The sequence below is a fragment of the Cydia amplana genome, chromosome 3 (genome assembly GCF_948474715.1).
Source record: "Cydia amplana chromosome 3, ilCydAmpl1.1, whole genome shotgun sequence".
Classification (NCBI taxonomy): domain Eukaryota; kingdom Metazoa; phylum Arthropoda; class Insecta; order Lepidoptera; family Tortricidae; genus Cydia; species Cydia amplana.
The window spans coordinates 8,627,651-8,771,829 of record NC_086071.1 but is presented as its reverse complement, the minus strand read 5'-3'; the positions used below and the strand labels follow the sequence as shown (position 1 = coordinate 8,771,829).

General features: G+C 36.6%; 4 protein-coding genes across 4 annotated transcripts; 2 read left to right on the top strand and 2 right to left on the bottom strand.

Moving 5' to 3' along the window:
• The first annotated feature begins 46,498 nt into the window (after positions 1–46,498).
• On the top strand, positions 46,499–47,282 carry LOC134662934 (uncharacterized). Its single transcript, XM_063519238.1, has 2 exons — positions 46,499–46,622; positions 47,079–47,282. The coding sequence occupies exons 1-2, from the start codon at positions 46,517–46,519 to the stop codon at positions 47,237–47,239; spliced, it is 267 nt and encodes an 88-aa protein (XP_063375308.1). The 5' UTR covers positions 46,499–46,516; the 3' UTR covers positions 47,240–47,282.
• A 13,245-nt stretch (positions 47,283–60,527) lies between these two features.
• Positions 60,528–66,621, top strand: LOC134662672 (uncharacterized). The gene is made up of 3 exons (XM_063518944.1): positions 60,528–61,113; positions 62,207–62,530; positions 66,599–66,621. Exons 1-3 carry the CDS (start codon positions 60,528–60,530, stop codon positions 66,619–66,621), a joined length of 933 nt encoding a protein of 310 aa, XP_063375014.1.
• Positions 66,622–67,093: 472 nt separating this feature from the next.
• On the bottom strand, positions 67,094–103,431 carry LOC134662497 (nose resistant to fluoxetine protein 6-like). Its single transcript, XM_063518744.1, has 12 exons — positions 102,866–103,431; positions 77,985–78,157; positions 76,182–76,375; positions 74,560–74,842; positions 72,357–72,520; positions 70,896–71,064; positions 70,575–70,768; positions 70,302–70,427; positions 69,446–69,651; positions 68,685–68,827; positions 67,593–67,704; positions 67,094–67,279 (listed from the first exon to the last, which is right to left on the bottom strand). The coding sequence occupies exons 1-12, from the start codon at positions 103,350–103,352 to the stop codon at positions 67,194–67,196; spliced, it is 2,337 nt and encodes a 778-aa protein (XP_063374814.1). The 5' UTR covers positions 103,353–103,431; the 3' UTR covers positions 67,094–67,193.
• A 1,640-nt stretch (positions 103,432–105,071) lies between these two features.
• LOC134662671 (uncharacterized) lies at positions 105,072–131,363 on the bottom strand. Its single transcript, XM_063518943.1, has 12 exons — positions 129,678–131,363; positions 121,672–121,910; positions 120,633–120,850; positions 120,038–120,207; positions 117,065–117,246; positions 114,967–115,109; positions 112,306–112,474; positions 110,250–110,443; positions 108,801–108,921; positions 106,765–106,954; positions 105,774–105,916; positions 105,072–105,685 (listed from the first exon to the last, which is right to left on the bottom strand). The coding sequence occupies exons 1-12, from the start codon at positions 131,299–131,301 to the stop codon at positions 105,113–105,115; spliced, it is 3,966 nt and encodes a 1,321-aa protein (XP_063375013.1). The 5' UTR covers positions 131,302–131,363; the 3' UTR covers positions 105,072–105,112.
• Positions 131,364–144,179: the final 12,816 nt, after the last annotated feature.

Below are 144,179 nucleotides of genomic sequence, written 5' to 3'. Positions count from 1 at the left end.
GGTAAAGAAATCATTTCGTGTATTTTTTTTTTTCAAAATTATTGACTCGGTAATCTATATATATAAACGTGAAAGACCTGACTGACTGACTGACTGACTTAAATCAACGCACAGCCCAAACCGCTGGGACTAGAAAGTCCAAATTTGGCAAGTAGGTTCCTTATAAGGTCTAGGGGTCCACTAAGAAAGGATTTTTCAAAATTCATCCCCTAAAGGGGTGAAAAGGGGGTCCAAAGTTTGTATGGGGTTCAAGTTTTATTTTGAGCTAAGAAATTGAAACTTCGTTTAAAGATATATTATTAAAATACAAGAAAACTAACTCCAGCGTTTTTGAAAATTCATCCTTTAAGGTGGTGAAAAAGGGGTAGAAAGTTTGTATGGAGATCGAAATTTTTTTCGAGTACGGGACTTGAAACTTTGTATATGGGCATATTATCAAAATACAAGAAAAGTGATTTCAGCGTTTTTAAAAATTCCTCCCCTAACAGGGTTAAAACGGGGTTGAAAGATGGAATCCATTACGAATTCTTTGAAACTTCTTATAAACGCGTAACATAAAATAAAAAAGTAACATTAATTGAACATTATTAAAAATTCAACCCCTAAGGGGGTTAAAAAGGGGATGAAAGTTTGTCTTGGGGTTCAAATTTTATTGTAAGCTAGGAACTTGAAACTTCGTAAAAAGGTATTATAATAATAATCGGTATTTACTTATGATTTATTAACTAATGATTCATCCTCGCCCACTAAATTCGAATCGACATTAAATGTAATTAATATCATTGAGTTTCATCCAGATTTGGTTGAAAGGTATCTCAAAGCACTATCGGAATCTAAAGGCGGTGGCCCTGATGGTATACACCCAGTTTTTCTTAAAAATTGTAGTAAAACCTTAGCTTTTCCTTTATCAGTGCTATTTTCACTGTCTTTTAGATCAGGAATTATGCCAATCGTTTGGAAGCGCTCTTTAGTGGTCCCTATACATAAAAACGGTGACAAACACAACATAAAAAACTATCGCGGTATATCAAAACTGTCCACTATCCCTAAATTATTCGAGAAAATAGTATATGATAAAATGTTTAATGCAATAAGACCCATGCTTACTCCTAATCAACACGGTTTTATAAATAAGCGTTCGGTTGAGTCCAATCTCACTGAATTTTTAGATTTTTCTTTGAAGGCCATGGATAAAGGGTTTCAGGTTGATGCCATTTACACTGATTATTCTAAGGCCTTCGATAAAATTTCGCATATTATCCTTATTGCCAAGTTGAAGACTTTCGGAATACATGGCGATTTATTAAGATGGTTAACATCTTACCTCCGAGATCGTTCCCAGGCTGTATCTGTCAAAGGATATACCTCCTCTTTTGTCCCTGTTTTGTCCGGTGTCCCGCAGGGGTCCCACTTGGGTCCCTTGCTGTTTAACATGTTCATTAATGACGTAGTTAAATGCTTTCACCATTCTAAAATTTTACTTTTTGCCGACGATACAAAAATTTTTACTTTGGTTAAATCTATTGATGATTGCATACTTTTACAGGATGATTTAAAAAGGTTAGATCTTTACTGCGCCAAAAACTGTCTTGACCTCAATATCGAAAAGTGTTGCTCTATTTCATTCTCTCGCAAGCGTAACCCAATTCTTTTTGATTACCAGATTAAGAACAAAAAACTGAATAGGGTTACCGAAGTAAGAGATCTTGGTGTTTACATAGACAGCGAAATCCAGCTCACTTCTCATATTGACAAAATTACGTCTAAGGCATATAGAATGTTAGGTTTTATTTTCCGGCAAAGTAAAAATTTTAGTGATCCTCGAACCGTTATTTTACTTTATAATGCCTTTGTCAGGTCGCATTTAGAATTCGCATCGGTCGTTTGGAGTCCTCAATATTCGGTGCACATTAATGCCATCGAAAAAATTCAGAATAAATTTATTAAATGGATGAAATATAGGTTTAAATTGTTTAATGGTGATAACATGGTAAGTCTCCAGCTGCGCAGGGAGCAAAAAGATCAAATTTTTCTGTTTAAATTATTAAACCATCTAATCGAGTCGCAATATCTTATTAGCAATATTTCATATAGATGTCCTAATTCCCGAACTAGATCAAAAGCTTTATTTGCCATTCCATTCTGTCGTACTAGGTACTTCAAAAACTCATATCTTGCTAGATCATGCTCAATGTATAACTCTAAATATTCAAATTTTGATGTGTTCAATATGAAGCTGGGTAAATTTCTCACTTCAATAAAAAAATAAAATAAACCCTAACTTAGTAATAATTATAACGATGTACCTAACAAACTAACATTAGCATAGAATGTACATCTATTTATTTATTTTTCCTTTCTTTCTCTTTTCTTCTCGATTTAACTAACAAGTTTAGTTAAAATAATACAGTAGTTAAAATGAAACAATAATGTAGTTCAATAACTTTCAGTTTGCTTGATTGCTTTGGATAATACGTTTTGTATTTTTTGTATTCTATTAAGTACTTCCCTTTGAGCATATCTGCTTTAATTTACTAGTGGAAACTGTTTTGGCTTGTGTTTTATTAATATTAATTCATATTGTGTAAGATTGAAAGCTGTTTGTTTCCCAATAAAATAAAAAAAAAAAAAAAAAAAAAAAAAGAAAACTGATTTCAGCGTTTTTGAAAATTCATCCCCCAAGGTGGTGAAAAAGGGGTTGAAAGTTTGTATGCACAACAAATATTTTTTTGGGTGCGGGACTTGAATCTTTGTATAAGGGCATATTATAAGAATACAAGAAAAGTGATTTCAGCGTTTTTAAAAATTCATCCCTTAAAAAGGGTTAAATAGGGGTTGAATTTTTGTACGGAGACCAAACATTTTTTTGAGTGCGGGACTTGAATCTTTGTATAAAGGCATATTATTAGAATACAAGAAAAGTTATTTCAGCGTTTTTGAAAATTAATCCCCCAAGGTAGTGAAAAAGGGGTTGAAAGTTTGTATGCACATGAAATATTTTTTTGAGTGCGGGACTTGAGTCTTTGTATAAGAGTATATTATAAGAATACAAGAAAAGTAATTTCAGCGTTTTTAAAAATTCATCCCTTAAAAGGGTTAAATAGGGGTTGAAAGTTTGTATGGAGATCAAACATTTTTTTGTGTGCGGGACTTGAAACTTTGTATAAAGGCATATTATTAGAATACAAGAAAAGTAATTTCGGCATTTTTGAAAATTCATCCCTCAAGCTGGTAAAAAAGGGGTTGAAAATTTGTATGGAGGTCAAACATTTATTTGAGTGCGGCACGATTCAAATCATTGTATAAAGGCATATTATTAGAATACATGAAAAGTAATTTCAGCTTTTTTAAAAATTCATCCCCTAAAAGGTTTAAGAAGGGGTTGAAAGTTGGTAGAGAGATCAAATTTTATTTAAAGCTAGGAACTTCAAACTTCGTAAATAGGTAGTTAGGTAGTAGATTTTACTAAATAGTGTACTTGAAAATATGCTGGAGGTTGAGAGGGATTATATCGAGAACAATTTTATTCAGTTAGGGGCTCGCAACTTCGTAGCCAGGTTGTGTATAATAATTAATAGTCCCTACTGCTATCTTTTGCTGCATAATGTTCTAAGCTAATGTAGAATATGTAACCACCAATATACAAATCCACGCGTACGAAGTCGCGGGCAACAGCTAGTTATGGAGATAAAGGGGGAGGGGGATGGCCGGAATGGTCGAACAGATATACAGACAGACGCATTTAGGTTTTCCTTTTGAGGTACGGAACCCTAAACATGAGTACATATTACATTACGATCTTTGAAATTCGAGTGGTTTCGACGAGCGTCGACAAAAATAAACGTTACGATAAAAAAGTTCATCTAAAACCTTCAACTTAAGATTTCTCATTATATACTTGAAACATCCAACACATTTGTAGCCCTTCAGTAAATGAACTTAACATAAGAATCCTCAAAGGCCCACTTTATTTCCCGGAATAAAGAAGATATTCATGTTATTTCCAGATTCAACCTATCTCTGGGGGCGGCATTACGGTTGAAATTAAGGGCTGCTTAAGACCCGCATTTGTGCTTAATCGAAAGGGACATTTGCAGCTCTAATCTACATCTATTCTGAAGCGGCGGGTCTGTTTAAATGGTTACACACAAATTGTAGAATTACTTCATTTAAAATTAATTTTTAACAAGCTTTTATTAGGTCGACCTGTATGTAACTATGTAATGGAATCTAAGGTAACTAATTTAACCATCTTCCAAGGATCGTAGCGTCATGAAAATTGGCAGCTGTATGTAGTTCTGATGACAATACAATAATATGGTACTGTCGAACTGATCTGATGATGGAGACAAGAGGTGGCCATAGGAACTCTCGACCTGTATGTAACTAACATGTAATGGAACCTAAGGTAACTAATTTAACCATCTTCCAAGGATCGTAGCGTCATGAAAATTGGCAGCTGTATGTAGTTCTGATGACAATACAATAATATGGTACTGTCGAACTGATCTGATAATGGAGACAGGAGATGGCTATAGGAACTCTGTGATGAAACAACGCAACCTAATTGTGTTAGGGGTTTTTAGAATTGTCTCAATGAGTATTAGTTGTCTGTCGTAAGAAAAGTACAGTCAGCGATAAAAGCTTGTACCAAAAATTAAATTTTTGCCAAAAACTTATTATTCCGTAGACTAAAATTAGTCAGTTTCCTTTTCTTCTAGACTAAAATGACAAAAAGTAGTTCTGGGCCCGTTTCTCAAAAGCTTATAACTTGTTATACAAGCGGATGTCACTTTTTGACAGCTTTTATTAGAAAGTGACTTCCACTTGAATTACAAGTTCCAAGCTGTCGAGAAACGGGCCCCTGTGCCCTGTTTATCAAAAACTTGTAATACAAGTGGAAGTCCCTTTTTGACAGCTTGGTCTTTGATCCCGGTTTGTAGTGTAGGTATTGTGAATAATCTACAAAAATAAAATTGTTCAAAATTTCTGCCTGTGAAGCCGATCGTCCCGGGTTCGAATCCCGGTAAGGGCATTTATTTGTATGATACCTCCCCCTCTCCCCTCCCCCCCTGCATAGCAATTTGTTTGCAGGCGGGGTCAACTAATTCGGCAGCCACTCAGCTCCTGGACTGTACATGACCTGGTTTCGCGGAACGTTTCAGCATTCTTGCACTCTTTACATACCTACTCCTTCAACAACTTGCAAATTCTGGCAACCTCACACATACCTACACTTAAGGAAGTGTAGTGTGTGTGTGTGTGATGAATTTTCAAGGGCAAAACTTAAGGAAGTTTTGCCCTTGAGAAGACATCCAAACAACTACGCTATATCAAAAACGCACGGTTATAATATACCGTACAACCAAGAAGTAATAAGAACGCACAGACTCGCTTACAGCCAAACGTTTTCGCCTCGGGAGGTATATGCGAGCTCAGGTGGCGTTATTTACCGCGCCCACTTTCCTTTCCTAAGGACCTCGTTAAAACGTGGGCCGACTAACTAATGACTTATGAGTACGAGCCTCCAGCTATCTAGGTATGTAAGCACGAGCATCGCTTGTGTGTACGAGTATTTATGCTGTTGTGTGCATGCTTCAGGCGGAGCTGAAGTCATGTATTTAGGAAGTAGAAATGGTTACAGTTTTTATTGTAATGTCACCGTTAAAACCCGATTTAGTGAAAACGCGTTTCACTAAACCTAATAGTATTCAGGAGAGGGTTTGATCATCAAACTGGGGTTTCATTCAGTTTACTAGAGTGACATCGACCGGCCCGCTATCCCTTATAAAGGATTTTGTATGGGTTTTGGATAAGGCGTAACTCCGCATACCTAACCCTTTGCCCAACAAAACCCTTTAATCTTGCTTTTCAAGCCCTAAGCTAAGCCCTAACCCATATGATTAAGCGGTATGCCTTTACCCTTACAAAACCCTTGTCATCCGTTAACCAATATTGCATATATTTTTTAGCTTTATAAAGTGTTACTAGTACGAGTACTTGTAGCATAGTATAGGCATGCTAATTTAAATCGTCTACCATGGCCATAAAGCACACAATACACATTACTTCCGTCGCATCAGATATCGAGCGATTGGTTTACAATTATGATGTACTCGGAATTGACAGTGTCTATTTTCTTTTATATGTAAGTATCAGTGATCGTTAATTTTCCAGCAATTTTGGTGCAGCATAGTAAAAATAAAGGATTTTCTTTAACTTTTTTCTAGGGAGTGGATTGGTTAAGGTTAATATTACTGTAGAAGTAGGTCATACAGATGCTTTTAACCAAAAATGCTGCACCAAAATTACTGGAAAATTAACGATCACTGGTAAGTATAAATGATAATCCATACTGGCCACCTACAAAAGTCGTATTTGGAACTAACAACCAGTAAGGGAAAGTTTTATAAAAAGCGCTAAATTGTTTATACGACAACGATTTCACTGACTTGAATTATGTCTCACGAAAGTTTAATATCGATTAAGCGCTAATTTGCTAGGGTAACACTTATAATGGGATTGCAAGGCTAAGTCAAATGAATGCGCTAGCAGTTCGCACTGGTAGGTTTTTCACTGGGTTAGACGTCTTAAAAGGACGGCCATTGTAAGACTTTTATCGAGGAAACGGTTGTCCAGTCCCTTTCATCCGCTGACAGACGAACGGACAGATAGACAACGCGGCGGCTTAGGTAAAGATTTAACGCATTCACTGCCAGGGGGCGTGGCCTAGGAACAAACTTGTATGACGGTGGACGCACATGTGCGTCGGGGGCAGTAAATGTGTTAAATACGACTAAAGTGTAAAGATACTGCCACTCTTCGGGTAAATAATCCTGAAACTGTAGAAAACAGTAGGTATGTTAAGTTTCCACACTACATAAAAAGGAAAAATATGGCTTTCTCTGAACCAAAGCTTTACTTTGGTTAAATTAATCTTTGTGTTTCTAAAATGTATTTAAGAATTGGAGCCACTGGGAGAGGGTTTACAGCGTCGTCGGTGACGTCTGAGGTTAATAACTGTTTATGTTTAGGTTCTACGAGATTATTTTTGGGATAAAAACTAATTTTTCATCTTTGGTTTTTCATCTTTTCTTCTTTCAAATTTTAACTAAATTGGTTCAGCGGTTTAAGCGTGACAAGGTTTCTTTTTTTGCATATTTTATATGTTTTTTACTTCGGAATGGTGACACAAGATGATTCCCTGAATGAATTCGGCATCCCCAATTTATACGAAATCGATACGAAACTTGGCCTAGTAGCTTAAAATGATATAGATATCAAGATACGTAAAGTTGAGAGTTACAACCCGACTCGGTTAGGTAACCTTCTTCCGATTATCCAACTTTATTTATCAAAAATAATTCAGTGTAAATGTAGAACAACATTAATACCACGCGGGTCAGTTTTATTTCAAAATTCAAAAATTGAAAATAAAATTTATAGAGTATTTTGAAATCCAAGGGCTAATCGGTAGTCTAATGATACGGATGGAGTAATTGAGGAAAAAATGCCTTTGTTGACGCATATTGCATTACAAAATAATTAGAAGCCTAGAGCGCAGCGATAATGAAGGGCGACTACAACTCAAGCTTTCATTAGTCTAATTAACTTTACTGGCGCAGGTAGCCTCGGGTGACAACGCCAGACCTAGAGTAGATAAAGCATTTCATTATCATGTAATTTAATACCTAAATATTTTATAAATAGACAATGTTTTTATAATGTTGTCAAAAAGCGCTGGTGGCCTAGCGGTAAGACGTGCGCCTTGCAATCCGGAAGTCGCAGGTTCAAACCCCGGCTCGTACCAATGAGTTTTTCGAAACTTATGTACGAAAAATCATTTCGTATTTACCAGTCGCTTTTCGGTGAAGGAAAACATCGTGAGGAAACCGGACTAATCCCAATAAGGCCTAGTTTACCCTCTGATGGCAGTCACTTTCGTAAAAACTAGTGGCCACGCCAATTCCTGGGATTAGTTGCCAAGCGGACCCCAGGCTCCCATGAGCCGTGGCAAAAATGCCGGACAACGCGAGGAAGATGATGAATGTTTTTATATAATGTTAAGGTAAATGGTAAGGTAAGGTTTTCTTTTTCATATTAGGCCATTCCAGTGGGTGCTAAAGAATAGACACGCTGTAGTCTACTCGAACTGAACCAAGCTGTTACCAGCCCTAGTAGCACGGTCGCATTTTTATCGTTTGTCACCATGCCTGTCACGTTCTAACAAGTATGTAAGTGCGAAAGTGACGGGCATAGTGATAGTCGATAAAAATGGAACCGTGCCGAGCCCGCAGTAGTACTTCAGATTTAATTTAAAATCAAGTGGATATTATCATCTCTTCGCGTTGGCGTCGCGTTGGATGGCGATGGGATTTCAAAATAAATTAATGCTAAAACGATATGTTTACAGACCACCAGAGAAATTTTAATTAGAACCTGAGGCAAAGAACAATTAGCACCAGATTGAACATTGGCATTTTATATTCTATAAATATTTAAGTATTTACAGCGTTATTCATAAACGTCTGCTATGTTAATCAGTTGATGATCGTCGTTTGTCTCTATCTGTCGGTATACCAAAGAGAGGGACAAACGACGATCATCAGCTGATTAACATAGCAGACGTTTATGAAAAAACGCCGTTAATCTTTATTGTACATAAGAAAACACATTGTACAAAAAGGCGAACTTAATATCATAAGGCATTCTCTACCTGTCAACCTTTAGGCGGTGCAAAACATGTGGTATAGATGATACAATTAGATACTTGTACGAAGACAATACAATAATAAAACATACATGAACATAATGCATATATGTATTTATATACATATGTAAATAATACTAATGCAAATACATACTCCGGTGAGAAAAGAAATATCAATCAGACGCGATATTAAGAATGACAAAGCGAAGCAATATTACAATAGAGGAACTAGGTCATTAAAACCATTAAAAGATAATGAGCAGGTGCGTATTCGAGACCCGACCGAGATAAACGGCAGAGGGCGCTGGGTGCGCGCGCAGGTGGAGCGCGCCGCCGCCGAGCCGCGCTCCTACTGGGTGCGCACGCCGGACGGCCGTCGATACCGCCGCAACAGGCAGCAGATCATACCGGCGGCGCCGGCGCCGCCTACTGACACTCCTGGCAATAGTGGCAGTTCAGAGGCAAATATTCCAAAATACTATTACGATGACTTGGAGGAGTGTGGCGGAGGTCAAACACCGGGACCACAGAGTCCCCGTGGGCCCCAGGCCACAGCTGATCAAGATTCCGCTTTCCGCTACACTCGTTCAGGCCGGCGAATACGCACGCCGGATAGGTTTTAGTTATAAAACTGAAGTAGATAGGTATGGTATAAGTATAGGTATATATATAAAAAAAACACTTAGGTATTACCTAATACATATCTAAAAATATTGTCTATACCTAACTTACTTACTTATCAAGTTTAAAATGTCAACTAGTATATAAGGATATCATAAATAGTAATAAGATATTGTTATAGGTTACTCGTAAATAAATAATGTACAAAGCAAAAGTAAACGATCTCAACTGCATTGTATTCATATACTAATTACAGTAAATAAGCTTGTGATGAACCTTAATGCAATGTAATAGGGTTTACAATGGCCTAGTGCAAGTATCGCTGCATGTTAATGTTTCTTTTTGTAACCTTAATAAGAAAAAGGTGTAGAAGTAATATTATAAGATAAAAGTAGTGTTGCTATAGTATACATATAGGTACACACGTACATATGAACTCAGATGAATGATGAACTTACAAAGCAGAAACACTAAGATTTTTCAATACTACTAGCAAAGTGCTTAAGGAATTTTTAAAAGCAAATCTGAGGGCCTACCGCGAACACCGAAGTTCGCAAACTGCGAGCATCTTTCTCTATCACTCTAATTAAGCCATTAGGTTAGTTATGATTTATTTTAATGTTAGGTTGTTTAAATTATTTAATTGTATGGTATGTAATGGGAGAAGTAAGACATTACCGTGTAGGGCATAGGTGGATTGTTACAGGATAATAATATAATGTTTTGGCATATTTGCGTAAAATCTATTCTTTGGCTATCCAGGCTTCCAATGAATGGCGGGTAAAGTTATTAATTACATCCCTAAAACGGCACAAACATCGGGTGTCTACTCCGCGTCCCGCAGTTATTTGTTCTCCATTACATTAATTAGTGTACCCTTATAACGATTGATGAACTCCTGGAATTTATTCCAAGTATTTGATTTGGGCGGCGTAAATAGGTACCTACGTTTTGTACAAGATAAATTAAGTACAATCGAACCAGTGTTGGCTTGGTCGGCCACTAGAGGGCACAAATATTTTTTTTTTTTTTAATATTTCGATTTATTCTCTAAATGGTATAGATAGTATTACCATCTCTCTCGCTATACCGTAATCGCGTAAGGGATTCGTATTGGAGCTGCAAGCACGTACTGCTCGCCCTTTAGGGTCAAAGGCGCCTAGCCTTTCAAAGGTTGCATATACTCGAGGATTCGTGGTACCGCCGTGGCCGGGTGGCCTAGTGGTTAGGATGTTAGCCGTAGCTGAAGACGCCGGCTTGTTTTCGGCCGTGGCCACTGAAATGCTTGATTACTTTTTCTTTCAGTTTGACTTTGAAATAGCACACTTTGGAAGTTTAAAATTGCATAACAGCATTCTATTTCCACATTTCTTGGTTTATCCCGTGGAGCGCCCTACCAGACACGTGTGCACTAGCACTAAACTAGTATAGGAGTTCCATACTACGGTAATTCTGGGGCGCTCCACGGGTTATATTATATTACCGTTAAGTAATATATAGGTATATATATATATTTTGGATGTCTGCTATATGTGAATTACAGAAACCACATTTATCAGAAGTTAAGATGCACTTCACATCAAAATTGCGATTTTAAATAATCAAGATACTGAAATTAAATTTGAAATTTCCTCGTAGCTAATGAGCCATATTATTAATATTAATGAGTAATTTGCAACCGTTTTCGACCTCGTGAAGCAGCCGGGACTTCCCTTATCGGGACTCCATAGTCTGTCGAGTTTATTATAATTTAAACAAGGTCAATTAAATCAGCTGGCGGAAGTGTGTTTTGCCTCCATTATATGATTAGTTCATATAGCTGTTGAATGTAATTTTTGATTTTGCAATATTTCATATATTGATGCTTAAAAACTGGGGATTGTAGTGATTTGAACATGGGTAGTCTGTGCGGAAAAATAGTCGTGGAATGTATCGGGCGTAATATATTCCACGACTCTTCTCCTTCCGCACAGACTCTAGTCAAAACATATTAGTGTGTCGCGTCACGATGTCACACACTCGTCTAAAAGTTGATAGAGAACTATGCACTACTGATAATGACGTTACAACCGCTATTCGGGGTATTCCGGGAGCCATAATCGACAGCGCAATATCGGCATACCGCGCGCTCTATAGCCTGTATTAATATCGCCTTAATTACTGGGAGTGTGTTTCACGTAGGTAGGTAGGTAGGTTAAGCCCATGTAATACCTGGCGTGACGAAAGAATAGAAAAAAATGTAGATGGCTGTCCATGCCCTAACATAAGCATCTTAGATATGGTATTAATACTGCAATTGATAAGTTCTCTTGGTGATTTCACGTTCACGTCACTACTGGTGCTGCCCTTTGCGGATAATTAAAATTAAAAACCAAATTTTAAAATATTTTTTTTACCCTAATTTCAAATACTAGGTACCTATAGTTGTTTCCTAGATTTCACGCTAACGTATTTTGAGTGAATAATTAAGTAATTATTTTCTCTAAATTTAATTGTCGGTCGTGCGTTCGGTTGCCCTCACCGAACTTAACTGTCTGCGGTTTCAATCGGTCTGCATTTTGGAAATCTTCCCGGGTTATGGCAATTACCATTTGCCAGTATGTGATCCTAGCCTGTAAAATCTTGGTATATGACAGTTTTACATTAGGGTTGACGGTTGTGTTATGATTATATATGTATGTCATCATCTTCCTCGCGTTGTCCCGGCATTTTGCCACGGCTCATGGGAGCCTGGGGTCCGCTTGGCAACTAATCCCAGTAATTGGCGTGGGCACTAGTCTTTACGAAAGCGACTGCCATCTGACCTTCCAACCCAGAGAGCAAACTAGGCCCGTATTGGGATTAGTCCGGTTTCCTCACGATGTTTTCCTTCACCGAAAAGCGACTGGTAAATATCAAATGATATTTCGTACATAAGTTCCAAAAAACTCATTGGTACGAGCCGAGGTTCGAACCCGCGACCTCCGCATTGCAAGTTTAAAGTCGCACGCTCTTACCGCTAGGCCACCAGCGCTTTTTTATGATTATATGTATCTATCTAGAATAAATACATTAAATAATAATTTATTATAGAGATAACATTATGTACAAGCCGTGATTAATTTAACGAGCAATGTCCTCAGATTCTTCCACTGAGTTCAAATATTACTTAATTAATAATTATTGATTTTGTGCCAATTGCGGCCCCTCTTGGGTATTACGATTCTGTCGCAAACTTTTAGAAATACCCACAATCGTTAATTATTCCGTTGAAATTCTGGAACACTAGAGTAATTATTCATCTTTTTCTAATTAATTCCCGCTATAAGTTAGAAATTCGCGAACGCGGTACGAATCGCTAATTGAGTGGCTGTAATGAATATTAAATATTAACATTTTGCCTTTCAGGTAGTACTCGCACAGTTAGCTCATAAATAGCCTTATTTAATTAAAGTTTTATTTGTTTAGGACAGTGCACATAAATGCAGCAACATACAAATGTGGACTTAATTGACCACATAGGTAACAGTTTTATTATATCAATCAGTCACCCATAGGGCAAATCATAGAAAACGCGTACCTAACTATTTACCTATATACTAAATAATGCAAAAGGAAAAACTTAAGACTTCATATTTTACATTGGTATATTCTTTCTATCTGTAATTGGGACATGGCCATTGCCAGGGAAGTATTCGCGATATATTCCAACCAAATTTTTTTGCACCCTGCACGTATTGTCCCCGTGTCTTTAGGAGGTATTTTTTCATATCATGAGAATGTAAGTTCGCGGTTTATGCGTTGTGGCCTCCTAAAAAGGTTCATTGTGTGTGGTTATTTATCTAGATTCTTTCTATGTAGTAGATAAGATATATTTATTGCTAGAACATAAGATGGTTATTATATCTAATACGTAACCAAGCCACATTTAAGGATGTTTCACGCTAGAATGGCCCGGGTTCGGGCCGAAGCAACCAACACTTCATTTTCAATGACAGGTGCCGGTGATCACATGATGCTATCTTTAGAAATCTAAGTGTTGGATGCCTCGGCCCAGATCTGGGCCGTTCTAATGTGAGTCGTCCTTTAAGGCAAGGTTTAAAATTAACTCTATAGAAGTTTTAAATGTAGGATGCGTAAAGAACATGAGGTGTGCCACATGCATTTTTAAAAACAATATTGTTTTGTTTATAAAATATATCTATTGTTCTATGTACATATATTGGGATGCGGAAAGGCAATTTACAATTAGTGCCGTTGTATGTATGTCTATTTTACCATAATATTGTCGGTACATACCTATCTAAGTTTCGGCATGCATTTACTTTATCTTTTCATCATGCAGGAGCATTCTGGCCACTTTTATGCATAAACATATTATATTACATGATAAAAAATCTCACATTCTAAGTAAGAGTCTAACTTTATATTATTACAGAATCCTCGCACATCTTGAACACTTAAGCTTCCAAGAACTATTTTACATTTTGAGTGCATCTATCAAAACAGTATGTTACCCTGGTTTTCCCGACATAACTCTTTTACTTATACATTCAGCGTTATGAAATCTTTATAGGTAGCATAAAAGAATACTTAAACGTAAGAAAAACAGACTTCATAAATTCCAAAATACTTAAGAACATTATAGAATAATAGCTAAAATTATATAAAATGTTAAGAAGTTGAAAATGTACCCAAAAAGTAATTTAAAATTACATTCGGATTTTCATTGCACGGATTCTGACTGCAGCAATTGTCAATGTTTTTGAGATTTGCTGCGACAGTGCAGCAGTAATATAGTTTTAAAGTAGGTAAAAAAACTAGAATTACTTAACTTCGCCACCCGTCCCTAACCTCGCCTTGTATATATTTTTAATTATGATAAATATACTAAAACTCATTCTGTATCCTAAATCTTGAATCTATAATTTTAATTCCAGTTACGGTAAAGCTATGCCTAAAGGCGAATTTAGGGTATGTAGTTTAACCAACCCTAATTTTCAATGAACTGCAACAATGATGACAGGGTTTGGTATGAGACGGGTAGTCTATGTATCTTCTGTCGCGGTGCACTTATGCTAAACCTACTCTGAATCCAAATGTCACCTTGTCTTTGCGGAAATCATTTTGATTGGCGAAGTGGAAACTACAGTTGCTACTGAACTTCCATAAAATACGTTTCAAATTAATATCTTCTCATCAAACACTACCTTATCACTATTCATGTCGCGTATATGGCGACCCTTGGGCCTTGTTGTGATTGCCCTCTTCATACAAGAATGAACGGAGAAGACGAATGAGGCGCGTTTATTGATGATCTTTTGTGACTTTGTCGTACATTCACCACCAGATAGGTATATAAAATATCTGAAGAGGTACTTGAACATCTTGAGAAACGCATTCACCTAGGCCACTCCTAGGATATCTGTTGGCAACTGTACAGTCAGCAGCAGAAGTTGCTAAGCGGTCGAGGTGTTGAAAATTACCTTGACACGCTCTTATTCTCTTAACAATAAAGTCGCGTCAAGATCATTTTGAACACCTTTGCTAAGCGTGTGACTTCTGCTGCTGACTGTACATGTACAATACTATAGTAACTTCAACCCGTGCCCTCGAATTTAAACAAGCGACTAACATTTAATTTTAACATAATGGTACCTAATATGCCTGATGGTTTTACTATCAATATAGTTTCAGTGATACAAGAACTACTTATATAAGTTTGAATTTTAAAATTTGCTTTGTTTTTCGCAAGGTATAAAGCAATTTAACATGAGTCAATGTTGATAGTTAAGGTCACTGTGGGCAAGACCGGCATACTTATTTTTTACTTTGGAGTGATCTAGTTGCGTTAATTATTCACCTACGTTACCGTTTGTAATCGCATACGATGAAGAATTTAATAATTAATAGTTTAGCCATAGTGATAGATCATTTTAATCACAAATTAAGCAAAAACCATAGTATTTTTAAAAAATCGGCGTGTAGACGGACTTCCCTTGTAGTTTAAGGGAAGTCCGTCTAGTAATGATATCATCCAATCTATGGGTGTGTATATGTTCGTAGTCGAATTCCTAAAAAGAATGAATCAAGACAATGAAAAGTGTACTTTCAACTTGTTAATATAGGGTCCAGATTCGAAATAAACGCCATTTTTCTAATATAAAGGCAAGTCCGGCTACTACGAAAATGGGGTGGTAAACCTTTTTTGGCTAATAATTACACGTAATTATTTTTTGGATTTCCGAAATAAAAGACCAATAGAAATTTTAAAATGTACTTTATTCGTTTCTTTTAATTTACTGAGATGAAAATTTAGGAAACTAACATCATTCGCAATGTCAGGAGGATTTGTCGATACCTTATAAAATCTTTATAACATATAGACGGACTTTGGAACTTAGTCAAATTTTAATGTGATAAATGATGGGACGTATAATTACAAAACTAAGCCAATTTCTGATATTTTAAACACAGAATAATAATAACTAGTTCTTATGCTACTTACGTAGGTACTTTCTGATGCACAATCTTTTCAAAAACTATTTTTAACGAATTTTTTTCGAATGTTTGTCGAACTATGTCAGTTCCATTGTATCGCTCCGGATCCATGACCAACTCCTTCACCGCACATGCGATTCGTCTTTGGAATTCCCTCCCTCTCGAGATAAGGCAAAGTCAGACCAAAACTCTGTTTAAAATCAAGTTGCGCAGACATCTTTTAGAAAAGTCTCTTAGCTAAGTCTCCTAAAAATCTTAAAGCAGGTATATATTTATTTATATAATATTTGTATATATATATGTATGTATATATGTATATATATATGTGTGTATATATATATGTATGTATATTAGTATATTATGTATGTATAAGTAAGTATATTATAGCAATAATAATATGTATATTTGAAATAGTATGTTGTACAACATAAAAATTATGTTTAATATTAAACTGTTCGTACTTTAAATTTTTCTTGCACCTATTACTGCTTGCTCTCTGTTTGGCCCGAGGGTTAACTGGTAGAGAATGCCTTCAGGCATTAAGTTCGCCTTTTGTACATTTTTTTACTGTGCAATAAAGTTTAAATAATAAATAATAATAATAATAATAACTATGACTTCGAGTTCAAAACACGAAATGACTTATTTAGGCGGATTGCTCTGAAATTAGTTGTCACAGTGCCATCTGTTTTAGAGTGAGGGAACTAACGCGCAAAACTGTTTAATCGACTAGACTCTAAAGCGGCATACGCCTTCAGATTCAAAAGTTATAACGTGTAGACGGACTTGCCTTGTAGACGGTCTTGGCCAATATGCGTTTTTATAGGTAATCTTAAAATGCTAGATTGTAAGTAAAATTTGCATGCCTACACTCTCGGCGAGATGTGATGTTCGATTTATTCAAGATGAATGTTACCACCTAATTTATGTACCACATTTCTGGCAAATAAACGATATTTCTATTTCTATTTATTTTTCATCGTAACGCTAATAAAAGTGCAATTGTACTTGGCACAGTGCAGTGGCACTTACGCCACTAAAAAGATACCAATCGTTTTTATTATGTTTCGACTAGGGATTGCAATCCGGTCTGGTTTTGAATCCGGCCGGATCCGACCGGATTTTGGCCTCAATCCGGGGATCCGGCCGGATCCGGCCGGATTGGTATTGCGGAAGAACAATTCATCAAGTCACGTATTTTATTATGTTTTTTAGCGTTATATGCAAAGTTAAGCATATTTTTCTAATGGGTTAATAAAACGACAGTTTTAAGTTTAAAAAATCAACGTTTTTATTACGTAACCACTAAGTCTTATTACAACAATTAATCTCACAAATGAAAATCTTCTTTTTCTCTTAAAATATTTATAGCCCCACCTACAACTCCCACAAAAAGGTGCGTTCAATTCGACCATTTTAATTTGAGCAAACTAAATCAATTAACGTGCATATTGCATACCTATACAAGTATACATTAATACATTTATTCACACAAAACATTTTCCCGCTTTATTTAGTAGCATAATAACAAAATAACATATTCTATTTACTTTAAATTCGACAAAACATTTAACTTGACTGCTGAATGAAGTCTTATAAATATTTCTTCATTATATTTTCAATAACTGGGCTATAATGGTTTGTACTAAATAAAAAGAAACAACATGTACTTGTACATTAAATTATAAAATAACAACACAATTAATTAAATAAAAAATAATTTAGTACTTACTTACGGTGCACGGCAATCTCAACCAAAGCTCTAGAACGATACATATTTCGTCGGTAGAAGCCTGGCGTCAAGCTTCAACTAACAAACAAGTTGTTGTGTTGCTGTTTGCGAGCGGGAACACGGTGAAGGGAGCAATAATATAGAATTACGTTCGAATATTGGCGAGAACTTTGAAAATTTTGCAGTGTTTTAAGCTGTTATTTTATATTTTAGCGCTTTGATTCCTTTGACCGGATCCGAGACCGGATTCAGTGAATTTGCCGGATCCGGTAGCTTGTAAAATGTACCGGATCCGGCCGGATTACCGGATCCGCCGGACAGGATAGCAATCCCTAGTTTTGACTATGGAGCTAGAAATAAAGTATATGTAAATTATCTATTTATTTCAAATCCGAAATGATTCCGTTAATAATGAAGAAGTCATAAAAATTTAAAAGTTTTAAAGTTACGGCGCGCGTGGATTGTTTCTATACTACCATGCGTGCGCGCGCAGCATCCCTGGTGCGCCGTGTGCGTGGCAGTCCCAACACCATCCTACGAATGATAGCGGACAGGGTTGACTGTCCCTACTTGTCGCACTGTGAGGGATTGCATTCCCCCATCAGTGTTGTGTTGTTTTAAATGTTTGTACCTACTAACCCCCTAGCTTGTAAGCTCTACTAATAAAAATGTGTCCATGTGTTACACGAAATAAAAATATATTCATTCATTCATTCATTCATTTCCACTATCATCGTCCTTTGAACGTTTACACTGACTACCTATTTAAAAAGAAATCCAATTGGAAATCCCCGTTCCCGTGAAGTAAAAGTAAATACATTGAAATGAGTCGATGTAAATATCGCTTACATAATTGAGCTGACAATTTGTTTTAACCGCATTGCGGGAACTTACGTACTGGGCGTAAATCATTCTAGTCGAATGTATAGAAGCTCGTAATCTGGGGGCGTACTGCGAAAACCGAAATTCGCAAATTGCGGGGATCTTTCTCTTTTACTCCACTGAAGGCGTAATTAGACTCACAGCGAAAGATTCCCCGCAATTTGCGAACTTCGATTTTCACGCTTATATCCCTGACATATGTTACTAAGTATATGACTAGTTTTTATTGGTCTTTTACCCTCGAAATAACAAAGGCCGTTGTGAGGTAAGGAAAAAAAATCCATATAGATTAAAAGCTGTTTTTCGATCAGAACGAAAGCGAAGTGAGGTCTTTGGTTGAGCTAGTGTGTGTAAGTATACTGACTGTAATAATTTTTAAAGTTAATACTAAATTTATATTCTTTCAAGTTTCAAGTGGATTAAAATGGAAACTTCACGGATAACGCGAACATTTTCTAATCAGAATAAGAAAAAAAATAAGAAGATTAAAGTAGTAAGTTAAAAACCACAGAAAAGTAAATTTTCATAGCTGTACAACAATTTTCCGAGGACAGCGTTAGAACGCTAGTATGGACACTAGACTATATATTCGCAACAATAGGTAAGCTTCTACCATACTGTACAATTTCTGAAAGTACTATCAATCATTCGTTTGTTGTTTTAAAAACTATCTTAACCCGTGTTGTATAAAGTCTCTTTTACAATATGTTCTGAACATTAGATATGAGGTTAAAATGTTACAAAACAACTGCTGTTTCTCAGTTCAGGCTTAATACTCCGATCGTAAATTGATATCGTTTGCCTCCCGATAGCCACGAAAACTAAAGGTAATTTGAGCGAATCAGCTTAACCCTGAGATCGTTTCCACATTGTCCGATCCGATATTCGATGTCGAATACGATCGCACATAATATATTTTTTACAAACAAGATACACTTATACAGTGGTATTACTAAAAGAAATGAATAACTAGCTAAATCTAAAATAGGCCCTTGAGGCATTGTACCAAGGATGCTGGCGACATTTCCTCGCTGTATCGCAATGCTGATACGTTGTGCGAGGTAGCCGCCACCTCTTCGGTCACCAGTTACGTCAACCAGACGCTTCGCGATTTCTGCGAACAACTTATGCGCGCTGGGACCCCATGGACCTAGAGTTTCAACTCCAAATGGTACATAATACATATATTTTTTAAGTGCCTTTTTATATTATATAAATTTGTCCATTGATATAGTACTTATTTTATGCAATCGTTGTTTAAGAGGGGTCAAAAAAGGCGAGTGGCGTGAATAACAATTTGAGGCGAAGCCGAAAATTGTTAATAAAGACGCCACGAGTATTTTTTGACTCAGTTAAACAACGTTGCATACAATACTTTTTCTACGACCAAACACTTACTTTGAAAAAAAATTGTAAATTTAACTAATATTTTTGCTTATGCTGACGACACTGCACTACTTGTGCAAGCACCAACATGGGAGGAATCACGCCTCCTGGCCGTAAGCACATTAAAAATTGTGATGCAATGGTTGACAGCCAACCTACTGACAATAAATGTTAGCAAAACTACTTATGTCACTTTTGCTTCTAAGGCATCATCCTTGCCCATGTCTCCTATGCCTGTCTATGCTCATAATTGTAACCCCAATGATGCTTTATGCAGCTGTAGTGAGATAACGCAATCAAGTAGTATAAAATATCTTGGCGTTATAATTGACTCCTTAATGACCTGGAGCGATCAGGTAGAAGCAGCGGTGAGTAGAGTAAGAAAACTAATTTATGTTTTCAAGACCCTTCGATCTGTTGCTGACCAATCAACTCTTAAAATAGTATACTTTTCACTGGCACAGTCTGTATTAACGTACTGCATAACGGTCTGGGGCGGGTCAGGAAAAACTAGACTCCTACGTTTGGAGAGAGCTCAAAGGGCTGTGCTTAAAATTATGCTTCGTATACCTATCCGATTTCCTACTTCTGAATTATACGCAATGGCTAAGGTCTTAACAGTCAGACAATTATTTGTCCTTAAAGTTATTCTACGTAAACATATTGATATACTTTTTACTAAAAAACGTACAAAGCGACGCGCTGGCCGCCTCTGCAATCTTAAACTTACACATTTATCTCTTGTTAGACGTAATTATGACTATCTTTCGGCTAAACTTTATAACAAATTGAATACTCTGTTAAACATTCACCAACTGTCATGCTGGGAATGCAAGAAAAAACTTACAAACTTTTTACAAAATCTCAATTATGATGAGACCGTTAATATTTATATAAATATTTATAGATTAGAATCATTTCATAATGTAAATGCGCTCTGTAACAATTATCATAATAACCTTACCTTATCGCATGTTTAATATTGTGTTTAAACTAAATTAAAACTAATATAATTATAAGTAAATTTAAGTTTACTAAACTTGTATACTTATGTATCTGCTAGATATAGAACATAAAAACCCCTGTGTCCCGAGGTGGGCGTAAATAGCTGCGACACAGTTCACACTACTGCAGCTGTCTACGATCAAATAGTTATGTAAATTTATTTTCTTATGTTCAATAAAAATCTTTAAACAAAAATAATACTTTAAACAAGTGGAATCATATAGGACATAATATCTATCTAATACCTTTAAACGAGCAATTCTTGTTTATTTATTTATTTATATATATATATATATATATATATATATATATATATATATATATATATATTTCGGGGATCTCGGAAACGGCTCTAACGATTTCGATGAAATTTGTTATACGAGGGTTTTCGGGGGCGAAAAATTAGTGTCCGACCGAAGGTTCGGTTTCGGTTTCGGTTTCGGCCAGTTTCGGCCTAAAAATCATGTTTCGGCCGTAGTTTCGGTTTCGGCCTAAAAACGGCCGAACCTTTCGGCCGGGCCGAAACATACGCAATGGTACTTCGTTCTATGAAACTAAACTATGTGACAAAGACCAAACGTTGTGAAACAAGTAGGACAACAATATTAATACATAATATACTGATTTATGTACCTATACAGAAATTAATCGGTTTATTATTAAACACAATTCCACTAATGATGGGGCCACTGAACGGTCGACGCAGTCTTAAGAGGCTGTCAATACCTAAAACGCACACACTGTCTAATTGTATCGTAGTAAATGAGATAGCACTGTCGCATGTTACTGGGCCTGGGCAAGGGAATAATAAGAAAACTCATCATCTTCCTCGCGTTATCCCAGCATTTTGGCCACGGCTCATGGGAGCATAGGGTCCACTTGACAACTAATCCCAAGAATTGGCGTCGGCACTAGTTTTTACGAAAGCGACTGCCATCAGACTGACCTTCCAATCCAGAGGGTAATCTAGACTTTATCGGGCTAGTCCGGCTTCCTCAATGGTAAATATCAACCTAGGCCACCAGCGCTCAAGGGAATAATAAGAAAACTATTGAAATAAAAATAAATGTGGATTATTTGTGTAATATTACTCGTTAGCGGTTTAGGTATAAGTAAATGTTTTGACAAATTGATTTTAATTTCAGACACATAAGTCAAGAAATAAAGACATTAGAACCGTTTAATGGTGATTTTAAGACCAATCTTTGCAATTATATTCTATCGAGCCGATGTCGTTCAATCATGTATCGAGTGCGGCCACGGTCTTATAATATAATAAATATTAACATAGGTATAAATATATTTTTTGCTTTACTAAATCAAATAGTTTTTCTTAAAATTTTTGACAAGTTTTGAATCGTATCTTCTACTTTTGCACTACAGATACTCGTAGATTTTTATAAGGCAAACGGCTATCGGTTCTTCAATCTTTATCTCCATTATTTTCTACCGGATTTTGAAAGAAATTGATACTATTTTATGATTGTTTTAAACATTGTCTAAAATAACACTTTTTTTCTTATCTAGATTGCTGTGAAGGATATTACTTATACGAAATCTACATATTTGGGTTCGTCTTTGACGTGTCGTAAAACGTGTCTAGGGTTTTAATTTTACACGAATTAACACAAAAGTTATGGCCAGAAAACTAGTTTTTTGGCCTTAAATTGTTCAACTTTGATGCCAAATATCGCGAAGACAATGACCTTTGAAGTAAATATGGTATACTATATTGCTTAAAGCCGTTGTTGTTAATATGATAAGCTACAAAAAACATAAGAAAACTAAGGGATTCAGATCGAAGGTCATTGGCGTGGCGGAGCCCCTTAAGTAACATCATTTTCAAAGACATTGGGTGTTGACAGCCCCTTAATATGAGTTTAAAAGCGGTTTTATTACATTTTTTCAACGATTTTAACAAGTCTTCAAAAGTTTCGGTTTCGGTTTCGGCCGAAACTAGAGTCAAAGCCGAACATTCGGTTTCGGTTTCGGTTTCGGTTTCGGCAAAAAAACATGTTTCGGTCGGACACTACGAAAAATCGATCTAGCTAGGTCTTATTTCTTTCTAGGAGCGAAGCTCGCTCACCCAGATATTGTAGGTAAACAAACCAAACCCGGCCACCGCGCCCCGCGCCCCACGGCCGGTTGGTCAGCGACACCTTCTTGTAACTCATGAGGCCCTGGTACTTGCTCTTAGTTAAATTACAATTTTGGATAGATTTTTTCTCGATTTTGGCCAACCGCGCCCCGCGCCCCACGGCCGGTTGGTCAACGACACCTTCTTTATAACTCATGAGGCCCTGGTACTTGCTCTTAGTTAAATTACAATTTTGGATAGTTTTTTTTTCTCGATTTTGGCCACAGTAGCCTATGGAGACTAACAAGCAACGCTAAGCGGTGTTCGTAGTCTATGGATCTTGCTATATTACGGGTGTCACATGCGCATTTCTGACTTCTGAAGCAATTTTATTGTTTCTACTATAGAACCTAATGAATATTTTGTAAATTGGCAGCAGTGCACTTATATTAGTACCTACTCATCTGTCAGAGATGACAATTAAAATTAGGTTGGCAACAATGTATTTCATACAATATTTTTTAAGTGGTGATTACACGAAGTATCGTAAAAGTACCAAAAAGATACTGCGTGTATGCACAAATACTTTGGTGAATAGACTAAAGACTTGTCTTGACAACTATAACATAGGGGTTTAAAGGTGTGTATACGACCTTTTAAATGACAAATAAAGGTACGGGAGTAGAAAAAAATATTTACTTATTGTACTAGCACAAAAAAACTTTAACTCTGGACCATGGACTAACCTATTAGGACCCGCAATCGCCATTTTGAGTAGCGTACCCCGGAAGAAAACATTTTTTTTGTATTAGACTTAGATGGCGTCGGTCATTCAGCGGGCTGTAGGTTGTGTAGCCCATTCCGCAAGAGGGCGCTGCCACTAGAAGAGTTGTAGACGTTGTAGTTGTTAGGTGTAGTTCTTAGTTTTTCTTAAACGAGTGGATAGATGGCGCAATAATTTTAATATTAGGTAGCTGGTCAACCACATCTTGTCAGTAAAAAAAGGCGCGAAATTCAAATTTTCTATGGGACTACATTTTTCAAATTTGCCGCCTTTTTCTACTGTCAAGATCTGGTTGACCGAGTATACTACCGCATCATTTGCGTTTCTATGTGTGAACAGCGCATCTGTACACGTGTCATTGTGTGAGTTAGTTGTTATTATTATAATTAGGGCTGACTTTCGTTTTTTGTCACAGATAGCAATCAAATGTATATGTTTTAGATAAAAATGGTCTTCACAGCAAGATGTGTTGTCGTTAATTGTGTAAACACTAGCAGAAATAGTGACTGCAAATTTTATAGATTTCCAAAAGTAGTGTGGAAACAAGAACAGCGCAATAAATGGATAATTGCCGTAAGGAGAAAAAAAGTAAGTCACCTAACCTAACCTCTAAAATCATACCTTCCTTAAATACGCAAAAATTTGATTTATGTTGTAAACGTATCAAGTTTTAACGGTGAATTATTTTGTTATAGTCCCGATGGCACTCAAAACCGGACGACAGAATTTGCAGTGCTTACTTTATTGTTGGTAGAAAGGCTGATGAAAGTGATGAACAAGCCAGTCCCAGCTATGTTCCAAGAATCGAGACAAATCAAGACGGATTGACGAAAATGCGGCAATATCGAGGTTCCAACGTTATATGGAACGAAGAAACGCGAAAAAAATAGAAGCTGTTAGTGCTATTAATACAACTAATACAAGTGACTTTGAATTGCTGGAAAATAGTGTTAGTGTGACTTCAAAATATTGATAGTGAATGTCAAGTGGACCTGTATACAGGTGTACAAAATCCAGGAAAGACGTTTACGTGCAACAGGTACATATTTTATGGTAAAAAAACGTGATGCCGAAGTTCAAACAGAAATATGTAGATATCAGTACCAGTGTACTGCAGTGTACTGCATCACCAGGCTACTGCATCACAGTTTGGGGAAGTGCGGCAAAGACCTCTATGCTGGAAATTGAAAGGGCTCAACGCTCTGTTTTAAAAGTGATGCTTAAAAATCCCTTTCGATTTCCAACCATAGATCTCTATGCCGAAGCAAAGGTCTTAACCGTACGTCAGTTATTTTTAATGAAAATCTCTTTACACACACACAAAATCTCAAAATTGTTGCATTGCTATAGTTCTTTAATCAATAAACGCACCTTTAACTTACCAATTCCAGAAGTCCGTTCCGCTTTTGGGAAACGTTTTGGGGAAAGAGTCCGAGTAACTACTTACAATGCCTTGCTTAAATACTGTAACCTTAAAGACTGCACCATTGTAGAAGCTAAGATACTCTTATTTAAATTTTTACATTCACTTAGTTATGCCGAGACAGAAGATATTATAGTTAAATTATTTTAAGTTTGGTTTCATGTTTTGCAATAATATGATTGTATTTTGTTCTTCTTACTTATATAATAAGTTTGTTATTTCAATATTTACTTTATTGTGTAACTAGCTCAATATTTTTTAACTGTAGGTAACTGGTTCCCCGCGATACAGGCGTAGCCTAGTGCGGAGACCCTTGACATATTCTGCTATGTGTTTTTTTTTTTTTTGATAATAAAATTTATTCTTATTCTTATTCTTATTCTTAGTGTACGAAGATTATTAAGCATTTTAAAATAACAAAACTCGAAGGCTGTAATACTGCTAAAAGTATTTCTCTGGATCTAGCCACCATAACTGACAGTAAATATTTTGCTGGATTTTAATTTATTAAAACCAACGAACAGGGGCCGATTGCATAACAAACTACAACTAATAATACAACCGGAACTCCTTATTTAATAAGTTAAATTAGAAAAGGAGTTCCGCTTGTAATATTAGTTGTAGCAAGTTGTAATTTGTTATGCAATCGGCCGCAGCTTGTAGATCTTGCAGGTGTTACTCTTAACAACTTCAACTTTTTATTAAAAACTACACAAATAAATTATATGGTGAGCGAAAAAGATAGACTTCTACTTTTCTTGATGAAAATAAAACTTGGTGTCACATTTTCAGCACTCAGTGTTTTGTTCGGTATTCATAGAACAACAGTGTCAAGAATATTCTGCCCGTATGTTGAAGAAGTGCAGCTGTTACATCAAATTTGGTTTTTTGGCTAGAATGCTTCCGTCCGGAGTATAGTAACACTAGAGTACAGAGTTGCCTATAGTATCTACAGAGCAAGTATAGAAGTACCATCAAGTTTTGCTAATCGTGTGTATTGCTACTCACACTATAAAAAGGGTTTTACCTCAAAAGTGCTTATTGGTATTACTCCAGGGAGGCTTCATATCGTTCAAGTCAAAAGTATGTGGTGGAAGAAAAAGGGTCTCCCAAATAACGAGTCAGGATTAGTAGACTACTTAAAAAATTGGGATATTGTCTTGGCTGATAAGGGATTTCCGGCAATAAAGAAGGTAATTGATGAAAGTGGAAAAGAAATTGTTTTTTTAGACTGGAGGAAACCGGCCTGTTTTGAGAAAAGTCGTCGACATCTCTTCTAAATACCTAAAACTGGTATGGATGTGTTCCTCGTGATCTCTAGAATACGAATTGACCGGTTTTGGTTTATGGAGGGGGGGACGGGTCGAAAAAGGGGGGGGGGGGGCAAAGATGTCGGCCGACCATCATTGATATTTGTGCTATTATCTATGAAAAGGGACTTTATTGCCAATGGCGCTTACGACACTGACATCGATAAGCAAAAAACGTAGTAGTTTAAAATTGGGGATTCTGGCACATGTTTAGTTGTTTTGTTTCCCAATTTAGCAATTAAGTTTCTTTGAATACTGGAACATTCAATGTTGCTGTCTATCCAATGCGGAGGTCAATTTATGTTATGTGACGCTGATGGACTGATCAGTCATGTTGTGTTAGAAAACTTAAATCGGATTTAAAGGTCCCTTTGTAGTTTTTTATAAATAACTCTTAGACATAGACATAGACATAGAAAAGTTTTATTCAACATCACATGAAGTTGCACGCTTAAATGGTGACCTGTAGCAAAAATGATCTGATACATAAGTAATCTTCATAAAATTTTCTACATTAAATATTCTATACGCTTTTTCGCTAGGATCAATATTTAAAAAAATATTTAAGGGAAAAAGTTAATTATAATCAATTGTTAATATTTTTTGTAAACGGTGGCCTGTAGCAAAAAATGTTCTGATACATAAGTAATCTACATAAAATTTTCTACATTAAATATTCTGTACACTTTTTCGCTGGGATCAATATTTAAAAAAATATAAAAGGGAGAAAGTTAATTATAATCAATTAATAATCAATCAATTAATCAATCAATTTTTTGTTAATAACTCGTAAACGGTGGCCTGTAGCAAAAAATGGTTTGAAACATAAGTAATCTACATCCAATTTTCTACATTAAATATTCTATAAAAAAATTCGGTAGGTTCAATATTTAAAAAAATATTTATGGGAGAAAGTCAATTATAATCAATTGTTAATAATTTTGTAAATAACTCGTAAACGGTGGCCTGTAGCAAAAAATGTTCTGATACATAAGTAATCTACATACAATTTTCTACATTAAATATTCTGTACACTTTTTCGCTGGGATCAATATTTAAAAAAATATTTAAGGGAGAAAGTTAATTATAATCAATTGTTAATATTTTTTGTAAATAACTCGTAAACGGTGGCCTGTAGCAAAAAATGTTCTGAAACATAAGTAATCTACATCCAATTTTCTACATTAAATATTCTATAAAAAAAATCGGTAGGTTCAATGTTTAAAAAAAATATTTAAGGGAGAAAGTTAATGGGGAAGTTAGTGCACTGAGTTGTCCCTTTTGTCCCAGGCGATGCCGCTTGACACAATTGTTCCTTTGATCATACTTAATTGATGTGAAGCCTTAACCTGGATATTAACTTTTGGCTTACCCCCAAAAAGGGAGAGGAGAAAAGTGGTTCCGGCTGTACACTGCGCTCTGTTTGATATAAAGCCGCAATCCGATGATTGATTGACATAATTGTTTTCCCAGAAGGAGGTTCGTGGGGTATTTGTCTTTGGTACGGTCGTATAGAGAGCGGCTGGGTGACCTCCAGAAAATTCCGACTTTTGGTCTACCGCTTCCGGTCAGAAAAGTTTTAGGTATTTAGAAGAGATGTCGACGAAAATCGTGAAGGAGACGACTTTTGTTTAATTTACCTCTAGACTATTATTATGCCACCTTTTCTCCAGAATAAAGGTGAATTTACAAGGGAAGTGACCGATGCAACTTATAAAATAGCTCGAGTCAGAATTCATGTCGAAAGAATAATGCAGCACTTAATAATTTATCAGATACTACATAAAATTCCTGTAAATGTATTTTATCATAAACTGAAATAAATGTCATATACTCAGAAAAAAACAGAGACCACCGACCGAGATCGAGCGGTAACAGGCACCTGCCGCGATAGCAGAGGACGCTGGTTCGATTCCAGCCTGGGGCACTAGAGGCTAGGGTCACTTTTTCTGGGTATATGACATTTATTTCAGTTTATAATTTATATAGTAGTGTGACTACTCAAAATAATAACAAATTAAAATATTTTCTGAAAATAATTTAATTTGTTCTAGTATGTTATTTTATCATATTGATGATATATTACATGTTTAACCCTTTAACCGCCAAAGTCTGATATATAAGACATTACATATCCAGCTCATCTCGCCACAGTCTGATGAATAAGATAAAGATCTGATTTGGTTTTTACAGCACATTTATAACTCCCGTAACTATGCCAACCTTACTCTGCGTGGTACAATTACTGTCGGTGGTGACACGAGCACGCTCGATCAAAAATTGCTGACGGTTAAAAGGTTAATTGTTGGGTACTGGTAAACCTGCAACCACCTATATTTTCAAACAAATAAAACAACAGTTATTTTTACAATATTTACATTATTTAAAAAGCTATTAAAACATTGCATTTTTATTTAAATTTGTTTTTATTTCACACATAAAACCTGTAAATATTATGTGACTTTTCATGCCTGAAGGACCCTTATGCACATGGAGCATAAGGAACCACAGGCATTGACCACCACATATTTATAACATGGGCCCGTGGACCTATGAAAATGTGTCAGTCAGGTTAGGGTTTAATATGTCCAAGCACTGGACTGATCAACATTTTTATAAGTCTAATGTACAGTCAAGTACAATGGATTAAGGTTAAGAAATGCATACATATTTATGAACTCTACTGTACATACCATTAGTCATATTCCTTTATTTCAGTCACATGCATAAACTTACAGCTAAGGATGCCAAAACGCTTATGTGGTAGGGACAATACATACATCAGAATCAAACATAGTCTAAAGCTAAAGATTATTAAAACAAAACAAAAACAATCAAATAAGGTCAGGTTAATATTTAGGTATGCTAGGATTCTAAGATATAAAAATGTTGAGTTCCTTACTTACAGGCCTTCCAGCTAGGTATGCGTATTGCAAATTTTCACAAAGCGTGATACTGCAATATTCAGCTTTACTATACATATAAAAAAAACAGTAATAAACATTTTGAGTTAACAACATTTAAACATATTATTTTACTTAATACTACTACTACATACTACTATTTGAAAAGTTAATTACCTAACATTGTATTGATTATATTTTTTCTGTAAAACTACGCTTTGGCTGGTTTTTCTCACTCAAAGTTTGGTTTGTTCTTGTAGAATACAAGAGCCGTAGATAATGAGCGAAGTAAAATTATTCACTTATTAAAATTGCTGCTTTAATAAAGTCTTTGTCTCTGTCTACTCTTACTATACAACTACCTTTTGGTGAATATATAAAGAGATCATACATAGTCATACCAGTGACATACATTTGCACTTGGATTTGGGTATAAGTTAATATGGTTTGCTTCTTTTTAATTCTGGTTGATCATTCACAAACTGCGAATATTGCACATTATGACATTACATTTTTGTTTATCAAAATCTGCAATAGGTGGTTTTTACAACATACAGGACATTTAACTTCTACTAACACTGACACATTCATCGCATATAACAACACCATCTACACTAGTGCACAACCAAGGCTGATCTTTGCTAACAATCACTCCGACACAAGAAATTCTTAGTCTCCTCGCCGAGTACCACTCTTCAGACATTGATTGTTCTATTGTGTCACTACAGAATTTAAAAATGTCTTTATCTGCCAACGCAACATTTGCTTCATAAAAGTTTTTCTAATGTTTTTTCTATGACTAAAGTCTATTTTTTTATTCGGTAGACTAAAATGACATTTCATAGTATGAGCATAAAATGTCATTTCAAAATATGAAATGTCATTTTAGTCTACCGAATAAAAAATAGACTTTAGTCTAGCTTCACTTTTGTACACATCAAACTCTTTTCTAAAAATACTAAAGTTTTCAAGACATGTAACACATTCTTCTTTTTGAATATTAATATCAGTCTGTTCTACTAAATTTTCCGACAACCTTGCTAACGGAAATTTCAATATCTTCTGTACAATTTATTTCAGCAACTTCCAGTACACGTTTCAAGGCACAATCTTCCTTTAAATCTGTGACATCGAACTGAAAAGGTTCACACTTGTGTTTCTTTGATGTAGGATACATTTCGTGGAAGTATCTCCCTTTGGAATACTTTTCGTTCGTAAATTGTCGAACACTTGGCTTGCCCCATTTTTGTTCCTGGCTGGTTTAGGTGGAACTCTCTTCATGATTGATGTAGTAAATTAGTGCTGCAATGCTGCTTGAATTTGCCACTTTTGTTATAAACAATCGCATGTTACTCTAGTAACATGACGATTGATATTACGAATTAAGGCTGTCTTATACGCTGTCGCCGTCACAGAGGCTTGACGAACCACTCGGGCTTTGATTATGTAGCTCCTGTCGCCTTGCCAGATGTCTTGTACCTCCAGTACGTGCCGGTAACGACCAAATTTTTGCCCTTATTCATTGTCTCGGGCTGGAAGACAATTTCATGGGTTATGGCACGAAAAACCCTGTTCCCGTCAGAAGCACGTTCATTTTAACTGAAAACCACAATGCTAATGTAATTGTCAATACAGCCGTCGTCCAAATATGTCGAATAATTATACTGTAATATCATTAGATTTCATTGAAATTATTACGATGTTTACTTACTTCTCGTTTGAAAGTTTTCTGACAGAATATCTCAAAGTTGCGCTCGCTAGGACAGAGAGTCATACTATCTTTGTCTTACACTAGTACTATCACCCAAAAGAAAAGGATGAGTATAGTTTTTTTTGTTCCTATTTACTGATCTATACCTATATTCGATTTTTCAAAGATATCTTTGATACGTCAAATACGTAAAGGCGTATCCAGATTAGTCAATTTTTCACCAATCTGGAAGGGAAGGGAATCGAATCAGGAGGTGCGGACGCAAACGGCAATTTGGCTCACTGATTCGATTGCCCGATCAAATCAGGAGGTGCGGACACAAAAATGCCAATTTTCGAAGCTAGTATCTATGGAATGCTAGGATCTGTACGTACTTTTAAGCTGTATCTAGACGAGACAATTTTTCGCCAATCTGATCAAATTCTCGTGTCGAATCAGGCCGTGCGGACGCAAATACCAATTTGATTCCCCGATCACATCAGCAGGTGCGGACACAAAAATGACAAATTTCATAGTAGAATGCAAATTGGTGATTTAATTTGTGTACGTGTGGACGCTAGGCAAGATAAGATTGGCCAAATATTTTCCTGAACAAATCGACTGATTTGATCAGTCCCGTCTGGATACCCACTAATTGGCCAATCTCATTTAGCATCCACACGTAGGTACACAAATTAAATCACCAATTTGCATTCCATAGATAATTACTGTGAAAATTGGCATTTTTGTGTCCGCAGCTGCTTATTTGATCGGGGAATCAAATTGGTATTTGCGTCCGCTCGGCCTGATTCGATCGGAGAATTTTATCAGACTGGCGAAAAATTGACTAGTCTGGATACGCCTTTATGCATTACTTACCTTTTTAGGGTTCCGTACCCAAAGGGTAAAAACGGGACCCTATTACTAAGACTCCGCTGTCCGTCCGTCCGTCTGTCACCAGGCTGTATCTCACGAACCGTGATAGCTAGACAGTTGAAATTTTCACAGATGATGTATTTCTGTTGCCGCTATAACAACAAATACTAAAAACAGAATAAAATAAAGATTTAAGTGGGGCTCCCATACAACAAACGTGATTTTTGACCGAAGTTAAGCAACGTCGGGCGGGGTCAGTACTTGGATGGGTGACCGTTTTTTGCTTGTTTTGCTCTATTTTTAGGGTTCCGTAGCCAAATGGCAAAAAACGGAACCCTTATAGATTCGTCATGTCTGTCTGTCTGTCCGTCTGTCTGTCCGTCTGTCCGTCCGTCCGTATGTCACAGCCACTTTTCTCCGAAACAATAAGAACTATACTGTTGAAACTTGGTAAGTAGATGTATTCTGTGAACCGCATTAAGATTTTCACACAAAAATAGAAAAAAAAACAATTAATTTTTGGGGTTCCCCATACTTCGAACTGAAACTCAAAATTTTTTTTTTCATCAAACCCATACGTATGGGGTATCTATGGATAGGTCTTCAAAAATGATATTGAGGTTCCTAATATCATTTTTTTCTAAACTGAATAGTTTGCGCGAGAGACACTTCCAAAGTGGTAAAATGTGTGTCCCCCCCCCCCTAACTTCTAAAATAAGAGAATGATAAAACTAAAAAAAATATATGATGTACATTACCATGTAAACTTCCACCGAAAATTGGTTTGAACGAGATCTAGCAAGTAGTTTTTTTTAATACGTCATAAATCGCCTAAATACGGAACCCTTCATGGGCGAGTCCGACTCGCACTTGGCCGCTTTTTGTTGATGGTGCGGAACCCTCCGTGCGCGAGTCCAACTCGCACTTGTTACATATGTTGAGTATAATATTTGAGGTTGTCATGGTACCCAGTGTAAATAAATATGTCAATAAAAAAATAGAATTTTTTATCAAATATATTACAAATAGGTAAAAATACTTAAATGTAATGTATCGTGTTACCGCGCGTCGGTAACATTAATATTATGTAACAGAAAAATGTATTACGAGTTATTAAAATTAGTAAGACATCGCTAATGCTATTAAGTTTATATTTTATATGAATGAATATATTTATATTTTTTTAATATCAAACATCCAAAAAAAATGCGTCAAATGAAACGAATTCAGTACGGGGTATGGTCGAAGCGCCATCTCACGAAATATATTATCAACATTGAGGCAAGACGAGAGCATGACGATAGTTGTCATTCCAACCCGTCAGATGGCATTGATACAGAATCACACTTATTGCAACATTTGATACTACTAGAGACATCTGCTATACTTTTGGGAACTAAATATAAAGTCACGCTACTCAAAATGGCGATTGCGGGTCCTATAGGTTAGTCCATGCTCTGGACGCTGTTTTTTACCAAGGATCAATCGGAATCCGATATTGGTACGGACAATGTGAAAACACTGAACGCTGCATGCTGGTGAAATACAGCTGATTCGTTTGCATTTGTTGTTTTTGAAGTGAAAACTTCTTTAGCGGCTTTAAAAATGTTAAACTCGCGACAGGTAAGATTCGTAAGACGTAAGACGGACACGTGACCTGATCGAAAAAGTGTTACAATGTCATTGAGTTTTTCTTTATTGATTTAAATCCCATCCAGTGAGTTTCCCTCTAACTGGTACTAATTTAACTCGAGTACTAACAGTGATGTGCTTAGAGGATTCAAGTAATGCGACGAAATAACGCTAGATAGCGTTAACCTCAATTAAACATAGTGCTGCAGACATTTTGCACTAGATGGCGCTGTTATTAATATTTTTGAAGTGAAAACTGAGTTTTCACTTCTGCCGGCACTCCCGGAGTGTAACCCGTTGTTTTTTTTTAGCAGAGGCTTTAAGCTAATCAGTCTAATTAATAGTAATTTTCAGTTTTAGGGACAGTTGCTATCATATGGATTCGGGTCACAATATAAACTTAAATTACCTACCCAGTTTTTTTTATTCGACAATAAAAGGTTGTTACTGTTGTTAGTTAAATAGTCGATACAAATAGTGACATATTTTAAATTGGTCCCATTTTCTATCTTTAAAATACCTAAGTACCTACCTCTAAAAACAATAAGTAGCAGAGGTACGTTAAACGTTTTAAACCTTAAGTTGCCAATTGTTAGACAATCATTTATCATCCAATCCATTTCTCGAACGGTATTTAATACTAGTCTAATAACAATCGAGAAAGGCCCCTGGTTTAGTTGAGGTAAACATTCTCTAAGCAGTGGGAAAACGAACCCAGGTGCATACAATTTGCCATGGTATATAAGTTTCGCGGATAACTTTGGAACACTTTAGCCATTAACAATTGGTCTAGGTAATTTGTTCCGCGAAATTGGTAGCTACTATATTATGTTGGATGCAAGAACAATATTATTTAAAAAAAACACATTATATTTGTTGCTATTATTGTATGATAATTATAAATTAAAATCTGGATAACTCCTAATAAATTTAAACAAATAAACAGGTATTCTTATATCTTATATTACATAGAAGCACACTCGATCAAGCACATCCGTTTGGATGTTTCGAGGTCACAGACAAACTTATATACTCGTACAAAAATAAGTAAATAAAGTTGTCTTCTTTATCATCATTGGCATCATTTAGATATTATAATATGACGATGCTGATAGAATTGTTAGGTTATAATGTATAATTATATTTGCATCGCATACCCTAATGTAGTTTTCTAAAATTTTTCGGTAATTCAACGGTAATGTGTACCTACATTTACCTCGATTTATGCTCCGGTACCTGTCTAGTACCTGTTTAAGAAAATGTCAAACCATTTTCGTTAATATTTTAGTTAACGTATAATCTTTTATTTATATCTAACTGCACTTAATTTATGCATCCGTTTTGATTGGTGTAATATCACGCCTCGAGTTCCATAATGTCGGGTGTGAAAAAGGCGGTTTTAGTGCCAAAACAGAATTTATACTGTTGTTTGCCAATATGTCATGAACTATGGAAAAAAATATCCTTGTGGTTTATTCTGTATCTTTATTTTGTCGGTTTTATCTTTACGCACATTCATAATTTTACTTTACTATAAATCTACAAATATAACCTGAATTATCTTCTACCAAAGTTTCGTCATTTTTATAGTTTAAACAAAAACCCTCATTTAAATATAAAGCGCTGCTTTCACCATTTTTTACTTCTTAGCAAAACTTTCGTTAATTACCTTAAAATAACTCACGTTTTACTAAAAGAGCACCGGCTGCGGCGCCCCACTAAGTAAAACGTCGTATCATACTACAAAATTCCTACTAGTGCAGGTCTTTAAGGTTAAACTGTAGTATTAATACCGAGGAAATGTTATTCCGGGGTAACGTCAGTTCCATGGAGTTTAAGTTAGGAACGGGCAAGTTTCATACATCGTCGGAGGAAGTTGAGCGAGCATATGGACTAAGCACGACTTGCTTGGCACAATTACAGTAGACTGTTTGTGCAATATTCAACACATCAACTCACTAATTATCATTTAAGTTAGAATAGTTTTGGATTCAAATATTGCTAAGCTTGTGTTATGATTTGATTGCAATGTCACTAGTTTGAATCTTAGGTAAACAGTTCCTTTTTGTTAAATTCGTTTTGATTAGCGTTCCGAAATATTTATTTATAATAATGCTATTTCTTATAAAATCAAATTATTTAGGTAGGTACCTACATAATACAGTGTCATAAGTTTATGACTCATAACTTTATAGTAGGTACTGTTGTGAAGAAAATATCTGTTATATTCATTAGTCATGACTAAGCTTGGATGCAAACGACTGTAAAACATTTATCCAATTGGGCAAATCATTTAGTTTGAAAACTAAAGTTATAATGTTACGTAGGAGGTACTGTAATCTGTATCCTTGCTGTTGTGTGTCCAGTGCATTGCTAGACTCAGTTCGAGTTGCCCAACACTGACACCGGCGAACGTTGTTAGCAAATTTGAGTTGAAGATTGCTCATTTTGCTTAACTTTGGAGTTGTAAAGGGAATCGTTCGACATAGTCGTAAAACCTACTGCTGATTTAGTTAAAAAAATCTCTTTAGTAGGCATTAACTAAAAAGGACATAAGTACTTATAAACTTTTGTCAGTGACACGTATGGCGGCTACAAAACAAAGTACGAGTACTCGTAACTACATAAAACTGGAGAATATACTTAGGTACCATTGGATTTAAAGCAGACGTAATAACTTTCATGCCAAATATCGGCGTTTCAGCTTTATCAAAAGCAAATAAAAACATTGAGTCACGTGCGTGACACTTTTATTATGTGGCACACGTTTTTTCTGCAGGCACCTTCGGAAAATATAAGCATGGTATTTTATATTCCTAAATAAATCTTTAGAAATCTTGAAATTGCACAGGTACCTATACTAAAATGTAAAATTTACCTAATGGTACCTATAGTTTAGGTATATTCAACGCAACCTTACTTCCTATATCTATGAACGCAACGGATTACTGTGCTGATGGATATTTAACTGCATGCTCAATATTAAGAGAAACAAGTAAAATTAGATTTCTGAATTTACTATCCACCAACCCGTAGACTGCGCTTTGAGGCTTCCAGCAATTGCAAAACTCCATAATATTTTAATATGCATTATGCATTCTCATTAAGCTCTCTGGACGAGTTTAAATCCTGACAGCGTGATCTGTGGCTTTTCCTCCCCTTTCGCCTTTATGACAACTGGAAAGGGAATTATTGCATATAACTATTATTTTGTTAATATTTTAATAATAATCCCGTGAGGCTCAGACATAAATTAAATATTTATGATATTGAAACTGGTCCTTTCTTAACTCAGGTTTTTCAATCGAAAACTTTTCAACGTGTTTTGCAACATACAAAAGAGCTTTTATCTGGAGAAATTTTATGTTGAACTATTTTTTACTCAGAAAATGTGAATGGCATATAATGGCACGAGTTTGAAGGATATTGGATAGTATAAAGTTTCACTGCTTAATATTTACTTAGGTACTTATATAAATCTCGTAACTTCAAGTTGACAGGCATGGCGGGTTAGTAGTCTTAGGGCCACTTGCACCATTCAATAACCCAGGGTTAACCGGTCAAACCTGGAGTTACAATGGTTACCAGTACAATTTGAAATTGTGTTAAGTAAAGGTTTAATCAATTAACCCCGGGTTTGGGGATTGGTGCAAGTCACAGAACAAGTAGAATGGCGATGCGAGCAGGGTACGTGTCGCCGCCGGTTATGAGCAAACGCTCGCATGCTAGTACTCGCCCGCGCTGACCGAAAAACGTAAACATGCCTTTTGCGCCACAATAACGTTCAGATTAAGAAGTCAGACATCAAATCTGTCTAAAGGAGGCGTATCCATCCATTCACCAGGCACACAAGTTTTTACTACCGTTGCGCGAGAAATGTGGAAATGTGGAGAGGAACGAGCGGCGACAGCGACACCGGTTCCGATACTAACTGCGAGCGATAGCCATTCTAACCTCTTTAATATGTTCTGTGGTGCAAGTGGCGCTTAGTAGTATATACATACCTATGTAGATGTTATGTAAAGTCAAGTGTCACCGTATTTAGTAAAGATTTCTCCATAATATTAATTGTCATATTTTATGCTATAAAAATGGTAGCATTTTTTCTCTTACGACATTATGTAGGTAGTGCCAATAACAGTATTCTATAGTGTTATTCTTATTATCATGTGTCATTATGTCTGAAAACGTGTACTTGAAGTTAAATTAAACAAATTAAAACTAAAACCAAAGAACTCGTAAATACTTAATACCTAAGATTCTTAACCAACTAAATAGTTCAATAGACCAATGTAAAAGTAAACAGATGTTTAAAAAAAGATTGAAATCACTATTTCTAGATAATATAAATCCATAGTATGTATGTATAGTTTTATTAGTGTTCGTTTGTATTATTGCAATATTGCATTAACCTTGGGTGAATATTTCACCTCACGAGAGCGGCCTAGTACAATAATAAAACATAAAATCATAATAATAAGGATCAGGGTCATGTTGTCGTGAGGTGAAGTAGGTACCTACGCATGCTGACCGTACAGTGTTACAAACCGGTCTTGTTGAATTATTATGTATTATGCATGGTAACTTTAGATTTAACTTAACCTAAGAATAGTATATATATGTATTATATACAGTTTGCTCTGTACTCTGTAGGTATAACGCATAAAGTACATACTTATAAAAATAATTGAGAGCGCACTATTCGCCAACAAACGTTCTACAGTTTGGCGAAACTTTTGTATACCTAGACATAAGTATTTTTTAGAAATAAATAAATTAAAAATAAATTAAAATTAATTATACTAACATTAAAATTAAACTATTTGAAAATTAAACAAGAATAGATAAAATACCCACCTATGAAAGGATCAAGTCTGTGCCCTATTATGATTATATATAGGTACACTTACCTACCTGAATTATAACATACTTACCTATTATTATTACCTATTTCTGTCCTAATTACTGTGTAAGTACATATATTGGAATAGCTTTTCTAATGTTGTGTTAAGTTCGCGTTCGCCATTAATAGTTATTTCAATTGACTGGATTCATAACAAGAATGTAGGGTAAAGGCACCAGTAGTCAGCCTTATAACGACTTTTTTAAGTTTGAACGTTCGGCATTTATACAGGATTAGTCGGATAATTAAACAAATGACATGGTTAGATCAATTGTTTATCATAGTTTTGAAACAAAATATAAAAAAAAATAACAATCCTCTTTATAATATCTCTAATTAAGTTTAAACAAAAAGTGGCACTTTTCTCCAGTAGTCAGCCTCCAAAATCAAGTAAGCAGCCTCTGTGTACCCAGTGCTCAGCCTATATAAACTATTCATAATAATTAGATCAAAATCACTAATATTTATATCAAAATCAACTATATTATAGTATTTATTATTTCTTTATAATTTTTGTTATCGTTATAGTAGTTAGTTGTAGTTTTTAATTTTAGTTTATAATTTTTTTGCATATACATATGTATTACTTACCTACTTGTTTACTTATTTAATAAAAAAAAATCTTATAGGTACAATTGTTATGACACGAAATTGGTTGGCCATAGGTACTTAATTAACTAACACTATTCTTCCAAACTAAGAATCGCAATATTTATTTTCTAATAATTAGTCCGTCAAAAATTTATGAGGTTAATCAGGTAATATATAATTATGTTCCTAGTAGGTATTCGGTAAAAAATAATTAATCGAGTCTATGTAGATCTAATTATCATTAATAAACAAAGTCATATACCGACCGACCAGGAAAAAGCAAAATGATAGTTATGTATAGTTAACGTCAAAAATGCGTATACTCTTTTGAACCTTATTTCAATGAGATAGGGTTTAAAAATGTGGACATATTTTTGGCGGCGACGTACCAAGCAAGGTCAATGGCTGAGTACTGGATCCGCGAAACCCAGTGCTCAGCCGCATTAAAACGTTATTTCAAATGCGGCTGACTACTGGGTTTTACTTTAAATTGACTAGGGCAAGCCTAACTAAATTTGAAAATGTAAATTTAACGATCCTAACGGTCGCATTGGCTCGAAAATAATAAAATAAACGAATAACCCAAAGGTCAGCCGTGGGGGGCTGGGCACTGGATTCTTTGGAAAAAAGTGTTATCCAATGGCCAGCCCCCTCAATTTATAAGTGAAATATTGATATTTTCATTCAAATATAATGCAATTTAATAGATAAACTAATAAATAAACCAATCATTAACAAAAACAATAACTTTTAACATTAAAACATAGTTTTTCTTGCCTGTTAAGAGAACACCTCGTGCAGTAAAAAATATGGCGGACATGACACTATTGCACTCGTCGACAAACAGCACCTGTATGAACGAGTATATTTCTTCCCCCCGTTCCGTCACCGCACCTGTCGTGTGACGTATTAACCAATAAGGAATCAAAGCTCCTATTTGAGTACTCGCGATTTGTTTAAACGAATATACCAGATATTTATGACCAATAAACGACTCAAAAGGCTGACCACTGGTACCTGGCTGGCCACTGGTGCCGTTACCCTATATTTTACACTGTCGTGTAAACAGACATTCCAATGCAGCAACGTTGGATGGGATTATCTAGGTAATTTTCCTTGAATGAACACTACGTACCTAACATAATATACGAACACGGTTATTAAGCGTGGTAAGTAGTAAAACCAACTCGCTGACTAACATAGTAATAATTTTATTCGTAAATGAATCACAATTATGCATTTTTTTAAACATTCCAGGAATAACAATAGCTACTTAAACAAAAAGTCCACTCCTGGTCATCTCCAATGCATACTTGCATAGGTGCCCCCTCTCTCTCGCGGGGAATCCCCTCGTTGAATAGGTATGGACAGCCTTTGCAACAGAAACGACTCAGAGCGGGGATAATCTCATTTTTGTCTAAGAATCTTTTTTTTTGTTTTCGTTAAACGCCTGCTAGAACCTATCGCAGTCGCATTTGTCGCCAATGCACGCGCCGCCCGGGAACTTCAGACGCCGGCAGAGTTGGTCGCAAGCACGGAAGTCGCATTTGGTGGAGCGGCGAAAGATGCGGGACGCTTGCGGTGTCTCGGGACGAATAGAATCGAGATGCTCCAATTCACCGGCTAAAAAAATAACAATTAGACTATTCCATTTGTTTGCCAGATAAAACAACTTTTTTTTGGCTTTTACATTTCGTACTTATATCGTAACGTAATAATAGGTACATTTCAGTTATTTGTACTAACTTAAATAGAAAATCGACACATTTTTATAACTCTCGAATGTATAAGTATTTATTATGTAAACACTGAGACCTACCTTCATACTGCACCCGTGAACTGAATGAAAAGGCAATCATAGCCCAAAATACGGTAATTATTAAGAAGTAACCCTTCATTTTAATACGCTTACTTTACTCACTTTGAGATGGATAATTGGATACCTACTGTACTAGATATATCAGTTTTAACCTTAAAATATACCAAGCTGTGAGTTACAAACACGATTTTAACAGTAGCAATAAAAAAGGTGTTTCTGTTCTATATTGACCTTTATAGTCGCAGTATAAAGATCCCAGGTTATATGACTGGCCCGTCAGCTCTGTTGGACTCAATCGGCTGATAACGGTTACGGTTGTATATAAATAAACATTATGAACTCGCCATCTTCAAAAAAGTCCCTGCGACCTGTGGCGTGGCGTGGCTAACGTAAATATGTACACGTTGATAGCGGTCCGGGGAATTACATAGCTACTACACATAAGGTTCCGTAGTCAACAAAAACCACGTCCGCTCGTCTGTTTGACATTAGTCGATTCTCCATCTCGTAGTCTTTGACAGTCAATAACTAGGTACGTACCTATACGTTATTATCTTATTACCTGATAGTTATTTTAAACAATACTTAGAGCAATAACACGCTCTTAGTAGTTGTAATCAAATCAACTACGTTTTAGATAAGAGAATCAACTTTATCTGATACTTTATCATACTGGCTATTTACATAGAGGTATACAAATTTACTCACTTCCGACTTGTTACTACCCTTTAATGTCTATTGTAAAACTACTCTTCTACTTATGTGATCCTATTAAGAAACTCACTTCGTTCGTTTTTTAAACCCACACTCGTATTTTAATGCTTCTCATTATGTAGCAGTCACATAAACTACTATTTTAGTTTTTAATTTCCACGGAAAATTCAAATTTTTAACTTGTAAAAATGGGTTCGATTTTGTTATGTTATTATCCTTTTAGTACCCATAAAAATAAATATTAATGTTTGTATATTTGGATATTTTATTACACTGAACTATCGCACAAAAGCGGCTGAATAGATTACGACATCACACTTTTTTTTCTACGATTGAAAATCAAAGAAATATACCTACGCTCGTGGACGGAATAGTCCCTATGACGGAATTAGGTACATTGACATTACATACCTATAAATCTATCGTTGAAAGGCCTAATTGTAATAAATTGGTAATTGGTATATTTACTCTTCAATGGATAGCAACTTATGTGATGGCAGCTAATACTGCTTAATATACACCTCAGTCTGTACACAAAGAAATAGTATCTGATAAGCAGAAGAATTCGTTGCAGATTTAGTTTTCTCACGTCAGGGTTCGTAGCAAGATGAAGCTTTTTATTATTATATGCCTTGTGTTCGTTTTCTTAACTTCAGTTTCAGTACTTGGTGCCCCGCAATCTAAGGGTACGTGGAAGTAATTATGTGAATAAATAAGTAGATATTTATTTTTAGGGGAGAGTCGTTTACAGGTATGGTCACTAGTGTCTGGTCCACCAAATCTTTCTGGTAGTGCCATATTGTAATTGATGGTGGGTTCAGTCAGACAGTGGTTAGGCAACCCAAGGATTTTTATTGATCTATTTTGATTGGCCTTACTAAGTAGGTACTTTATAATAACTACTATCATTTTTTGTCTGGAAATATTATTTTTGGTCTGGAATTTGTTTGAACTATTTACTGGTTAACTGGTTAATATATCCACCTACCTACTAAATATTTAACAAACAATTCGTTTCGTCGAAATTGATGCGTCAAATTATGACCATCAATCAGTGAAACCGATTTTTGCGCTAATTTTCTGTCTGATTTTGCGCTAATTTGAGATTTGATAGGTATGTTAACAATCATCAATGAGGCTAAAACTGTTATTCAATTATAACTATAAAAAAGCGGCCAAGTGCGAGTCGGACTCGCCCATAAAGGGTTCCGTATTTAGGGGATTTATGACGTATTAAACAAAAACTATGTACTTACTAGATCTCGTTCAAACCAATTTTCGGTGGAAGTTTGCATGATAATAATATACATCATATATTTTTTTTAGTTTTATCATTCTCTTATTTTAGAAGTTACAGGAGGGGGGACACACATTTTACCACTTTGGAAGTGTCTCTCGCGCAAACTATTCAGTTTAGAAAAAAATGATATTAGAATCCTCAATATCATTTTTGAAGACCTATCCATTGATACCCCACACGTATGGGTTTGATGAAAAAAAAATTTTGAGTTTCAGTCCTAAGTATGGGGAACCCCCAAAAATTTTTTTTTTTTCTATTTTGTGTGAAAATCTTAATGCCGTTCACAGAACACATCTGCTTACCAAGTTTCAACAGTATAGTTCTTATAGTTTCGGAAAAAAGTGGCTGTGACATACGGACGGACAGACACACAGACAGACATGACGAATCCATAAGGGTTCCGTACCCAAAGGGTAAAAACGGGACCCTATTACTAAGACGTAGAGCGACGTCCGTCCGTCCGTCCGTCCGTCTGTCACCAGGCTGTATCTCACGAACCGTGATAGCTAGACAGTTGAAATTTTCACAGATGATGTATTTCTGTTGCCGCTATAACAACAAATACTAAAAACAGAATAAAGTAAAGATTTAAGTGGGGCTCCCATACAACAAACGTGATTTTTAACCGAAGTTAAGCAACTTCGGGCGGGGTCAGTACTTGGATGGGTGACCGTTTTTTTGCTTGTTTTGCTCTATTTTTTGTTGATGGTGCGGAACCCTACGTGCGCGAGTCCGACTCGCACTTGGCCGGTTTTTTATTGTACCTATATGTACGTATTAGGCTAATCATTATCATCAGTTCATGTTTTATTTCTGTATTCCAGCTACCAGGACCCCATGCACGCCCAGGAGTTGTCAAAGCTTCTGTGGCGCTGTAGGCTATACGGGAGTCTGCGTAAATCCTAACCAGTGCGTGTGCGCAGGGCGACCTTATTTCTTCTAGCTATGAGCTGGAAATGTTTTCCCACTTTTTTAACACTGGGAACATCTGAAAAATATATCCACTAGTAACTAGTGGATATGTTGGTATTAACTAGTGACTAGTTACTACCAACATATTTTTGTTTCAAAATAACTCAAATTCCGTTCAATATGGTGGCACTGCAAAACCCGTATCCGAAACCAGAGGGATAAGCGCCGAACAAAAAGGATGCAAACGAGACCTAAGTACGTGGCTACCAACCAGTTTGGCACTGACATAAACGCTATCAATAACGTAACTTACTTTCTATGCATCTCACTCGTACTCGAAAGTAAATTACGTAGACGTTAGCGTATATGTCAGTTTTGACACTGTCAGTGACTCATGGTACTGGTGCGTGTAGTGGTGACATGCTGACAATTCGAACGTATATTTTGACATCTAAATAATATTGAAATGATGTCATTTAGTTATCATTCGCGCGTGCATTTCGTTCGTAATTGTCATGTATTTGCATTGCACGAGCGACACAGTAACAAAAGGACATAATTGAGATATCATTTTGATGTCAAAATGTACATTTCAATAGCCACTATACTCTATGTAGAGATAAACTGAATATTGAAGTAACGCGATTTTGTATGGACATTGTATTTCATGTATTTTACTTATATTTGTTGTTTGAATGAATTAAATCTAAATATTTGTTTTTCCTATTATATTTTTTTAAATACCTACCTATATAAAGTGTAATTCAATAGAATTTGCGAACTATGTACAACTATGTAAACTAAAGTTACTAGTAATTTGACATTCAGTGTCAATTTTAGTACTTATGGCGGTTTGTTTACATAGTCAGCAACTTCTATTGAATGACACTTTAGGTACCTAATTCGATTTCCTTATTTTTCATTTTTGTGTCAAATCTAAAAAAAACAGTTGATAATCGTTTATCGGATAGGGATCGTCGTTTTGACAATTTTGTTTGCTTTAGGGTAACATTCCATTTCTGACCGTAGCTGCACTACTAGTACTGTACGCGTCGCTGTTACTGTCAATTTCCATAGTAAAATGAACATTACTAACATTAGTGCAGCTGTGGTTGGAAATGGACTGTCACCTGACGGACTTGCTTAACCACTTTTTTAGGAATAAAAGTATAGGTAAGGAAAGCATAATAAACGCATTTGAGACTTATCTTATACCTTTAAACGAGCAATTCTTGTTTGTTTATTTATTTATTTATACATATATATATTTCGGCGATCTCGGAAACAGCTCTAACGATTTCGATGAAATTTACTATATGGGGGTTTTTGGTGGCGCAAAATTGATCTAGCTAGATCTTATCTCTGGAAAAACGCGCATTTTGAGTTTTTATATTTTTTCCGAGCAAAGCTCGGTCTCCCAGATTTTTTATTTAATGACGCATTAAGTGCGCGCTCTAAAAGGTTAAAAAAGTTAAAATGAAGTAAAAGTAATAGCCTCACTCAGTTTTTAACCGTCAGTAGAGCAAAGTATTCAAGCAGTTCAAGAATATCCTATCACTAAGCTAACCTTGCCAAAGCGTGCATGGGAAGCGCTGTAAAAAACGTAAAAAATCGAAGACACTCGACACTCCTTGAATTCCAGTTTCCTCTAGTATTTGTACGAGGTGATTCACTGTTCTAAATGTGAAGGAAAACATTTTACGAACTTTAGTAGACCTTATTCCATTGCAATAAGGTTTACAAACGATACTTTAAGTATACCGCCGTTCTGTTGAACTCGACACAAAGTTTATCAAATATATAAAGGACTATACCTACCTATGCCCTATGCCTCGAAAACAATATTATAACAGAACGCCTTGTCTAGAAGTCCGAGAATTGATAAGAAGTTGCGTTGTGCCGAATTCGCAAACTATAAGGCGTGTTCACATTCTCAAAACATTATTCTAACCATGGGTAGGTAATATTCACTCGCCATGTGCCTTCCTAACTAGGGACGTGAGAATGCTCTGAAATTGATATCGTATTATATAAATCTGAATACGCTTCCATAACCGTTAGTGACTAACCCTCTAATTTATAAAGCTGCGAACACATTAACCTGCCTTATGCCTTCCCTACAATTAAAACATCACTAGTAGGTAACCATTTTTTTTTTTTCAAATACATAACTTCCATAAGACATGAGTGTAAGTAAATATGTAACAATAATATTTAAAACCTTTACCTACTTAATATTGTTTTCATACAAAGTGTCGAGAAATGTTGTATTTAAAGACGCGAATGATCTGCTTTTATATATGTATTTTATGTAGGTACCTATATATATTTTTGTTTTCAATATGTCCTTATTATCCTTTGCAACGTACGTCGCGAAAAAAAGGAGCAAAAATTGTTACTAGTTTGTACTTGATATTTTATAGTTAGTTTTATTAACTTATACATTTTCAGTAGAAATTAGGATGGCTTATTTTCGCACAAAATCCATCTTACTCCTAATGCTTTTTTGTCATCTACCCCGGGAGGAATACCGACTTTAGTAGATATTTTACCAAAACTCAGTATGTACACTCCGGTAGAAACATTTTTCTTGTGCCTGTTTTCAAAATGGTATCGATAGCCAACTAGTTGGACAGTGTGAAACCGCCTTATATAGATTTATAAATGCGCACATGCATCGCGCCCAACATCAGTTCCCGAGTCGTTCCTGAACCAATCAGTCCCGTGTTGGTCCCGTGCCAAAAGTTCTTTATATCTTTCATCAAAATGAAATTTTTAATTTTCTTGACTTTGGCGGTGATGGCAACCCAGGCGAAGATCCTCATGTCACCCAACAGCCTGTCTGCTGCCATGGAGAGTAATGAAATTGACGGTAAGTTTAATAGGTACCTATTCTTACTGTGAAACCTGAACAACCTAAATTTTGATAACGCGATATCGTCATTAGCTGCGAATTAGTTTAAAAAAAATGTGTGAAAATAAATAACACATTTAAATTCATTTATTATAGGTAACCATTATAGCAACACCTATAGGTTATAGGTTGGGAGATAACAATACCTACAGACCTAATGTTATCGAGGTTTGAATGTCAGTTTTGCCCCTACTCACCCCATTTTACAGTACCTACATGTACCTAAATAAAATATTTAAATGGAGTGATTAATATACCTACGCCGACCCGATGTATTAATTACCTTCCAGATCGTTGTGGAGTTATGTTGATGGACAGTATTCTGAACACCATTCCTCTCTAATTACTACCCTGAGCCTGCATTATAAAAAATTTTGCGGGAGTCATATAAAAATCGTGATATTTTCTTAACAGATGCACCCTTGGCCCAGGCAGCCATGCTGTCGGAGAAGCTATACATCCCGATGTCGCGACAGATGACGTGCAGCAACAGCGGCTGCCAGGCCGTCTGCCACGCCCTCGGCTACAAGTACGGCCGGTGTGTCAGCGACACGACGTGCGAGTGCTACAACTAGCACGACAACGTTGGCAGCACTGGATCGATGCGGTGTAGGCCCAGGCCCGCAGATCCTACTTAGTTATGTGTTTTTTTTTTATAATGTAATAAATTTTTCGTATAAAAATTAAAATGATAAAATGTTTATGACTTATTATTTTAATTTATTATTCCTTTTCTAAGGATTTTATATTCAACCAGCGACCCGCCCCGGCTTTGCACGGGTTAACAAATTATACAAAAACCTTCCTCTTGTATTACTATCTATTAAAAATACCGCATCTAAATCCGTTGCGTAGTTTTAAAAATCTAAGCATAGGTACATACAGACAGACAGACAGACAGCGGGAAGCGACTTTGTTTTATACTATGTAGTGATGCTACCGAGCGAGATATGTCATAAGCATCGGTGTCTACGACTAGGTCAAATAATCGCTTTCTCTGTGCATCCCAAACGCCACGGTAGCAGAGGTTTCCTCGAAGTCCCAGCTCCATGAGATGATTGATCATGAGAAGACGGTAAGTACACGGTTTGGAGTTTTCGTAATCATTTTTTTTTTTCATTTTAAGTGCAGCTATGCCGCCTTTAAACTGGTTAAGTGACTAAATAGGTATTACCTCTTAGTAAGTTACAGTTAGTAGTACATTAATATCAAACTAGTAGTGTGTTTGTTAAAGTTTCAAACAAATTATTAGCGTTTTCTAAAACTCTTAATCGTAACAACCATTTAAATTGGACTGCTTGATTAAGAGTGGTGTAGGCAGCTTGTGACAGCAGTTTCAATAACTTACTTAAGTGACAAATTAATATGGATAGGTATGTTAGTAGCCTTAGTACATATTGCAAAATCATTGCAAGTTACAAATAACAGTATTTCAAAATTCTCTTTAGATTTGTGATATTATAGTATAAAAGTAAAACGCCACATAACTCAACTCCTGTAAACACAAAACTTATAATGTCGCAAACTCGTCCGAATTTCAAGAAGCGCCAAAAAGCCTTCTTTACGGCCGTGGCTGCTAAAAGTGGCGTAAATATAAACAGGTCACGAGGGACGGAGTAAAAAATATTTACATAATTCAGGCAACGCAGGTGTTGAGAGGACCTCTAAAAGGGTGAAATGTTCGCTTCATCACTTCAATTTAATTCGATGTTCGCGTAAAACGATTTGGGTAATCATAGCCATCTGCATCAGTGCTGTTGCGCTACAAGCTACATAGCAAAAGGATCGAGGTTTTTATTTAAAGTCTGAAGGAGATTTTAAGAATATCGATTATTAAAAATTTACAAAAGCAAGCGTATTATTTTGATGCAGTTTATGACAGCTAAAATTAGGATAGGTTGAGAGGAAGCACATCCTAGAAGTAGGACGTATGTCGTAAGTAGGCTGGATTATTTTGAACATAATTATTATGTGTTCAGAAGTTTTAAATGATAACTTGTGAACTCTGGTATCCAAATTTAGCTGTTTAAATAATAAATAGATTTTTGTACTCCAGCATTTCTATTTGTCATGTAAATCACTGCCAGTGATATCAAAACAAACTTTGGCCCTGTAATTTTAAGAACCCCTATACTAGGTATTTAGTACCTATGTACCTGTTACACAAAATACTATAATTGTCCATATTACAATTCTATCCAGGTTCGCTACTTGTCTAAGCGTAAACTCAAGTCTTAACTTAGTATCTGACTGCTAAGCCAACTTGAGCTGTTTTCAATTACTTACCTAAACTAAGTGAACTAAGGGATCGAGTGTGAGTGAATAGCTTCACGTTGAAACAATCTGTGTAAAAATATTTATGGTATAACATGTACAGTTATATTCTACCATCATATGATATTGTTTCTAGGAATGTTTTCGATCGCACCCAATAATCGTACTGCGAGTAGTAAAATGCTAAATCTATAACATATTTTTAAAGTTTACATGCCACTCCTAGTTAAGTGTAAATAGCTGTAGAATGCAGAAATTTAACTAGCTCAATTTCTAACTTATCTACGTAATTATTCTAGAGGTTCTGGTTGGAACTTCTCCCATTTGACGTTAAATACCTACCTACTTGCACACATACTACCACACATACTATATATACTTGTTACTAAAACGCACACATAGTATATACAGTTCTGACGAACACACTAGTTTTCTCTCCCAGTAGCGTAGCGTACTGTTCTCTCCTGTGGACAATAGTTAACAGCTTGTGAGCATGTAGGTAATAATGACTTTATCATACTTATCCAAATAAAAGAGGAGTACCTTTTCATGTGAATAAGGGTTAAATAAAAAAATTAACCTTTATAGCCCTTAACTTTTGTGTAAGTATGTCTACAGGAAATACGTGAACACAGATATGTGTTTGACCCTTATGGAAAACTTACGTAGGAAATAAAGTAAACAAAAATTGCATAGGTAGTATATTTTAACGAGTTTATTAATAAATCGTCATTTAATTATTTACGTATTTTTATTGTAGTTATATACATAGGTACCTACATGATTTCTTTCTAAAAAACTTTATCTGTTCTAGAAACGTTATTTCTATTAAATAGTTACCGCCCCTAACTAATGCCACTGTAGAGTTCTTAGAGGTTAGCATAGTGTCACTCGAATCGAAGTGCATCAACTTAGCCAATAGCCTCGAGTACTTTTCCAACGATCAGTCTTGCTCTTATCAAATGACTGGCTGTTTTTATTGACTACGCGAAAATAATGAACCTTTCAACCTTAACTGCCAATGTGGATGAGTTTGATAATGGTAACTGGTAACAAATATAAATGACGTTTTATATAATAAGGTGTTTAAAATTTGACTTCCTGTCCAGTACAGTAGCATGCACCCTGGATGCACTGCCCGCCGTGACGCCCAGAGCCGCGGCAGTCACTTGCGCAGTCCGAATTGTTGCAAGCGGCGACTGGAAATAGAAATAATTACATAACCTACTTACAAGGAAGAAGGAAGATTCTTTTCTGCTGAATGTTCCTCCTTACTGTATGTATGTATTCACATACAGTAAGAACAGAACGTGATAGTGATTATCTGTTATTCAAATGAAGTACCGTAAGATCGGGGTACTTTATCCCTTACAATGTTATTTTGCCCACCCATGAAAACCCATTTATTGAAACAATAAATTCTTAATAAAAACGACACTAAACGCTTACACAAAAACAGATTAATCGCATAATGTCGTTTTATGAATTTGTCAATTCATTAAAATAGGTTTTCATGGGTGAACAAAGTAACCTTGGGGAGCTAAAGTTACCCCGACTTTACGGTATGAGATTTTCGAGATAGGTACTTACTTAGAGAATTTCGCAGTAACTATTTCCTAATTATAATATCGTAAAAAAATCGTAACCATTTTATTTTTCATCGGCGTAGTTAAATATAAAAATATTTTTTTTTAACTAAATTCTTGACTATAAAAATACCTAGGTACCTACTATTCCCATAAAATTATAACAATATGCCAGTTCAAAAGCTGTTAGTTTAAATCTTATTAGGTAGGTAGGTATAGTATGGCTCTTCTGAGGTGAACTTTTCGCTTCGAACCATAATCTTTCAAACAAAGGCCATTGTCTCTATTATCGCAAACCCGCCAGCTCGAGCGTTAGCATGTGCCAGTACAACATTCATATTGAAAAACAACCGGTATCGTCATAGTATTAAGGTTCAAATTTAATGTCACTGATATTCTAGATATTACGTTTTGGTAGTGTAGGACGATAGACCGCCCCGAAGCGATACGGCACTTATATTATTTTGATACTTAGTGTGGTGTTAAAAATGAAACGTGGTTATCTAATCTAATACCTTTAAACGAGCAATTATACTCACGTACCTAATTTGAGAGAAATATTTTTATTGAGACAATTTAATGACACATAATTAAGGACAATGATAAAATAATGAAAATATGTGAAAATTAAACAAAAAAATTAAGTGGGGTAAATTTTTGGAAAATTCCACAAGAAATAAAGGCGGTCGGAGTGTTGAAAATGTTGTCATACAAAAGTGTAGGAATTTTCAGTAATTTTTATAATTATGCAATCTCAAAAACTTTTCGTCGACAAAAGAGTAATTTTAAGATAATTTGCTGAAATGTAATAGTTAATTCGGTCGTGTTTTAATTTATCGCCACTCGTTTCGAATTACCTATTCGCACGTGTATCGAACAACGTTTTACAGTACATATGGCATTTTAAAGTTTCGACATACGCACGAAAAGTGCTATTTTACGCACTAGTGCGGAAAAGTACTGTAAAAATGCCCCATATGTACTGTAAAAATATTTTACTCACCAGACATTGCCAAAAATGCTGCGATAATGAAAAACAGAAGCAGGTATCCTTTCATTTTATTTTTATTACAAAACTCCTGTACCTATATGATAACCCGATTCTCGCGACTGTATTCTGATCGGAATTTTATTACAGCCTCGTCTTATAAGCAAAACTAACTTGAAGCAGCAAACTTTTATTTGCAGTAGTAATTCGTTGAGTTCAAGCTATTTGGTTGAAGTTTTCATTTAAATGTATTGTTTATTAATAACATGAAGTGCATTTTTAAGTTGGTAGGCCAAGCGCGACTAGCGGGTGCCGGTAAAGTCCCTCCCGTCAATAAACCGATGGAATGATGTAATATTTTTACTTGTGTTACTCGGCTGTGGAACTACTGGGAAGTACCTCGAGGTACTTATAAGATGTTTATAGTTTTTAATCTAGTGAACATATATTTGCTTAAGATTGTGTATGAATTATAAAGTGAAATATGTATGTTACGTTAGAAAAACTTATTAGGTGTCGTACCGCTGTGATTTCTTATAAGCATTGTTCGAATCGGGCCGCAAGGCCTAGGATAGGATTGGACCCACCCCACGTTTTCTGCCTTCGCGGCTGACGTCATCACAACCACTCTCGATACTTAAAAACACGAGTCAAAATAGTTAATGAAATATATTTAATTTTTAATAAAAATATGCTTTTTTGCTTTGATTGTGCATGTAACAGCGGCCATGAATGTCGAATTTTACGTAAGTAGGTAAATATATAAAATTAAAAGTATTTATAAGCAGTATGTGACAGATTTTATACATATAAAGGATGACTCACGTTAGCCCGGGCCGTGTCCGGGCCGGAGCTTCCGGTGCTTTGTTTTCTATGGAAAGCATCATGATCACTTAATTGTCATCTGTCATAGAAAAGTAAGCGCCGGAAGCTCTGGCCCGGACACAGCCCGGTCGGCCCGGTCTAACGTGAGTCATCCTTAAAGCTATCATGGAAAAATAGGAAAAAATACTACAGTATAGTAAGTAGTATGTAGTGCTAAGTTTGGGTTTCAATAAAATGTCAGGAATTTTAATTTTCAACAACTATATTTGTCTATTAAAATAGATTGAAACAGAACAAGTATTATTTTGAAATATAACTTTTATTTTCTTAGTAAGAAAAGGATGTCTAGATAATGGCTCGGTACAGTCAGCATCAATAATAGCGGAAGTATAACAACGCTCCAAAAGCACCTGCAAACTGTATTTTTTCTATCACAGTATAATTTTTCTACATACAGGGACTGTCTGTTTTACTGTCACCATCAGATATATCGGAGCGGCCGAGATGCCCAAAGATGTCTAAACGCGCACTCTAACGCCTTGAAAATAAAGACATGTTCAGATATTTGTGAGTGCCTTGGCTGCTCTGATATATCTGATGGCGACTGTACGTAGACTAATATATTGTTCAAGGCTCGTTGTACTCGTTGTAATTACTTCAAAAACTGAGAAGAGTGATAAAGAAGTTGCAAATTATCCACATGTGAGGCAAAGACTATTTGCTCACGTTTGCTCACGTTGGCTGATAGAATTGACTTTTAACTTGGTCTGTCACTTATCATCGAAATGGCTTCGTCATCGAAAACGTTAAAATGCGCTAGCTGCAACATAGTAATATGTGAGTTATTGTGTTTCGTGCAAAACAAGACGGGACTTATGGATAACGAAAGTATGCTGCGTATTTGTTTGAGTGCATTTAAGGAGGCAGAAATAAAGGAGGCAAAAACAATGTTGTTTGACTCCTTAAACGAAAAAGGCAAGAAGAAAATTCTAAGAAGGAATGAAGGTAAAAAGCAGAGGGATCTTGAAGATATTATGATGGTGTTTAAGGATGTGGACAGGGAAATGATGCCGACTTTTGTGGCCAGTGACTTAAATAAACTGCCAGCGGTGACCTTCGATTTTTTGGATGCGTCGTCATTGTTAAAGGATATAGTACGACTAAAATACGAAGTACAAGAAATAAAGGGTACATACGCCACCAGCAAGCAAGTGGAAGAACTTGAACGAAAATGGCATCATGATAAATATGCCTCTTTTGTGAGCGGGCAAGCAAATGTAAATATAAGGAGAGGTGCGTGCGTGCAAAATAGTGGACCGATGGGCTTCTTATCGCTAGCCGGAGAGGGGTCAATGCCCGAGCAGCGAGTCGACGACCGCGCCGAGTCTACGATGACGTCACAGGTAGATGCGGAGGCGCAGAGCGTCTGGCCGACGGACTCGCCGTCCTTATCGCACGAGTTGAAGGTGCGGGATCGGTCTCCCTCTCGCGCTACACGGCAGTCTGACCGAGAGGAACTGGTTGAGCCGTCCGTGCAAGATTCTACCGAATTACCGGGTGATAAGGACGAGTTTCAGACTTCTCAAAAAAATAATAATAAAGGTACAAGTCAACAGATTGCCTCAACTAATGAATTAACGGTAAAAGAAATAATGAAACCAACTTTTGCGGATTTATTAGCGAACGGAGAACCATGGAAAAAACAGGCTGTCGATGAGGGATGGGAATTGGCACAAAGGAAAAGGCTTAAGAATAAGTATATAGGATGCAAAGGTAACGCCGAGTCCAGCGCGAACAATAGATTTAAAGCGGCGGAGGAAAAAGTTCCGATATTCATCTATAACGTACACAAAGATGTGTCGGAGGCGGATATTAGAGATTATGTTTATCAAAAAACGAGCGAACGGGTTTCTTTAGTTAAAGTTAAGATGCGGAGGCAAAAAGATTACCATTCTTACAAATTGTTTGTATCAAGCGACAAGATAGATATGTACCTAGATGAAAAGTTATGGCCAAAAGGTATATATTTTAGGCGATTTATTTCGATAAGAGACCGGCAGAGTAATCTTCCGAACGATAACGGTGAGAATGGACCGCTTAAGCATGCTAAACATATATAATGAATAATCGCTTGAGTAAACTTATTAGCTTTAATTGTAAATCGCTTAAGAGGTCTATTAATGGAGTGAAAGAGTTGTGTGAAATGGCTGATGTGGTCGCCTTACAGGAATTATGGCTTTTTGAACACGATATACCATTGCTTGGGTCTATTCACAAGGATTTTGCGTATACCGGGACCTCGGCGATGGATTCCGGGGCAGGGCTACTGGCGGGACGTCCACACGGCGGCGTAGCATTACTATGGAGGAGGTCTGTGTTTCCTGATGTGTCGATCATAAAGTGCGATAGTATACGGTTAGCGGCCATTAGGATTAATATAACAGGTTATTCAGTGTTAGTGTTTAGTGTCTACATGCCAGTTAACCTGCCTGAGAACTTGCCGTTGTTTACTGAAGTTATGGGTGAAATATGCGCTGTTTGTGAGGAAAATACGGACATTCAAGCTGTATACATCCTAGGGGACTTTAATGCTCATCCTGGCGAGTTATTTTGTAGAGAACTGTTGCAATTCTGTATGACGCAAAGCTGGTCTTGTGTAGATTTAGATATGTTGGGAACCGAGTCAGATACTTATACGTTTACGAGTGATGCCCATGGCTGTAATAGATGGTTGGATCATTGCATCGTCACTGAGGCAGCTCGGCAGACAGTATGCAGTATCAAAGTTAAGTATGACGTGTACTGGTCCGACCACCTACCGCTAATTCTAGAAGCCAATTTACATAAGGTACATATTAAGAGCGCACTAGTTAAGATGCACCATGAGGGGGTAATTTGGGGGGAGAGAGGGGACCAACAGGTGGATCTATATCAGTCTTTATGTAACGATGAGCTCAAACTATTTGACTTTCCAGCTGAGTTAACGTCTTGTGCAGATAGATTATGCAACAACCCAAGTCATAAAATAGTGCTGGATAACATGTATACCAGCTTAGTTAATGTTTTGACGGAGGCGGCGGGAAAGTCTAGTAGGGAAGAGCAGAAAAAAGGGAGAGCAAGAACTCGGGTAGCTGGGTGGAGTAAGTACGTGGCTGACGCTCACAGGGATGCGAGGAGTAAATTTTTATTATGGATGGAGTATAATAAACCAAAGCATGGACCTATCTATCAGGATATGTGTGACAGCAGAAGGCTTTTTAAATCCAAGTTAAAGTGGTGCCAGGACAGACAAGAGCAAATAAAATGCGACATTCTGGCCACAAATAAGAATAACAAAGATTTTAAGGCCTTCTGGAAGAACACAAGCAGATGGAATGTGAAGGCGGGTGTCCCTGTTAGCGTGGGCGGTGAAAGTAACCAAAAAGCTATCGCGAATAATTTTAGGCGCGCTTTTGATGTATGTCCGCTTGTGTTAGCAGAAGACACAGAGGTGAACAGTGCTGAGACTGTCGCAAGTACGAGCTCTGTAAGGTTTACCTCAAAAGAAGTTGAGAAAGTAATCAAGAGTATGCAAAGAGGTAAATCGCCAGGGCACGACGGTCTCAGCATTGAGCACCTTAAACATGCTGGAACACACTTGCCTCGTGTTCTAGCCATGTTTTATTCATTGTGTCTAAGTCACACGTATTTGCCGGCACAGCTCACGAGAACAGTAGTAGTCCCTATTCTAAAAAATAAGACTGGTGATCTGTCAGACTCGAGTAATTATAGGCCCATCTCACTAGCAACTATACTGGCTAAAGTTCTTGACAGCTTGCTTAATGCACAACTTTCTAAACACATCAAACTGCACGACGCACAATTCGGCTTTAGGCCGGGGCTGTCGACCGAAAGTGCGATTTTGTGTCTTAAGCAAGCTGTCAGGTACTACAAGGACAGGAACACGCCGATCTATGCGTGCTTCCTGGACTTGTCAAAAGCGTTTGACCTGGTTGTGTACGACAAGTTATGGGATAAGCTTACAAAAACGGGAGTGCCCATTGAATATGTCGCATTGCTTAAACATTGGTACAACAGCCAGGTCAATCGAGTGAGATGGGCCGGAGAGGAGTCGGACGAATACAGACTACAATGTGGGGTGAGACAGGGAGGGCTAACATCCCCTCTCCTTTTCAACCTCTACGTAAACGAGTTGATCGAGGCACTCAGCAGGGCACATGTCGGTTGCCATATAGGTGATGTGTGTTTTAATAATATAAGTTACGCGGACGACATGGCCCTGCTGGGGCCTTCGGCTGACGCGGTACGACAGCTCATCAATATATGCGAGGAATATGCCGAGCAGCATGGTCTAAAATACAACACGGCCAAAAGTGAGCTTCTTATTTTCAGAGCTCGTAAGTATAACCCGTCTACGGAGCCGAAGATCATGTTGTGCGGCGCACCCCTAAAAGTTGTAGATCGCTTCAAGTATCTGGGGCATATGCTCACAAACGAGTTGAATGATGATCAGGATCTGGAAAGGGAGAGAAGAGCGACGGCAGTGAGAGGCAACATGCTCGCCCGCAGGTTCGCACGGTGTAATAAATCAGTTAAATTGACGCTCTTTAGAGCTTACTGTCAGACATTCTACACGTGCAGCCTGTGGGTGAAGTTTACACAACGAGCCTATAACGCATTGCGCGTTCAATATAATAACATCTTGAGGATGCTGTTGCGGCTGCCGAAGCACTGCAGTGCGTCCGGCATGTTCGCTGAGGCGCGAGTAGATGACTTTTTCGCCATTAGGCGGAAAAGAATCGCCTCCATGCTGAGACGGGTGCGCGGCAGCAGCAACGGTCTTCTCAGGGTGTTGGCCGAGCGCCTCGACTGCCCGGTTACAAAGTTTTGGGTGGAGGTGGCAATTGGGAGAGCTAAATAGAGCATGGCAACCTGCGCTCCTCGTCTCGCAATGGCCACACATCTGCCAAATACGTAGCTTTTAGTTTTTAGTCATAAGTTTTTATTTTTATATTATACATATTTTTATTTCGTTCTATTATTTTTAGTAATTAACATAGTTTTTAAGATTATACCTACTAATAACGCTATGGATCAATGATCTGAAATAAACGATTTTTATTTTTATTTTATTATTTTTTTTTATTTTATTTAAGCGATCATTTTAATGATAAATTGAATTCTTTGAAAGTGATTTGTAAAGTTTTACAATTAGTATTTTCCTCGCGTTGGTGTGGTGAGAAATTTTTGTGTTTCACTCGGGACTCACCATTTTTCGAACCACTCGCTACGCTCGTAGTTTAATTTTGTAATTTTTCGCTAGCTTGGATATCGATATCAACACGAAGAGTTAAACAAAAATTTTGCAAAATTATAGGTAACAATTAAACATTTTTAAGCTATTAGAGAAAATGGAGGTTACTTTTGACGCAAATTGATCAGCGAGCGCGAGCGAGGCAGCCGCTCGACCCGAGGCTGCCTCTAGTGGATTAGCGGCTTTATGAAGTTAGCCAGGTATAAACGTGGACTAGAATTCAAATTGCGTGTACAGTCAGCCTACATACAACGCTTTAGGTATGCAGCTGTCCGTACAACACGGTCAGAGTGAAATATAGGTAAATTTAATAAACATTTTCAAAATTAAATGATTTTTAAGGTGAAATACCTACTTTATATTTGTACTACTACTAGTATTTTGTAAATTACATCGGTAACTTGTGTATTATGTGATCACATCACATCTATAATTATTATAATTTTATTGGTACATTTCTTTTTAAAAAACCTAATTTGAGCAAATATAAGTACTATAAGATAACATGAACATTATTAACCTTTTGGACGCCAAAGACGTATTAATCGGTCATAGACCACAGAGCAACATAGACCTAGGTGCATATGCATAAAGTTTAATTTCAGTTTTGACACTTCGGTGACGTGGCGTCTGAGAGACAGCTTTTGTGTTTGACGCGGCGTCGAAAAGGTTAATATGTATTTATACAGAAAATGGTTAGACAACACTTTCATGAGTAAGTAGACATTTTTAAACGAAGTCGAGACGTAGCCTTCTTCACATAGCTTTGCATCATTTTGTTGTCGTATAAAAATATTCAATCATTATCAAACTTTACAGGTGTAAATATAAACAACAAATATTATATTAGCCTTATAATATGAACAAAATATCAGGTAGGTATGGCAAAATGTAGCATTTTTTGTTTCAATGTACCTACCTACATTATACATTTGATAATATATTTCATTTATTCATTCATTCACAATAGGTAGGTATACATTGTGTTTGAATAACAGATATTATTATGTATACCTATACCTATGTATATACCTATTTATATACCGATATATAGAATAAGGCAGGACTTAGGATGAATAAACTGACAGGTTAGGTATTTTCTATAAAAAAAAAATCTATGTGATATAGTTAATTTTGGGAAACCTTCAAAAAACAATTTTATCCAGCGGGGCAATGCGGCCAGCCTTCTACCGAGCGACTACGACTTACGCCAAATATTAAATTTTATTTATAAGTTTCTCATTTAAGTTTTATTATGTTTTCTAATAAATAAAGTCATTTATAACAATACCTACATAAAAAATAGCATACCTGCTCCTTACATAATTGTAGAAGAATCTAGGTATGTAATAAAACATCCCAAACAAACCTTGTATAGAAAAACATAGTTTAGCGCGACAGGCGGCCTTAAATCGACTTTTGCGGTCGTGTATGAGGAAATAATGAATATTCATGAGAACCCTAGGGGAGGGTTCCGTAAGAAATTGTCAACGTAATGGGAATTAGAGGGTGATTTACGACAGATATTCTTAACTCAGTCACTATACTGTTACAGCCCTTCATTAAGTATGGATAAGATGGCACTATAGTTTAGATTTTAGTTAAACGATGTAACTATTGTGTAGACGCGTCAAAAATATTTATTTACTACCTATATAATAAAATATCCACCTGTACTATATGCCCAAGTTAACATATTAACAGTAACTATACGTTACTGCCTGCGACATAAATATGCGACGCACGTAATTGTATAAATAGCATGTAAGCAATAATAGCCTATAAATATATGTGTTAAGTTTAGATTTAGGCTCTCTATACTTGGATACCGAGAATACAACACAACTTCGGTAATGTTTGGTTTTACTTAAACTCCATTTCGACCCTCCGACCACCAAGTCATCTCATGGCGACCCATACCAGAAGAGAACCAGGAAAGTGAAGAATACCACGGCGCACCGCATACGAGAATGAAGATAGAAGTCAAGGCAAGAAGATCACCCTAATGAAGATTCAAGTTGAAGAACCTATTTTTCAAGAAAGAAACTTCCTGCGCATTTTCAAGAAAGAACCTTCCTATTAGAACAGAACCCTCCCACGCATTTTGAAAACGAAAGAGAAGAAAGAAAAAGATGACCAAGAAACAAAACTCAAATTAAGAAGAGACGAAGAAGGAAGAAAGAAGAGCGTTGTCCAGGGTTATCCCGGCTCGCAATTCAAGAGGTGTCCAGGGTTATCCCGGCCCACATCAAGAGGTGTCCAGGGTTATCCCGGCCCATGCTCGAGGGAGTCCAGGGTTAGCCCGGCCCGTCATCGTCGTCGGAGCAGAGGCAGCCACATGCAGCGTCAGCGAGTGCCACATGGAGGTGCCAGCTCGCCAGCGGCGTCACGCGACCGCCCGCCCGTGCCAGCGCGGAATGCAGCGTCGACATAACCTACTTACGGGAGTACATTGCCCGCTACCAATGTAAGTTAGATATAACTTTATTATTATGTTTTATTATTTCGTCACGATATTTAGCGAATGATAGGTATCCTAATTTTAGCCATTGTATGTAATTAATTGTAGCCGCGAATTTATTATGCTAGCCGAATTACAGTCCATACGCGACAGATTAAATAAATTAAGAGAAGATATTGTAAAGTTAGGTCCAGAGAGGCGACGGAAAGAAATAGGTAGGAAGAAATTAGACGAATCGAACGAACTGCATAACCGTGCGGCGGATATTGTGTCTCAGTTACAGGAGCAAAAGGCAAACTTTGTGCCTTCGGAAATAGAGTTAGCTAATAAGCATATAAACGATATTATCGAGACTTACAGTAGGATAAAAATAGCATTACAATTTTTCGATACGGAATCTCAAACAGAGGTAAAAATGGCTAAGCCCAGTTTTGATGTCAAGACGGCCATCGCCTTGTTGCCCGTCATGACGGGGCAGGAGGATACCACTAAGCAGTTGATAGACGGCATTATAATGTACAGTTCCATTATTAATAGCGAAACTCAACAGGTTTTAATAGAGTTCGTCCTGAAAACAAGACTCTCGTCTAGCGCTAAGCTCAGATTAAAGACGTCATATACTAACGTAGAATTACTTATCGCGGATATGCGTACATTCTTACTACCTAAAAAATCGTCCGAATCGATTCAGGCTCAACTGTACAGAGCTAGGCAAGGTAGGAGAACTATAGAGGCATTCGGAGCCGAGATCGAGGATCTTTTTGTCAATCTGACCATATCCCAGGCCGACGGTAACGATAGCAGGTACGATATACTTCGTCCACTGAACGAGAGATCAGCCATTAAACGGTTTGCAGACGGTTTAGCGGATCCCAAGTTAAGTACCATAATATCATCTAGGCAATTTACGTCATTGCCCGAAGCGATAAGGACGGCCATCGACGAGCACAGCTCATCACCACAGCAGGAGCAGATCCTACATTACGGGCGCAACCATTATCGTAATAATTACGGGAACCGGAACGCCCACTCCGCACGTTATAATAGGGGTCAACCTTTTAACACGCAAAGAAATACATTCGGGACACGATATTATTCTAGCAATAACCGTAGCGTAGGTATTTCGCAACACGTCCCGACAAATAGAGGCAAACGACCTAACAATTTCGCTGACAGTGCAGCTACAGTTCGCCGACCTGCGCGCGCGCCCGCTCGCCCGAATACGCGTGCGCAGCACATACAACCGTCACACGATGATGAAAAACCTATCAGGCAGTTTTTTCGTGACTAATATGAATAGCGCAATATTTAGTTATAATAAAGATAATTATAGCACAGTAACTTGTAGTGTAGGTAATGGATATAAGTTAAAGCTCCTGGCCGACAGCGGAGCAGCCCTGTGTGCTATTAGATACGAATATTTACAAAACAAACCCGATCTTTTTAAACAAATACAAGGATATAGCATTACCATTAATGGAGTATGTGGAGATTTAACTTCAGAGGGATATATATATTTAGAATTAGACTTTAACGGTTTCATTTGCGAAGAAAAGTTTCATGTTTTTAAGAATTTGCAATGCTCAGCCCAAGCAATTTTAGGAGAAGAATTTTTCAAACGTTATGATGCAGACATAAGTTATAAACGCAATGCATTAATTTTAGAGGACCGAGGTCAGTCCGTATCGATACCTATGCAAGTACATTCAAAGAATACGTATGTCCATAATATACCTCCGCGATGCGAAGTTATGACTCACATTACGTCACAACTAGACGATGATTGCGTAGTACTAGCCGAGGAAATGCAAGAAGGCGTTTTTGTAGCAGGTGTTATTTCAAGACCAGACAAAGGTCAGATACCCGTACGGATATTGAATACAACTGATAAGCCAGTTACTTTAGATTTATCAAAGTTAAAAGTAAACAGATTATGTAATTTTGATATTTGCAATTTTGACTCAAGGAGAATTAGCGTCAATAGAGTAAAAACCTTATTAGATCTTTTAAATTTACACACTTATTTAAACACAGAGGAACAGTTAAGTATAGAACAAATTTGCGCAAAATACGCAGATGTTTTCCATCTGCCAGGCGACAAGCTTACTACAACAAACTTGCTGGAGCACAAAATTAACTTAAAAGAAAATGCCAGCCCAGTATACGTAAAACCTTACAGGATACCACATGCCTTACGCAAAGAACTCCAAACTCAGATCCAAGATATGCTAGACAACGACATAATTGAAGAGACTACTTCCGAGTGGTCCAGTCCAGTTTTGCTTGTTCCCAAAAAGAGTGATAAGTTAGGAGAAAAGAAATGGAGATTGGTTGTCGACTATAGGCAACTAAATAATAAAATACAGGATGATAAATTCCCATTGCCCAACATAACAGAAATATTAGATTCCCTAGCAGGTAGCATATATTTTTCAAAGCTCGATCTTTCCCAAGGTTATTACCAACTAGCTTTAGACAAGGAATCCCGGAAATACACCGCGTTTACGACCGATAAAATGTATTCAATGAAGAGATGTCCCATGGGGCTCCGAACAAGCGGTAGTGTTTTCTCAAGGCTTATGACCATAGCCATGTCCGGATTAAATTACAAACAATGTTTTATATACTTAGACGATTGTATTGTCATAGGAAAATCCATGACGTCACATAACCATAACCTTACTCAAGTTTTAGAACGTTTGAGGAGCGCGAATCTTAAACTAAATCCATTAAAATGCGAATTTTTACGTAAAGAGATAATGTATTTAGGACACAAAATAACTTCAAAAGGAGTAGAGCCCGACCCAGCGAAAGTAGATGCATTAACCAAATACCCAAGACCAACGAATACAGACGAGGTCAAAAGATTCGTAGCATTTGCCAATTACTATAGACGGTTTATTCCAAATTTCGCGAACATAGCTTATCCCTTAAATCAACTTTCCAAGAAAAACGCAGTTTTTAATTGGTCTACAGAGTGTGAAGCAGCATTTTTAAAATTAAAAAATATTCTTACTAGTCCACAAGTCTTAGATTATCCAGATTTTTCGGAAAATAACACATTTACGTTACATACAGATGCATCAAAAATAGGATTAGGGGCAGTATTATCGAATGCTAGCGGGAAGGTAGTCGCGTACGCAAGTCGAAATCTTAAGCCAGCCGAAACGCGATACCCAATCATAGATTTGGAATTACTTGCCATAGTTTGGTCGACAAGACATTTTAGACCCTATCTCTTCGGGAAAAAGTTTAAAATTGTCACCGACCATAAACCATTGATTTATCTTTTTGGAATGACTGATCCTTCGAGTAGATTAACCAAATTTAGGTTGTATTTAGAAGAATTTAATTTTGATATTGAGTACATTCCGGGGCGAAACAATGTAGCTGCAGACGCATTGAGTCGTTTACCGATGAATAGTGAAGATTTAAAAAATATTAGAACAAACGTTGTATCAGTCATGACCAGAGCCCAATCACGGAAACAGCGCGCACAACAAACTTGCGATCAAGGTGACTTAGCGACAGATGTACCCGCAAACGATAGGCTTGATCAACCTAGAGTTGTGGAAATCATCAAAGCACCAAAAAATTGTATTGAACTCATATTAAGTTCCAATTATAAGTTAAGTAAGACATGTCAAAATAAAATAATGAGTAGTAAAGGAAATTTTGAGTACGTACCAAGCAAATCATGCATATATCTAACATCCCGATCGTTATCTACCGTAGGCGTGTTAGCGAGGGAATTAGAAGAATTTTGCAAGAAGCAATGCATAAATGAAGTTATAATAATAAAAGATAAACGAAATGCGCAAGAAATAAATGAATTTTTAGCTAGCTACAAATGTGATATTCCTAGGATCCTTGTAACAAAAGGTGTTACGAAAGTATACGATAAAGAGGAAATAAGAGTTATTTTGAACGATTTCCATCTATTACCCACGAGTGGCCACGCGGGGGTTAATAGAATGTTAAACAATATAAGACGTCATTACTTCTGGCCAAGAATGAGCCACGATGTATACGAATACGTAAAGAAATGTGCACATTGTCAACACAACAAACACACTAATAAATACACTAAGGAACCAATGATGATAACTACAACACCAAGCTCATCCTTCGAAAGAGTTTCTTTAGATATTCTAGGACCTTTAGAAGTAGATAATTATAACTATAAGTACGTATTAACAATTCAGTGTGAACTGACTAAGTTCGTCGAAGCATACCCTTTAGAGAGGAAAGACACCGAGTCTGTAAGCAAAGCATTTGTAAATAATTTTATTTTAAGATATGGCGTACCAAGCGACATCATAACGGATCAAGGTACCGAATTTATGTCCAGTGTATTTAGCGATATTTGTAGATTATTAGGTATAAATAAGCTACACTCGACTGCTTATCACCACGAAACTATAGGAGCACTCGAGAACACGCACAAGAACCTAGGAGCTTACCTTAGGATACAATGTAGTAATAACCGCACAGACTGGAGTACCTGGTTAAGCTATTGGTGTTTTTCGTATAATACCACCGTACATACCGAGACGCAATATACGCCATTCGAATTATCGTTGTCAAAAACACTGTCGTTTACCGAATAATTTAATTTCTTCTGTCGACCCTCTCTATAATTATGATAGTTATACTAAAGAATTTAAGTATAGGTTACAAAGAGCTCAGTCAGAAGCTAGAAATAATTTAATGTCTAGTAAAGTAAATAGAAAATTAATGTATGATAAGAAAATGAATTCTGTACAATATAAACCAGGAGACTTAATACTTTTAAAAAATCAAGTAGGCGATAAATTAGACTCCATTTATAACGGACCTTACAAGGTCATAGAAGATATGTCACCGAATGTTAAGATATTAAAAAATAATCAGGTTTATATAACTCATAAAAATAACACTAAGATGTATTTTGAAACAAAGTAATAACTAGTTTATTATTATATTCAATTTATAATTAGAAAAAAAAATGTAAATGCAACTGCGTGTGTCACATTTTTTTTTCTCCTTTGTGGGGGTGAAGAGTAACTTTCCAGGGAGGTGTACTATATGCCCAAGTTAACATATTAACAGTAACTATACGTTACTGCCTGCGACATAAATATGCGACGCACGTAATTGTATAAATAGCATGTAAGCAATAATAGCCTATAAATATATGTGTTAAGTTTAGATTTAGGCTCTCTATACTTGGATACCGAGAATACAACACAACTTCGGTAATGTTTGGTTTTACTTAAACTCCATTTCGACCCTCCGACCACCAAGTCATCTCACACCTTTAAAGAAGAAACTCCCATTATATCATTACATAATTTTTCAATAGTTATCGAAATGGACACCTTTAGCATTCGTAAACTATCGGTTAACTAAAGAGTAACGTCATTTTGTCATTTTAAAATTTTCGTTCAATCGCCTTATATGAGTCAGAAAAATCAGTGTTCCAAATGATTAGGTACTACCCCCGATTTTATGTGCAAGTATGTAAATAAATAAATTAAAAAGGACAATGTTCGTAGAACACAATAGTCATTAGGTACTTACGTATGAGTACTAGGTTACAGAATGCTGTCTAAAAGTACCATTCCTTATGTGTATATAAGCCTACACCTCGATTCTTACATAATATTTACGTGTTTCATTTGGTAGAAATACTTTCGCTTGTAAGTAGCATTTTACTTGTTCCTCTTTGGATCCAATGTGTATTATTTACTATCAAATGAAACCAAAGTATAGATCTAGTCTTCACTTACAGTTTGCACACGAGCCTCGACCATTTTGGATAAAAGGTAGCGGGTGCCTCTGCCCGCGCCGCGCAACAACAGCAAAAATGTAGGGCGCAGGTAGGGTTTGCACGACGGATCCGAAATGTATGGGAATATCTGCGGATCCGGATCCAGATCCGGATTGCAAACCCTAGGCGCAGGCAAACCGGCCCTTAAAATTCCTCGGAGCTCATATGCCGACTATAAGATATTAGCTAATAATAATACCTTTTCATTTTAAAACAAAGGTAACAAATTTTACTACCAGTAATTTACATAAAATGAGCTTCGGATTGGTTTGCATCCAATCACCGTATAAAAATATAAAATACCAGTTACATAATTCATAGTATAAAGCTTAGCCAAAGTCCTTCTTTTCAATGGTAAAATTTTTCATAATTTATTAATTGAATTCAAGTCCTTCTTGTATTTAATTTAATTTATGTAATTTATTTTATAAACTAGCAGCTCTTGGAAAGCTGTTTTGAAATTAGTAACATAATGTAAAGTTTTGGTAATTCATGAGGTTATTTACTTAAGGTTCATAAATTTCATTAATGCTGTTCAAATATAATTTAATTAACATTTTTAATTTTTTTATTTTTGTAACTCTATACCTACACACTATACCTAATATTTTGTAAATATGCAAGAAGGGCTTTACTTAAGCATTCTACCTATATCTACATAACGTCTTTTTCAGGCGCCAAAAGCGCCGCGACATGAGACAACCTAATTTATTTAGGTACCTTTTAACTTAACATTACTTGCAAATCGATCGGCAAAACTCATTTACAGGTCTCATTCAAAGTAACATTTGACTTTGACATCAATTGCCGTGCTGCTGTGCCCCGTCGTGTCATCGCGTTTGTAGCTTCTGTTAGATTAGAACTCTCACATAACTAAGGTATTTAGTCACAGACAAGACATCCTCTAGACTGAGCATAGTAACGTTACCCCCTCTGCCACTATATACGGTAGTTTTACTCCATCTTCGAATCAAAGTGTCAGAATCCCGTGCCGTGATTGGTCCGTGTCTTTGAACGGACCAATCACGGCACGGGATTCGCTCACCTCGTCCCCCCGCACCCCCGTATTTTTGGCAGCATCGGTTTAATGAAATAATTGCTCTAAACTCCGTCTAGAGTATTCCTAGTCTATGTATTTAGTATATTCATGATACTCTCTAGGTTTGCAGCTTACAATGTTCTGACACTTTGCTTGCAGTTTTTTCCCGGGCGCTACATTCCGTTCAGTCATTCGATTATTAATTTAATTAATATATACATTAACTAATGCTACGTTTCTAATTTGCTTTGACTAGTGTTTCTCGATATCTGGTCCTGTTGGTTTCTCATAGCGTTATCACTTAAAACTGGCCGAGCTGAAAAATAAAGAAACAAAACTCATAAAAATAAATTGAAACATTGTAAGTAAGTAGGTTACCTATTTAAAAAAATATTTGTAATTTTTGAAGAAGAGAAACGTTATGATACGTATTTAGTAATTTAGTAGGTATACGAAGTACAAAAAATAGAGCACAAACACAAAAGCAAGATACCTATTAGTACGAATTAATTTCAGGGAAAAAAACATTTTAGCATGACCAGAGTTGCATTTGTTTATGTTACGTAGAATGTTTGGGTTGTCAATAAACTATAAAGTACCTAAATGTACTATCTAGTTCAATTGCTTACCAAACATTCTGAGAAGAATTTTCTCAATTCCATGAATGGGCGACTCGAAGCTCAGGCAAAGAAGCGTAGCCAAAAAGAACGTCAGTATTATGTGGGATATGGCATTAGCCACCTGAAATAGAATAATTACGTAATTTGTAAATTATATATTATCATATATTTAACGTTATAAGTCAGTGTTTGATATTTCAGTCCATGAAATATCAAACACAGAAGGCCTAAGGGAGGAGCAGAGGGGCATAAATAGTATCTACAATTTAAGCTCCTACCTACCTACGCTACGACCATGACAGCGCCTAAACAATCACATCATGTTTGTACTTTGAAGTGCTTTCAATATACTCACTTTTAAAGAAAAAGTGAAGTCCTACGTTTCATGATTTCCGTATCTTGCCCAAACTTTTATTCAACTTTGTATATATCTAACGAAATGTCGCTCTTATCGACTCAGTAGATTTATTACGCACGTGGAAACTTTTGTATTGCGAGATGTGAGAGAGAAAACGAGTTTGGGAAATGACCAACTAAACATAATCATAAATTGATTAGGAGTTATATAATACATCCTTGTGTAGGTACCTTTTATTTATCTCCTCCTAAATTTTTGTGCTTTCTATTATTAAAGTCAAACAAAACAATTATTATAACTACATATTAAGTTAATACCCTTAATTAACTTATCTATTATATTATATACCCTATCTGTCTGGAAGAGATCGCCTACAGCGATAAAACCGCCTTTTGCTACCTACCTGTTACCTACATTGTAAATCTGTTTTTATTTTGTTTTCGTTTGTGGTGCAACAAAGAAAACTTAATTAGTAACTTCCTTACTTATATTAAAAACAACATTAGACGGAATATACTAATAGTTTTGGAGGAAAGAAAACGAGCCTTTGTGGCATTTATGTCTATGATCAAGCACGTAAAGTAACATGAACTTACTTACTTGGCTGGCGCGATGACCCAAAATGAGTCTTGGCCTTCAAGACAAGAGCCATTTTGCTCGGTCCTGGGCGGAGTCACGCCAGCTTTCGCTGACGCCGTGTTCACGGAGGTCTACCTCCAAAGTAACAAGAAGCAATATCTTACCACAGTGAAGAATGTTATATGTAGTGGATGCCTCAGCTGCCCTACATAGTACAACTCGACGACTCCATTGACGAGGTAAGCACAGAAAGTGAGCCGAGAGAGCGGTACGAGGAACTTCCATGACAGCAACTTGCCGAGATAACCTGTGAAAAGTTAAGAAACGTATTACATACTATAAATAAAAAAGAACGATTCAGTCTTTAGTTAGTCTGGTCCTCCTGTCCTGTTTAACAATGATCAATACGAGAATATGCACCCTGAAGAGTGTTTGAGCTATGTCACATACAAAACTTCACGTCCAATTCTTTCACTGTCCAGACTATCAGACTTTGGAACGTTCTCCCACTCTCTATCAGACAAGCGCAGACCAAATTCACATTCAAGCGCATGCTGCGCAAGTATTTCCTTGACAAACTTTCCCCTTTGTCAACTTAATGATTCACACTAGGTATATCAATATGTATATGTAGGTTTATTTGTATTAAGTATATGTGTAAGTGAATCAATATACTAATATTGTTTACAAATTCATTTACTTTATAGGACACTTCACCTACTTAATCATTCTGATGTAACCCATTGGTTGACTGGTAGAGAATGCCTTAAGGATTAAGTCCGCCATTTGTACATTGATGTATTGTACAATAAAGATTAAAATGAATAATCTAAACTATGTGATGTGATAAGAATTTATGTTTTCTTTGGACGTGATATATGGATGCTGGCCAATTTTACATATATTTGCTTCGTAAGGTAGTCACCTCCGTTGCCAGTAGCGCAGGCAGTGACCAGCCACCCGTTGGCGATGCCCCACGCGACCTTATGCAAGGAGATGTACGCCGCAGCCTCGATGTTGTTGTACTCGTACCAGTCCTGATAGAACAATGACACGCTGAACGTGGTCACCGTCCCGAGGATAATGCTTGTCGTCCATGCGAACACTTTGAAGATGCGAGAGAATTTGTAACTGAAAACAAAACACGTCACGTACTCTTCACCGGGCCTATAGTTCGTTTTTTTAGCATTAGAAAAAAGGTAAACAATCTTGATGTGTCTTTTAATTGAAAAATATGTTTTAAAAATAAGTCACGGCAAATATGTAAAATTTATGAATCTAATACGATCATTTATATTTTTCTGCTTTCATAAGTATAAGTGACTGATTTTTAAAAAGCGTTTTTCAATTAAAAGACATGTCAAGATCGCTTACTGTCTTTCTAATGCTAAAAAAAACGAACTATAACACGGGCGTCACATCATATTATTCACTTAATTTCATTCATGCTACTACGCTTGGCATGAGCGTTACCAATAAAATAATACACATTCCATGAAAATCTCGAGGATATTTTCATAAATGGGGTTGTAGAGTATAATATTCAACTATTTATAACGCTTTATTTAGTCAGGTATTATTGTTTAGATTGATAATTAAACAGTTGTTTTCTATCCAAAAATGTCCAATTTGATTCCTAATAAATATACTAAATTATTTATTAACGCATCAGAAAGTTAGAACTATAATAAAGATTGTGATTTTTTTATTCAAAGCTTGATTTAGGTACGATTATTTACGATTTTTAAGAACTAAAAGTGATTCAGGTATAGTTTACTCACTCTTTTTCCTGTATCCTGTGCAATATATAACCAGTAAGTAAACCCATGAAGTACGTAGTCAGTTTCATGTGGGTCTTGACATATTCCGTCTTGAAGTAGAAGTTAGATACGATGTCAGTAAATTCTCTGAAAAACATTTTTTTAAGATGTTAACGATCATACTACATTGCATATAAAATACACAATAGATACAGGTAGACAAACAAATAAGGCACCTCAGTAAGCTATTCTCAAGCTTACTATCGTTTGGTTGCTTTTTGTGCATAAACTCACTTGGCATAGAACAACAAGGTGGGATCCAGATTGTCCTTATACGTGATAACAGCAGGAATGATGACGGAAACAATAATGCTGATGGAGAGGAAGATGGGCCCAACGCGGCGCCAGCGCCACAGGCTGAAGATGAAGATAGGTGCCACGAAGAATAGCTGGGTGTCCACGGAGAGGTACCACGATTGGAACATGCACTGGAAAAGAAACGACAACTTAGCGCAGGAAACAAGCTTGTGCAAACATTTATATTTATAAAAAGGTAGAATTTTCCTATGATAGTGACTTCAGTTAAGACCAACTTCTACATAACTTGAATCTTACCAGATGATCAGTGTTGACATAGTTGTTGATATATAGAATGTTCGCCCACCAGGACGTCATGCATCGCTCCTGTTCCAGTTGCATCCTGTCTTGCCATAGAGGACCCTCTCCGATCTTCGGCAGCCACGTCATGTAGAACAGGATCACCACCATATACGCGGGAGTTACTCTAGAAAAAATACATTGAATACTCTTTTAATAAAATAAAAGCGCCTCATCGTACCATAAAAGCAGATTTACTCATTTCACCAAGGAGTTTTGGCTGAAGGGTGTCAAGTTTCGGCGGTTCTGCGGCGGATACTACGGGGTTAGGGTTGCGTAATGCATCGCAATCACAATGTGATTTTTTAGTGTTTAGTTTAAAAATATATTTTTATTAAGTTGCTTGAAATAAAGATTTCATTCATTCATTAGGTGTTTGCTATGCTTCTCTTGTTAGTAATACTTCTTTTCCACATATTTGACTTAAGAAGTTGTTAGTTAATTTATACATAGAAGTATTTAAAGGAAATACTCTATCGAGTTATGAATACCTGTGGGTTTATAAAAACCCCCCTAGGGCTGTAGTAACCCGCCTTTACGGTAGGTATTCTAAGGGTAACATTCCATATCTGACCGCAGCTGCACTACTGGTACTGAACGCGTCGCTGTTACTGTCAATTTCCATAGTAAAATGAACAGTAGTGCAGCTGCGGTTGAAAATGGACTGTCACCTTAAGTATACCTAGCTGGCAACATTATTAGATATATCTAGAAGTCCAACTGGAGCTATGAGAAAGAGAAAAGTAAAATCTCAAAGAAAATAATTGTAATATAAAAGCCCGTACTTTAATTGGTTCTCAGCTTGTGCACTAAACTCGTAAATGGAACAACATTCAGGATAACTATGTACCAGTAGTTAATTGGCCGCGTGAGCGACATCAAAGGCCGCGAGCACGCGCCTGTGAGGGTTCGCCACAAAGGACTCCCATTGTTTATGTAGGCGCTCTACGTCAAACACATGTTTACACTTTTGCACCTTATTCGTTTGAAATAAGGAGAAAAGTGTTTACATTTATTTGACATGGACCTCACCTAGTTTACCGAACTATAAGTAAATTCTGAATCATGTTTTTGGGATTATGGTTACGTTTATTGTGCGTGGAATAACTAGCGCTTGTAATCGCGCTCTTTGTACTTTCTATTGTAAAATGCTTCTATTGCCTGCTACTGAAACCACAGCACAAAAAGCGAAGGTTACCTTTCTAGAGGCTTTCTAGACGTTATACACAGAAAAAAGTCTGAGATGCAAATAGAAAAAAAAAATAATGAAAAATAAATGTAAAGCATAATAAATTCGCTAGGTTACTTATAAAGGTCATTCAAAATTTTCAATACCATTTGAAATTCTTAGATCTCAAAAAGCTGAAGCGTAAAGATCCTGTTCCTGTCAAAACATTAGTCATTTGTTACAGTTCTTACCTGATGTACCGGAAGACCAATATCGGTATGACGTTGAGTCTGCCCTTCCTCTTGTCCAGCTCGATCAGCAGGAGCCGGCAGAACAGGAATGCACTCAGGAACAGGAAAGTATCCACCAGCAGGGAATTGTTTAACATGAACGCGTTCGCCGGATGACGAACCAACTGAAAGTAAAATAGGTGTTATAAATCACTGCAATAGGAATTTAATCTATCTATCGATCTATCTAATACCTTTAAATGAGAAATTATTGCATATTTATTTATTTATTTATTTATATATATATATATATTTCGGGGATCTCAGGAACGGCTCTAACGATTTCGATAAAATTTGCTATATGGGGGTTTTCGGGGGCGAAAAATCGATCTAGCTAGGTTTTATCTCTGGGAAAACACGCATTTTTGAGTTTTTATATGTTTTTCTACCCCCGTACTTTTATTTGTCATTTAAAAGGTCGTACACACACCTTTAAACCCCTATGTTATAGTTGTCAAGACAAGTCTTTAGTCTATTCCCCAAAAAAGTATTTGTGCATACACGCAGTATCTTTTTGGTACTTTTACGATACTTCGTGTAATCACCACTTAAAAAATATTGTATGAAATACATTCGTTGCCGTTAATTTTAATTGTCATCTCTGACAGATGAGTACTAACTAGTAGAAACAATAAAATTGCTTCAAAAGTCAAAAACGCGCATGTGACACCCGTAATATAGCAAGATCCATAGACTACGAACACCGCTTAGCGTTGCTTGTTAGTCTCCATAGGCTACTGTGGCCAAAATCGAGAAAAAAACTGTCCAAAATTGTAATCTAACTAAGAGCAAGTACCAGGGCCTCATGAGTTACAAGAAGGTGTCGCTGACCAACCGGCCGGCCGTGGCGCGCGGGGCGCGGTGGTCGGGTCGCGTATCTTTGCTGTATACTTTTGGTTTGTTTACCTACATATATGTCCTATATGATTCCACTTGTTTAAAGAATTATTTTTGTTGAATGAAAAATATTTGTTAAATTTACAATTTTTTTTTCAAAGTAAGTAAGTGCTTGGTCGTAGAAAAAGTATTGTATGCAACGTTGTTTAACTGAGTCAAAAAATACTCGTGGCGTCTTTATTAACAATTTTCGGCTTCGCCTCAAATTGTTACTCACGCCACTCGCCTTTTTTGACCCCTCTTAAACAACGGTTGCATAAAATACTATTTCGAGCAAAGCTCGGTCTCCCAGATATTATAGGTATATTATTATAAAATAAAACTACATCGTCGCAATATGTAAACAAATCTATTGTTGTCATTATTATATAAAGCGTGTACTTCAAAATAAATTTACAAGAATTCTTTGCCAACCAGTTTGACTGGCTAGCAGCTTAATCACTAATCGGGGTCAATGGCCCGGGTCAATAAAGGACAGACTGTAAGTAGGTACCTATATAAGTTAAGTGCCTCAACTTAGCTCACTTAGGGTTTAGGGTACGTATTATGTAAGTACCTACGCTTAATATTCGTGGCTGGTGTCATATTTTATTCACTTATTTGATTGTTTATATTTATACCGAAAAACCGAAGAAAATAAATCCATATTTTATATTAAAACACCGGCTACCTGCAAGTTAAAGTCGCGCCGCGAGGGTTCCATACCATAACGCCCATAACACAATATTCATAAAAGCCCGGCTGACATTATAGTAGAGAGAAGTCGACTTTTTCATGGAATAAATTAAAACTTGGACTTGTTGAAGTGAAAACTTCTTTAGCGGCGCTGGGCACTTTTTGAGGTGGGGAAAAAATTATAAACTCGAGACAGCGTAAGGCGATCACGTGACCGTAAGCCCCGTAAGGTGGCCACTCATAATTTAGATGGCATTTAAATCAATAAAGAAAAACTCAATGCTATTTGACATTTATGTTGCGGACTCCTTTTCAAAACCTATACTTACCTTTTTACACACTCTTTACCTATGTTCAAATAATATGACGTTGTCATGGCAGTATGTAAATAAACATGTCAATAAAAAAGTGTGATCTTATTTGAGAATGATAATAATACGAGTATATAATAAATAAATATAATACCTCCGCTAAACGTATGTATCGTGTTACCGGGCGTCGGTAACATAGTGAGGTGAGTTTTCACTTTTATCGGCACTCCCGGAGTGCAACTCGTTGTTTTTTTAAGACAAAAGAACAATTACTATCTTACCCGGTCCCATGCCTCAGCATCCATCACAGGTCCACTGGCGATAAACAAACACGCATGTCCAGCGATGATGAACACCATGGCCAGAGTCTTGATGCCCGTCACGCATTCCAAGCCCAGCGTGTGGTTCTGCTTGCATGATATCAGCTTCTTCACATTGTGGATGACGGAGAAGGAGATGACCAAATTGTGGACTACCGACGTCTTGTTGACACCCCATTTGATCTTGTAGAACTCGTAGATTGTGCTGAAGAGCAAGATGGCTGCGAAGAATAGGATCACTGCCCTGTAAATACAAATTAAATTTTCAGTTTGCTACTTACAACGAAATGTATAACCGCTTGAATCTGGAGCATTCGTACTGGAAAAGACGGTTTAGTGAGACCGGCCATAATTCTAACTCTAAACATGTTTATTTTAACGTTACTATAATGCCCGCTTATCATCAGGCGTGACATTAAAAAACTAAATATTGACGACCGGTCTGGCCTAGTGGGTAGTGACCCTGCCTGCTAAGCCGATGGTCCTGGGTTCGAATCCCGGTAAGGGCATTTATTTGTGTGATGAACACTAATATTTGTTCCGGAGTCATGGATGTTTTCTATGTATATAAGTATGTATTTATCTATATATGTATGTATATCGTCGCCTAGTACCCATAGTACAAGCTTTGCTTAGTTTGGGGCTAGGTTGATCTGTGTAAGATGTCCCCCAATATTTATTTATTTAATTTGAATGAAGTACAAGTTCAAACAGATTTTATGGTAATGGTAAGTAGCAGTATTTTCATGGTATTATGGTAATGACTAGTTTAGAATATTAAATCTTCTTTTAGGCGCACAAGGTACATACCTAAGCACTCTAATGCCTAATGTCGGTATGTACCTACCTAGTGCGCTTAAAAAAATATTTAAATTATGACAATTGATATATTTTTTTACGATTAGTATGACTGACAACTCAATGCGGATCTCTTTGTATAGAAATTTCCTTGGAGGATATAATCAAACGGAGACGCCATGTCTGTAATTTTCTGTACAAAACAGTCTGCCGATTTTTGCGGGGGAGGGGAACGTCAAATGTATGCGTAACGTAAAAATAGCCATGTCAGATAAACGTCAGTCCATACATTGTGTATGACCGTTGGCCGCCTATTTTCGACAGAGGGGAAAGCCTGTTAATGGCTACTCCGTTTAGTTGTATCCTCCAAGGAAATTTCCATACAAAAGACCCTGTTTTCATTGCATATTTGTTTTTATTGCTAATATAATATAGGTACCTACATAATGACAATGTTAGTAAAAGCGAATAAGACTAGAAAACATTAATGAATTTAAAATTGCATTATATAATTTTTTGACATCCAAGTCCTACTACACCATTCAGGAATATCTTAATGACATAATATATTCATAGTTATAAGAACTAGTTAGTAAGTACTTAGATATTAATTAATTTCATTTAAATATGATGCATGCGACACACATGACATCACACAATATTTGCATGTCTCTATGACCAAACATGTAGCTCTATTGTATTAGTAAGTATCTAAGACCTGTAACTATATACCATGTTTAAGCAAATAAAACTCTGAATCTGAATCTGAATCTGAAGATACTCACAAAAAGCCGACGTCCAAAGACGTGACGGTCAACGGTTTTCGAGAGTAGCAGTCTCTCTCGTTGACTTGAACAGTGGTCCTATTTCCGACTGTATGAGAAAGGACGCTGGACACGAAACTATTAACAGCTTTGGCGCTGCAGGCGCTGGGCACGCACACCGCCCAGCGGAGGGTCTCTCCACGGCCGGTTCGAACCTAGGAACATTGCAGTGTTAACTAATCACATAATGCGCCAGACAGTATTATTTTTGCTTGTAAAGTAAAGTAAATCTTTATTGCAAACCATGATATTACATAGATGTTACAAATTATGTTAAGTTGCACATGGACCCCGGTGGGGTGTAGCAATTTTTCTTATAACTAGCTTACACATAATTATACAAACTAAATGTTTTTCATATCGGAGGGTAATTTGTTGTAAATTTGTATGGCTTGGTAATATGGACCTTTTTTGTATATGTCTAGCACTGGTTCCGGAGGGACAATTTTATCTTTTCTACGGGCACTTTTGCTGAATTCAAACATATCGATATTGTTTCTGACGAAGGTAGCAATTTCCAGAATGTACAAAGAAGGTAGAGTCAATATGTTTAGGGTCAAAAAGTGCGGTTTGCAGGTGTCTAACTGTGGGATGTTTACTAATATTCTAATGCATTTCTTTTGGAGGATGAATAAATCGTTAGAGTCTGTACTATTTCCCCATAACAATAAACCATAGCGAAGCCAGGCCTCAGCGTATGCGTGATAGACAGATAAAGCACATGCCATGTTTGTGTTGGATTTAAGTATGCTCAAGGCGAAGAGGAAAGAAGATAATTTTGAGTTGATTTTAGCAACGTGTCTTTTCCAGTTGAGATGTGAGTCTAATGTCAATCCTAATAGATTAAATTCTGTCACTTCTTCTATGTTCAGGTCTAGTGAGAGGGTTGTCAAGTCTGTAGGTCGTTTTTGGTAAGGTCTAAATTGGATTATCTTGGTTTTGTTGGTATTTAGTAGTAAGTTGTGGTCCTGTAGCCATTCGGAGATATCATTGAAGGTTTTGTTTATATGAGAGTAGTCGCTGGAATTATTGTCATGGTTGAAAAGACAAGAGATATCGTCGGCGAATAAGATACACTTGTGATTGGATATTTTCGGGAGATCATTAAAATATATTAAAAACAGGACACATCCTAGTACGCTACCTTGGGGGATTGAGTTGTTAATTGTTTTCCATTTGGATTGGTAATTTTGTATTTGTCCCGAGTCTGTGTGATGATGTTCAATTTGTACATATTGTTGCCTATTTTCCAGGTATGATTGTAGCCAAGTGTGAGCATATCCGCGAATCCCAATATCATGTAATTTGAGTAGTAGGATGGAATGAGAAACCCTATCAATAGCTTGGCAAATTTATGGCATGAAATATTTAATCTTATCATCCATGTCCAGTTTTGTTCATGGACTGCGCCTGAAGGCGATTAATAGTGATATTTAATAGGGGTTATTTAGTTAACCACATAGTAATATTATTATTATACAAATCTTTAGATTTCATATGTTACACATTCATCTGATATTGTACTTTGTCTTTGAATACCCTTTATCAATAAAAATACTAGGTGTCGATAGGTACCTATGTACCTTACTAATAACGCTTTCAGTCTCATCACTCTTACATATTACTGTGATAGAGAGACAGATAGCGTTTCGCCGTCGTAGCGCTACCGGTTGGCATCTTGGCTAGGCACCCTGGTGTAATAAATAAGGACGTTCGCAAAGTAACGGCTGATTCATTTTTTTTAATGTCCAGTTATGTCCATACCTTTTTCGCTTTGTGCTTCTTCGGCCACTTGATGGTTGCCAAACAGTATTGCCCCTCGACAGTGATCCCGCCATCCGTGGAATCGTCGATGGCGACACACTCGTCAAAGTTGCCGAGGTGGTAGGACGAGCCGAACAGCAGGCCTTGAGGGGACTTTGCCGACGCGTCGAACACTGGAGATAATACGATAAAGTGATAAGTTTCTGTGTATAATATCAGTAAATACTTATAGAGCGGTAATCTGATTTCACAATTCAATGTTAAAGTTTAGGTTAAAGTTTTGATATTATTATTTTACGACCTTGACACGACTCGGCTCGTAATCGCATCATAGCAATATCGAATCCTTAACAGATTTTAAAATCAAGCACAGACAAGTCTAGACTGAGCATAGTAACGCTACCCCCTCTGCCACAAATATACGGTAGTTTTACTCCATCTTCGAGTCAAGTGTCAGAATCCCGTGCCGTGATTGGACCGTGTCTTTGAACGGACCAATCACGGCACGGGATTCGCTCACCTCGTCCCCCGCACCCCACTATTTTTGGCAGCATCGGTTTCATGAAGTAATTGCTCTAAACTCCGTCTAGAGGATTCCTAGTCTATGAAATCAAGAAACCACTCCTGTAGATCTACAAAAAATACTTTAATGTAAAAAATACCTATTATCAAATATACTAGCTTAAGACCTCTACATACTTACTACCTACGTATGTAAATTATTTTATTGACCGTACGTACCAGCTACTCGCTCTAATTTTCATGTCAAAATTAATGATATTTCCGAATGTTGTTTTAAGTAAGCACCTACAATGAGACCGTCACTTCGATTGTATACTTAGAGCGGCGGCTAGGATATATTGTACTATGACTCTACGTCTGCATTGCCACACTACGCATAAAAACCACAAGTAAAATTGGAAAATTGTAATAATTCAAATAGGCACGTCAGTAAAAGTAGTTTTCTCAAACATGCAATGAAATGTCGTCGCTCCGGGCGTTATATCAGGCTTCGAAGTATCACGTTTAGGGCGGAGCAACTCCAGAGAACTGTAAAGGAATTTCATACGAAATTGAAGGCCTAGGCCGGGAAGTAATTTTTTTTTAAATTCTAATGTAAACATGGGGTCTGTGTCCATGAACAGACTAAACAGCCGAATTATATTTTTTTTTTATATTTTTGGTGAATGAATGGTTATCGGACCAAAATATCCGTGTTAACGCCTGTTATACACGAACGTACTGATATTAAGAATACGAATCTGTATGATTCAATGTGTTGATGAATAAATTTAAAATTTTGTCTATACGTAAGTCACCAGAGACCATAGACAATATTTAAAATCCTCTGCATTTATTTTATTTATAGAAATTGAGATTCTTATTATCAGATTGTGTATAATGGCCCTAATAAGGTCTATTCGAACACTACACAGTACACACGCGAAATACGGACTTCCGTAAAAAAAAAAAAACAATTATGGCGGGATTGGAAGGAAAATTAAAAAACTTTTGTTGTGAATTTGGATTTTTATTATAAAGATTATACATTTGTTTTTTTTGAGTGGTGTATTTTTTTATTTCATTGCATGTTTGAGAAAAGCACTATACATACCTAGCCGTGAAAAGGTCTTGCCGGCTTCGTATCACTATCCGGCCTCCCTACGGTCGGCCGGCTATACCTACTCACCCGGCAAGCCCTTGTTTCCCGGCGTCTGCAGTAATGTACTATTTGTAGGACTATATATAGTTAGCAGCTGCCTGGGTTTACGGAACCTAATTTATATAAACTAATGCACATTTGCTAAATACTGTGTTTGATGATCAAATACTTGCCTACAAGTTAGTTTAGTGCTGTTTAAGTATTATGGTGTTGGACCGGACTCACTTGGACTACGTTCGAGTGCACTCTAGAAGAGTCCACACCGAATTGGCGTCACAACATGCCATGCCATGTGAGCGGCATTTTTACAGATTGCACAATGTTAACTTACTTAACTTGTCATATCCATAAAAGGAATACCGAATAAAGTTAACGTATACCTAGTATATTCTTTCATAATTCACACTGGGTGCCCAGTAATTAATTAATGGATAACCTAACCACCGACAGCCACCTTAGGTTGATCCAGAAAATGCTATTAGCATATTTAATTTAAAAACCGGCCAAGTGCGAGTCGGACTCGCGCACGGAGGGTTCCGCACCATCAACAAAAAATAGAGTAAAACAAGCAAAAAAACCGGCCAAGTGCGAGTCGGACTCGCGCACGGAGGGTTCCGCACCATCAACAAAAAATAGAGCAAAACAAGCAAAACAAACAAGCAAAAAAACGGTCACCCATCCAAGTACTGACCCCGCCCGACGTTGCTTAACTTCGGTCAAAAATCACGTTTGTTGTATGGGAGCCCCACTTAAATCTTTATTTTATTCTGTTTTTAGTATTTGTTGTTATAGCGGCAACAGAAATACATCATCTGTGAAAATTTCAACTGTCTAGCTATCACGGTTCGTGAGATACAGCCTGGTGACAGACGGACGGACGGACAGACGGACGGACGGACGGACAGCGGAGTCTTAGTAATAGGGTCCCGTTTTTACCCTTTGGGTACGGAACCCTAAAAACGGAAAATTTAGGGCCACCCCACACTAGCATTTTTTGAGCATCGGCGTCTAGTCAGCGCTATGGAAAATAACGTCACTGCGCAGTTGCGTCAACGTTGCACAGAGTAGCAGCCATAGAGTTGACTATTTCGCCTTCAAACTATTTTAATTTACCCTATATTCTGCGCTTTTGTTTGTACCTTTTTAATTTCTTATACTCCTCCTTTATGTATGCTCCCTACAATGCTTTATGTGTGCTCGGACAAAAAGAATAAGTCAGACTCAATGTTACGGAAACCATTACGTCACGTCCACGAGGACCGCAAGGACATTCCTTTGTTTAAAACAAAGAGCATTGATGGATGATCGGGAAAGTTCCCTGGTCATATATCTGGTGCAAAATTCCCATTAGATGGCGGTCATTTGCTGGTTTTTTGCTAGAGCTATATGCTTCTCGGATATTAGGTAATTTACCAGTACCTATATAATATGTGCTCATTAAAGTGATTGGAAATTGGAATGTTAAGTTACACGTATGCCATCTATCAAGGACGACTGCACTGCAGTAAACAGTACTAACTTCAAGATCGAAGGAGGCTTACGTTTATACTTTTTTTATACAAGTGATATTACATATTTTCGATTTCAGATATTTACAGCTTGTGTGCAAATGGAACAGTGAGTGATACTTAAAAACAAGTGAGAGATCTTAAAAGGCACAAAGTAAAAAAGCGTTAACCTCGGCCGGAAATTGATTCCAGTGAATTCTATCACAAATCCATTTTTTTTAAGGAAATTAATAGTACTGATTTACTTACCATTTTATAATTTTATTTAATAATTATTGAAATTACTCTGTGTAGCCTCTCTCTTGCGCTCGTTAATTGGTGCAAACGCGATGAATAGGGAGTATAATATCATGTCAAGTATCAAATCAATAACAGAATATACTCTAAAAGCAGTGAGTGACTAAAGCCCGTGGACAAAACATGTCCATTCTATTTAGCTTTATAGACTAATCCGATAGATAGGAATAAATCCGCTTTTTGAATACGCACCGCTGATACATACAAAAAAACTATTTTCGCACTTCAAAATACGAGTTTTTGCTAACTAGAGCGCTAATGCGTGACGAAATGTTTAATAATGTTTACAGGGTATGTAATCCACAACAGTAAGGGATACCTACCAGTTGTTTGTGTAATCTAACCAGTAATCTAACTCTGCACAAACTTTGAAAGATAAAATGTTTTTCACCAAATATAGACGTTATACCATACTGTCACTGCAAGCTATAATAGGAATTTAAACAAGGAACTTTATTATGACTATCTGAACCGAATCTGCAAACAATTTAAAAACGATTACTCAAAACAAATGTAAAATATAATTGATCTTCAAGAAAATTACAATAAAAAATAACTGTTATTACATAAGTATTACACAGCACATACGGATAGAAATTAAGAATATTATCTTGGGTCAGATTATATATTAAGCTTATTACTTATATACAAAAAGGGTCACAACATTACATTTTATGACGACCTATCTGTATATACGTATTTATGAATCAAAATAATCCGCGCTTTTCTTTTCAATTTTTCGGTTTTTCGATTTACGGCTGCCGACAAGGCAAAGGAGGCCGACGGATGAGAAAAATTTAAAAAGTAAAATATTTATTAGCATTAGCTCACAAAAACGAACTTTGCGCACGCTAAACGGCTAGGTAGAGGAGGAGCTTTGAAATAGTTATTTGTACAACAAGAGATCAAAGTTTCATATTTCTTCGAGTGCTTATTTTGAGTCCCGTGCAAGCGAAAGATTCTATACTAGATTCACGAGCGTAGCGAGTGAATCTAATTTAGAATCTTGAGCGTAGTAAGGGACTCAAAAGCGCACGAGATGTAAATAACTTTGATCTCGTGTAGTTCACAAAACTTTTCACCTCAGCAGTGAGAACATATTAGAGAACCCGAAAAATGTATTCCTTCTTCATCACTTACCTCTATTCACTCATGTTTTCTTAAGATATACCAACAATTAAATTTTCACCTCATCAGCTCGAACAAGGGTACTTTGCTACTTAAAAACAGTGAGCAAAATCGCATTTTGCTCACTGGGTGAGCAAAATCGCATTTTGCTCATTTTGTCTCACTCAGTGAGCAAAATGCGATTTTGCTCACTGTTTTTAAGTAGCAAAGTACCCTTGTTCGAGCTGCTGAGGTGAAAAATATATTACCTTAATGATAACCGACAAAGGAGGATTACATAGCCGCTACTATAAAGTCACTTCCAAAAATAAAGACGTATACATAATAAGACATTTTAATTTTAATCGTAGACTCTAAAGAACCACCCCCAAAAACTTTTTGTTGGGGACGTGTAGAGCATTGAGTAAAAAGTAGTAATTTTGTCAAAAATATGATTAAATCGTAAATCTAAGAGTAACTCGAAAAATACCGGTGTCAATTTATCAAGTAAGTGCATGGTGAGCTAGAAGCAGAATACGGAAAATTGCCATCCGCCGATTGCCTTATAAGACCTAAATGACATCACTATGAAGCGCGTATGAAGGCACATACACCTCTAAGGTATTTGCCAAGCATGGTCTATTAATTCACATGCTTATTCAACTAGCGTACTCATGTTAAAATAATACGTTGCTAGTCTGTAAAAAAAAATAGAATAACAACCCATAGAATACCTAAGTAGGGTAAATCGTCTATTACTGACCACCTTCCAAAAACTGGACACCTAGGTACTACATGGTACTACTAAAAATCGGCCAAGAGCATGTCAGACCATGCTCAGGGTAGGGTTCAGTAGTTACCATTCTGTCGGAATATGCTAATCGGGATCTATTAGAAGTCTCATGTAAGTAAATTACACGCATAAGGGAGTACCTCTTCGCAGCACTTTGTACGTCTTTTTACTAAGAAGAAGACTTTTTGCAAAAACGGCTGGACCGATCACGTTTGCTATAGTTTTCTTTTCATTGGAGACCCTTATTCGTTTTGAAAGACCTATCCAGCTAGGATTTAATGGGTCTTCTCAATAATACGAAAATACTTAACTACGAATACCAAATATACTCTCAAGCTTGTTATTATTTATATTAACCTAAACAAAGTATATATCCACAAGTAGGAATGGTGATACTGTTGTTATCGTTTTAAACATAATATTACTTCAACCACGCTGTCTTATGCACTTTAAGCCACATTAGTAGTCCCCGCTTGCTCGGCCTTGGCGCCCGTCGCGAATGCCTAAGCAGGCATTTGGGAGCTGGTACAAACATGGCTACTGGCAACCGTTCGAATCGAACCGTGAATTCAAATCGCACCCGCTCGCCGCGTGGTAATGACCCCAATTGTGTAATTATAATTATACGCACTTTATTGAAATCCCAGCTCTAAATGAAAACAATAATAAATATAATATTAATATTTTGAAGGGTTCTTCAAGAGAGGGTTCTTTTAAGGACCCAAAAAATAGAAACATGATACTTGACACGAAAACGTAGTTCCACATGACCTCACGCGAACATAAAAGACGCCCACTTGATAGTTTCAGGGCTCTTATCTTGTAATATAAGTACAGTTGTTCGTTTACAAGGATATAAATCATGTCTGACTCTGAAGCAGACATTTCCTGGTTGTTGTATAACTTTTCGTAATCTGATTGGCTGACACCCATTGGGATTGGTTGTGCCTTGAAACGTTAGAATTCCTGTGGTTACGCATAGGTACTCTATATTACGTACCTTTTGATATTTTGAAGGGTTTAGGAATTTTCACTAATACCTTTGTGCCTAAAATTAAATCACCTTTTACACCATTAGTCCATTACCCAGCCAGTGTTAGGTTGTAGACCTAGGTGAGTTCGAGTAAACCCCGAATACAGATTAATGTTGTTTAAATTTTCAGACTTTGCCTAATTGGCTTGAGTAATACTATTTATACCCGTGGGAACTTAAGTTCAATCAACCTTCTAACATTACCCGTAACATATATATCAAGAACTGTCAAAAGGTGTATTCAAATTCTAAAAATAAAAACAACGGGTTGCACTCCGGGAGTGCCGGCAGAAGTGAAAACTCAATGACTAGTACAAAATGTCTGTATAATTGAGGTTAACGCCATCTAGCGTTATTTCGTCGCATTACTTGAAACCCCTAAGCACATCACTATTCGTACTCGAGTTATATTAATACCAGTTAGAGGGAAACTCACTAGATGGCATTTAAATCAATAAAGAAAAACTCAATGACATTGTAACAGTTTTTCGATCAGGCCACGTGTTCGTCTTACGGTCACGTGATCTGTCGCGAGTTTAACATTTTTCCCCACCTCAAAAAGTGCACAGCGCCACTAAAGAAGTTTTCACTTCAAAAATCTGAGCGAGCAAGATGCTTGAAGAACTTGTTACAATTTATCACAAAATGACAAAGGAACGACTTTATCTATTCCACCCTCATAATGAGATTGCAGGTTTGCAGACTTCCTTTATGTCTAGGAGTTGAACTCATTGGAATTAATTGAATTTCAAAGTCTTTGATCAGAACTTGCCCATCTATTCACATTGCGTAAGCGCAGGCGGCTTGAATTCCTCAGCTAGGTCTACGTAAGTACGTAGTAGGTAAGTACCTATCACAGGCGGGTGGTAAAAAAGTTACGGGGCCATTTTCTACTAACAGGCAGCTGAGTTTTGGGAATAAAACTTATTTATATATTACATTTTTACTTCCATAACATATCACCAGTAATGGCATATAGGTAAACAAATCCCGTAAAAATAAGTATTTATCATCAGTTTTTAAACGCTAGCAACATTTTACCATAAACAAGAGCTATAGAGCTGCTTATGTTAGATTTTTCATAGATTTTTGTTAGAATTAAGAATATGATGATGAATGGCGCTATACTGTTCATGACCATGACCGTTTTAATGTTGTTAATAATGTTGAAACCAATTGCAGTATCTTTCATAAAATACATCGAAAACATAAACATAAATAACTTTTAATGCATTAAGCGGTAGAAATTTTACAATTGTCGGATATATCAAAAACCTCAAATTTTTGTCTTAAAAGTCCCATGATAAACCAGTCTGCCAAGTCTTCAACCAGTCCGTAAATAGATCAATTCTTACCGACCGCCTCAGTTAAAAGTACATGGGTGTTATCAGGTTATACCAATATAACAATAACAATATTTTGAATGACAATAAAAGTTTTACAGGCACGTTACAGTGAACCCCGCACTAGGCATGGCCTGTATCGCGGGGGTCATAGTCATCACGAGTTACCAGTAATAAAATTTATAATTTGTATATTAAACATAAGAATAGGAAATAGGAAAGAAAGAGGAGTGTGAACTTGTATGTGTGTAAGCTTGTTGTGAGGAGGGAGTGAAAACTGTGTGAATGAAATCTAAGGATGTAATGAATGCATTGACATATGAATGTAAAAGTTTGTTAGATTTAAGTGTGTTATCACTTATCAGATGGTCTTATACTGGTTGGCCTTAGCGATCAAATCACCAGCGCTCGGCAAGCAATTATATTGTACCTATGCCATTCCTTGGTAGTGTCATAGAGAAAAAAATACATAGAGTGCTCACTCCATACGTCAGTTCAGATTCAGACTATTAATTTCAGTGTCTACATCTAGCATCGAGTAGCGGAACTATCAGTACTGCTACTTGACAATAGATGTAGCACCGACCGGAAAGTCTTATCTCAACAGCATAAGACTTTCCGATCGGTGCTACGTCTATTGTCAAGTAGCAGTACTGATAGTTCCGCCACTCGATGCTAGATGGTAATAGTCTTTTTGGTACTAAAACTGGTGTATGGAGTGAGCAATCTATGTATTTTTTTCTCTATGGTAGTGTGCAGTTTTATTCAAATGTTAAACGCGTCGCACCGCGTCATTGTTTTAAGTTGGATTGTTCTGCAGCGTGTGACGTAAGAGGGCAGGACTCTTCCAACAAAGGTTCTATTTTGAGGTGAGTCATAATCCCATATTAATTAATGTTACGCAGAGTTGGAATCAGACGCTTACATTAAAAGCCGGGTGTTTATATACTCGTATTATTTATAGAAAGAGATAAGTATGTGTCTGTAAAGCTTTGGTTTCCTCCGAAAGCGGTGCCATCATATAGCGGCCGTCTCCATACAAATACTACAACATCCATATTTAGCCGTAATAGTATGGAGACGGCCGCTATATGACGGCACCGCTATCCTAGGAAAACCGATCTTAACATATAGAATAATTCAACTGCTGCTATATTTGGAAAAATATTCGAGAGTGGCAGATACTTTTGGCGCGTTGGCTCATGCGTAACTATTGATGCTGACTGTACCAAACGAGCATCTATACTTGGTCAAGCAAATCTTGTCAGTAGAAAAGGCGGCAAATTTGATAATTGTTCGAAATTCGCGTGACTTTTATATATTGTCTGTGGAACTGTTTTGTTTACATTTTATCGTTGTTCGATGTACATTGCTGTGCTTGCATACCAAACTATACATTCCACACTTACAGCCTACAGGCAACTTGACAGTCAATGGTCACCGTAACGCCGTACTCGTTTGCAACTACGGAAGTTGGCCACTCCAGTCCAGGGGCAACACATGCGGCTACTATGGAACTACCATTTTTGGTCCGAATATGAACTCTATTTCATGAGGACATTAAGAAAACGTGGTTTTGTAGTAAACAGGTTAAGTATTTAAAGTAGATCGCTTGGACGTGAATATGTTGAACGAACTCGCGCATTTTTTTAAACCGGTTCTCAGTAGGTAGACGTGAGGCCATAGCGTATGTAAATATATGTAGGGATACAAATATAGACCTTATTTTATTGTAATAAGTTACAGTATGTATATTTTTTTAATGTACACCATATACATTATATTTTATTTGAATCTATTTCGGAACAACGTGCCGTGTGACTCCGGCCTGGCTCCGAGACTTACAGCCCGATTCAAACAATAAGTTACCTGATTAAAACTTATAAGAAGTCACAGGTGGTACGATATCGATCAAGCACTTTTTTTAAAGTTAAATAAATATGTGTTAAATTCATAATTAAAATAAATATTGTAATATAACAAGGTTTCACTTTTATTGTACAGTCGAGGGTAGGTCAAGTATAGCGTGTCATGGATCGTAAATCAAAATCTTCCATAATTAACCGTAACACGCGATAAATAGGTAGCTACAATGAGAGCATAATAGCGGCAAAACAATCTCACGCCATAGCGGGTTCGGTTTGATTGAACTTGCTTTGTTATTGCGTAATGCAGATCATACTAAACAAGTACAATACAACTGCCGTATTCGAACTTCAAGATATTCACAAGAGACGACACGTACTAGATCCATTCTAGATACGTTATAGTTTAGATTTCAACTAGTTCTCTTTTGCAGCGCAATTCGGGCAACCAATGTCACTTTTACGATAGATCGTGTTAGATATCTATTAGATGTGAATTCGACCTCTAAGTAATATCTTGTGGAAATCGTTCAAGAGTATCTCCAGAATCGCGGAAATGTCAAATTTGACAGGTTAGATCTTAAACATATCGTTATCGTATCTTGGCGATGTCTAAAAGATATCTAATAGATGTCTATTACAAAATCCGAATCTGGCCCCAAGTTTTGTAAGTTACAACATTTAAATTGTTTTTTGTAATATTCATCCTTCAATCTTAAATGAATCAATTATTGTTTCCATTATGTATAATGTAGCTGTAAATTAATTTCATTATATTTAATGTAGCTGTAAATTAATTACCAATTAAATATACCATAGTTGGTAAGGTACTTACTGTACTTACTTATACTTATTTTATGTGTAAAACCTTTTTACTCATAGGTATTTAATCACTAGACTTATATCGACCGGGATATTGACCGTGACACCCCGGGATATCCCGGTCGAGTGAAACTAACCGTGAATCATTCAAAGTGCTACTCATAGGCAACTCATAGGTAATCATCATCATTTTCTTGCCCTTTTCCCATCATTTGAGGGCCGCGCAGCATGTTTTTTTCTTCCATACCTCTACTGTTGCTCATAGGTAAATATTATTGAAAATAAGTTAATTTAGAAACGTGCGAGTATTCTTGTATACTCTTTATAATAATCTAAAGTTGTATTATTTATGGGGCCAATTTTTCTCTCTCTTTTTAATGAAGTTTGTCTCTCATTAATAACTTGGCTGCCGCCATTGACATATAGGGCAATAAGAATGGAGCATGAATGGGGCCAGTACAGCGGTGTGAAAACGCTGCAACGCGATTGGTTGGTGAGTTCGCATCACGCGCGCGCGGCCGCGCGATTGGTCGCAATTAGAACGTTGCGTTAGACTACACGATTGGCTCGAATTCGTGAGTGACACCGCTGAACTAGTACCATTTTTAGGGTTCCGTACCCAAAGGGTAAAAACGGGACCCTATTACTTAGACTCCGCTGTCCGTCCGTCCGTCCGTCCGTCCGTCCGTCTGTCACCAGGCTGTATCTCACGAACCGTGATAGCTAGACAGTTGAAATTTTTACAGATGATGTATTTCTGTTGCCGCTATAACAACAAATACTAAAAACAGAATAAAATAAAGATTTAAGTGGGGCTCCCATACAACAAACGTGATTTTTGACCGAAGTTAAGCAACGTCGGGCGGGGTCAGTACTTGGATGGGTGACCGTTTTTTTGCTTGTTTTGCTCTATTTTTTGTTGATGGTGCGGAACCCTCCGTGCGCGAGTACGACTCGCACTTCGCCGGTTTTTAGTGCACGTAAAGCCAGCTGAGATATAAGTCAATGGCTGCCGCACAATCGAACGGGCTGATTGCGTGTCAATGTAAATCACTTCTTGCATTTTTCCTTCAGAGACGTCATTGAAAATGGCTTGTTAAGCTACAATTGTGTTATCAATGTTATCATGTTTCTTTTACCAATTGTTATATGTACTAGTTTACGCGAACTTGTGGCACCACGACCTTGACAGAAGAAAGTAAAACAATTTGAATAATTCTGTAACCACAGCTTTAAGAGTAAGAATACTCATCGATATTAAACTTCCGTGAGACATATTTTAAACTGCCCCCCCCCCCCCGAAACATGTCGCCAATAGCGACTAAAAATTCAAGTGAGTGAAACCGTTGTCGTATAAACGTAAGAATACTAAGTAGGTATATATTTAAAAGAAAACTTATTAACATTTGCCCCTTTATTTAGATTAACCAAGACTACGCTAACTCTGCATGGCATTTGCAATGACATAGTCAAGGTGTGGCAATGTCATCATTAGTCGCAAGTACAAAGTTTGCTTGAGTTTATGACTTTGTCGCATTATGTATCTTGTACTGTAAATCTTACTTAAAATAGCAACAAAATAGCTGACAAAACTAAAAATAGCAACGTATAGTTTACTTATCCTATTAATTATATTCATATGTAATTTCCATGTCCTCGCTAATATATCTAAGTAGTGTTAAACATAATTATCATTGTGAAGAATTACGCATTATTTATTTTGAATTTAGTAGGTACCTAAATAACATCGGTTTTTTGTTACAGATTATGTGTTAATAACTTACTTCATTGACGGAACTTACACCTTTGTTCACTTATTTTGTATTAACGCCTTAGGCGGATTTCACATACGATCCGCGTCAGTCACCGCGTTAATTACTCGTAGGTAGTAGGTACTAGGTACTCACCCGTTAAACAGACCCCGAGTCTAGTTGCACGCTTGTACAGTCAGTGGCAATAGTTGCTAAGCGGGCGAGGTGTTCAAAATTATCTTGACGCGACTTTATTGTTAAGAGAATAAAAGCGAGCGCGTCAAGGTAATTTTGAACACCTCGCCCGCTTAGCAACTATTGCTTCTAACTGTACAATTTTGTGTGACAAGCAATCGCAATAAAACTAGGTAGGTACTTGCTGGAACTTGTGTTTGGTGCAACAAGATTTCAGACCGAAACGTTTATGACAAAGTTGACAAACCTCTCACAGGCGTCTAACGCTACGGCTTACGTAGGCGAACAACGCGCGAACGGGGCGCGGCGCGGCGCGGCGAGGATGAAACAAACCGTTGATACGTATAAGTGTGTCTTGTCTACTCGTACGTAAGCGATTTAGACGCGAAGCGGCGCGGCGGACGCGCCGCGTTCGCGCGTTGTTCGCCTACGTAAGCCGTAGCGTAAGTAGGTGCAGGCGAGGCTCACTCCGCGATCTCGTCGCTTTGCTACAGGTAGCTAAAAGTACATCCGTTCCACACCAATTTTGGTGGCTTTTAGCGGCCATATCGTAACAGACGCGTTTTGTTAGAGTGAGTTTTCTGTACCTATAGTACTATTATTTATTCTGTGGTAGGTGCCTTATCGAGTGATTTTACGCGCATAACTCGATTGTCCTGACATTGCAGACAACTAATACTTCTATTCACCGGTTCCAAGAGTCTGCATTCTAGGAATGTCTTTGTTTTCAGTGCAGCATACCTACTGGTTTATTGTAAAATACTGCAAACCAGATTTACGGATTCCGGATTTTCCCCTGATTGGAATTGATGACATTGTTAAAATCTACCCTTTGGTAGAGGTGTGTTGAAAAAAGTAATAGAGATAATGAAAAATATATAAATTTGGCAGTAGTTAAACAACGAATTGTCTATGCCGTAGTAAGTTGGGTTTCCACTATTGCATTCCGTACCTATTCAATGAACTAAATATAAATTTTCCGTGTGACTGCTCATATCAATACAATCTTTTTAAAGGCCTACTACGGCGCGCCTTGGCCATCGTACAGGGTCACGTTATTATTTTTTATGAATTCATTCACAAAGCGGTCATGCTCTTTTGCAAATGGGTGTATAAGGCCAATATCTAAAGCAAAAGTATTGTTAAGCCAGTTAAACTTAAAGAAACTACTATCATTATACCATTTCCCCTCGCCGTTACCCGAGTGGTCTTGTTGTTATGGTATGGCGTCTACGCATTTGCCGCGAATGCAGAAGACGCTGGTTTGAGTGGTTTGATGCCAGCCCTGAGGGCCTAGCCAAGATGCCAATTGTTTGCCGTAGCCAACGAAACGATAATGTCTCTCTATCACTCCTTCCATATAAGTGCGACAGAGAAACTTTAGCGTTTCTATCGCTATGGCACAAACGATTGGCATCTTGGCTAGCCCTCCAGGACACCAGAGGTCTTAGTCACTTTTTCTTTCATCTATTTCGGTTTATTGCTGTCGTTTAATTATATTAATAAAACAATTATAGTACTCTTATTAAATTGTACACCGGGACTTAATCGCGTATCTAAGTTTTAAGATTTACCTCCGACGTTTCGAGGACGGCGTTGTTCGTTGGCGACGGAGTGTTGTGTGTCGACAGAGTGACATCCCTAGTGCGCAAAACGTTCAAACTGATAAACAAGACCAAGCGCGGGTAGTTCGAAAAACTCGCGCGGTTAGAAGATGCTGATGTCAACATAAGCCAGTCTTCTCCGAGACCACGGGGACAACGCCGTCCTCGAAACGTCGGAGGTAAATCTTATAACTTAGATACGCGATTAAGTCCCGTTGTACAATTTAATTATGTGTAAAAATCGTGAAAGTTTAAATCAGTGTAATTATAGTACTGGAATAGAAATTATAGTTAGAACACTACGATGAACGCAAACACCATGAAAGCGGGATTCCACCAATGTGCGATACAAGCCTATTCAGTATAAAAATGCTTGTGCCGCACAGTGCCGCAAACTGTTGGAATCCCGCCTCAATATCACAAGATATGATCGCTGTCAGGTTTCTAAAAATAACTCTACAGGCCAATTATTGGCCTATTATGTTATGTAAAGTTGACGCACTAGGACTTATATATTATTACTTGTAGTAATTGTTCGTACTTAACTATATACATTTATTACATAAGATTCTGCCTGTATTGTCTGTCTGTTGGTGGGCTGTACGTATAGGTACATACTCGTATATATATAGATACTTATACATTATTATATACCTTGCGCGTATTTCGCGTCATCAAGTCATCATCTTTACGAATCGCATGTTATCTCACGCATGTTTACGAACTCGGTAATCTCGGTATCTCAATTACAAATACAGGGTGGTCCAAACCTCGACCTCCAAAAATTTTTTTTTAGATTCCTCGCATTCCTCCCCATGTATGTTAGCCGATTTTTCGTAGTTATCGAGTTATGAATTTTTAAACTTTTAACTTTATTGTTAAGAAATTTCCTGACGAACCAATTAATTTATTAAAAAAAACTATTGAACTTTTTTGAATGTTTCTTTTTGTAACATAATCCTTTACAAACGGCGCAGTTGCTAAAAAAAATCAGCATCCTCACTTGGCTGCGAGTTGGGAAAAAAAGAAGACTAAAGTCAAAGTTTTACGTTCAAGCATGACAAATTATGACTATTAAGTGTCACTTTTTTTACCTTTTAAAAAAACTTAGGGTCTAGTTGTTTCTAAAACAACCAAAAATCCTTGAAATCTTTTGTAATTTTTTTTATTTAGGTAAGCGCAAATCTAAACTTGACATGCTTGAACGTAAAACTTTGACTTTTGTTTTTTTTTTCCAACTCGCCTGTCAAGTGAGGATGCTGATTTTTTTAGCAACTGCGCCGTTTGTAAAGGATTATGTTACAAAAAGAAAAAATTCAATAGTTTTTCAAAAATAAAAATAATTGGTTCAACCCGGAATTTCTTAACAAATTTAAAAGTTCAAAAATTCATAACTCGATAACTACGAAAAATCGGCTAACATACAATGGGGTATATTCTGATAGCACACGATATAAGGAATCTAAAAAAAATTTTTTGGACGTCGAGGTTTGGACCGCACTGTATGATAACATGTTAGACGTAAGCAGGGGTCGGACAAAAAGTGCGGATGACGTAAAAATGACGTAATCTTGCACACAGGATGATGTTTGAGTTTGTATTTAAACTTCCGTGTGACATGTAGTAACAAAGTAGTATTAATGAAGTAACAAAATAATCGTAAATAAATCCATGGAATTAATAATACAGGTGGTAGGGTGATGTAGTGAATAAAATTAATTTCACGAAACTTGCCACAATATTCGAGTAAAGATGACATTTTAGAGCGTTTTCTTATACATTAGTAAATATAAATTTTAGCTAAATATAATCGTGAAGATACAATAGCTAAACAATAACGAAGTCAATTTATTGTTCATCTGATTGACAATGTGTCAGTCAAAAACGTACTTACTCATTCCAAGTGGCGATATCGTTTAATAAAGAGGTTGATAAATGATAAGTGATAATTGTTTATGAAAATCAAAAATACTATATGAAATCATCCTATAAGTGGTTTGACGTCATCCGCACTTTTTGTCCGACCCCTGGACGTAAGTTTAGTAAAGTTCAGCTTATTCAAAAACAGTTTTTGCAATGGACTTTATTTATATTTAGCATTTTAATATAAACCTGATGTTGAGAAAAATACCTACATGAAACTCGACCTGTTAGTCGTTAGTTTGTCCAAGGTAACTCGTCTGCAACAACTTTGACGTAACAAAATGTGCCACAACAAACGTCATACTTTTACAGACCTGCTTATCTAAGAAATGTGTGGAAAATAGAGTAGGTATGATCAAGTTTTGTTATTTCTAGTGATCTAATGGTGATATGGCCTTACAGTGTTATTTATGATCCTTAAGTGTACCTAATAAGGCCGAGTGGTGTGAAGATTACAAAAAAATAAGACCGACTTCAAAAAGGATGAAATAAAATATAGTCTATGCGTTACCAACTGATGTTTGAAGTCGGTGCCAAGCCAAGTAGTAACAATACGAGTAGAAAATGGGATTTATAGCCATAAAGCTGATTATTTTTGACTGGTATTGTTACTACTTGGCTTGGCACCGACATCAAACATATCAGTTGGTAACGCATAGACTATATTTTATTTCATCCTTTTTGAAGTCTGTTTTATTTTTTTTGTAAAAAGTTTTTATTTTTCCATTTTTGGTTTCAATCGGTGAGTGAAAAATCAATCATCCCCTATTTTCCTACCCTTAAGGTTGGATTTTATTTACAAATTTATATGGGACCAACTTCGGGGTATACCCTTTCCAATAAAAAATAATTATCAAAATCGAACTACTCTGTAAAAAGTTATGCGTGGTCATACATAAAAAAATATATATATACGCGTCGACTTGAGAACCTCCTCCGTTTTTTTCGTCGGTTAAAAAGTGAGTCTTTTTAATTTTATTTAATATTTAAAAATATTATTTATATATTTACAGCAATCGAATATGTGGTAATACTGGTAATTCAATAGATCGAAAACTGTGTGCGATTTATTTACTTCACTGAGATTGAAGTCATCACAGAGGTTAAAATAAACGGTAAGTATATGTGGTAAGCCGTAATGTTTCTTATCAAATATCAAATATGCCATCGTTAGTTAAAGGAAGACAGACCAGCTGTCATGGTCGCATTTTTATCACCTGTCATGCTATGCGTCACTTTCGCACTTACATATTCGTTAGGACGTGACAGCCATGGTGACAAATGATAAAGAGCCGGCCATCTTAGCCCTAAGGTCTCCATTGGTTATTTTCACTTAGCAGCATGTAGCTGCCCTCAGTAACCGATTTAAAAAATCTACACCTTATATATAAACCTGCCTTAGTAGCACGGTCGCATTTTTATCGTTTGTCACCATGTCTGTCACGTTCTAACAAGTATGTAAGTGCGAAAGTGACGGGCATAGTGATAGTCGATAAAAATGGAACCATGCTGAGCCCGCTGCTCTTATGTTACCGTTATTTATTAATCGTGCTTTCAGATATTTTATTCCTAAATGAAATCATTTCAATAATGGTTTTGTTATACATCGATACTACCGAGGATATTACAAATCACAATATTTAATTAAGATAAGTAAGCTGTAAGACCCACTGTACTATTTCTAGGACGATTAGTCAAAACGATCCACAAGGTAGACACCTATTTTTTTTTAAATTAAATTAGTCTTTGTTTCGAAGCACGAAAATTAAAATAGAATAAAATTAAATGCTTTTTACAGACTATATCGCAATCACATTTGATATATAAAGATGATTGTACTTTATTTAATGACGTGCATTAAAATAAGAAACATGCAAAAGTTTGAAATTCTTAGCAATTTGAATTTGAGATTAGTCGCGCGAGAATATGGTTGAAAATTGAATGTGTTTTCCATTGGCTATTACAGCTGTTTGTTCAACGTAGGAGGTAGGTACATTAAATACATGGCTGCCTCCGCGCAGCCTTGATAACCGACATCCTACTTCCGAAATATGTTAACGTATCATTGTCTCAGCGAGCCGGCACCGGCAGTAAGCGTAAAAAATGGTTACTTAAAACTAATTTTTAGCCAATATAATGAGTCAGATTTACGATCGCGACGTCACAGAGGATTTTTCCATACTTTTAACCAACTTCAAATTTTCAGAAGAGGAGGTTGTTTGTTTTTTTTTTATTACATATTATGTTTAATGTTTGGTAGGTACCTCAATAGTTACTTAAATATTATAAATGTAATGTTGATGGATTCCATGAGGTATTGAGATAACTCCTCAAATCTTATAGGCCTATACTTATAGTATTTTTTTATTTTCACCTAAAACCAATCATAATACTCGTACATTACACTCGGAATTAATTATAATGGATCTCCTCCAAGAGAAGTGTTTTACGTCTTGGGGCTAATTGTAACTTGTAGATATTCTAACATAAATTATAAAAAACACTTCTAAGGGAAAAATAATCGTAAATCTTAATCGTACGCATAATAAGATTTATTGAGTCCCTTGCCTCTAGAGCGCATTTACAAGTGTTCGATTGGGACATATTGATTGATATCAAATTAATAATAGATTGGCATTAAATTATGTGTTTCTGCATACGCCACTTAGTCGCTTTACTCCGGTTACATCATAACACGCGGTGGCCATAATCAGGTTTCGAATTCCTAGGCAGCTATCTGTGCAATGCCTAGGGATTGAAGCAATATCCGCGCAATGTAGATACAATTTCGCAACTAATAAAACCAGACCTTTTACTTCATAATAACTCTTAAATAGGTACATTGCGTGATCGCCCGTAACGACGCTGCAGCAGTAAAGCTGCAACAGATACTCTGCTGCAGTCGCCATGCAGATCCAAACAAACGCAACATAAATATTACCAGACATAGAAATCCGTGGAGCAAATTTTCTTGACAGATAGGGACTTCCTATATCGATAAACTCAATTATCGATGCTCTTTCTATTCTATATACTAGTGATCACTCAAAGGTTTGCTTGTAAAAACATGTTTTTATTAAAAGTGTAAAAATCAAATAAATAATAACTCAATTCGCTTTGATTTATAATCAATCAATAAAGAGGTTGAGATAATATTGACTATATTTCATAGTGTAATAAGTATTACGCCCTACCTTTATATAACCTAGCGATTATTTAGAATATGCTCTGTGTGAATTTCATACTTGTCTTCAAAACAATAGTTACAAAAAACACACAATGTTGGGGGCGATCACTAGTATATAGAACGAGCATCGATAATTGAGTTTATCGATATAGGAAGTCCCTACCTGTCAAGAAAATTTGCCCCACGGATTCCTATGTCTGAATATTACCTATGTAGGTACCAAAACCGAATAGACCTGCACGTTTGTTCAAATTTGATATGAGGTCAGCCTTATTTATAGTCAATATCATCAACACTAAGGATTGCAGAATCAAAAAAGCTTCATTCCAAAGATGAATCAATGCCATGTATGACTTAAATATATATCTTATATGTTTTATAGACATCAAGTTCAGAATATACCTTCAATATCATTTCCTGTGTGCTTGATAAAATGGCTTCCGATCAGCATTTCGCTTAAAGTGATTTCCAAGGCTCAATGTCATGACAACTTTGTTTGCGAGCCGATTATTCAATATTTACTAAACGTGTTGCTTAAATTAGAATATATATTTAAATTATATTTTGGTGCCAGAGAAGCCAATGGGGCGTATCATCATATTAAGCACCTATTTGGTTAAACCCGGTTGTGTAATGTAGTCCACACCTTGCTAATGATTTTTTTTATAGTCAGTAATATAAATATATATGTATGTATGCGTACAAGTAAACAGGGTGACATTTAGGTCGTGATCAGTAATATGTTTTTCTAACTCCATAAACAACGAGCAATTTAATAAATAAATAAATAAATATTATAGGACTAATGCCCCTACTCTTACTAAAATCAGACAATTTATTTTTTATTTTTTGTTTATTTTTGTCATTTATTTTACTTTTATAAGTGGATTTAGGATATTACAACGGTTTATTAAGATATTTAAATTAGTAAATTGAATCGCCTCTTTGAATCGGAACTTTCATTGACATCAATTTTGTTATTTATTCCAGTTAGAAATAAAATTACTTAATTTTTCATTTGAAATATCTTACAAAGCTGTTTAAATACCACATTGCCACTTGTAAAAGTAAAATAAATGACAAAAAATAAACAAAAAAATAAAAAAATCTTATCTGATTTTAGTAAGAGTAGGGGCATTAAATTGCTCGTTGTTTATGGAGTTAGAAAAACATATTACTGATCACGACTTAAATGTCACCCTGTATAGTACATAATTATATTCAGTCAGCATCAAAAGTATCTAGTACCATAATCTGACAACGTGACAAAAAGAGATATGTCTCTGTTATGTAGAACAATTAGACTGTGACAAATACCTTCGAACGCGAACTACATTTGGAAAAGTAATCCCGGGTCGCAGATACTTTGTTGTTTCATAAGCTTCTATTGATGCTAAGTGTACATAATCGGTAGGTATAATACACTTTTGGTTACGGTTACATACAACATGCCTTCGTGGTTGCAGGTTTTTCGGGACAAGCTTACATCGGCCTAGCCTAACAGGCGTATTCGAATTTTAGTTATTCGATCTGTTTCCAATATGATACTGATCTCTCAGTGTCAAAAGTGACGTTTTTTATTGAAGTAATTTGACATTAGCAGATCAGTATTATATGGGAAATATCGAATAACTAAAATTTGAATACACCTGATAAACTAAGCAAAGCTTTGCTTAGTAGCTTTAATTAAGCTTTGTTTGGGTTAAGTTTGCCTTTGTAAAGTACAACTTTTTCCTTATAGACCTAATTTGTGCATTGTAGAATAATAAGATGTTTACCAAAAAATTGTTACAGATAATTAAACCACTTTTTGTTAAATAGTTTCAAATGTACATTTTTTAATAAAATAAAATTGACAAAATTCCTATTAGATTATTTTTGTTCCTCTTTTGTAGTCGCTATTCTCTGATACGTATGAGGCAAAAAAAGATAATTCGTACTACAACGAAAATAAAACGGAAATGTCAACTAGTTCAATATACATTCAAGATGACCTGAACATATATGATGCCAATAACATGAGGAATCAAACATTCCGTTCTAATCAATGGTCAACACGTCTGCCCAAAAGGAGAATGACGTACCTATGTATTAAATGACGCACATCATCCTGTATATTGCCTAAATATGTAAAACCCCAAGTAACTAAACCGCAAAATACTAATTTATTGTTATATTTCTACTTTATCGGGATTTATTTCTTAAGATAAATATGCAAATAAATATTATTTTGCGGTTTTAACGTCCGCATGCCGATCTGTTTATCTCAAATTAATGTTTTCTTTTTAAATTTTTATCATCAGGTCTGAAGTTAATTGGAGTAGTGATTTTAGAATATTATTTTTTTAGAATAACTCAATTGATTGTTTATTCGAAATTTCTATAATTGAGAAATTTAAATAAAAATTATATTTCTAAATTTCTATTTCTATAAGTGAAGAGTAGTATTCCCTTTAAGCCACCCTAGTGATGTGGCGCTTCTTGTTTTTTAGGGTTCCGTACTAAAAAGGTACAAAAGGAACCCTTAAATTTTTAATGAAGTTTATCTCCTTGCAAATTAGTGTCCCAAAACTTACGACGTTTATATCTTGTTGCATACAGATAAAATATTTACCGGAATGATTTCGATTTAACCCAAATAACACTTTTTCATATTGTCTAATAAAATCTTCATCACAGTTTTAAACTTTATACAACTCCAAAATACCAAATTTTGCAGTTTTTTACGTTTAATATAATTTTATTAAAAAAAGTGATGTAATGTACTTTTTTTTAATAAAATTGCGATGTGAATGCAAACACATACAGACGAGACAATACCTACACTTGTCGATAGGACTCATTGTTGTTACGGGTTACGGGACCAACGTACTCGTATCATAGACTTACGGCGCGATTCGGAAAATGAATTAGAGATTCACTAGATATGAAATAGTAAATATATGTGACGTTCGGCACTTACGCTATTATTAACGCCGCTCCAATATTCAGCCTGCGCAATGGTACCTTTTGCAGTGGAACGTCACATATCTTTACTATTTCGATATCATATCTAGTGAATCTCTAAATCATTTCCCGAATCGCGCCGTTAAACGCTTAAGCGAGACTGCGCTGGCCATGTACGAAGCGTGCACCCACAGAGGTGGCCTGAACTACTTCCTCTCGTGTGGAGCGAGTATTTATTTCAAATAGTTTCCTCGTACGCGGATTCGCGTTCGAATTCGAGAAGTTAACTAAGGAGTGGGTGCCACAATGGAAATAGCGGAGAGGTCGACCTAAGAAGCGATGGCGGGACGACCTGCGGGCTCAGCACGGTTCCATTTTTATCGACTATCACTATGCCCGTCACTTTCGCACTTACATACTTGTTAGAACGTGACAGGCATGGTGATAAACGATAAAAATGCGACCGTGCTACTAGGGCTGGACAAAATTCTCAACAACTGACCAGGGCTATAACGGCGAAAATCGAAGTTCGCAAATTGCGGGCGTCTTTCTCTGTTATTTAATTATGCTTTCATTGGAGTAAAAGAGAAAGATCCCCGCAATTTGCGAATTTCGATTTCCGCGGTAGGTCCCCAGATATAGTGCTAAACCGGTTAAAATAGAAGGGGCGGCCTTTGCCCATCATGTAGAACCTTTTATAGGTAACCAAAAAAAATGTTGTATAGGTAGTTGTGGGTACCTAAAAGCTCTAACACAACCTTAAGCCCCGTACTTTACATAGGGTCTAAAGATTACGTTTTTTTATTTCCATAATTACGATATCAGCACTTTGTATGATATTTTTTACCTACTGAAAATAAGATAAGGTGTATTCATGCTAATTTATTGCCGTAATCTTTCAACAATTAAAGGTATACTTTTAGATTAGTTTTACTGGAATAGGGTATTAACTACGTCCAGTAATAGGCTTTAAATATTCATGATCCCAAAACCTTACACTGATTTGCATACTATTTTAGTTTTATTAATACGTTAAATCATGATAAGCAAATTGGATGCCAAGTGCTTATCATCAATTGAAATAAAAAACATCCATTGAAAGGAAAAATACGGAATAAATTCTCTCTCTACCATGCTCTATTATTACGGAAATAATTTTCTACTCTGCGAAGAGGCATTCTCTACCGGGCAACCTTATGCCAAAGATATATGTAACCCTGCAGGTATTTTTTATTTATTTATTATTTTTAGAACGTCATATGACTGTGACTCATGTTCTTTCACTGATATATGTGTTTAAATTGTTAAATATCAAACGATGTCGCCATCTACACGAGTTTAGGCCAAAGGTTTGGCGCCATCTATTTGAGCATACATTTTTCTTGATTATCCGAGACACGTTTTTTTCTTAGACTTTACTTCCAGATCTCTAATTACAGGGTTTTATAATTGATCATAATATGTCTACATGTATCTTTAAATTAAGAATAAAGGATATAGGTACTGTAACTAACCAATCGAATAGGTATTGTAAGTTTAGAAACGAAAAAAGTCAGCCATATTCGAACTTTAAGATACGTCAAATACTAGAGATTGAAACGATATGAATTGGATATGTCAGTGTCAAACAAGTGTCAAAAGTGACGCGTTTGTTTGAAGAAACGTCACTTTTGACACTTGTTTGACACTGACATATCCATTCCATATCGTTTCAATCTCTAGTATTCGACGTATCTTAAAGTTCGAATATGGCTGACTTGTCAATTTACTTGAAGTATATAAACCAACTAAATTCTGCACATAAGCTTAGACCTTTTGGTTTAGCGGATAAAGAAGATAGGTATTCACTTCGCGACACGATTAAGATTGACCTCTGGTCGTTAGTACCAGGGATGTTGCGAATATCCGCATCCGCATCCGCAACCGCGGAACTACCGCATTATTTTCAACATCCGCATCTGCATCCGCATCCGCATAAAATCGATGCGGATTTAATGCGGATGCGGATGTGGAACAGGTCGGTACAGGAAGGTCTTTGCATCGGCGTAAGTGCTAGACTGCTAGGTAATTTAGTCATTAGCCAAAAAAACCTATTGGAAATTAGCAGTCAAGCGTGAGTTGGACTTAATGTACCGAACCCTTGGAACGCGAGTCCGACTCGCACTTGGCCGGTTTTTTGAAATAAAAATTACTAAAATGTAATATTTGACGTCTTTTATGTACCTATCTTGACATCCGCATCCGCGGATGTGAGCCTTTAAAAATCCGCATCCGCATCCGCCTCCGCGGATGTAAAAAAATCGGCATCCACAACATCCCTGGTTAGTACTTAGGAGAATACGACATAATGTTATGTATGGTTTGTTTACAGTGCAAGTCACGTCTTGACACCTTTTAACTGCATCAAAGCAAATTTGCTTTGCTTTGTTTAGAAACGTTTCATTTATTGAATATAGATATTGTGAACTAATTAATCAGTACGTTCGATTTTCACGAGACTTGGGTTAACATTATTTTAATATTGAATTTCACTTTTACAAAATTAATCGCGTCATATCGCAATTAATTGCATCATTACGAGAACACTTTATAGAATAAATGTGATCGTATATTATTAATGTTGAATATTGCATTGCATCTCATTTAAAAATTAAACTTGCTCGAGTCATCAATTTAGCGTTAGGTACCTATGCTCGAAAATTTAATTTAGGTACCTACTTGCAAAGCTTAAATTGTTAAATTGAATATTAATAACTGGATTACACACGACCAATATAATAATCTTTTTTTTATCTAGCAGGGACTTATCTACATCTTAGTAACTAATAACTTGCAATCACTTACTTCGTAAAGCCCATCTTTTGTTCAAGAGCAGACCATCCAGAAACCGGTAACCCTGCTCTCTGCAGACCTTCTCCTGCACGCTGGCCACGGCGCTCGTCAGAGACAGCAGGTCACTGGCCAACACCACAGACGAAGCATAATCAGGAGACTCATCGATCGGCACCAACTTATCCTTTCCTACTTCTTCCCTATAGGATTTGTGATTGCTCTTAGCTTCTTCTGACAGTCTGCTCAAAATCCCAGACTCTACCGTGCCATTATTTTTAATCAAATCACTTATTTGTTCAACTACTTCTTTTTCTATTCCTAAAGTTTGCGCAGTTCTATTAAGAAGAGCGAGGTCGCGTCTGTCTAAAGTCCGGTTGGTATCAAAGAAGTTGGAGAGTCTGTGGAGGAGTCTTTGGTCGATGGTGGTGTTAAGTTTGAGGTCGGTGTAGTTGTCGGCCGCGGCGCACACGCACGCGATCGCGAGGAAGGCGAGCAACATGGCGGAAACGAGTGCCCGCGCCGATAGCACAAATATCACTGACAGCCTTTGTCCACTCAGCTGGCCTTCGTCTTGGTTATAATTCCGATGACATTTTGATCAAATTCCTATCTTAACCTTGTATCTTAATTATTGTCTTCGGTATCTTATACTAAATAAGATTAAATAAAACTCATTGACACCACGTGATATAAACTCCATGCTTATTTATTTTTCGCGATTTCGGCTGGGTCCCATATGATAATAAAAGTTGTTCAGAATGTAAGTAAGTTGTCCTGTATTTGCTTTGCTTGCTTAATTTCATATATTTAATGTTAAACCTCTCTACTGTATTAAATGCTGGGCTAGAGCCTAGCGTGATATTTAATATAGTTAAGACTATTTAACACTTATCATTAATTTAAGTACTTACCTATGTAGTTTAATTTTATATCGAGATAAGATTTAGGTATATACCTACTCTGGCAAACCAAATTTTCTATGGGAGGACAACCCTTCGCATCTACATTTTTTAATATTGCCGCTTTTTAGGGTTCCGTAGCCAAATGTAGCCGTAGGCAAAAAACGGAACCCTTATAGATTCGTCATGTCTGTCTGTCCGTCTGTCTGTCCGTCCGTATGTCACAGCCACTTTTTTCCGAAACTATAAGACCTATAATGTTGAAACGTGGTAAGTAGATGTATTCTGTGAACCGCATTAAGATTTTCACAAAAAAAATAAAAAAATAATTTTTTTGGGGGTTCCCCATACTTAGAACTGAAACTCAATTTTTTTTTTTCATCAAACCCATAGGTGTGGGGTATCTATGGATAGGTCTTCAAAAATGATATTGAGGTTTCTAATATCATTTTTTTCTAAACTGAATAGTTTGCGCGAGAGACACTTCCAAAGTGGTAAAATGTGTGTCCCCCCCCCCTTTAACTTCTAAAATAAGAGAATGATAAAACTAAAAAAATATATGATGTACATTACCATACAAACTTCCACCGAAAATTGGTTTGAACGAGATCTAGTAAGTAGTTTTTTTAATACGTCATAAATCACCTAAATACGGAACCCTTCATGGGCGAGTCCGACTCGCACTTGGCCGCTTTTTAGGGTTCCGTACCCAAAGGGTAAAAACGGGACCCTATTACTAAGACTCCGCTGTCCGTCCGTCCGTCCGTCCGTCCGTCACCAGGCTGTATCTCACGAACCGTGATAGCTAGACATTTGAAATTTTCACAGATGATGTATTTCTGTTGCCGCTATAACAACAAATACTAAAAACAGAATAAAATAAAGATTTAAGTGGGGCTCCCATACAACGAACGTGATTTTTGACCGAAGTTAAGCAACGTCGGGCGGGGTCAGTACCCAAGTACTGGGTGACCGTTTTTTTTGCTTGTTTTGCTCAATTTTTTGTTGATGGTGCGGAACCCTCCGTGCGCGAGTCCGACTCGCATTTGGCCGATTTTTTTAGTGAGTGGGCTTGCCAAACTGTATAACATAAATATTTATTTTATATCCAGATAGATATAACCCTTTACCTACCGTATACGAAGCCATTTATAATGATATTCAACTCTATTGACAGCTATTAAAGTTCAAATTTAAACAAATATATTTTTATTACATGCAGTAAAGGGAAAACATTTAAGATAGATATTCATAATATGTGTTTGTGTTGTATTGTATTTACCTTAAAAGTTAAAATACATAGGAAAAAAAAAACAAACTTCATGAAACCGTGATATTTAATCTACATAATCGGATAACATTATCTGGTATATCGGTAGTGTTGAGCTCCGTTTTGACTGCCATTCGCGGTCCATTCCCACTCATCGATATCCTCATCATCATCTCGTACGGGATGTGCCCTTCTTGGTACGTAGTCCTCATCTCTGTCTCCCCAGAAATCATCCTCGCCTCCCTGTTCCTCCTCGATAACTTCCAAATCTTCTTCATCAAAATGATTTTCTCTGATATCATCGTCCGCTCCTTCCTCTTCTTCTTCCTCTAAAATTTCTTCTAGTCCTTCGAGTTTGTCTCTCTGAACTTCATACTCGATATCAGCTTCAGGAATTTCTTCCAACACTTCTCTATGAGCAACGAGTAGCTGTCTTGTTTTTATTTGTGGAACATCTATTTCTTCTTCTTGATCTTTGGTATTGTCGGCGTCTACCTCTATGTGATTCTCATCTGGCTTTGCTTCTGATTCTTCTTTGTTATCGTCTTTGTCAGAATTTGATGAGAAAGTGAAGACTTTGTGCAAGGATTGCATCGGTATCACAAATGTCAGAGTTAATAACGTTGACGAAAGCATTATCAGAGATATTTCGTTAAGATCAATCTATAACAAGAAGAAAAATGTGGTAATTAATGGAAACTTCGGTCATAAGAAAAATAAAATTTATTATAATTTGTAAAGTTTGGCGTACCATAGACATTAAGCTAAACTCGCTTGAAGTCCGAATGGTGGCAGCCTCAGTGAGGAACACGATGAACTGGCAAAGATATAGTGCGTAGGAGAGTCGACTGACAAGTACCAACGGACGGCAGCAGAGAAAATTGGCCAGGGGTTCTGTAGAAAGAAATATTGACACTGTTCAATAATAATAATCATCTTCAGAGTAAATTACAGGGAAAATCATAACTTTTACAGGTATTCACGTGAATACATGTAAAAATTATAGTTTTCCCTGTAATTTACTAGGCGTGTAGTAAATAGGTGTAGATTTGTAAATAAAAACACTTAAGTTACTACTAAACTAGTAGTTCTGACACTACACTGAAATACTCCAAATAAATTGTAAAGATTTACCTATTGACCTACCAAAAAAAAAACTGGTAAGAAGGTTTAAAAACACAATTTTAGCGATATGATGAACTCTTCCATATCCTATTCCTAAACGAATAAATTTACGATGGTGCAAATTATATCAAACGAATCCTAGATCTAATGTATAATCTGTATGGTAGTCAGCGATAAAAAGAGTTAATTAGTTAATTAACTTAGAAGTGATGACGTCAAAAGCAGCGATTAGTGGAAAATAAGGAAGGTGGAGTTCTAGAATATTACACAGGTTTAAGTATTTTTCCGGCTATTTTGTGGTGAGCTTAAGGCGGATGTAAATAATTGGCTTAATAATTGGCTGTGTCTTATAATTTGTTTTTAATAATAATAAAGTTTTTTGTATTACTCATTGTTTACCTGGCTACTAAACGAATACGGGTAATGTTTATCGACTAGGTATGTACCTACATGATTTTTATTTTGCATGCTCTTCTGCTGTAACGAGTTGTCGGCTCCTAATGTACGTGGTGTCGTTAATATATTCATCGCAATAAGTGCCTACTAAAATATTCATACTGGCATTGTATTATTTGAACACATTTTTAGCCATCCCTCGCTGAAAGATAATCATTTACCGCAATATCCATTATGCACGGCGTATATGACCCAGGCTATGGCGAGGGAAGCGGCCATCGGCGCGAGCGCGGCGTAGTTTGCGGCGAACAAAGCACTGTACCGGTACTGAGTGTTGCCAGAGTCAAGTCCTGCCCACCATACTAGGCTCCAGAGAGCGCCGCTTGTCAACCAACCCAAGGCTAACAGGACCTATAAGAAGAATAACATGTCAACATGTTAAACCGATTGACATTTAAGTGCCCTGTCAACGCCGGAGATATAATTTTACAAAATATCCATTTTACCATCTCAAAAGCTATTTATATACATCATTTTTTAAAGAAGACTAAGTAATATTTTCAAAATGGTACAATCCCATTTTTCTGATTATTGCAGTTTTCTTTGCATTTGATGGTTGAAAAAGATTTCAATGTTATAGATATTTCCATTTGCATCTAATATCATACAATAATAATATGATGTTCGGATATAATAGATATTTATGTTGTTTTAGCAATCGTTAATGTAATTAAATACTAAACTTTCACTTAAGAGCTAATTTAATTAATTTAAAATGCCTATTTAAATGTACCTACTTGCTGATATAATATCTTGAAAATAGGTAAAAGATAACATAGCTGTACGCTTTGATGAAAAATCTTTAAACCACCAACAAAACTTCTCTTAATGCGACTTTATAGTTTCCAGCTAGTACCTTGTTACCTAACTTACATAATATTTTATTTTTAAGTTTCCAACCTCTTTTCCCTTTTTGCTACTAACTTATTATAGAGATATTAAAATTTTAACTTGTAGAGAAGATAAACCAGTATAAACATAGAATGCCTCTTAGTATTAAGTCCGCCTTTATTCTAATGATCATCAGTATTCTAATGATTTATCCTCTGAATTGTAATAAATTAAAATGTACTCATTTAGTTACTTACCTATATCTAACAACAATCTTACACAGATCGACCTAGCCCCAACTAAACAAATGGGTTCTAGGCGACGATATACAATAAGAAATATAATTAGATAGATAGTATCTATGACTCAGAATCAACATAATTGTGAAGACACACATAGATGCTCTTGCTGGATTTGAATCCAGGACCTCCTTTTTCGTAGGCAAGGACATTACCGATTAGGCTAGTAGGCCTTTAAATTTTATTTATTTGTGGTCATGTCTCTTTCTACCAAACACAATGCCAAAATGATTAATATAAACCCTACAAATACCTACAAACAAATTTCTACAGGATTTATACAAATGTCTACACATAACTTCATAAATGAATAACGAAAGTATTAATATTCCGAAAGGATCGAACCCGGAAAACGAACAGTAACTTTTCTATTGAAAAGTTATATAAATGGACCTCGATTACGAAGTTAAGACTAATTAGTAAATACAGAAGTGAAATATCCACAACGCAGGCTTCGTCAGGTGGCCACAAATGCAAATCAGCAATATGCTTCGTCCAAATCAAACCAATGATGATATCCGCAACAGGCTTCGTCATTTTTAAATTATATAATGCAAAGTTAGACATAACAAAAAAATACAACAACAAACAAATTTGTTGTACTGATAAGTTAACATACAATTTACATATGTATTAATTGTATGCTTTAAATATATACTCGTATATCAGATACATTATATATATATAAACTAATTACTTAGGAGCCTTTATCTTGCCTCTATCTATATAATTTAAGCTACTAGGCAAAGTTTAGTATCGTTTTCGTTCAAATCAGGGATGCCGAATTCATTTGTGGTAGGTATCATATTGTTTTAATGTTTTATTGAGGTTGTGCAATAAAGAGGATTTGTATTGTATTGTATTGTATTGTAGTCATTCTGAAGTAAAAACATATACAATTAGAAAAATAATTTAGGGTGGTCAGTAACTAAAAGTGGCGAATTAGGTACCTTATAAAAGACAGAAACAGTTTGAGTCCCGGAGAAGAACATATGATATTTTTCAAGTTAAAGTCAAATAGTTTATGGTCTAGAGTGTGTTAATATGCATGATTTACTTTAGCATACCTTATTGAGTTGAGAAGGTTTCTGCAAAGCAATGCCTAAGCTGATTCCGATGAGATATGGGGTACAGCGGTGATACACGGAGGTGTAGCTTAAACGAGCTGTCCTGTAGAGTTGGCTGACACTAAAAAATGTTGTTAATAAATATAAATAAAATATTTATTCCGTCAGGTCAGTCCCCATCATCGTACCCGCTTCTCACTGAAGCTACATGCGAGGTAAGTCAAATTTTAGTGCTTTAAGATATCAGGAAATGGATTTCGTTTTACTTCTAAGAGATGGAAAACATTTTGTAGCATTAAAAAATAAATAAAATGAATCAACTATTGCTCATATAGTGCTGAAAGGCAACTGTCAAAATGTTGCTACCATAAGAAAATAAAACCAGTTTTATCTTGACCACTTTAGCTTTGATCGTAAATTTATCTATTAATAGTTTACGGACACCTGCGAATTCTAACGTTATGTTTCATAGAGTCATGTATATAATAACCGGATTCTTGATATTTAAAATTACAATAATATGGAGGCGACTTGAAGTAGTGACCTGCCTAACAGTAACAACATCATGTACTTATAACACGTAATGTGGTCAGGCGGGTCCAACAATCCTTACTGGTCAATCAAGATGTAATGCTAATGTTGTCAAAGTTGACAAGATATTAAGATCTCTCCCTGACCCCCGGAAGAGAGTTACATATACAGGATGATTCATGAGACGTGAGCAGGACTAAGCCTATACACAATCAGTAAATGTAAAAGAATCGTTGACCACAATATTTAAGTAAAACAGTCACGCTTTTTTTTCTGTTGTTATATGTACTTTTTGGTAAGGACAAATTTAATTATCTACAATCATGGATACCCTACATTATTTAATTAACAAAGATAAAACCTTTTTAACCGTTATGATAGTACTTTGAGTATGAAGAAAATAAAATGTCACACTTGAGTCAGATACGATTTTTCAAAAGTAACCAGATTCCGATGACATTCAGTTTGACACTTGTTATGGATAAAACAAAGAGGATGAACATAAATGTCGTAGTATAAATTGAATTAAAGTTAATCTCACAAATACTGGTACGAAACAGTTGTTTATAACTTACTGTATGCGTATGTTTGATCCTGCTCACGTCTCCTGAATCACCCTGTATACTATATAGCATCATACGTGAAATAATGCTATGGTTTCATTGCACCAAAATATCATAATACCATTGTCTTTATTTGTCCTTAATTTCAAAACCCAGTTCCAAAATAGGTACCTATCTACCTAAATGACAAATTGATTCATAAATATGACAGATAATCTGAATCTAATGGCTGCTTAAATTTATAATGAAATTTTATATTATAACACCTATAACTGTCACTGTTTTGAATCAACTATTTACATGGTATTCACCCCAAGAAAGTACTAAGTTTAAAAAAAAAACCTCACGCCTTTACCTCACGCCATGATAGGCCAGCAGAGTCAAGCGATGTTCGCTGACCGTCGAATATCTGGAGTAAGCAGCCAGGCCTATTATGATGGGGAGGAGGAGTTTGGAGACGCCTGGCTTGACCTGCATCACCCAAACTATCACACCGCCTATGGTAGTGAGCTGCATATCCAGAGCCAGCTGGTGAGTTTGAGGGGCACACTGGAATAAAAAAAAAGAATCGAAATTATTTGATAAAATAATAAGTTTTGCAAAAATTTAATTTTTGGTACAAGCTTTTATCGCTGACTGTACATTTCTTACGACAGACAACTAATACTCATCGAGACAATTCTAAAAACCTCTAACACAATTAGGTTGCGTTGTTTCATCACAGAGTTCCTATGGACACCTCCTGTCTCCATCATCAGATCAGTTCGACAGTACCATATTATTGTATTGTCATCAGAACTACATATAGCTGCCAATTTTCATGACGCTACGATCCTTGGAAGATGGTTAAATTAGTTACCTTAGATTCCATTACATAGTTACATACAGGTCGACCTAATAAAAGCTTGTTAAAAATGCCGTCGCTCAGATATGTCAAGCACAAAATATAACGTCAAGGATCAATATAATACCCACCAAGAATATTTTTTATTACAGTACCCGGAAATAAGTATTGCACATCGGTCTACCTCTAAGAAAACGTAGAGTATCTCTAAGAAAACGTTCCAAGTGTAAAGAAAATAGCATGTGAATTTCAATCTTCACTTTACTTGACAGAAATACGTGTCATCGCTGGTTTGTGACCTGGTAAAAAGCTAATTGACTGATTGAGAGACAAATGCTGAAGGATCTACATACTTTTGTATTTTCAAAACAGTTTAGTTGCGAAATGTTTCTCGTTATAATATAAAGCGCCCTTAATAAATTGTATCTACGTACCTAACAAAATCGTTATGTCGATTTATTTAATATAGCCCGTATTAGTTATCGGGAACCCATGTTTTTGACAACAATAACCCATCTACAATATACGCTACTGTTTACCCACCTAAAAGCTTATTCAGAAACGTAATATGCTGAAAATGTGATACCAATATGATTCAACATCACAATGTGCTACTTCGCACACGTGTAACTGTATTATGTAGTGAACGAGCGCAAGCATTGGTACCATTTTTGATATAATACATTCTGATACGGCAAATGTGCGAATGTCTGCCACACAGTGAACGCATCTGCCACATCATTCCGAAGCCACAATTTGCAACACTACAAGTAAAGGAATGATAAATGTACATGAAATGATTCACGAAGAATACATACTTACCGATGTCACGGTCATCACCTTATGCCACATTTATGCCTTTATGACCCAAACGGGAAGCTATTTATATAGACCTAGTGTTTTATGTTTACATTTACGCTTATTATTTATTTTAACTTTTTTTATTTCGCTCAACGCTACTACAAGCATTGACATTCAACGTGCGGGATTACCATGCCAAATGGCCACACTTCCCATCGGTAGCCATTTAGAGGACGCGTTTTTTTACAAGCTTATAATTTACATGCCCTATTATAGTATGTATGTTATTTTGTTAGTGTGGGATTTCCGGTTGAGTTGAACATTTGCATACATATGTAAATCGGATGACAATACAATATTATGATGACATGGAGCTGATCTGATGATGGAGACAGAAGGTGGCCATGGGAACTCTGTGATAAAACGACGCAATTGATTGTGTTTGGGGTTGTTAGAATTGTCTCGATGTGTATTAAGAAAAGTAAAGCATTTCATTTTTCATTTTTCATTTAAAGCAAAGTTCTAATTGCTTTTTGATTTAAATCAGTATTCCATATTCCCTTTGTTTTTATTATCGAAAGATTGAATGAAGACCACTATTAAGGCACTCAACAATAGGTGTAGATAATCTAAACTTCTAAAGTGTTCAAAGCTGATGAAGAAGTGGTCTGACAATGACAGAGATAGCCTGATAATAGTTAACAAAATTGCAAAACTTGTACGTAAATCATAACTTGTATGTTGTTAACAGTGAAGAAACCCTCACCATGTCTTCGAAGCCGAACCAGTTTTGCACATAGAGCAGGTTCCACCACCAGCCCTCCTGGCAGATCTCGGCGTTCCTGGTGACGAGGGTGCCCCACATGGGGCCAGTGGAGATGTTATCCCAGATGTATGCGTAGAACAGGACCACTGCTAGTAGGGCAGGGGTCAATCTGCAAATTAATCAAATATGTATCAGTACCATACCATCCAAGAAGTACACTGCGGACAAATGTAGCCCCAAGGATCTCCACCGGTCTTGAACGTAATATGTATATCGTCTGTACATCATAAGTTTGTGCCATATGTCAACACGGGCTAGACACACTGGTTGAAAACATTCATTTTAAGACACTGCGGCATTTTCGAGAAACTTGCAGATTACCAGGAAAAATTATTTTGCATTCCGTAAATACAGGATGGATTTTCTTTTTGGGTCAGTGAGGGCAGCTACCAGATCCCGTGCTGCTACGAGAAAATGGTCTTAGAAGACCTTCCCTCGATTTCAAATTAATGAAGATTGGCTTTTACAGATTTTGGAAAAAACATACAGGGTGCGAGAAAAAGGCCATTTTCGACAAACTTTTTTTGATGCCCATCGATCCCATTCCTATTGGGAATCAAAAGCTTGTATGGAACCGAAAAAAAAAATTCCGGCTAGAAAAGCCACAAATCGAGGAAAACTTTTCCCATACAATTTGTATGAAAATGAAACTTTTATTTTTCACCTGCGATTTTTGTCAACTTACGGTAATATGTATACTAAAAAGCCACAAATTAATAAAAACTTTTTCCATACATTTACCATGAAGAAAACGTGAAATTTTATTCACAATTTTTTATCTGCCCAATCAGTCCTGTTACATTTAAGGACCATACTACTGTATGAAGACATTGCTGTAGAACTAATGGGCGATTTATTACTACCTACTTGTAAACAGTATCAATACTTTTAAAGGTGGAATCTAAATTGAAAAGTTTCAATTATTAAAAGCTTGTCGGGAGAAAGTAAAAACGTATTTTAATAGTTTCATCTGAAATAGGCGGTTTATTATAACTAATACAAATTTCATTTCACTAACATAAAATAGTAAAATTTGTACGCCATACATAAAAATAAACAGTGTACTTTATACTTTCCAAATGCTATTTTTATAGATACGGCAAGCCTTCCACGCCACTACCCCCATAAAACCTAAATGCATTGTCAAAAATTCAGCACCAATTCACTTCGGCGCCGGGAACCGTCCTTTTTCATGCCTGAAACTGACATGAGTTGGGAATAAAAATTAGCTTTAGCGTAGCGAAGTTATTGTACCGACCCACTGGGTGTCTGGATACATAAGTTCACTCGTTTATTGATGAGAAATTTAACGCCTGCGCTTTTCTAAATAGCATTTGTTCGGAAAGATGGAGTGAGCTAAGAACTCTAGTAAGTAACTAGATCTTCCAAAGTGCTTTAAGCATCGAAATTATCAAATTGTGCGTAAACTAGAGTATATACAACCTTTATTGTATTGATGCCGACTGAATCAAGAATATTTAATTAAGGTACCTATATTGTACTTAGATGTTCCATTACTTAGATACTGGCTTATAACACACAGCCTAGGTATAGCCACAGAATAAATAATAGTACTAAGTACAGAAGACTCTCTCTCTCTAACAAAACGCGTCTGTTACGATCAGCACAGATATGGCCGCTAGGTGGCGACAGCGCCACGCGCGGCTTATGGTTTTCCTCAAAATTGGGGCCGAACGGATGTACTTTTAGCTACCTGTAGCAAAGCGATTAAATCGCGGAGTGAGACACGCCTGGTATAGCTTAGGATTTTTAAATTTTATACATACTCACATAATAAGCCTAGATATATTCTACAAATTTTGAAAGAAGAAACAACGACAACGGATTTTTTTTTTAGATAGAGCTGGCTGATTGGGTTCCGATTTTACATTTTCATGTGAAAATCTCGTTCAAATTTACTGTCCCAGCAGAAACAAAGTGCATCCGTTCGTTAGATGGGTAGGAATAATACCTACATCAAAAAACCTAAGTGCCTTTTTTTACAGTTTTGCAGTTTCATACCTTCCCCCGTTGAATTCCGAATTAGTTACAACTACATGAATGTGTGTGTGGCTTAATAGTACATTACCGTAAGACCCGTAAGTTGACCCCTAGGAAACTATTGATATTGGATAGGAATGGAACCGATTGGCATACAAAAATAGCATGTGAAAAATAAAAGTTTTCATTTTCATACAAATTGTATGGGAAAAGTTTTCCTCGATTTGTAGCTTTTATAGCCGGAATTTTTTTTTGGTTCCATACAAGCTTTTGATCCTCAATAGGAATGGGATCGATCGGCATCAAAAAAAAGTTTATCAAAAATGACCTTTTTCTCGCATCCTGTATGTTTTTTTCTAAAATCTGTAAAAGTCAATCTTCATTAATTTGAAATCAAAGGAAGGTCTTCTAAGACTTCTTCATGTCGGAGGAGCCAAACCTACACTTTTTAGGTTCTTTAAAAATTAATAAATATATTCAAAAGAGCAGAAATATGTGACTGTTTGTTCTAAACTTTTTTATGTATTAAGTAATATCAAATAGTTTATTTCAATTGCAGTCCGATACTCTATTGTACATATATCTGTCATGTGTAGGTACCTGAGATATCGCGAGAACAGCCTCTTCGCGCCGGAGCCGTCGGCCGACATGCGGTGGGCGGTCAGGGTGCCGCTCAGCAACAGGAAACAGTCCGTGTATATCCAACCGGCGCGGCACCACGACCACAGTGGCGAGCTTACCACCTGGAAAATTTGAATTTTTTGATTAAAACCAACACGTCTTTGCTCTTATTATTTAAAACTAAAACGGGACTTTATCGCGTGTACAGTCAGCAGCAGAAGTTGCTAATCGGCGGCAGGTGTTTAAAATGATCTTGACGCGAATTTATTGATAAGAGAATAAGAGCGTGTCAATGTAATTTTGAACACCTCGGCCGCGTTGCAATTTCTGCTGCTGACTGTACCTACTTTTTTATAATGCCTCCTTTAGTTATGAAATAATACGCATGGAGTTCTGGATACACAGTGGATACATAATTTGGTAAAGGATAGTTGTCATACATTGCTAAGGAGATATTATAGGCGCTATCACAAGGTATTTATTTTTTAGGGTTCCGTACCCAAAGGATAAGAACGGGAATGAATATATGTCGTAGTAAAGCGCATTCTTCTTCCGCTCTCAAACTCACGATTCGAACGAAGTCACTATTTTATCAATGATTTTTGGTTATTTATTAAGTATTACTCAATAAACGATACCCAGTAGCAGCCTATTCGATTTGTGTTTGACCTGACGCCGTCATGTGAGTATGACACACATTAGATTATAAACAAAAAGGAAAGTTGGACGTAAATTGTCTCATTTGTCTCTTAAAAGTTCACATTTTTTTACGCCCGTGTTGTGCATTCGGTAGCACTCGAATAGTTACTGGTCAATATTATTCTAATAAGTATAGGATCAATTAGATAAATGCTTTTTATAAAGCGGGACGAGCAGAAGTAAGGTATAGTTCTGTATGCAAGACAATAAACCACTACAATCAATAATTACAATACAATACCATCGTATATTTACAATGACATGGCATAGCAATTAAAAATGTGCCGCCGATGCGTCATACGCTAGAACAAGCTTGGCAACCTGCCAAGCGTATTAGGTGCGACATCGGGGATTTAATGAACCCAATTCTTTAGTTGGAGCACGCTCGAAAGTAAGAGTCAGGTCAGAACTGCAGATTAGAAGATACATACCTAAAGCAAGAGGCAAGCTACATCGATTTCGACATTTGCTGTAGTAATTAACGATTACATAGTTACGGAGTTTAAACTACTAAACATTAAAAATGTATAATATTATTTTTTAATTTTAACTTCTAAACTTAGTAATAGCGGCTTACAAATTACCTAGCTACACTTATGTTCAAAATTTCAATGGAATGTAGGTACCTTAAAGTTTTTGAGACACACAGGCGGATAGGACGAAACTATAAGGGTTCCGTTTTTGCCATTTTGGCTACGGAGCCCTTCAAAATAGGCTCTTTGAAGTCAAATTACGATATATAAATAAATAAATAATAAATAAATAAATAAATATTATGGGACAATCTTACACAAATCGACCTAGTCCCACGGTAAGCTCATAAGGCTTGTGTTGTGGGTACTAGACGACGATATATATATAATAATATAGATACATATAAGTACTTAAATACATAGAAAACATCCATAACTAAGGAACAAATATTTGTGATGAACACACAAATAAATGCGGGACCTCCAGCTTCGTAGGCAGGGTCACTACCGACTAGGCTACGGAGGCCGTTAAGTGATATGCGACTACATTTCTCCATTTTGGAATTGGAAAACTTGTTTCTATTTGTGATGTATAGCGCGAGGATGAGACGAGCGTATGGTAACAACTGAATGCGTTTTCCAGTTTTTAGGTATAAACTTAGCCTATTTAAAGCCCCTATTGTATATAAGTGAAATGATCAGATAAGGTTTGCAACTTAGCAGATGCATTATTTAATTAGTTTTGACGTTTATTTAACCCCGTCTACTGATTATTAATTTTTGTTCAGATTAAAGAGAGTTGTCAATGCCATGCAATTTAATTAATACGATTTTGTAAGCAACAAACCATTAAGTCTAGAAGGGCATTTAGCTAACATTTTTAGTACTTGCAACACAATACATGCCTCAGTAATCTTCAACCGATTGTTGTAGGGTGTAACGGCGACCGGGAGAAACTTGTGGGCGATCAGCAGGGCGATGGTTGCCAGCCCCCTGACCCCGTGAATGCAGGATATCTCGTCATTGGAGCCTGGCGCGGTGAGCTTCTTCAGCGTACTGTACAGGGAGAAAGAACTGAGGAAACCATCTGAAAAAAAAGAGACATATAATTGTTAACACCCATTGACATATATCTCAGGACTGGCCTTACGTACACTAAAAATGGTACTAGTTCAGCGGTGCCACTCACGAATTCGAGCCAATCGTGTAGTCTAACGCAACTAGTTGCGACCAATCGCGGGGCCGCGCGCGCGTGATTCGAATTAATAAACCAATCGCGTTGCAGCGTTTTCACACTAGATATGAGCGCCGATAGGCATATAGCCGGCGGCGGCGCGCCGGTCAAAATTGGTCGGCGGCGGCGGCGAATCGGCGGCGTGGCCTTGAAACACCTTCGATTAATGAAAAAAGAATTTTAACCAAAATTTTTCCGAAAAAACATGTTTTTGCTCTAAGGAAGTTATGAAATAAATGCATTTTTTATTTTCAAGGATAATTTATTGAACAATGGTACGAAAAAAATTGATATCGTATAAACTGTGGATAAGCGGTATCGCGCGGCATCAGAGGCGGTCTTAATCATGGCGAGGCTTTGGCAGGAAGATCTTAGCGAGGCCCTTATCTTTTGTGCTAAGGTATAAATTGCGGATTGACTGTATCAGGGAAAAGTCTTGTCGACAGTCCAGAAAAAAAACGAGCTCCGTCATTAACCAATATCGACCCAACAAAACCGATTTATGTCAAAAAGTGAGGCCCAACGCCGAGCTCCATGTAACACCGAAGACTTGATTTCGACGCCTCCCAATGCGAGGCCAGAGGATGAGCTGCAGGTAAGCATACAGCTAAGAATCGAACGCCAAGTGTAAGCTTGGCTGACGGCTGAACGCCTGGAGCGCCGATTGCGGCGCGCTTCTGTGCGAGGCCGAGCTGCAAGAGAGCAGAGCGAGGGTGCAAGCCGATAAAGACTGAAGCCATAGTGTTAAAGATCTGGAGCTTTCCTGCGGGCGCATTCGTGCGACGCCAAAGGCCGAGCTGAAATGGAGCTAAGATCGGATAAGGACCAATGCTCAAGCGTTTTAAAACAGGCCGAAAGTTGAGCTCCAAACAGGGCCAAAAACTTGCAGGTTCAGATGGCGGCTTAATTCCATGCGAGCGGTGCAAGGCCAAAGATTGAGCTGCGAGAGAGCAAAGCTTGAAATTTCAACAGTGGCCAAGTTTAATTGAGACCCGATTCCGACGCCCTTCCATGCGAAGCCAACGGCCGTACATTTGGACGTGGAAACGCTTAATATCTCAAAATTAACCCCATTTTATACCTTTTAAAAACGTTTAACCATGCTTGCAATGGTTAAATTCGCGGTAAATGACGGATGGTTAGCTGGCAAAATTAGTTATGCATTGGATCGGTAATCCAAAGATGTGGGTTCGAGTCTCACGTTAGCTAGAGTTGATCACAGTAAATTTTTTCATTGTGATTGACATGTCTAGTGTATATATACAATCTATAAATTGTAATGTGGAACGTTCCACAATAAAAATGGAAGGAAATCAGTATATTTATTCTAGGCGGATTAGACTCTCGCGCGAGCCACGAGACGAGCCGCGAGCCGCGCCACGAGACGCGAGTGTAAGCGGTGGGCTCGCGGCTCGTCTCGTGGCTCGCAAGCTCGTCGAGCTAATATAATTTAAACACTAACGGCACGGCATAAGGTTTATAACCGAATGACAAGCCGAACGCGAGTGTAAGCGGTGGACTCGCGTCTCGTGGCGCGGCTCGCGGCTCGTCTCGTGGCTCGCGCGAGAGTCTAAATTGGGGGTTACAAGCATATTGATGTTAAAATTGATATTAAATAATTTCGTTTCCCCAAGACTAGTAGCGCGGTTACTAGACAGATAAGTTTGCATTTGCCTTCGATATTTTTGAATTATATGGGCCTAAAATACCCTTTGAATGCCTATAAACTATTCGAAGTGGCGCCGTTAATGATCTAAACTGGATTAAAAATATATTATCTGATTCTGAAAGCAGTAGTAACTACCAAGGTCACGCCGATGCCACGCCGATAGCGCAGCGTCGGCGGCGGCGGCGCGAAAATTTTGTCGGCGGCGGCGGCGCGCCGGCGCGGCGCTCATATCTATTTCACACCGCTGTACTGGCCCCATTCATGCTCCATTCTTATTGCCCGTAAGGCTAGTCCTGAGATATAAGTCAATGTTAACACCACTTTGGGTGCCTTGTCTATTGTCTCTATGATCACGCTACTCTTCCTACCGCCGTTTAAATGATGTTCTGTATTAAGTGTTATTGATGAAGTTATAAAAAGTTCTAATTACACTGATCTTCATAATTTTAAACAATATCAATATCAATATTCGACGATCGTGTAGCGTAGGATTCGCCATTGTTAATTACTTAGCATAAATTACCTACGAGTACGCGTACCTACTGCTTGGGCTGTTGCAACTATTAGGTACCGAAGGGTCAAGTCTTATTGTTTTCTGTCAATAGATTCTTGAAGTGTAAACTTGACCTAGGGTAGCATTGGACTATTTCGACATTCCTTGTTCTGATTCATGATTACACAAGTTCGTATGTATGTTTAGGTCAAACTTTCAATGTCAGTCTTTAAGAATTTTCCCAGCAGCATTTCATCGGGTTCAAATATATACTTAATTAACCAAGTATTTTGTACTTATTTACCTACTTTTTTATTTATTTCACTTTTATTTCGTAGTATAATAAAACGGAATAAAAATCGGGCTAATTTTTATTTAAAACCAGATTTTAACGTATGGGCCTAGCATAGAATAATTGAGGTGCTCATATCATATGCGCAGTGATCGAATAAAATTTTCCCAACATCGAATAAAACACGCACCTGTAGACTTAGGTGCGTCGTCTTTATCTTTTTCTTCTTCTTCGGCCTCCTGGTCGCACTCGGCCTTGTCGTCGGCATCTTCGCTTGGCAGCTCCTCGGAGCTTCTACTAGACAGATAGTCCTGGACGGTAGCCACAAGGACCAGGAGAACGATGACAGCGTAGAACGACCTGCGAGCAGCATCCGTGAGATGTGACGCATAAAACATTCATAAAATCAAATTAGAAGAATTTCGTGTGATGCATAAATATTTCAATCCAACTACACCACACTACAATTAAACCACAAAACACGTCACAATCTTGTCTAGTATACAAAATCTAATATACAAGTGTTAACATTGTAACAATTGGCAAACGCCGAATACCTACCCAAATAAATAACACCTACCTAAATCAATAAAACGTCCCTTATAAGTAGTTTAACATGCTAACAGTGACACATTGACTGCCGCTAACTAATAAATTTGCTAATGTCACAGCAGAAACTTTATCCCCGAGTCGTAATAAATTTCTACATTTATTCACAACAAAATTTATAAAACTGTGGCCAATAATTGCTTTTTAAAATCCTTGAAGACTTATAATTAACTTACAACGTCAGCACTGTCGGAAGCTCAAACCACGTATCCCATGACGACTCGTGGATGTGGCAGTCCCTCTCGTCGATCTTGACCTTAATGACCAGGCCGCTGGTGTGCTGGTAGTGCTTGAGGGAGTCCTTGATGACCACCTCGGCATCCTCGGGGTTGCAGGGCGAGGGCACGCACACCCCCCAGCTCAACGTCGAGAAACGCGGCACGAAGTGACCTGGCTGAACGAATTATGATATGACTTAGTATCTATAATGCATGACTATCTCAACCGTTGGTAAAAGGTAAATAAAGATGAAATCAGAAGAAACTGGCCCGAAAATCAATCCAAACAACGTATCTAACCCGGCCACTTTACCTACATAAGTAATACTTCTTTTGGAAATGTTTATTTTAAAAGGCTTAGCGTAAATGCTAAACAGAATAAATAATAAGGAAAAGATAGGATCAAAGTAAAAGTCTCTAACATATTTCGCTTAGCGCCACTAGCAGTAGATTGGATGATATAATTTGCATGATATAATTTGTGTAGTACACAAGAAAAATGTCCATAGTGTCATTTGATGGGCTGAATATATACCAAGATAAGGAAAATTATTAATTTTACTAGTGTCGTCCCGACATAATCACCATGGCTCGCTGACGGCACCTGAGGACTGATCAAATCTAATTATCAAGACTTATTTCAGAAAATTTTCTTTTGTTGGTTTAAATTACTTTTGCCCTTAATTGTAAGAGAGATTTATGTCCTCTTCTATTAGCAATGACGTAGGTCACGTAGGTACGTAAATAATTCATTTATAGTAAATATTTATTTTTACGCACAACGGATTCCGCAGGCACAGGCGCAGAGCGTACAAGTATATATATGCATTTAATTTTTATGTTTAATGTGTTGAATCGAATAATATTTCGAAACGGGAATACTCCCAAAACTGGATACAGATTTAACCTTGTCCATAAACTGTTGTAGTAGATGGTCAGTTCCAAAATTGTATGACATATCAACCAATCGACCTCCAACACTAATCCTAAAACTCACATCATCTATCCGGCTCCTGATCAGGTTTTTGGCCTGGGCCAGATGCACTGGCACCTCCAGCTCTTGGTGTTCCGCCTTCACGTCCAGCCGAGCCAGGCAGTACTTTCCCTGGACCTTCACCACGCTTCCAGTCTCCAGTTGGACGCGTGCCCGACTTCCCAGACACTGGTCGAAATCGCCTAGTTGAATTCCGTTGCCTTGCAGGATGCCCGAGGGAATCTTCGCTGACGCGTCTAGCACTGGAATTATAAATGCTATGTAGTTAGTACACGAACAGAGTATAAAGACTAAAAACAGTAAACTATGAACATTTTAAAAATGCATGTACTACTCGTACGATGTTCATTCAAATTATTTTTTTTTTTTTTTTTTTTTAAGGTTCACCAACAGTTATTACATTGAGGCTTAAGTACATCAATACAAACTTAAATAACATGCTGAATGTATAACTAATTACTGGTAAACACCACATGCAAAAATTAAAAAAGCAAATTCAACAACAAAGCCACATTTGAACACCTTATTACTATAGAATAAGGAGCAAAGCGCAACCACGATGTAGACTGGTTAAGTAGGTATATAACTAAATATGGAATTAAAACTAAATATACTAACTACTAATGAATAAATTTCTAATTTTTGTCAGAGAGTCAAAGTGAACATCAAACCTGTTACTATATCTATTGAGTAAATTGCTCAAGCGTGGTACTGGGGAGTTTGACCCTAACACAGTTCGGCGCTGAGGGCGAGACATTGGTTTGATAGCAAAACGCGGTATTCTTCTAGGTACAGAGAAACGAAAGCTACTCAAGAGTTGTGGACAATCTATACTGTTTCTTATAAGCTTAGTGAGAAATTTTAAATCTAGTAAATCTCTACGGTTCTCAAGAGATAACATTTTAAAAAGTTTTAACCTATCCTTATAAGAGAAAGATCTTTTCGCAAGACCTACCGATCGAGCAAGGTGCCACATAAATCTTTTTTGCAATCTTTCAATCCGAAGACAATGAGTTGCATAATGTGGTCGCCAGACGATACTACCATACTCTAGGTGACTACATACTAGACTATAATAGAGAAGTTTTTTGGTTTGTATCCTACGAAATACCTTTCCATTTCTTATGACGAATCCTAACATACATGAAGCTTTTTTTACTATTGCATCGATGTGAGGAACGAATGTAAGTTTTGTATCAAAGATAATTCCTAGGTCACGTATGGTTTGCACTTTAGGAAGACATTCACCAGCGATATGATATGACGAAGAAACTATATTGATCTTACGAGTAAAACTAATAGAGGAGCATTTTTTGGCATTAAGAGACATACCATTTTCTGAACACCATTTACTAAGCCTTTCAATGTCATCCTGGAGAAGGGCGACATCGGAAGGACAAGTTACCACTCTAGCAAATTTGAGATCGTCTGCATACATGAACGGGATGGAGTGATGAAATTGGGCGGGCAAATCATTAATAAATATATTGAATAATATAGGACCAAGGTGGGAGCCTTGTGGAACACCTGAAGGGATATTATAAGTCTGAGAAGAGAAACCATTAATAACTACATAAAATGATCGATTATGGAGATATGACTCAATCCATTTTAGTAAAGGACCCGTGACGCCGTAGGAAGAAAGCTTCTGAATCAAGACCATATGAGAAACTCGGTCAAATGCCTTGCTAAAGTCGGTATAGATGACGTCGATCTGCTTATTAATATCAACAGCCTTAGTAACAAGCTCAGAGAAGGAGGCAAGATTGGTGAAAGTTGACCGCGCAGGGACAAAACCATGTTGGTGTTCAGTTATATACTGTTTGAAGTGACATTGAATAAAAGGACAGATAAGGGATTCGAAGATTTTGGCAAAAGTAGAAATTACGGACTAATACCCAGGTTAATTTAAAAGATGATAGCTTTGCTCTTGTAGCATGTATCGTCACTTAATTTTTGCATGCGACATTTTTGTTAGAAGATAGACTACTCTTGTTGTACCAATCTGTTCTGACACTATAAAATTTTATTTCCGTTGAGACACTTAGTATTGTAAACCTTATGTATTAAAGCGTAAAGTCTAGTTGTAAAGTTTTATCCTTGAAAATATATTACTCAGTTTTCGGTCCTTTGGGAGCTATATCACGCAATGGTGTTGAGTTTGTGTAACTATTTGTTGTAAAGCCAAAATGGAGTATAATTTTCCTCACTCAATGCCCGTGAGGCTCTTTAGATTGGAACAGTTACATTGTGACGTAAATAATAATAAATTCATTTATTTGCGACCAACTTGGATTAATATGTGTTAATGACAGTTTTTACCTTAAGGCTAATGTTAGTATCATATTATAATATACACAATTATTTACTGCCTAGCTAACTATATACTAAAACATCGTTAGTCATATAATTATACTTCATAGTTATACCTACCTAGTTACTAATATAACTACATACATTATGCATAACCTAGCTGACACAAGGTCACAGCATGTAAAGGTGAATGAGCTTTTAAAAAACTGACATGTGGACATCTGTATTTATTTTTTATGAAGTGTAAGATGTTTAATGGTGCCAAGATTTTTCATGAGGTGTTTTCAGAAATTGTCTATAAAAGCAAATTATCACAAATTCAATTAGATACGATATTTCAAAAGTAAGAATTAGACTCTGATGAGCATAGAAGGTAGGATCCTATAGAAGTGGTATAAGCGTGCCTCCGTGAGGGACAAAACATAGGCAATGCGACACTATGATTGGTCGAATTTATTTGTTGCCCACCATATTCCATACTAATTTATGGTGGGGAATTAAAAAAAAGTGAGACTGTGACAAGGACAAACAATAATAGCGCTTTCGCTGCTACTCCTACTGAAAGATACATAAGATTATCCCGTTTGGTCAGTTATCCCCACCACTCATGCCCTATCCAGTTAAAATACTAGATTCATGCTGATGAGTGACGACATTCTATGATACTTGACACAGATAAAGCAAATACGTCAAATACCAATACTATTTGGTACTTGACGGCAGTATTCTAATTGTATAGCGTGATTATGCCTGTCGTAAATAATTTAATGAATTTGTAAGGTAATCCTGCTCACGTATCTTGTATCACTTTGTATATTATTCGAGGACTGCGGTCGTGAGCAAATTTATAAGCTAGGGCCTTGAAACTAACCGTGGAATGGTTATTTATGATTTTTCCCCGCGCAACATCTGTTGCCGAAACGGTCGAAACAGTGCCACTATAAATAAGTAGGTAGCCGTTGTAATGTACTACGCAGGCATGCCGAAGAAACGCTAGTAACTTGTGGTACCCAAAGCTTACTGAGCAGCGACCCCCCTGAACAATTTCACCATTTGGCATACATATATAGATATATGCATATTACCTATATTCGATCACGCTACCCATATTTTTTGAAATGCTGCTCTGAAGTCATCCCCTAATATTTTTTAAATATGGCTTTGAGACCCCATCTTCTTCTTCTTCTTCTTCTTCTTGTTAGGGGCTATATAAGGCTCCAAAGCCTATGTATCACTGCGACCATCGCTGATCTATTGTGATCGCCACCTACTACAACTCTCGATCCAAACATGCAACTTCAAATAGCTGCAGGATCTTTTTGAACTCGAGAGACTTTACCTCCTCCGGGCGCAATATGTGCCCGCCCAGGATTAAGTCACGAGTACGCATTAGGCAAGGGCACTCTGTGAGGATGTGCAAGGGCGTCTCCTCTGCCTCCATACAGAGTCTGCACCGCCCCATGTCACGTTTCCCCATGGTGTGCATGTGCTTATTTAGGCAACAGTGCCCAGTAAGCACCCTTACCAAGTTGCGCAGTTGGTTCCTAGACAGCGCTAAGGCGTTCGAGGACGCCTTTTTGCTGAAGGCCTTGATAAGCGCTTTGGAATGGTTCAAACCTGTTGTTTCCCTCCAGAGTTGAATTGTTGTGTATTGACAGTAGGTCTTTAGGGTGAGCCGCGTTAGGCTTTTGGGGATACCACAAAACGGCTCAGGACTGTAGTTTATCCCTTTAGCCCCTGCTCGCGCGAGCTCGTCGGCCTTTTCATTTCCTACGATACCCGCATGCCCTGGGACCCAACGTAGAACAACTTTGTTCCTGGCTCCAAGGTTGTTCAATAGTTGCCTGCAGTTCTCAACTTGAGACCCCATAGTCATTCACAGAGCTCGATTGATACAAATGTCAAATCAATAAATTTAAAAATAAGGATAATATTTTTTAAATTGCGATGCACTTACTGACCATAGGGCCTAGCCAAGATGACAATCGTTTGCGTTACGACAACGAAACGCTGTCTGTCTTTCTATCGCACTAATATGGAAGAGTGATGGAGAGACAGCGTTACGTTGCCGTATCGCAAACGATTGTCACCTTTGCCAGGTCCCCAGAAAATTAAGTTAGAAGTAAGGAACGAGATCGAAAACATGGTAGGTAGCTCGAGAAACTAAAAGTGATTAATTTCATATACGTACGATCACTCGTACGATACGGTATTAACTGAAAAGGAGGTTGAAAGCTTGTGTAGGGAATGTATTTTTTTTTAAGTGGTGTATTTGAAACTTCATAGAATATCTATATTCAAAATATTATAAAACAAGGAAAGCAATTTCAGCGTTAATGATAATTCATTCCCCAAGGGGTAAAAAAAGGGTTGAAAATTTGTATAGGGTACATAAACTTTTTGAGAGCGAGACTTGAAACTTCTTAGAAAATCATAATATTATAAATCAAGAAAAAATATTTCAGCGTTTCTGGAAATTCATTCCTTAATTAAAATTCATTCCTTATTAACAAATTTTGAACCCTACACTACCCTATCTTTTTCATCACATTTGTTTGTATAAGAACGATGCGGTCCGTTAATCCTAAATCTCGACCTAGGGCTGTAATGTACTTTTTTACCGTCCTTAATACTCAATGTACTATTGCTGCATATTTGCACAATGATCTTTGCTCATGTAGAATATGAATATAACTACCAACATATAAATCCACGCGTACAAAGCCACAGGCAACAGCTAATCCTTACTAATATTATAAATGCGAAAGTGTGTCTGTCTGTCTGTCTAGGTGAGGGTGGGGAGGGTCGATCCCTAGGGGACACTTGGTAAACTTCATTTTTAATCAAACCAAACGAGATACATTTTTTTGCACTGGTAACACTCATTCATTCGTTCCTAACTTCACGTTCTGTCATGGCACTGTATCGGAAAAGTCAGTGGTTCAAAAATGGCGGACGGTGAAAGATTTTCTGCGTATTATATTCAATTTTCGGTAAGCTTTAACTGGATTTATTTTATAATATGAGATGGAAATGATGTTAGTGAGTATGCTTATTTTATTTGTTGTTTATTGAAGTGATGATTAACTTGGATTCATTGATATACGCGAACACACGTTTCGAGTACGGCACGTTTTATAATCTTACTATGTATGGGGAGACTTTGTCTTTTTCTTCAGGGGAGATATGATTCCGGGATCATGTCACCCCCAAATCGATCAAGTATACATTGTAATAAATTTACTTACAAAATGATTCATAGAGCTATCATAAATATTTTCTTTTCTTTAGTAAATCATGCCGCAAAAGTACGACCAGAGAAACACTGATTTAAACTTTCAAGGTTTTTGACTCATTATTGTTTATTAAAACGGGATTTAATGGCGTATAATTCAGTTTTTAATTACACAACCGACTCCGAACTCCGAAAACTGAATTATCCCCGTGGCCTTTGAAAAGACTAACTAAAGTTGATATCAACATTTTACGAACTACCCGCACTTGGTCTTGTTTATCAAGTTAAACGTTTTACACACAGGGGATGTTACTCGGTCGACAAACAACACTTATAACGATATTTGGTTTTTAACCGGCGATATTTGTTTTTATGGATGAAATATATGCTATTTCAATGGCTTTCCGACCTTATGTACAATAGAACCGACGGTCCATAGAAAGGATTTTAGTATTATGCAGCTCAAACACCGTCCTCGAAACGTGAGCAGTAAATTTCTAAACTTATTAATCAACTCAACTCAACGTTCAACTTTGTTAATCTCAGTACCTACTTATAGTTAAATTATTACATTCATGTTATTTATTTCCTCAATATATACTTTATTACCCAAGTATTTATTTAGCCTAAACATTAAACCTATCTTCACATATGTCATAGTATCATACAGTATAATATTATAAATACATACACAAACATAAACATATATATATATACATACCTATATTATTTTCTACACAAACTAAAATAGTCTTAGCCGTAGAGTTTCCGACAAACAGCAAGCAAATTCGTATTGTACGAAGGGTCGGCTTGAAAACCAGCGTTGTAGTAGGTATAAGCCTGCTGCAACACATGCTGAGGTTCGCTCCTTTTTAGCATCATAATTTAAAAAAACTTATTACTACATGTAAACAAATTAATTTGTGCCTATTTAAGTTTAATTCTAAGGCTTGTAATGTTTTGTAGCATTGCCTGTAAACATTTTTCAATGTGGTGTTAAATAAAAAATTTCTATGTCTATGTCTATGTCTATGTCTATTTATTATAGTAAACAATAACGACCAGAGATGGGTAAAAAATTTAAAATTGCTGTAGGTATCTGACGCTAAAAATACCGTCATAATAACTTAAAAAAATTAGCTTCTTACAAGAAATTTTATGTTAATAACTTAGATTTTTGTTTTTAATTAACTTTTTTTTTGGTTCAAAAATTGATTCCCTATTTTATTTTGTTTTATGGATAATACGATTACATTGTTTTTTAAAAGTATAAGATTATGGATTAATATGTGTTTGATATCTTCATATGTTAATTTTCTGTAGATAAAGTAATAAATTAATGTAGATACTACCCTCGAAATATGACATTGCCGCTTAAAATCTTTTTACCAAGTGTCCCCAAATCTGGAAGACTTGATCCCTTCGGCTTAGACATCTGATTACCGGAAATACAACTTCAAAGCATGGAAGATGCAATATATATATGTTTTCTGTGTATTTTACAAATTATAGATGCATTGCTAATAGCGATCCGAGTTATATAATCAATGAGAATCTGGTATGGGGAGACATGGTAAAAATCTGTTTACCATGTGTCCCGAGAACCAGGGTCACTTGATCCCCCTAGGATCAAGGCTCCCGACCAGGGGTAAACAAGTCACCCTTACATAGGGGACACATGGTAAAAGTCAACAGTATGGGTTTTCATTAAATAATGGTCTAATTTATTGCACAAATCTGTTCTAATTCAAACTATTAATGAAGAGATAAATTCTGAATCGTATGGTCTATAAAGTTTTTCAATACTACAAATAGTTAAGAAAATGTATGCTAAAAACAAAAGGGGTGATCAACCCTCCCCAGTTTCCCCTATGTGTTACCTCTTCACGCTTAAACCGCTAAATTTATTTAGTTGCAATTTGGCATAGAGATAATTTGAGTCCCGGGGAAGGACATAGGATATGTTTTTATGTCGGAAATCATCCCTAAACAGAGTGCAAAGGGGAGTAGAATTGAAATAGTTAAAATAATTGCCTAATAATTGATGTAAGAAATGCGCAAACTGAATGATTGCCATTAAACTTTATCCAGGCGCTATACTTACTCTACCTGATGTTACTGATTCCACGCAGACGAAGTCGCGGGCAAAAGCTAGTAGGTATGTACATTATATTTTGAATAAATAACCTTTAATCGCATTTTTTCCAACATAGGGTTTTTTTGCAGCTCTGCCACTTAACGTTAGAGTATTTATGCGTCTTCTCAACAACTTTACAAGAAATATTCACGTTCGTTTAAATTCAGCGCTTAACTTTAGTACAAGTACTTTGATACATCATGCAGCCCTAAAATTTACATAAAGAGTGTTAGCATTACTTTAAAATTTGCGGAAAAGCTCTCATAATCCAATTTATTTTACAGCAACCTCGAGCAAAAGTTAGTTATTTAATTACGTACTTACTATTCAAAGCCCATAGTTTCGTCCCGCGTAATTGCCTTAATAGGATTTGCCCATGCCGTCTGCATTCTGGATTATGAATCCTTGAAAAATTGGGAGCGAACGTCGGTAGAAAAGCGTATAAATCTTCAAATTCACTGGCTAACATATTTCTTCGATACAACATATCTGTCAGTTGATCAATAATATGAATAGTTTTAGGTTCACTGTTGTCCAACTCCTTCGATTTCTTTTTGCCATCTTTTTCTTTTTTATGTGAAGTTTCAACGGTCTCCTCGGAGCCTTTGTGCTTGGAGGTCTCAGATTTCCTTAATTCTGATTTCTTTTCAACTTTTTTTCCTTCTTCCGGTTTTGGAGCTGATTTGGGCTTGGCAGGATTTATAATAGATTCTTTATGCTTTTTAGATTCTTCTTTACGTTCCTCTTTCTTTGAAAGTTCAATTTTGGATTTAGTTTCTTCCTTTTTATCTAGCGGAGGCGGTTTTTCTTTTTTTGATTCCGGCTTATCAATTTCTGCTGATTTTAATTTAGGCTCACTAGGTTTGGTTTCTTTAACAGAAAGTACTTTCTTATCTTCAAGTTTAGAATCTACTTTGACCTTTTTTTCATCCATTTTTACACTGTGAGCATCTTTTTTCGGAACTAACTTATCAACAGCATCTTTTTTTTGTATCAAACTGACGCTCTTATGTTTAAGGTCCTTTTTTAAATTTATATCATCATCGTCGTCGTCGTCATCATCGTCGTCGTCATCATCATCATCCTTATCGTCTTGCTTAGATTTAATTGGATTAACGTCCATTTTCTTAAAACTTGGCTTTGCTTCATCTTTTTTCTTAGTCTCAATAGATTTTTCCACTTTTTCCTTAAAGTTTTTATCGTCATCATCATCGTCGTCATCATCGTCGTCATCATCATCGTCATTGTAGTCGACCTTTATATTTGATTTGTCTTTATCTTTTTTATCTTTCATTAAGTCTTCTTTTTTAACAAATTCAGGTTTAGGCTTTTTCTTTATAAAACTAGAGTCAGTTTCATCGTCATCATCGTCATCGTCATCGTCATCATCGTCATCGTCATCATCGTCATCGTCATCATCGTCTTCATTATCTTCAAAGGACAGTTTTAACTTTTCATAAGCTCTTTTCGTTGCCACTCTAAGGTTTACTTCAGCTTTCTTAGTAAATTCTTCTACTTTTCCTTTTTTAGCTTTATTCTTTTCAACGTCTTCATCTCGTTTAGGATATTTTGTATTTTTGGATTCTGATAATTTTTCACCTATACTTAATTTAGAATTCACTTTAGATTTATCGACATTAATACTTTTGAAGTTATCAAAATCGTCGTCATCATCGTCATCATCATCATCGGCACTATCACTGACTATTTTTAACACAGAACCCAATTTCGCGTTGGCCTTCTGATTAATCAGTTGTTGTTTCTCCCTTACGGCTTTCTTCAGTTCCTCGTAACTTTTGGCACTATCTTTAACACTATGTTTATTAAACTTGTCTGCACTATCAACGACACTTCTAGGTAAATCGCGTACACGGAATGCGGTTATCACTGTCGCTAGGATAGGTAAGCAGACTATAATTAGAGCAAGCGTCCATCTGTTACGCGCCATGACCGACGCGTGAGACGCTCACCGCGCCATCATCGAACCGACTGAGAAAGTTTCAGTGAGAAACGCTACAGTTTATTTGTATCACACGTTCTAAACTAAACGCGAATAGTTTAAAATAAAGACGAATCGTAGAAGATCGCAATGTGATTATGGAGGATTATTTAGCCAATTCGAAATTATATTTAATGGAAAGGACCTTTTTGTGTTCGGATTTGGTGCGTCTTATAGCGCGAGGGCACGCACGGTGGCAACAGGCCAAGATTAGCGTAAAAATAGTGTTGCAAAGGCGATTGTCCGGTCCCGATGGATGGATCTACTGCAACGATATTGTCTATATAGGTATTGCTTAACTGTAATCAATTACTATATCATGTAAATTCCTTGTGTTTCCTTCAGTACAAAAAAATATAAGTACATATTTTTTTGTACTGAAGGAAACAAATGTGAGAAATCACGTTCGCATTGAAATATTGAATAAAAAATATGACAAGTTATTTACTAACATTGCGGCACTAACGTTAGAATGAAATACGCTCCACTTATATTTATATATTTTTTTATAATTACCATTTATCCCATATCTTTAGACCTATTAACCGAGTTTTAAATATAAAGTTGTATGTATCATTTGGGTCACTTTAACCAAAAATCAAAAAGTTACTTAAGATTGCCACAATTTGCATCTTCCCTTTATACTCGTATGGCGCGTATCATTAGAGCATAACGCGAACTTTCAAGCAATATCCGGTGTAAAAAATGCTTACTCGTACCTACGCTACATAATGCATCACTACATTTCCATTTCCTATGTCGCAAAAATAAAGTCGAAACCGCTCTTGACCTTGTTAATAAAAACCACTGGACATCAATAAAGTCACACTTTTCATTGTAATGTTTCAAGCAGTTAATTATATTATTAAACATAATTTTATTGTCTCGGAGATTCACCATGATGTCCCCAGTGGGAAAGATGCTTATCATTTTGATAGACCTAACACGAGTAGAACATTACATAACCTATTGTCATCAAACGCGTATGGTTATTTATAAGTACAAGACGGTTTTATAAAGCGAGATAAAAAACGTGATTGGTGATAGTTTTTAGGTTTTTTATTCTAGAAACATTCGAAACTAGTATTTTTATACCATTTTTCAATGTTTGGCGATTTTTTTATGAAATTCTTAATTTGCTCTGTATAATAATCCAATATTATTATGGAATAATATTAACATCAATAAATTGCTCTGATAATTCGCTTAAGATAATATATATGTAATACCTACTTACTATTCACCAGGCCTACATGAAATATTTGAACTTGGACTTGGTAAGTAGGTACCTACCTTATGGCGTTATTCATAAACGCGCTACAAGCCTCAAATACCCAATAATCGTGTCTTAATTTGTCTTAATTTTGACTTACGTGTTTGTAAGAAAGGGATTAAATATTAATTAACTAATTGAGGCCGTATTACAGTGTTTTTCAACTGGATGGAGGATCAAGTCGGTTGGGACCATAAAGAGCCTGTGTCTGCACCATAAGACCCGTTGAAATCGCAGTAAATAAGCGCAAAGTTAAAAATATCCACAAAAAAAAAATTGACGGAAAAATCACGTCTAAAAAAATTATTAAAAAGTCATATTTTTAAAAAGTCATATTTCCTTGCATAAATATTTTTAATATACGACCCGATAAGTGCTTGGACCCACCAAGGACCGTCCCCATCCTACTCCTTATTAGAATATTTGAAAAATACCTGAGTCAGTCGACACAACTTATTATTTTTTAAATTGGGTATTTTTTAATAGAATTGGGCTTCACTAAACTTTATGGACGACTGAGAGTATCTTTGACTTGACTGATATAAAGTAAACAAATAAATACATACCTATTATAGGATATAAACAATTTGCCTAAGCCCCACAGTAAGCTCAAGAAGAATTATGTTGTGGATACTCAGACAACGATAATTATATTAATATTATATAAATACTTAAATACATAGAAACCACCCATGACTCAAGAACAAATAATTGTGCTCATCACACAAGTAAATGCAAGGGCATTTACTTGTGTAAGGACCGGGATTCGAACCCAAGACCATCGGCTTCAACCCACAACAGTTAACAATACCTAACTTAACAAAATCACATAAACCCAGTAACAATAAACATGTCAAACGCTCGTGGGTTTTGCCTCAAGGGCACTCAAATCCGGGTCCCATAACACCAATAATCATGTCCCATTCATGGCTCGACTCATAGTAACGTGTCTGTTTTCGTCATGATTGTACCTATTAATATTCATCATCTCGCCTAGCCCTTTTTACTTCAATCGGGGTAAACTGTTTTTAAATGTACTGTACTATAGTTAGCCCAAGCTAAGTTGGCAGCGATTTGATAGCACAGTCTGTGCAACTGTTACCTATTGTAAACGTCACTTCATAGAAGTATGACGTTTAAAATAACACTTGCACAGTCTGCTATCAAAATCGCTGGCTTTTTTTGTCTAGGGTCTGATTCTACTAACTCAAGATAGGTACTCTAATATAAATGCTGTACCCAGTACCGAAAGCCAAGGGAAACAGCGAATTGCCGGCCGAGTATGATAAAAGGGACCGATGAAAGCGAGGATGTATTGGAAACACAAACAGCAATTCCTATCCAAATAACTCAAGTAGGTAAAACTGGAACCTTCCATTCGTCTCCAACGGCTAATGTATATTTAAAATTCTTATTTTATTCTGTACACTATTACGGGACTACCCAAGGTTATCTAACAGGTTATCTACCTAACGAGATACTAATAGGTGCACCAAGAGTCTCTTGGAGTGTTCGTCGTGGTTTGCTATGGGATCATTACAGTCTTATCCACTTAACAATACCTAAACGTGTAGGTATCTGTACATAAATACCAAGTGTGGCATGTAAACTCAAAAATTAAACTGTAGACTATACTCCTCAAATTGACCAACATTTGCTCAACGACTAAAAAAAGCTTGTATTTTGACAGTAGTTACAGACATTCACAGGAATTACCTACATTAATAACTTACAGTTCAGATCTGGACTATATATAAATCTAAACATGTGTGCACAGAAGGAAAGGAACATTTAGTTAAAAAATATATCGCTAGACAACTGAGATGTCAAGAAAATTATATAAACAGTAGTAAGGTTTTAAGTCTACTCAAACTTAATTGAGTTATCTACTAATTAAACAGAATTAAACTAGGGAAGACCTTATTAAAGTTTCATAACTTATAATACAACACGTATGTCATACGATTTTGACATGAACTTTAAATACCGTAAACCGGGGTGACTTTCAAATGCAGGGGCGACTTCGATATTTCAGTTTTTCAGCCGTTACATATTTTTATTCGGATTTTTTAGTAGTAGGTAAACAAGTATGTATAATAATCTAACTTGTTACACGAACAGTTCGAGAAAATAATGAATAATGATAATTTAGTGGCAGTTTTAAAACTATCAAAGTATCCCCAAAATTTCCTAAAGTCACCTCGTTTTACGGTACTTATTTAGTTTGAATGATTTCGGCCAAACCGGTAACGTAAAATATTCTAACGACGATTAATTATATTATTTATAGGCATATAATCAAATCAAATAATTTCCTTTATATTTATATTGCTACTAGCCTCGGACAAAGACATAGTCCGCATCGGGGATCAAATTGGTAGGTTCCTAGTTCTTAATGTCTTCTGTCATTGGTGAGCGTCGTATGATGTCAAAATCGATGTTGCTGCCCGGATTTTTGACATTTGTGGAAGTGATGAAGTCGCTGTGCGCGCTTAATGCTGGTGCAGTCTGAAACCGAACGTAACCCTATCACACAGTCGCCTACTAAAATATTATCACAATTATAATGAATTACCTACCCTGTGATCCAAATTAACTGACTTAAATCTGATATTGTGTTGAGATTGAGAGTACCTATAGCTCATTCTTTAATCCTTACATACCTACCTTATAACTTATAATTTTTAAACTAACACGGGACTTGATCGCTTAAAACTTACGTTTATTTATGGCCTTAGATGCGTTGTTTAATATGAAACGCTTCTGTAAATAACATTATTTCAGGACATCAGTGCGAACTGTTGCCTAAATACTATCATTACTGCATTTAAGCGATTTGTTTCTATTTCAAAGGTATTTCTCTTATTTCTTGTGTATTAGTTTCGATAATTTTCCCTTTGTAATACGTACCATTATCTGCTATTACCTCGTTTTCATCGAAATGGCACGGATCGGATTCCATGCAAACACAAAACATTACTTACTACTAGATTGTGTTTATGGCGGCTCGCGTTCACCAGTAAAAAAAGTCAAATCAACAGTGTGTATGGGTATGGAACTGTCTATGTGCGTAGTGCTTGGTGGGAGAATTACATATATGTAGAAGAAGACAACGTACGGCGTGGGAAAGTATGAACTTTTATTAGACTGAACTGTCACATAAATAATGTAACTAAACGAATAGAATAACCGGTACCTACTTCATACTACAAACCTTATGTTAACAAGTTACATTGATAACGGGCACATGTAAACCATCACAATTTTTTTAAGTCTTTGTTTCATATGAATGTAGCCATGCAATACGTGTTCTTAAATAAAGTTTGTTTATATTTTCGAGTCGTACCCTAAAAGATACGTAACATAGCGGCGGCGCAATATTTTACTGAAGAGGCGTTGATATGAGTGGTATCGTGATGAGTCGTACTGCGCGGGATCTATTGGACGGTAATCATTCCACGCAAATTAGTCTTACGAAGATGGTGTATAATCTACCTAATCATTTAATTTTAACCATTAATGACACGAAGACTATTACGCAATTATTATGTATTCGTATAAGACTGATGTTTTTCCGTTTGAACATACTTAGAGCAGAACCCTTGGTGTAAATTATATTCGACAGCGAGACGTGCGTTCGAGTTTGCGTCAAGTATGTCGATTTTTGTATGGGATTTTGAACAGCGCACCAAGCGGGACGTTTTGGAAACTCAAAATCCCATACAAAATGACACTTAACGCAAACGCGTACCAACGTCACGTCACGCTATCGAATGAAATTTACACTAGGGGCATTTACAGAGCAGGTACATGGAAAGTAAATAAGTATATATATACAATTTCAATTAATTTCATTCAATCAACAAGATAGTTAACATTATCACCAATTTGAAAGTTCGTATATCAGCCTCCTATAGGACTTACCTCAGACGGTTAGTAACGAGGTGTTTTCTAACGGGTTGGCTTAAAGTAATGAGAATTTTTATTTTCAAAAACATCAATAAAAACTCAATTGCTATAGGTTTAACGATTTTAATATGGTAAACTCAATCGTGTTTTTTGTTTTAATTTAATATTATAATATTGCAAAAGGTCCCGCATCTTCGATTTTTCTTAGTTTACTTTTCACCGTTAGCATCATACTTTTGGACGAAAAGTAAATAGTAGTTTAGTGTTACAAGGGATCAAAATGAAATATTTCCGTCAAGGGCGTACATACTGAGCGTAATGAGGGATTCAAGTGTTAACGCCCAAGACGAAATAATTTTGATACCGTGTGACCGGTGTGACTGTGTGACACATACTGCTTTTCACATCAACTATGAGGAAAATAAAAAAATCTTAGTGTTGACACAATCTGATGCTTAAACAGATTATTTAAGCCAAAAAAAAACAATGTGCAAAAAAAATGTAAAAATAGTGTGCTAGAACAGAAAAGTGTTACTTTGATCCCTCCTAGCAGGGAGGAAAAGTGCCTCCTAGCATGGAAGAAAAAGCTCTTTTCCGAATAGGTGGTGTGAAAACTATTTTATATATTACATGCAGTCAAGCCTTGAACCAGTCCGCAGCCGACCATAATAACCAGGGATGTTGCGGATGCCGAAACGTCAAATATTACATTTTAGTAATTTTTATTTCAAAAAACCAGCCAAGTGCGAGTCGGGCTCGCGTTCCAAGGGCTCCGTACATTAAGTCCCACTCACGCTTGACTGCTCATTTCTAATAGGTTTTTTTGGCTAATGACTAAATTACCTAGCAGTCTAGCACTTAAGCCGATGCTAAGACGTTCCTGTACCAACCTGTTCCACATCCGCATCCGCATTAAATCCGCATCGATTTTATGCGGATGCGGATGCAGATGCGGATGTTGAAAATAATGCGGAAGTTCCGCGTTTGCGGATGCGGATGCGGATATTCGCAACATCCCTGATAATAACTTAAACCGTAGACCTATAGCTTGACAATTATTTTTAATACCAACAATGAATAAGCAGAAACAATGATATGACGTATTTCTAGACTATACTTTATGTGCTAAATGATGACATAGTTTTGTGTCAGCTTAGTAACTTTACTAGTCAACTATAATTTATATCAATGCCAATTGAGGATTGAAGGAATATATCAGTTTTTTATGCTCGTAGGTACCAATCGTAGGCAAATTTGACTGGCATTAATTTTATCATGTTTTTTTTATTCATATATTTATTAGGTATGATTTAAATCTTAAAAAAATTCGCACATTTTTAAAAACAATCAGTATCTAACTGGGCACTATTCATGTTCTTCTGACTATAGTTCTAATAGTTAATTCATGGTGCCAAAGTAAGTTTGTTTTTGAGTGGTATGTAATCTGCGCGGACGCATCACTTGACAGCCATTTACGTAGTATATTAGGTTAAAAAAACTATAAAATTACCCAAAGAACTAGCTTAAGTCGTAGATATACACCGTGTTTTAATTGAATTCCGTTACTTCGGGGTATGGTTAAGTACGTTTAAGAGAGAATTTTTTGCTTTTTTTACAAAAAAAAATTATGTTTAAAAACTAATTAAATGTAGCATATAGCGTGGTTGTAACACGGGGGGGGGGGTTGTAATTTAACTCAACCAAACAATTGAAATCTGTGACATATCAATGTCATTTCGAACATCGATCGACCGAGATTGTACTTAAGTTTAATAGCAAATATATGAATTCATTTTAAACACTAATCAATGTGTAAACCGGCCCTAAGGCAAGTGTATACGCTTGTAGAGGCCTTATAGCAAAAAATAATAATATTGATTATCTCCGAAATGGAGTTAATTAGTTAGAATATCGGTGTCTTTGAGAAAGTTACTTTATTTAAGCTCAGGAATGCACCCTTGAAATTAACGGAAATAAAAAAAACACGGTGTATATGTATACCTACTGGCGGAACCAGTCCCGATATCTTCTTAGCAACTCTAACAGCGTGGAGTTTAGATTTCTGTAAGTCCAAGGTCAATTGTTTTTGATTGTTCACTTGTTCAGGGTTCCAAACTTCATGAGCACGACAATCGTTTTTTGTCAGAGATGTCATCTCAAGTAGGGCTCGAATCAAAATACAAACAATGAAGCGCGCAGTGCGTGACGTTTTTTCTTAGACCTATACTTACGGCTGTGATTACAATCTCACCAAGCACGGGCGAGTTAAAGGTCCCATCATAAATGGGTCTCCGATCACCCATATTTGTTACGGTTCTCGAGGTCGTATCACAGTGGTTGAGTGGACTCGTTCCACATCCGCAGCGCCAATAAGAATACACAGCGAGTATCCGGCCTTGTGCGCTACGTCCATAATGAATAGCTAAGTACGCAATGTTCTATTATAAAGTCAACATATGTATTGTTTAAAACCTAGGGTCATGGATATCTTTTTACATTTATTGGGAAATTATGAATAAGGTGTAAATTAATTGTTTACTTTTGTGTGTTTTACGGAAGGTTATTAGGTAATATTTACAATAAACACAACATACGAGTACATATATACATATATTGTTAGAAATCAATAATATTGTGACCTGAAAAATTAAAAATTTGGCACTGGAGCAAAAAACTGAAGAGAAAAACAAGAAAAATTCGTAACTTATGAACGGTAAGTAGAAGAGATGTTGACTGCAATAGCAAGTATTGTCAAAGTAGCAGTTCTGATAATTCCGCTACTCGATGCTAGATGTCGACTGTGAAAATAATAGTCTTTTTGGTACCAAAACTGATGTATGGAGTGAGCACTCTTGTCTTACTATATTTCTCTATGGTATTAGCGAATCTTTATGTCAGTAGGACGTTAAGGACGTAGTTCTTAGTTCCAATAGGAAGTGGTAATGTCACTATCACCTACCCATTTCCTTATGTACCTGGACACACCTCGGACACTGGCGATCAAATGTATGAAACAAACGCGTTCCTACGCACACAGCCTAAGCTCGTGTAGGTGAACGCGTACCATGCTTGTGTGAGTGAGATAAGACATTGTAGGGTAACTGTGAGGTAACCGAGAGCGGGTCTCAGCGGGTGGGCGGCACTTTCAACGGGAGGCAGGGAGCGTCCATACTGTATGCTAGTACTCTTTATTATACTGTGACCTGGACATGCGGCGAAATGTCTAAATCGGTCGGCAGCATCATGAACACTGTACATTGATGATGTCATGATATTTTCGCCGTGTTACACAATGTTAACATATCTGCCAAAATAATTATGACTTTATCTAGTCACTTTAGTAGTTAATCACTTTTGCCATTAATAAGTGCCTATTACCAAATTTTAATCCGCACCGCAAAATTATAAATATATTTTTTAAGTGAATTATATTATTTTTATTAAAACCATAAACATAATTAATAACAAACTTAAAATAAAAATTAAAACTACCTACAAAACAAACTAATACCTAAAAAATAAATAAAGATAATGTGGGTGACCTAGCCCAATATGTATGTATATTAGGCTAGATCACCCAGGTCCAATCCCTGTGGGAGGGTTCCCATAAGGCTGGCTGCGTTCCCCCTTTGGATGGCTATGCCGATCCGTTGGGCGTTGGGCGAGGAACGAGCCAGCCCTACGGTCCCCGGTGACCTCGAAGATTTTTTTGACAGCTGCCGAACTAGTTTATGGGCCCCTGGGCACCACGGTCCCAGAGTTTCTACTGCAAATGCCGCAAATATATGCCGGTCAGTGAGAGCTATATATTTGCGGCATTTTGCCGCCTCAGCAGCTGCGGCCCCGCCCGGTCTCAGTGATGTTGAACCAAATAAGGGCCCGTCCCACACTCCAGGGCACAAGGGTCATTCCGTCGGGTCTTTTGCCATCGTCACGCGCGAGGCCAGGTGGTTCAAGAATCGCTGGAAAGTTGGCGCTGAAAAAAAAAATGTATATATATATATATATATTATATTTAAACTGTTAAAGAAATAACATATTTTATTTCACTTAAATATGTATTCGCCGTGCAATTTAAAATAACAATAATGTTGCCTACCTGCTCGTTACCTATTTCTAACTGCTATTGTGGAGCTCTGAAAAAAACTATTGTAGAAATTTATAATAAGGTTAAAGTTTTGTCACTTTTTGATATCTAATTCTCGTAAACATTATTTTAATCACTACATATTATAAAACAAAGGGCATATTATTATTCGGGCAGGCAACCAAAATATTAAACAGGAACTTTCATTGGGCATATAATAATATAACATGGCTGTGTATTAATATTTTTGCGCCAATAAATTTAAATTTGCCCTAAATATAAGCATCATAATTATTAAAAAACCGGCAGCAAGTTCAAGTCACCAAAAACAAGAAAAAAGCAACTTGAAATGATAGTCTGGCGTCTAAAATAATAAATTGGCACCTAATATTGTAAAGATGAAAAACGTACGATTTTTAATATTCGTTGTCATTGAGCTATTAACACTAGTTATCATATATTATTGAGTACATCGTTTCAGGTAGGTAGTAACACAGAATAAATAATAGTACTAAGTACAGAAGACTCACTCTCTAACAAAACGCGTCTGTTACGATTAGCACAGATATGGCCGCTAGGTGGCGACAGCGCCACGCGCGGCTTATGGCTTTCCCCAAAATTGGGGCCGGAACGGATGTACTTTTAGCTACCTGTAGCAAAGCGACGAAATCGCGGAGTGAGACATGCCTGGTAGTATTTAAATTGTGGAAGCAGCTAAATTTAATGAGTACTTAGTTGCCGTAACGACGACGCTTTGGCAGGTTATTCGTATAGAGATACAAGCAAATCTCGTCCTTATGGTAAGCGACAAAGAGTGACCTTTGATTAGACTATGACACATATATCATAATATCAGTCTTCTCATCTTGTACATGTACCTACTTCAATCGCGTGTTTCCTGGCCCCAAAGCTTTTATAAACATGGCTACCAAGGAGAACATGGCTGGAGGCAGTGAGGAGCTAGTTAATAAGCTCGGAATAAGGGTCTAAAGCATCTTTGTGCGTACCAGGTACTTTTATAAGAGGTATTTATAGACCTGGACAACTACTTAAAAACAAAGTGGATGAACACCTTGTTTCAAAACAGGAGTACTAGCATTATAGTAGGGGTTTTCCAGTTTATGTAAATACAATAGCGAAATAAGACTACTACATAAAACATACTGCTAATTATGGCAGGTATTAATTAAATTGAAAATTCTTGAAAGTAGATTATGTATTTTGCAATCAAGTACCTAAAGTTATGATATAATATAATACATATATTGCTGTTTCATCAATTTACGCGAATTGATTTAATAGACGATTTGTTGATACAAGTTGATTTTTATTCGCAATCGCAATATCGGTTGTTCAGTACGACGTAGGCGTTCACTCCTTAGTGTATGGTTCTGAGAGCCGAAGGGTTGGAGAGCCTGTATGTGTGAAGGCCCGACTGTTCTAAATAGTCACTTCAATGACTTCTTTGGAATGCTAACCAGTAAACAGCAAGTCCATTAGTAAGCGAGGCTAAAGTAAGTTACGTTTTTATTTTTATTTTCTCATTCCTAGAACTTGTTTATGCTTCAACTTCAAAGTATCCTCGCAAATTATAATATTATTTTCTATTTTGCTTTTAACACTAATTTTATTATTTTCACGCTCACCTATCATTATAGCTTGTAAATAATTAAACCTTAGAAATACCTAATTTAAAATATATTTATAATATTTCACGGTGTTTATGCTTACTTACAGCTAACCCACCGGTTTGGGTAACATGGTATAATTACGAGTATTAGACTTATTATTAACCGGGAAACTAAAATGTTACATTCTCACTATCCGTTTTTTTAAGTAAAATTTAACACTTTATCGTACAGCTACTTACAGATTAGTCAGATTACCTAGTTCCCTAATGCCATAGAGAAAAAAATACATAAAAATACAGTTTTAGTACCAAAAAGACTAGTTATTAGCATCTAGCATCGAGTAGCGGAACTATCAGTACTGCTACATCTATTGTCAAGTAGCAGTACTGATAGTTCCGCTACTCGATGCTAGATGTAGACACTGAAATTAATAGTCTAACTGATGTATGGAGTGAGCACTCTTGTCTTACTATATTTCTCTATGCTAATGCGCATAAATAATGCATGTGTATTATGCACTCTATAACAGTATACGTACGATTTTCTGTTTATCTGCAGATTATTCGGAAAAGCATGCTTAAATCGATCGATTTTCATTTCGCACATTAACTTAATAATCTAGAGATTTACCAGATAATCTGCACACTAACGACCATGCATAATCAAGTTAGTAGCACAAGTTGGCTAATGGCCACTCCAAGGGACGCATTTATGCGTTAGAGGGAGCAAGTGATATTGCTATCTCATTCTACCGCATGGCTGCGTCCCTTGGAGTGGACAGTGGACGGCGTTGGCCCATCGTGTAGAGCAGGGATGTTGCGAACATCCGCATCCGCATCCGCAACCGCGGAACATCCGCATTATTTTCAACATCCGCATCCGCATCCGCATCCGCATAAAATCGATGCGGAGCTTATGCGGATGCGGATGTTGAACAAGTCGGTACAGGAACGTCTTAGCGGCGGCGTAAGTGCTAGGTAATTTCGTCATTACCTATAACGAAATCGTCTAGATCCAGAAAAGTCGGCGAAGTTACTGTTTATTAAATATAACGCACCTATATTCTTGCTCAAATACTAAACGTTTGTTTTTTTAATAAAAAAATACTAAAAATGTAATATTTGACGTTTTCTATACTTAGAAGATTAGGTACTCCTAATCTTGACATCCGCATCCGCATCCGCATCCGCGGATGTGAGCCTTTAAAAATCCGCATCCGCATCCACATCCGCGGATGTCAAAAAATCTGCATCCGCAACATCCCTGGTGTAGAGGAGCCATAAGGGTCGGAGCGGGCCGAGATAACCAAACAGTATTTCGCTTTCTGTATTTTTATTTACCGCGGTTCAGCGGTTTAAGCGTGAAGAGGTAACAGACAGACAAACACACTTTCGCATTTATATTATATTATTATATTAGTATGGATTAGTATGGATTAACTAGATGAAGTGTTTATAGTTATAGACATAGAAACATTCTGTGATCGAGCAGGAGGCAGCTATTTGCTGATGCCATTGTTAATACCTACCTATATTGGTTTCTCTTTCTACTACTAGGTCCTTCTACCTACAAGGAGGATTGACCTACTGAAGGCCGCGGGAGTACACCCTGTAGGGTCGGTTGCAAGACCGTTAATAGTAACTATACGTATAAATATATACTAATAGTTACCTATATAACAGAACAAGCATGACTTAAGGCTTATGTCGTACCTATTGTCATAAATATAAGCTATCGTAGCGACTATAGGCTACAGTCGAAACATGAGTAAATCAGGGTAAGCCATCCGACGCTAACGATGTGTTTCATGGTACATATTTGGCTTCAAGTAGTGATTTAAACAATTAATTTGTGATATACTTTCACTGTAAGTTGTATTATTTATAATCTTCAACATCTATCTATACATATAATAAAGCTGAAGAGG

Excerpts from the sequence above, each read along its gene's own strand:
- LOC134662934 (XM_063519238.1), top strand. The coding sequence starts at position 46,517 with ATGAAATTTTTAATTTTCTTGACTTTGGCGGTGATGGCAACCCAGGCG. Across the intron at positions 46,623-47,078 it reads GGAGAGTAATGAAATTGACG|ATGCACCCTTGGCCCAGGCA; the intron begins GTAAGTTTAATA and ends TTTTCTTAACAG.
- LOC134662672 (XM_063518944.1), top strand. The coding sequence starts at position 60,528 with ATGGCTAAGCCCAGTTTTGATGTCAAGACGGCCATCGCCTTGTTGCCC. Across the intron at positions 61,114-62,206 it reads TTACGGGCGCAACCATTATC|GCGACAAGCTTACTACAACA; the intron begins GTAATAATTACG and ends TCCATCTGCCAG. Across the intron at positions 62,531-66,598 it reads AATATTAGATTCCCTAGCAG|GCGCCAAAAGCGCCGCGACA; the intron begins GTAGCATATATT and ends CGTCTTTTTCAG.
- LOC134662497 (XM_063518744.1), bottom strand. The coding sequence starts at position 103,352 with ATGTTGCTCGCCTTCCTCGCGATCGCGTGCGTGTGCGCCGCGGCCGAC. Across the intron at positions 71,065-72,356 it reads TTGGTCTTCCGGTACATCAG|AGTAACTCCCGCGTATATGG; the intron begins GTAAGAACTGTA and ends TATTTTTTCTAG. Across the intron at positions 67,280-67,592 it reads AATTCTTCTCAGAATGTTTG|CTCGGCCAGTTTTAAGTGAT; the intron begins GTAAGCAATTGA and ends TTTATTTTTCAG.
- LOC134662671 (XM_063518943.1), bottom strand. The coding sequence starts at position 131,301 with ATGGCGCGTAACAGATGGACGCTTGCTCTAATTATAGTCTGCTTACCT. Across the intron at positions 110,444-112,305 it reads GGTTCGGCTTCGAAGACATG|TGTGCCCCTCAAACTCACCA; the intron begins GTGAGGGTTTCT and ends TTTTTATTCCAG. Across the intron at positions 108,922-110,249 it reads CTGGCCTATCATGGCGTGAG|TGTCAGCCAACTCTACAGGA; the intron begins GTAAAGGCGTGA and ends AACATTTTTTAG.